The 143,638-nt window shown below is 45.9% G+C and overlaps 3 protein-coding genes across 8 annotated transcripts in view; 2 read left to right on the top strand and 1 right to left on the bottom strand.

Annotated features, from left to right (window-relative positions):
* The window catches only part of CLDN16 (claudin 16), a 13,149-nt gene extending 3,020 nt beyond the window's left edge, over window positions 1-10,129 (top strand). Inside the window, exons 2-5 of one of the 2 annotated variants that reach the window (XM_038417172.2) lie at window positions 2,965-3,067; window positions 6,759-6,923; window positions 7,857-8,048; window positions 8,808-10,129. In XM_038417172.2, coding sequence (XP_038273100.1) covers window positions 2,965-3,067; window positions 6,759-6,923; window positions 7,857-8,048; window positions 8,808-8,947 — 600 coding nt within the window. In that variant the 3' untranslated portion in view covers window positions 8,948-10,129. The remainder of the gene's footprint in view (window positions 1-2,964; window positions 3,068-6,758; window positions 6,924-7,856; window positions 8,049-8,807) is intronic. The other variant, XM_043492687.1, reaches the window with a different exon arrangement.
* A 6,232-nt stretch (window positions 10,130-16,361) lies between these two features.
* On the bottom strand, window positions 16,362-21,306 carry TMEM207 (transmembrane protein 207). Its single transcript, XM_038417544.2, has 5 exons — window positions 21,152-21,306; window positions 19,232-19,269; window positions 18,735-18,779; window positions 17,463-17,605; window positions 16,362-16,645 (listed from the first exon to the last, which is right to left on the bottom strand). The coding sequence occupies exons 1-5, from the start codon at window positions 21,224-21,226 to the stop codon at window positions 16,497-16,499; spliced, it is 450 nt and encodes a 149-aa protein (XP_038273472.1). The 5' UTR covers window positions 21,227-21,306; the 3' UTR covers window positions 16,362-16,496.
* Window positions 21,307-52,999: 31,693 nt separating this feature from the next.
* Window positions 53,000-112,624, top strand: LOC119861236 (interleukin 1 receptor accessory protein). 5 transcript variants are annotated; one of them, XM_038416075.2, is made up of 11 exons: window positions 53,000-53,128; window positions 71,351-71,418; window positions 84,409-84,694; window positions 85,465-85,651; window positions 88,922-89,087; window positions 90,183-90,254; window positions 92,499-92,628; window positions 95,658-95,806; window positions 99,705-99,854; window positions 100,529-100,672; window positions 107,486-112,624. In XM_038416075.2, the coding sequence occupies exons 2-11, from the start codon at window positions 71,352-71,354 to the stop codon at window positions 107,851-107,853; spliced, it is 1,719 nt and encodes a 572-aa protein (XP_038272003.1). In that variant the 5' UTR covers window positions 53,000-53,128; window position 71,351; the 3' UTR covers window positions 107,854-112,624. The 5 variants fall into 5 exon arrangements, with proteins under 5 accessions (XP_038272003.1, XP_043348190.1, XP_038272004.1 ...); XM_043492255.1 differs by lacking the exon at window positions 99,705-99,854; XM_038416076.2 differs by lacking the exons at window positions 92,499-92,628; window positions 95,658-95,806.
* The last annotated feature ends 31,014 nt before the right edge of the window (window positions 112,625-143,638 follow it).

Genomic DNA, 143,638 nt, shown 5'->3' with positions numbered 1-143,638 from the left:
TCTAATGAGGTTCAATAAGGATAAATGCAGGGTCCTGCACTTAGGATGGAAGAATCCAATGCACCGCTACAGACTAGGGACCGAATGGCTCAGCAGCAGTTCTGCGGAAAAGGACCTAGGGGTGACAGTGGACGAGAAGCTGGATATGAGTCAGCAGTGTGCCCTTGTTGCCAAGAAGGCCAATGGCATTTTGGGTTGTATAAGTAGGGGCATAGCGAGCAGATCGAGGGACGTGATCGTTCCCCTCTATTCGACACTGGTGAGGCCTCATCTGGAGTACTGTGTCCAGTTTTGGGCCCCACACTACAGGAAGGATGTGGATAAATTGGAAAGAGTACAACGAAGGGCAACAAAAATGATTAGGGGTCTAGAGCACATGACTTATGAGGAGAGGCTGAGGGAGCTGGGATTGTTTAGTCTGCAGAAGAGAAGAATGAGGGGGGATTTGATAGCTGCTTTCAACTACCTGAAAGGGGGTTTCAAAGAGGATGGCTCTAGACTGTTCTCAATGGTAGCAGATGACAGAACGAGGAGTAATGGTCTCAAGTTGCAATGGGGGAGGTTTAGATTGGATATTAGGAAAAACTTTTTCACTAAGAGGGTGGTGAAACACTGGAATGCGTTACCTAGGGAGGTGGTAGAATCTCCTTCCTTAGAGGTTTTTAAGGTCAGGCTTGACAAAGCCCTGGCTGGGATGATTTAACTGGGACTTGGTCCTGCTTTGAGCAGGGGGTTGGACTAGATGACCTTCTGGGGTCCCTTCCAACCCTGATATTCTATGATTCTATGAATCTAACTAACAAGCTGAAAAGACCGACAACAAAGGAGAGGTTGGGGGAGAACAATATAGTGAAGGAGGTTAACAGAGTTAGCCCAGCATAAAGCTGGAGTAGCCCAAGGATGAAACAGGCCCCTTACAATAGAGTGCCAATTAGCCCCATGCTTTCCTCAACCGAGCCAGGGTTAGATGGCTCATTCCGTACTGGCTCTGCAGCAGAGGTGAACCTGGGGAAGAGATCTGAATGAGGACTGGGGAGTGGCCGTATGGGTACAGTCAGGGAAGGCAGTGCAGAGGTCAGAGGCACCGTGGAAGAATGCGGGAAGACAGGAGCCTCTCTCTTGATGTTTTGGCCTTGCCATTGCTGTCTGAATGAATTCAGGGCCAGGAGAGGGGGGTGACAGTCAAAACACACCAAGACACACAAAACTTTGACTGAGCTCTCTTGGGTTAGCAAAGGGCTCGGTTCAGATTTCAGGCCCAGGGTCAAGTTTTGCACATAAAGGTGTAGATTCTCCGTGGAAGCTGGTGAGTCCTGAAGCCCTGCAGGGCTCTAGATTTGGAGTATAGATCTATCTGAAATAATTCATTTTGAAGGCGACACTAAAGTTGGGGGTCTGACTGTGGGCGGTAGCTGTTCTCAGGTTGAGTTGGCTGAATGGCAGCCTCGGTCTCTGCTGTTCTCTGCCTGTGGCATGCAACGGGTTAGCATCCTGAGAGCTGCGATGCTTTAGTCTAACACAAGTTATTGGCCTATGATCTCATGGTCCCTTCTGGCCTTAAGGTCTGTGACGCTCTGACACTAGGTGGAATATGAAATGGAATGTGTCTAAGTGTAAAGCATTGCACTTGAGTATCAATATACCCCTTCTAAGGTTAGCCTAAATGACCATGGCTTAGCTAATATGCTAGAGGGAAAGGACCGGTTGAACTGACAGAACCAACATTTAAACTCTCAGTCCAGTGTGTAATAGTAACGAAAACTAGTAAGGTACTGTCTTACGCCAAGAGGGGTAGGTTATATACCCAGCCATAGATGTACAGAGCGTTCTCTTTCAGTATAGTGTGGTATCATTTCCCCTGGCTCAAGAGATTACAAGTTGTGTAACATGTCCTATTAACTGGGTTGGTACCTGTTATTATCTGACCACAGTTAAGGCTATTTGGTATGTGCTGTCATCCAAAAAAGTAGATTTGTCTCAACATCCAAACAAGAGGTACTGTTCCTCTTTCCTACGGGAGTTACTCTTTTGTTAAACTAGGCTGGGATTTCTCTGGCAGCCGTAATGCAGACTTGAGTCCAAGGTAGCACAAACATTAGCCCAGCTCCCTGCTATATGTATGAGCAATGTCAAGAATACACAAGAGGTGCTTAATTCCTGTTGGCATATTTACAGTGCTAACAGAAATATCTTCCGTGTTAGATTGACTTAAGGAGGGCTGGATGGGAAGGCTCAGGGGACTGGGAGTCTGGGCGAGGGGGCATGAATGGTGAATGACCTCAACCCAAGTTCTGGTCTCAGGGCAAAGAGGCAGCCTGGGGGAAGCCATCATTGCTGCTGGCCAGCAGCTGTCACTCTCACTACGTTCATTTTGAAACATGAAACCCCAAAGCACAAGCCATGAGATATTTTTCCCTACCAAATTCCTGGTGGCTAGAGGTAAAATTGTACGGGGCAGAATCTTCTTAATTTAAAGCAATGTTCACTCAGAATCAAGTTATACAGTGACTTTTCAGTCCCAAGTGTGTTCCAGGCATGTTGGTAACCACCAGCCTGGAGCCTGATTCTGGAAATGGCAAAACTCTGATTGTCATTAACTATTTGTATTGCTGTAGGATCTTGGCGTTCCAGGCACAGACCAGAACCCCGTTGTGCTAGGCACTGTACAAACGGTCCCTGCCCCAAAGATCTTACAATCTAAGCATAAGAGAAGAGACAACAGGTGGCGGCAGACAGGGGAGCACAAGAAAGCGATGAGACAATACGGGTCAGCATGATAGGTAGTGGTCTCAGTACACTGAACCCTTTCGCCTGAGCAATCGTCCAGTGATGAAGACCAGACCCTGTGGAAGTCAATGGGCATTTTGCCATTGACTTTGCTGGGCTAAAATGTCCCTCGCGCTCCCTCCTCTGGCTCCTGCTGTTTTGTTTGGGTATGCTCACTGGCTGCTTTTTTACTTCTAGGTGAGTACGAAGTGCCGTGGCCTGTGGTGGGAATGTGTCACCAACGTGTTCGATGGGATTCAGACCTGTGATGACTATGACTCTATATTTGCCGAGCACCCCTGTACGTATGCTTCAGATTTCGATCACAAACTATGGAGGTAGAAAACACAGAATCATAGAACCATAGGGTTAGAAGCGTTCACAAGGTCATCTAATCCAGGGGTTCTCAAACTGGGGGGTTGCAAGGTTATTAAGGAGTGGGCTTGCAAGCTATCAGCCCCCACGCATGCCAGGGCTCCAGCTGTGAGCCCGAGGCCTTCAGAGCTGTGTGTCCGGAGAGCAGCAGTTGCTGGCCAGGCCCCAGCTCGGAAAGCAGCACCGCCCCCAGCAGCAGCGCAGAAGGGTGGCATGGTATGTGGGGGGTCATCACTCTTTTGGGGTGGGGGGTTGTCACAGCCTGAAATATTTTCAAAGGGGGTCCCAGCAAAAAAAGTTTGAGAACCCCAATCTAGTCTAATCCCCTGCTAGGATGCAGTGTTTGTTACAGATGGCGATCCAGCCTCCTTTGGGAAACCTCCAGTGAAGGAGCTTCAAACATCCCCCTTTCCAAGGACAGATTTTGTATGGCCGGTTCCATAGGCGATTTTTTTCATATTTCAAAATGTAAAGCTGATTTGATGCTCTTAGAAACCTGAAGACTTAGGGCTTGTCTTCACTGCAAAGTTAATGAGTTATAACTTGAGTGCTGCCCCTAACGCTAGTCCTGTCCACACACAAGAATCCTTAACTCAAGTGTGATGATGCTTTTAACTCGAGCCAGTCGGCCCGTCAGGGGGGGCTAGTTAACATTTGAGCGAGCACAACTCATCAGCCGCCAACACAACTGCTCAGTAGTGTGGACGCAGGCTTGTACCACTCAAATGTTGCTAGTCTTCCAAGCCTTCCCACAATTCCCACGTGTGCCCCGAAAGGACAGACAAGTTCTCCCACAATTCACTGGGAAAGAATTCGTACAGTGCTCAGCTTATGGCAGAACCATGGGATATGGCCCCTGAAACCTTTGAGCCAGCTCCAGTGTGGACCCAAACAACTCAAGCAGGATTTTGCAGTATGGCTTCTCTCTCTTGAGCTAAGCTAACCGGAGAGGAGTGACTCCAGTTATCCACTCAGCTGTGAAGACAGACCCTTAGGTGGGGCACGGGCCATGCGTGCGCCTTGCGCTGGCCATCTGTACAGAGTCAGCTTCACCTTCTCTGTCTGTCAGGAGAACCTCCATGGACTGCACAGCTGGCTAGGGAGCTCAGGGCTCAGGGGAGCCCTCTCCCCTGTTTCTGGCTGCCTCCACATCCCACTAAAAGGGCCTCAGCAAAGGCCTGCCCATGGTGCTTGCTCCCATCCACCGGATGGATTGCTAACCTTCCCCAGTTCCCCTCTACGTTCTCAGGTCTCACACTGCTGCTATTGCTGGGCTGCCCTGCTAGCCAGTGGGCAGACAAGTGAGCCTCTTAGAATCATAGGATCATAGGACTGGAAGAGACCTTGAGAGGTCACCTAGTCCAGTCCTCTTCTCCATGTCCAAAACACAGCACAACAGCCCTGTACAGGAAAGCATTGATACACATCCCATGGACTTCAGTATTGCTGAATAGCGATTGATCTAAGCACATGCTTAAATGCTCTGCTGACTTGGGGCCCCTGTGAGACCACTGCTGGCACTGATCTGCAAATCAGGCGGAAGGAGATATTCCTAGAATCCAGAATTGAGCTCATTAGCTCAACTCCACTACCTGCAGAGTCAAGAATCTGGCTGTACCCAACCCCTGGGTCAACTTAGACAGCTGGGGCCCTGATTCAGCAAAATTCTTAAGCACATGTTTGAATCCTGTTGTTCAAGGGCCTTAAACAATAAGGCCTGACTAAAGGCTACTGAAGTCAGTGGGCGTCTGTTTGTTGCTTTCAATGGGCTTTGGTATTCAGCCTTGGCCATTAGCAAGGCTCATGACACCCCAGGGTCATGCCTCCTCTCCATGGCTTGAAAGGGATGCAAAAGAGTCTTTGAAAACAAATGTGACAATGAAAAGGAGCTTGTAGTTGATGATTGAATTGACAGGCATGTCAGAAAGCCATTCAGAGACCCTGAACATAGAATGTGGAGTCAGAAATATCCAGAGTTCATCTCAGTTAATTCAGTTCAAAGGTAAATTGATGCACCAAAATCTTGGGACCATGGTTCATTTCTCAAGCAATGTCCAGTACATATTTGTGATTGAAGAAACCCAGCAGATATCAACTTCCACCCCTAGAAAAGATCAGTCAGGGCCTTTCCTGGGTTCCCAAGGCTTTGTAATTCCTCCCTATATAACACGATTAAGCACAACTGAGGTTCCTCCTTTCAATCTATCTCTGTTTCATTCTGGTTTTGAAAAAAACCCTACAATGCCAAAGAGTGACAGAAACCTCAGGCCTTTGAGAAAAGATCCCTCACAGTAACTTCGAATCCCAAGGCATGTGGACAAATTCAACCCTGGTAGTATGAAGAAAATTGATTATTTTTGCAAAATATTTCATTTGATTTTGTGGGTAAAATCCTAAATTCTCTTTTTTTCCACTTCCCTGTGGGAAAAAATGGGACAGAACTGGAAATTTACCCACCAAAACAAAATTACATATTTGGAATATTTTTTATTATTTTCTATTTAATTTTGAAAGTTTTGTTATTGAAAAAAAATCACAAAAAAAGTTTGAATAAAACAAATTTAAAAACCCACCAAATTTCTTTTGAAACATTTCAATGAGCCCTAGAGAATAGGCAGCCAGGCGTTCTCTTCTGTTTGAATTTCTCTTTTGACAAGAGAGGATGATGGCACCGTACACTGATCTAAATACCACCACCCACCCGTGCACACAGTAATAATTCCTCAGGGTAATATCCCCCTAAAATTACGGATGAGCCCAAACCAAATCCCTGGACCCACATACACTTTTAGAAGCAGCTTTTGATATTAATGAGATCTTCTTGTTCATGCCCAGGGCAGTGTAAAGTTGTTCCTTATTGGTTTGCCCTTGCTCATCTGCACTTGAATATTGCATGACCTACATGAATCACCTGTGCAGTAGTATCTCTTCATCTTCCAGTCATTCTCATCCTTGAAGCATCTGTGATTAGATTAGCCATAGTGCAATGAGATTAATTGGGGATATGTCACCAGTTGGGGGAAGAGGCCTTCTTTATTAATGTCCAGTATACAAACAAGACTACAGATAACTAGCATCAAAGTGGGCCTGTCAACTACTATCATCCAGGGTGTGACATCTCAGTGGTGGAGCCGAACACTGTGATGCTATCCAAAAGATGGGGTGAAATTTACTTGGGTCACTGAATCATTTTAGAGTGCTGCATAACAGCCACTCTCTTTTGGGGATTAAATGTGGCTGGGAAGTGGCAGATGTCAGTTGATCACCACACTCAAGATTTCACGCGATACCCCTTTCTGGAGAGATACAGCTACCACGGTGCTTTGATTTCAATGCGCGTCTGGTGAAGACACTCTGTGACGATGGGAGAGCACTCTCCTGGCAGCGTAATTACTCCACTTCTGCGAGAGATGGAAGCTATGTCCCCAGTGAGGACAGCACTTAGGTCGCTGTCACTTGTGTCACTTGGGGCGGGGGGACGGTATCTTTTTCACACCCCTGAGTGCCGTAAGTTACCTCAACTCACACGGTAGTGTCGACCTGCCCCTAGTTCTTTAGCTTTTAGGATCCTGGCTGTATCTCCTTGCTGCACTGCAACCCCCTACCCTGTCCTGCAGTGAAGCTGGTGCTGACCAGAGCCATGATGATCACAGCAGACATCCTGGCGGGGTTTGGATTCGCTTTCCTGCTCCTGGGACTTGACTGTGTCAAATTCCTCACGGACGAGCCCACCATCAAGCTGCGCATCTGTCTCGTGTCTGGAGTTACGTTGCTCATAGCAGGTATCTGCCCAGTGCGGTCACATGATCATGGATGGCCCAATTAAAAATAAATAATTAGTGCGAAGGAGTGAGAGCAGTTTAGTGGGCAGAGACACATGCTCTATGAGAGGAAGCATGGCCCAATGGTTAGGTCACTAGCCAGAGGACCAAGTTCAATTCTCTACTATGCCACTGACTTCCTTTGTGACCCTGGGCAAGTTACTTAGCCTCTCTGTGCCTCATTTTCCCATCTGTAAGACGAGGATAATAGCACTGCCCTGCCTTAGCCTCACAACATTTGTATTCTGGGGCTCACAATATTAGAGTGAGATTCCTAGATACTAGCTTGATGGGGGCCAGAGAAGTAACTAGGATAAATAGGTGCCAAGTTATAGCATTGGCTCACTGTGGACAAAGTCACTTTATCTATTTGGAATTGCATCAATATTAAAAAAGCTCTCCCAATTTCACTTTACCCACTTTATAAAGAATCTAATGCCAATCACTGGGAGGTTTATGTATACATGTGCTTGTAACCTGCTCAGAGATCCTCTTCTGTATGGCCCAGTGCGTACTGGAGCTAATCTAAAAGCCCTTTGTGAACATTTTGTTGGCAATTTCCTCCAGATCAGCTACAAGTTGATAAACGAGGGACGGTGGGGCAGGGGGGGAAATTGCATAGATATATAATCCCCTCCCCGAACACACTTTTAAGTAGAGGTTTCAAAATGTGAAAGCTGTCAACCAGCTAGAGTGTTCATAATATGTCTGAGAAAGCAAACCCATCAAGTATAAATTGCCCCGGAGTACACATGGGACACACCAGATGAAGTCAGCAGGAGCTAACAGGAGTGTTAGGAGATGGCAGAGTATACTCCAGGAATTGTATAGTCACGGTAATCACCTTGACCTGTCTGACAGCTCTCTCCGGTGCTCTTCTCTCCTGCCCTGCAGGCTTCCCAGGCCTTATTGGCTCAGTGTGGTATGCCCTCGGGGTGTACATGGAGCGCTCCTCCCTGGTTTTGCACAATGTGTTTCTGGGCATCCAGTATAAGTTTGGCTGGTCTTGTTGGCTCGGAATGGCTGGGTCCCTGGGCTGCTTCTTATCTGGGGCTGTGCTCACCTGCTGCGTGTATCTCTTCCGAGGTAAGACCCAATAGCATCAACTAAACACAGTAAAGACAAGGTTAATAATCTCTTGGGAGCTGTTCCACATGCCCAGAGTGCTAGAACGTTGCTTAGGGGGCATCTCTGAGACAGAGAGGAGAGCTCAAGTCTGTGTCCATTAGACCCTTGAACTCACTGCTGAGAATACCAGTGTGGTTCTGATTGTTGGGATGTGGATCCTTAGCAGTTTTGAACAGGACCAAGATTCTTCACACATTTCCTATAGTCCTCCAGCGGCCTATCAGAGGCTAGTACCTTAGGACCACTCGTGATCTGACTGCGTTGGAGAATGTGGTGTTCAGGGATCACTCAGTACTTCATGTGCTCGCAAGAAATCTGCTGTGTTCTGTGTCTGGTTCCTTCCAACTGGCTGCGCAAAAAAACAAGAGCTTCCCAGCACCCTGCCCAGGTGCTCTGTCTGGGAAGCTCAGCCCTTAAAGGCCCAGTCCCCAATATCACAGAGTCTTCATCTCCTATACAGCATCATCATGTGTGATGGTTAAGTGTGCATCAGCGTTTTGCCTGTAAAATGGGGATAACAATACTTTACCCATCTTTGTAAAGTGCTTTGAGATTCTCAGATGGACGATAAGATCTAAGCGTAAAGCGCAATGTTATTATTGACCTTATTAACAAATTGACAACATCACCGTGTTGTATTCTGAGGGCACTTTGCTGATGGAAATGGCTCAGTCATTGCTAATCAGATTTTCCTCTTTCTTTCCTTTTGCAACACAGATGTTGGCTCTGGGAGGTTCTACTCCTCTAATTCCTTGAGGAAGACGTATTCCCCCACTGGAACAACTGTGGCAAACACATATTATCCATCATCTCAGACAGCAACTGCCAAAATGTATGCAATGGACACCAGAGTGTGAGACGCGGTAAATGAGGAGATTAGCGCTTTGCTTTTATTTTGAACTGCTTATTCAGAGGCCTGGCCTGCAGCATTTGTGAGCGGGATGCTAAGTTGCACCTCACAGATACATGTAGAATGGCCTGTATGGGGGCTTGAAATAAAACCATCATCTTCAGAAACAAACCAAGAAATCAGCTTCCAGGAAGGATCATGAATGCAGGACTCCCACTGGGTTGTGTTCTGAGAGGTGCTAAATATCAGCTGAATTCCATTAATTTTGCTGTTCAGCCTCAGTCAGAATTTGGCTCATTGACTTCACCGTGAGTTGAAAGCAATCAGCTCTTTGCTGGCATGGGCACCTACATGTTGTATAAAGAAACCAAAACAATAAGGGGGGGGGAGGGAATCACAGAGCTAATCCGTGTGTGATAAGGTGCTGACAGACCAAGGGGACCACACATATGGGCCTCTGCTGAAAGGCGGATGGGCCGCCAGGTCGACATCTGGAATCCATGTAGTGAGGACATAGGTGTGTCCTCTCCTTGACAGCAACAACAGATTAGTTCAGAAGGGAACTGGCTGTACTCAACCTGCACCCTCCCCGGCTGTCTGTGCCTTAGGGCTCACCCACAAATCACCAGCTGGAGAAAATGCTGTCTGCTCAGATTCATTCTGCCCTGCGAAATACAAACCTCTTCACCAAATGTTGAGTAGCTGATCAGTCAACCCATTTGGGATTCTCTGTTGCCAGCTCTGGAAATCCTAATTCAGTACTTAACCATTCCCTTCCTGCATCACACATGGACAAATTGGGTGAGGATGCAGAACTGGCCTTGTCTCATGATGAATGGATTGACTAGGAGCTGATATAACCGACTGTAAAATACCTTTGATCTGAACCCCGTTTAAATCAAAACACTTTCTTATCCAATTCAGAGCTATTTTACCGGGCATGAAATCTACAGCCCTTATGTAGATCTTGGGTAGGCCTTTTTTTCATTAGGAAAAAAAATGGTGTTTTTAACAAATTCGCTAACACAAGTTAAAATCCCAGTGTAGACAGGGCAATTTTCAACATGGTTGCTAATAGCAGTAAACCGTGGGTGGGATCCCACGTTTAACTCACCCAGTTTAGCATGGGTTAAGTCTACACTCCTTGTCTAGCCGAGAGTTTTAGAATATATGTTTGGTATATGTTAGCTAATGTAAAAAAGAAAAGGAGTAGTTGTGACACCTTAGGGACTAACAAATTTATTTGAGCATAAGCTTTCGTGAGCTACAGCTCACTTCATCGGATGCATTCGGTGGAAAATACAGTGGGTCGTATTTTCCACCGAAAGCATCCGATGAAGTGAGCTGTAGCTCACGAAAGCTTATGCTCAAATACATTTGTTAGTCCCTAAGGTGCCACAACTACTCCTTTTCTTTTTTGCGAATACAGACTAACACGGCTGCTACTCTGAAACCTGTTAGTTAATGTGGCAGCAAAGCATTTTTATCCCCATCTAGACAAGCTGCTGGGCACTTACTCCTACTATTGGAATGGCTCTCTTGGATTCAAGGGACATGATGAGTGTCCTTTAGGTGTATAAATACTGGTGCTTTATGGAAAAATACACATAGTTTGTAAATAACCTCTTTGATTAGTTTATTTCCTTCCCTGTAAGTAGATACTGATTTCCAATTGCAGCACACCCAATAAAATGGTCTTATAATAAAACAATTAAATCTGTATTGCCCATTTTTTGCTTGTAATATTTCACCCTCTGGTTACTTTCCTCAGCCTCAGTTAACCATGTAAATAATATAGTTTGTTGTCACATCTTACAATTAAACAATTTGCTGATGCAGAGGTGTGTATCCACAAAAAGAAACGGAGGACTTGTGGCACCTTAGAGACTAACAAATTTATTTGAGCATAAGCTTTGGTTAGCTACAGCTCACTTCATTGGATGTATTCAGTGGAAAATACAGTGGGGAGATTTATATACACAGAGAACATGAAACAATGTGTGTTACCATACACTCTGTAACAAGAGTGATCAGGTAAGGTGAGCTATTATATATTTAAATATAGTGTTTCCCTCCCCACCTGTTTTCATGAGTTATTTGCACTGGGCTCTGGTGCTTTTATTAGAATGAGGCTGTGGATCCAGTGAGCACAGATTTACTTAAACATTTTAGAACCATTAATGAAACGCACACTGCGAAACACATGTAATTTCCAGTCCCCTCCTGCAGGATTTTCCCCTGGTGGTGGGAGGAGAGGTTCTTAGGTGACAGTCCTGCTAGATCATGATCTGTGTGATATAGATAATGTCCCTCCTGGAAATGAGGGGCAAAAGGCAGGAGCACAAATAGGAAGAGGCTTTAGGAAGAGGTCTGGTCTCTGATGATCGCTAACACTAGATCCCACTGCATATCACTGTCACTTGCTTTTCAAGATCTAAGAGCCTTTGCTGTGAGCTTTACATGCATCCATGTTTTTTAACCTGTTCTTAATGCTTCCAAATGGCAAACGCTTCTGAAAAGAAAATCCATACAGAAGGAACATTCATAGACGCTGCTTTCTGCATCGATGAGTTCCAAGAATGAGCAGAAGTATAAGCAGAAATGAGATTAGCTTGCACAACACAATGACTAAACAACAGGCCCAGGGTGCCCCACTTCTTTAAAGGGGAACCCAAAAGGCTTTTTACCTGTTAAGGTCGCCAGGATATTGAGTTCTTCCTGCAAATGTTGACAACATTTAATAATAGTGAACAAATATATAATAATCAATAGTACTGCTTAGCACTTGGAGTGATTTTGTCTTCAAAGCTTCACACATATTAAGAAATTCAACTCTTAACAGGCAGGTGAGTTCTATTATCCCCATTTTTCAGAGGGGAAAGCTGAGGCAGAGGGATAAGTGACTAGTCCAAGGCTACAGAAAAAAATCAGTGTCAGAACTGAAGATACAACCTAGGTGCTCCTGGCTCTCAGTTTTATGTGCACATCAATAGACAACACCTCCCTTTTATAGATTTGAAGTATTATTAAGAGATACTTGAGCCCCTGTGCTGTGTGGACTGAGCTGACTTCAATGGAGCTCTCTTTGGTGGTGCAAGTATCTGGTGGTAGGGGGCTCACAGCAGAAAAATCTTAGTTTTGACAGAAAGGAACTAAAGAAAAATGTCTCAGCTTCTTTTCAGCATGCAGCTCAACAGACCTCCCGTAGGGCTAGATCCTGCGGTGCTCAGCACTGTCAAAGGGAGATGAGGGCACTTTTCCAAGGGTAGCCCAGACACACTTACAAAGTTGAGCCCGTAATTAGCATCTTCAGCTCATATTGCGAAAAAGCTTGAAATCATGCCATCTAATGGTCCAGAGAAAAACAGCCATCTAAGTCTGTTCTGCAAAATTGATTCCCCGTCCTCTCCCTCTACCCAGAAGACACCATCGAACAAATCATTCCAGACTAAAATACTGAGTCTTCAGATTGAGCTGGAAAACAGATCAGTAAGCATTTCTGTTATTTCCTGTTTTTTTGCATGTTGCTTGTCATTCTTGATTGATTGCAAAGTAAATGCAAAGTGATGCACATTGGAAAACATAATCCCAACTATACCTATAAAATGATGGGGTCTAAATTAGCTGTTACCACTCTAGAAAGAGATCTTGGAGTCATTGTGGATAGTGCTCTGAAAACATCCACTCAATGTGCAGCAGGAGTCAAAAAAGCGAACAGAATGCTGGGAATCATTAAGAAAGAGATAGAAAATAAGACAGAAAATATCATATTGCCTCTAGATAAATCCATGGTACGCCCACACCTTGAATACTGCGTGCAGATGTGATCACCCCATCTCAAAAAAGATGTATTGGAATTGGAAAAGGTTCAGAAAAGGGCAACAAAAATGATGAGGGGTGTATAACAGCTGCCGTATGAGGAGAGATTAATAAGACTGGGACTTTTCAGCTTGGAAAAGAGACGACTAAGGGGGGAGATGATTGAGGTCTATAAAATCATGACTGGTGGTGTGGAGAAAGGAAATCAGGAAGTGTTATTTACTCCTTCTCATAACACAAGAACTAGGGGTCATCACATGCAATTAACAGGCAGTAGGTTTAAAACAAACAGAAGGAAGTATTTCTTCACACAACTCACAGTCAACCTGTGGAACTCTTTGCCAGTGGATATTGTGAAGGCCAAGACTATAACAGGGTTAAAAAAAAAACTAGATAAGTTCATGGAGGAAACGTCCATCAATGGCTGTTTGCCAGGCTAGGCAGGGATAGTGTCTCTAGTCTCTGTTTGCCAGAAGCTGGGAATGGGCGACAGGGGATGGATCACTGGATGATTACCTGTTCTGTTCATTCATAGATTCATAGATTCATAGATACTAAGGTCAGAAGGGACCATTCTGATCATCTAGTCCGACCTCCTGCACAATGCAGGCCACAGAATCTCACCCACCCACTCCTATGAAAAACCTCACCCATGTCTGAGCTATTGATGTCCTTAAATCATGGTTCAAAGACTTCAAGGAGCAGAGAAGCCTCCCTCAAGTCAACCATGCCCCATGCTACAGAGGAAGGCGAAAAACCTCCAGGGCCTCTCCAATCTGCCCTGGAGGAAAATTCCTTCCCGAACCCAAATATGGCAATCAGCTAAACCCTGAGCACCTGGGCAAGATTCACCAGCCAGATACCCAGGAAAGAATTTTCTATAGTAACTCAGATCCCATCCATCTAATATCCCATCTCAGGGGATTTGGCCTATTTACCCTGAATATTTAAAGATCAATTACTTACCAAAATCCCATTATCCCATCATACCATCTCCTCAATAAACTTATCGAGTAGAATCTTAAAGCCAGATAGATCTTTTGCCCCCACTGCTTCCCTTGGAAGGCTATTCCAAAACTTCACTCCTCTGATGTTAAAAACCTTCGTCTGATTTCAAGTCTAAACTTCCTGGTGGCCAGTTTATACCCATTTGTTCTTGTGTCCACATTGGTGCTGAGCTGAAATAATTTCTCTCCCTCTCCTGTATTTATCCCTCTGATATATTTATAGAGAGCAATCATATCTCCCCTCAACCTTCTTTTAGTTAGGCTAAACAAGCCAAGCTCCTTAAGTCTCCTTTCATAAGACAAGTTTTCCATTCCATTCTTTCTTGGATCCATGCCCTGGTGTACTTTTCCTGGGGACAAATGCTCAGCCCTCCCGCAATGTTACACTGGTGGACGGTGATCGATTGACAACTCCGGAGAGGAAGGTCTTCCATTTGTCCACTGTACATGTATATCATGGGGAGTGACAGTGATCACTTTCCCCATGCTTCAATACCCTGATGGGAACTGAGCTCATCCTGGAGTGCATCCTGACCTGGCTTGAAGGTTGTAGGTTGCCAGTATGAATAGACGTGTATCTGTGTGTATGAGAAGTTATATACCCAGCCCAGGTAGGGTAGAGTGTCAAAAACAATATTAGTGCACTGAGTTTCCTTAGAAGGGCAAGCTGGGGGCGGGAATATATTTTTTATTGGACCAGCTTCTGTTAGTGAGAGAGAGACACCTGTTGAGCTACACAGAGTTCTTCTGCTGATCTGGGAAAGGAACTCCCAGCCTCAGAGCAAAATGCAAGTTTCCCTACTCACGTCCCAGATGTCACCAGTATTCATTGGGTATATGCCTCTGATGACCTTCCCCTTGTAGATAATCCAGTGAAGTAGAGAGCAGTGTCAAGCATACCTGGCTCTTGTGGGCAGGGAATTTCAGATCAGTGAGCCAGACAAGGGCAGCAAGGTACCATGGCCCAAGGTCTTCCTCATCCCCCCATGAAACAAAAACACCCCATACAATCGCATTGAGCCTTTTAGCGAATGGACCTTTTCCCCACACAAGCTGCTCCTGGCACCCCAATAGTCTTAAAGCCAGCTGCCTGGAGGTATTGTGGTCACATATGTCATCTCACAATCATGAATACGTCACAGCCTATTTCTGTGATGCTCATTTTCTTTATCCTATAGCAGTGTGGGGGTTATTACTGCAGATCCAGTATGCCACTGAACACAATTGGGTTAAACCATTTTATTTTTTGAATAACAAAAGCACCAAAATGTGAAACAAATCACATTTTAAACCCCCACAATAACACAGCAACCGTAGCCAGTTCTCTGTGGCAAGCTCAATTTTGATGTAACCAAAAAGCCCCTTAATCACTATTGACAGTCTGTATTGCCCTCTGCTGGAAGTTGGACTGAAGGTGGATTACTTGAATCTTATGAATAAGCAAAAAGAAAAGGAGTACTTGTGGCACCTTAGTGACGAACAAATTTATTTGAGCATAAGCTTTCGTGAGCTACAGCTCACTTTTTCGGATGCATTTACTGTGAGCTGTAGCTCACGAAAGCTTATGCTCAAATAAATTTGTTCGTTTCTAAGGTGCCACAAATACTCCTTTTCTTTTTGCGAATACAGACTAGCACAGCTGCTACTCTGAAACTTGTGAATAAGGTATTCAAAATGAGGGTGTATAGTGAAAAACTGAACTCTCCTGGCTTGTTAGCCTCTCCAGTAATATGACTGAATAGAAGGTGACATTCAATGAAATTAAAAGCAGCAATATATTTAGAACCAAGTAAATAATAATAAGTCAATAATGCTTTACGCAGAATAAAATACAGACCACCTATGGAGTTCACTGTGTTCGATTAATTATAAACTATTGTTATTTCTAAGTCAAAACCAGAATCTTGGATCTCAGCACTGGAGAGTTTGGGAAGTCAGCAGGCCTGGAACGTGGCAATGGGAAAGCAGGCAGTGGTCTCAGAGGCTGGTCCCCTTCATGCCCTTTGGGGCTGGGCCGGCAGACAGAGCTGCAGGGCTGACCACCATTCCTGTACTACAGTGGAGAGAGTCACAATATTAGTACTGAAATCAAGAGTATTTACATCAACTGAAAAGAAGCAAAGCAACATTTTAATTAGGTTCTAGTTGAACATTCCATGGTTCATGCTTTCCCTCTGCCACCTTAAAAGCAGCTGTATTTTGCACTATCTGTATCTTTTAAACCATGCTATGCATTTCACGGGAGCAAACAGTCGGTCACTTACATGGGGCATATTTACATCACACTGCACAGTATAACAGTGTGACTCTAACGCTATGTAGTGCCATGCTGGCTCGGTGCCAAACGACTGAAGCAAACCCATCTCTTTCTGCCTTGAGAAGCCATTTCCTAGCCTTCGCTCCTGAAAGGCAGAGAGCTGTAAGCACATGGGAGGAATTAGGATATTTAATAGGCTAAATGTTTGGTACAGACAGACCTAAACTTTGGAGCCTGAAATTCAGATCCAGATCTTCAGCCTGCAGGACCGGTGAAAACTTACTCTCTGCAGTGCAGTCCTTTGGCGTATAAAGGAAAAGTGGGTGTTGTTCTATTGGCATTTTGTTTCCCCTTTTAAGTTAAAAATAAAACACTTCCTCTGTCTGCTCTTCAACCTTCTGGCTGATTCTGTTCTCATACTGGTGTAGATCTGGAGTAACATGGGTGGGTGGGGCGGGAAATGAATCAGACCCCTAGTGTTTGCCTGCCTTCATAATATCCTCGTAGGAAGGAGGCAATCCAGTCCCTCTGGTGCCGACGCGCAGGGCGGGAGAAGGGCACAGCTCTGGGTTTGGAGAGTGGGCGTGCACTCCGGAAAACGCACATGGAGAAGCATCACTTACTGGGAAGAGAAAAATGGAGCTTTTCTTGGTAACCATACGCCAGCCTTGAGTGAAACCACACATGGGGGACCGAGGTGACTGTGTGGGTAGGTGTGTATGGAGGGGAGGATACGATGATGACATGAGAGCTACATTAGCTGGAGATATTGAAGTATCACGTGGTTCCAGCCACTTGAAAGAAAATTAGAAGAGAAATCTGCCATGTCCATGTAGCAGCTGCATCTCAGGGCTCTGGGACCAGCTAACTACATGTTGTGGGCTGGGGAGCTCTGAATTCAATCTGCCAACACTAGGGGAGGTTTGGTATGGTGTGGTTTCCCCAGGGAGTCTATCGTTTGCTCTCACCCCCTGGCCCAGGAAGCTACCAGGGTTTCCTCTTGGATTATCAGGGCTCACACACTCAGTCTGATGGGACATCCTTGGGGTTTCTTCTGAGGGGTGCTCATTTAAGATCTGATCCAATGCCTATTGAAGCTAATGGAAATACTCCCAGATATTCTAAGAGACCAGCCCTGGGTGCACGGTGGGAGGGGCTGGGCACAATTAACCCAATGCCTATGTGCCGTTGTGACAACGTTCCAATGAGTCTGAGGCCTAATGATTGTTTTAAATGCCCCATGAGATGGAAATCTCTCCAGGAAGGAAGCCCAGAGCAGTAACTCTCATCTGGGTGGGAGGCGAGATCATTGAATTGAATGCAGCATCACTTTACCTACGGAGTCAGTGAACTATGGCCCTGCCACCGAGTTTGGCTTGGACCCTACAGGAGCAGGTTTAGCAATGAGAAGCCCCGCAAAGATCTAGATGGAGACTAACCACCAAGAGAATCGGAGTCACTGAGTGCAAACACGGCAAGTGTGCGCCGGGAAGAGAAGCTGCTCCGTTGTTTCAGCCAGCACTGCAGGCAGAAGAGAATCCCACAGGACAGGATCGTGGCCAGAAAGAATAAGATCAGTAACCTGAGGCCGAGACATAGACATGGAACAATCAACAGCAGGTGGCACCTGCAAATGGTTTCAGAAATGAGAGGTGGGAGGGCAGGTTTTGGGAGACTGAGAAGATTTGATCTGCAGAAGAGAAGAGACCTACTAACTAGGAGAAGGGCAAAGTTGGTCCAATTATTGAAATTCTCTTGCACAAAAAACTTCAAATCATTTATTGCAAAATTTTTTTTATGTGTCGGGGAGAGGGGGAGTTTTTGGACCAGAATTGCACAGACTGTTGCAGCCAGTGGTCAAAGTCCCATCAGTTGCTCCTGTGCTTTGGATCATAGAATCATAGAAGATGAGGGTTGGAAGATACCTCAGGAGGTATCTAGTCCAACCCCCTGCTCAAAGCAGGACCAACCCCATCTAAATCATCCCAGCCAGGGATTTGCCAAGCTGGGCCTTAAAAACCTCTAAGGATGGAGATTTCACCACCTCCCTAGATAACCCATTCCAGTGCTTCACCACCCTCCTAGTGAAATAGCATTTCCTAATATCCAACCTAGACCTCCCCCACTGCAACTTGAGACCATTGCTCCTTATTCTGTCAGCTGCCATCACTGAGAACAGCCGAGCTCCATCCTCTTTGGAACCCCCCTTCAGGTAGTTGAAGGCTGCTATCAAATCCCCCCTCACTCTTCTCTTCTGCAGACTAAACAAGCCCAGTTCCCTCAGCCTCTCCTTGTAAGTCATGTGCCCCAGCCCCCTGATCGTTTTTGTTGTCCTCTGCTAGCCTTTCTCCAATTTATCCACATCCTTTCTTTAGTTGGGGGCCCAAAACTGGATGCAATACTCCAGAAGATCAGATCCTCCCAGCTGGCTGGCTTTTTCTGAAAATTCAGAATTTTTGCAAAAACACTTTTCATGAAGAATTTTGACTTTTTTTCCATTAAAAATGTCCAGCTGATCCCCTCTGCTGTCCGCAAACAGTGAAGGGGATGTGGAGAAATGATCCAGTCAGGTCAGAACACAAAATAATGTGCCCCAAATTAAATTATTTTGAATTCTTTGGTTTGGTCAGTTATTCACTCAGCTTTCCTGTCTATATATCAGAACAGACTTTTTTTTGCCAATTCTGTCTTTAGAATGGATCAGTACTTACCAGACATACCAGGCACTGAGGCTCTCCTCATTGTAATTAACACACCTAGCAATTAAAGAAACAGACATGTTGGGACATGAAATCAGTTGAAGTGCTGCTCTTAACTTGAGTGGTGGAATTACCAGCACCATTAACGAATTTATAGTAGTACAGCATTTAATTAATGAAATGTGTTTAAATGCAAATGTGTATAACTGTTTTCCTTCAAATATATTGTACATCACAATCATTCTTTCTATGTTAACAAAACAACAAAATTATACATTATCATAAGAAACAGCTCGGTATCTCCTCTTTGTATCTCTCTCTGTCTGAAGAAAAATTAAGCTCAAACAGCCATTGTTAGCATGCTTGCTATCCCTTTCTGTATTAATGGTATGCACATCGTACTCTTGTTTAGAGCATCAAGATTATTTTGTGTTTCCTTACTTTGCATTGCCTGTAAAATTCCAAATACAAAATAAAAACCAGTGAGAATGTGGAGTATGAGTACTTACGCTTCATCAGGGTCACATTTCGGATCAGAGTCTGCTAACTAAAACACACATGTTAATCAGTCAGGGCAAATACAGTATCTTATTAGTAGAATCCTTTTATATTTGAACTGAAAAGCACCTACAGACAAAGTTGGGGCCTGATCTTGAGACTGTTAATTATGTGAGCAGTCCCCTTGATTTTGTATGCCTAAGTAAGGAAGACTAACATTTTTGATAAAGGTTCTTGGATTGGGCCCATAGTTTTTTCTGTTAACGGCCCGATCCAGCTCCTGTGGAAGGCAGCAGAAAGTCTCCCATCTAGTTTGATCAGATCCTTAGTTTTCTAATAACAGCTAGGAGAAAGACATACTGTTATGATGTTTAGTGTTAGTGCATAAAGTATGTTTTTGCTAAGTGACATGTCAAAGTCCAAGAGCAAAGAGATACGAACAAGTATAAACAGAAATGTTTACAACACTTGCATTGATTTGTTATTCAAAATTCGTTACTGGACAGTTTCTGTGAATAACTATGGGTGTGTAGCTCTTTTGCAAGATGTGCACTGTGAAGGTTCAATATTTGTAATTTGAGTCATTTTGGAATGTTTCTGTTCCATGACTGGAGGAATGTGCAACTCTTAGAATTAGGTCTTTGGTGTGAATCTTTGCAACTATGAATCTGAAAGTTGCTTTGGGGGAATATTTTATAACATTCACTTAAATCTGGTAAACATTCCTGACACTAACTGCATTTTCCAGCTTATATGTGGAAAGTGAACAAAGCAGTTGAAAAGCACAAGCTGAATCAAATCCATTAAAAGTCTCAAATGAATATCAGTGGAAATTTTTGGACATATTTTCCCAGCTCTGTTGCAGAAAACTTTCAATCAAATATCAAATTGCAGTAAAATAATGGTACAGTATAAACAAAATGAGACAAATTAGATTTAGATCATAGATAAAAAGTTATGTATAATTTGCAGATAATTACTATACTTTGTATTTCTTTTTGCACGTGTCTGACAGGCATATAAATTTGTGTCCTCCTTTGAGTTAAAACCAAAAAGCTCTTTTGCATAAAAGACAGATTTCTATTTGGACAGATCGCATATCACATTTCTAATTAGCAGGGATCAGTGTAAAAGCTATGTTGAACAATGCTAGCAACACTCCAAACAGCAAAAAATCATCTTACAAGTCTATATAATGGGCACAATCCTGTCTGCATTGCCATTAACCTCGAAAGGAACAGTATCAGTCCCCAGGTATAACAACAGGCTCTGTGTGTAATGAATCCTTCAGATAAAACACTATCCATGAAATTTCATGGATGATTAAAATGAAATGGGAAACAGAAAGAGACCAAGAATTCAAAATGAATTTTTCCAGACGTGCCTTTTTCAAATTGAGCTCATCTGCCACATCAAACACACATGGTAGGGCATCATTTTTTAATTGTTTGCCTCACTTCTGCCAATTATGAGTAGAGCAAGTGAAAAAAAACTAAGACCATTTATCACCAGGATCATGTGTGGCTGTGAGTGCTTTTTATGGCTGAATGAAGACATGTGTCTTATCTTTCACATTCTTTAAATGTCTTAGTGTGAAGCCACCACTCCTTATGTTACTGGCACACATAAATACCTGAATAACACTGTAGATAGATAGATAAACTGTCTTCAGTGAAATCCTACTAATTCAGTTTGAGACATGCACTTTCTAATTTCAACAGCCATATACTGAATAAAAGGATTCATATACTAGAAGAAAAATATCAGTACATTAGATAGAATTGGTTGTGAATATAAAATCCCAACTACTTGGCAGGTCTTTACAAATATCTTTAAAATGTTGTTATTGCCAAGTTATCCCAAGAATAAAAACATGCTCAACAGAGCCCTAAAATCAATCAAAGTCTGACCCCAGTAAAAGATTTTGTTACCTGGAATAATGTCAGACACAGGCCTCCAATTTCTGAGATCAGCCAGGTGAGACACGGAGCTTTGGGTCTCCACATTGTTAACAACAGAAACCCTTGTAAGGCTCTGTTTATAGCAGCAGCTATATGATCACATGTGATCTGGAACTTTTACACATCCCTATAAATTGTCCTTTGAGCCATGGAATACATTATCTAATAGCTCCTTGTGACTCCAGAATAATAGCCAGGGAATGAATGCTGCTTTGCATGAACACACTCAAATAGCCAAGAGTCCTAAATGAATATTAGTTTGAGGTCAGCACCTTGCAAATGTTCCAATCCTTTTGTAGCTTTCAAAAACTCCTATTGCTAATGCCTGGTTCCATATTAACACAACATTGTACATTTACCTGGACCTGTTGCAAATACAGGACTAAATCCTGCAGGCCTAAGTTGCAGGAAGAGTCCTTACACAAGTAATGTCATTGACTTCAACGAGAGAGAGAGAGAGAGAGAGAGAGAGAGAGTAAGGATGGCTGGCTTACATCAACAGGGGGAAATCATGCTTGCTTGACTCACGCAGATAGTTTCATCAGCTTCAGCGCATAAGCAGAATAGAGTGAGCAGGGTATAGCATGGAGGACTTATTTTTCGATACATATTCCTCTTTTGTTTGTATGCTTTGGGCTTTGGAGGTTTTATCTTGTACCATTATTGTATTGCACATGATCTCAGAAGGCGCATGCATTTATTGGCTGTACTTCAGCTGTGAGAGCTACAGGGAAAGCATTTCCTTTAGGCTGGATCCAAAGCTCACTGAAATAAACTGGAAGATGTCCATTGACTTTGAAGGGTTTTGGACTGTGCCATTGATCTTTAATTTCTAACAGTGAAAGAAGCACAAGAACTATTTCTTGAGCCTCCGGGGTTGTCATCCCCTTTCTCAGGGCAGATTCTGGCATAATTCCAAGTAGGAATAGGTGATCCAATTCAGATAAAAGTATAAACCAACCCAAATGTGTGCCCATCCCTCAAGATGAAACCGAGCCTTGAGAGTCAAAAGTTTGGTTGATTGTTCTTCATTGTCATGTGACAGGCATCATCCTGATCTTGTTTGAACATGGCAATGCCAAAATAAATAGCAGGAAAAAGGATATTTCTGCACTGTCTCCAGGCAGAGCTGAAGTGGGAAACACCATACAGAGATCATAAGAACTGTTTTTTGTGAGATTTCAAACCCTCTTTTCCAGATCATAGAGGTTTAGTGAATTCAGGCAATGTAAGAATTGTATAATTATTATTATTACAATAAACCTCCACCCAGTCAGTGGTGCATTGAGCCAAACAGATGGCTTAGGCAGTGATGCTATAAGGAGGGCTTTGGGATGTATGGCCACTGGGAGGCATTCACGGACAGAGGACAGTTCTCTCGGGATGGACTTCATCTGAGTAGGGAAGGAAATAGACTTCTAGGATCAAGGCTGGCACAACTGATAAAGAGAGCTTTAAACTAGGAATTTGGGGGAGATGGTTGGGAGATGTCCAGGTAATCTCCATGCCGGATTTTAGCATTGAGAGGGAAGAAGATGACGAAGTAAGAAAGGATACAGCTGTGGGTAGGAGAATGTATATAAGGAGGAAGGGCAGTGTGGATACTAGTCTAATAGGTTATACTGGTTGTAGAATGATTGTGCCTAATAGGGTACAAAATGTGAGCGAGGCCAAACAGCAAAAATTAAGATGTTTGTACACCAATGCGAGGAGCCTAGGTAACAAAATGGAGGAACTAGACTACTGGTGCAGGAAGTGAAACCAGATATTATAGGGATAACAGAAACATGGTGGAATAGTAGTCATGACTGGACTACAGGTATTGAAGGGTATGTGCTGTTTAGGAAAGACAGAAACAAAGGTAAAGGGGGTGGAGTAGCATTGTATATCAATGATGAGGTAGAATGTAAAGAAATAAGAAGCGATGCAATGGATAAGACAGAGTCCGTCTGGGCAAAACTTACATTGGGGAAGATAACTAGTAAAGCCGCTCCTACGATAGTGCTTGGGGTGTGCTATAGACAATAGGATATGGATAGAGCCCTTTTTAATGTTTTTAATAAAGTAAATACTAATGGAAACTGCGTGATCATGGGCGACTTTAACTTCCCAGATATAGACTGGAGAACCAGTGCTAGTAATAATAATAGGGCTCAGATTTTCCTAGATGCGATAGCTGATGGATTCCTTCATCAAGTAGTTGCTGAACCGACCAGAGGGGATGCCATTTTAGATTTAATTTTGGTGAGTAGCGAGGACCTCAGAGAAGAAATGGTTGTAGGGGATAATCTTGGCTCAAGTGATCATGAGCTAATTCAGTTCAAACTGAATGGAAGGATTAACAAAAATAAATCTGCAACTAGAGTTTTTGATTTCAAAAGGGCTGACTTTCAAAAATTAAGGAAATTAGTTAGGGAAGTGGATTGGACTGAAGAACTTATGGATCTGAAGGTAGAGGAGGCCTGGGATTACTTTAAATCAAAGCTGCAGAAGCTATCGGAAGCCTGTATCCCAAGAAAGGGGAAAAAATTCATAGGAAGGAGTTGTAGACCAAGCTGGATGAGCAAGCATCTTAGAGAGGTGATTAAGAAGAAGCAGAAAGCATACAGGGAGTGGAAGATGGGAGGGATCAGCAAGGAAAGCTACCTAACTGAGGTCAGAACATGTAGGGATAAAGTGAGACAGGCTAAAAGTCGAGTAGAGTTGGACCTTGCAAAGGGAATTAAAACCAATAGTAAAAGGTTCTATAGCCATATAAATAAGAAGAAAACTAAGAAAGAAGAAGTGGGGCCGCTAAACTCTGAGGATGGAGTGGAGGTTAAAGATAATCTAGGCATGGCCCAATATCTAAACAAATACTTTGCCTCAGTCTTTAATAAGGCTAAAGAGGATCTTGGGGATAATGGTAGCATGACAAATGGGAATGAGGATTTGGAGGCAGATATTACCATATCTGAGGTAGAAGCGAAACTGAAACAGCTTAATGGGACTAAATCGGGGGGCCCAGATAATCTTCATCCAAGAATATTAAAGGAATTAGCACCTGAAATTGCAAGCCCATTAGCAAGAATTTTTAATGAATCTGTAAACTCAGGAGTAGTACCGAATGATTGGAGAATTGCTAATATAGTTCCTATTTTTAAGAAAGGAAAAAAAAGTGATGCGGGTAACTACAGGCCAGTTAGTTTGACATCTGTAGTATGTAAGGTCCTGGAAAAAATTTTGAAGGAGAAATTAATTAAGGACATTGAAGTCAATGGTAAATGGGACAAAATACAACATGGTTTTACAAAAGGTAGATCGTGCCAAACCAACCTAATCTCCTTTTTTGAAAAAGTAACAGATTTTTTAGATAAAGGAAATGCGGTGGATCTAATTTACCTAGATTTCAGTAAGGCATTTGATACCGTGCCACATGGGGAATTATTAGTTAAATTGGAGAAGACGGGGATCAATATGAACATCAAAAGGTGGATAAGGAATTGGTTAAAGGGGAGACTGCAACGGGTCCTACTGAAAGGCAAACTGTCAAGTTGGAGGGAGGTTACCAGTGGAGCTCCTCAGGGATCGGTTTTGGGACCAATCTTATTTAATCTTTTTATTACTGACCTTGGCACAAAAAGTGGGAGTGTGCTAATAAAGTTTGCAGACGATACAAATCTGGGAGGTATTGCCAATTCAGAGAAGGATCGGTATATTATACAGGCGGATCTGGACGACCTTGTAAACTGGAGTAACAGTAATAGGATGAAATTTAATAGTGAGAAGTGTAAGGTTATGCATTTAGGGATTAATAACAAGAATTTTAGTTATAAGTTGGGGATGCATCAATTAGAAGTAACAGAAGAGGAGAAGGACCTTGGAGTACTGGTTGATCATAGGATGACTATGAGTTGCCAATGTGATATGGCTGTAAAAAAAGCTAAGGTTTTGGGATGCATCAGGAGAGGCATTTCCAGTAGGGATAAGGAGGTTTTAGTACCGTTATACAAGGAACTACTGAGACCTCACCTAGAATACTGTGTGCAGTTCTGGTCTCCCATGTTTAAAAAGGATGAATTCAAACTGGAGCAGGTACAGAGAAGGGCTACTAGGATGATCCGAGGAATGGAAAACTTGTCTTATGAAAGGAGACTTAAGGAGCTTGGCTTGTTTAGCCTAACTAAAAGAAGATTGAGGGGAGATATGATTGCTCTCTATAAATATATCAGAGGGATAAATACAAGAGAGGGAGAGGAATTATTTCAGCTCAGCACCAATGTGGACACAAGAACAAATGGGTATAAACTGGCCACAGGAAGTTTAGCCTTGAAATTAGACAAAGGTTTCTAACCATCAGAGGAGTGAAGTTTTGGAATAGCCTTCCAAGGGAAGCAGTGGGGGCAAAAGATCTATCTGGTTTTAAGATTCTACTCGATAAGCTTATGGAGGAGATGGTATGATGGGATAATGTGATTTTGGTAAGTAATTGATCTTTAAATATTCAGGGTAAATAGGACTAATCCCCTGAGATGGGATATTAGATGGATGGGATCTGAGTTACCCAGGGAAGAATTTTCTGTAGTATCTGGCTGGTGAATCTTGCCCATATGCTCAGGGTTTAGCTGATCACCATATTTGGGGTCGGGAAGGAATTTTCCTCCAGGGCAGATTGGAGAGACCCTGGAAGTTTTTCACCTTCCTCTGTAGCCTGGGGCATGGGTGACTTGAGGGAGGCTTCTCTGCTCCTTGAAGTCTTTAAATCATGATTTGAAGACTTCAATAGCTCAGACATAGGTGAGGTTTTTCGTAGGAGTGGGTGGGTGAGATTCTGTGGCCTGCGTTGTGCAGGAGGTCGGACTAGATGATCAGAATGGTCCCTTCTGACCTTAGTATCTATTAATCTATGAATCTATAAGTGCTGTACGTACACATAGCTAGAGACAGCACCTGCTTATAACCTAGACAGAGGAGATAGTCAAAGTATGCCCATTTTACTGATAGGGAACTGAGGCAGAGAGAGAGAGACCAAGTAACTAACCCAAAGTCACAGGGAGTCTGTAGCAAAGCTCAGAATCAAGCCCCCATAAGCTGACTGCAGGCCAATGCCTTAAACATAAACCCGTCCTTCCTCCCTACCAGGACAAGACAGGACAGGACAGGATCCAGTCTAGTCAGTGACAGTAGCTTGTCTCTGACAGTGGCCAATGCTAGCTGCTTCAGAGGAAGATGTAAGACCCATTTCAGTGTACCTAATACATATGTAATGTTAAGATGGTTGAGTCTTCTTCAGCCTGTTCCTACCCACTCCAGGGGGCTGCTATCTTCAGATGACGCAGCCCAGTGGCACATTCTCCCTTCTGGTCTAGCAGGATCTATTAGCCATTCTGATGGGGCTGCTGATCTGACCACTGCAGAATGTAAATGCACACCAAAGAACTACAATTTATGCCCAGGGGAGAGTCATGGGACAATAAATGCTTGGAGTTTGCAAGACCCTTTAGACCCATGTTCTCAGATGTCCTTTGGCCTTCACAAATGCAGTCTTGCCCTGCTGGTATTCATTCAAAATGCTGTTGCAAAGACCATTTTCCTTGCCTGGCTCTTTGTCCATGTCACCCTCTCTTTGTATCCCTCCACTTTCTCCCCCTTCTCTATCACATCAATCATGAGCTGCTTGTCTTCACTTTCGAGGCCCTTCCTGGTCTAGCCGCACCCTACCCATCATCTCTCATTCAGTATCGAGAGGTCAACTCTCACCTCCGGCCAGCCCATGATCCCAGCCTCCATTACCTTCTGGTTCAATTTTCAAACAATCAACTTCATGTTTTCTCCCATGCTACCCGTCATGCTTGGGAGGAGCCCTGCATAAACATCCACAAAGCTCCTTCCTTGTCCTCCTTCAAAACCCTCCCTAAAACTCGCTTTTGCCATGATGCCCACAAAAAACTTGACAATAGTTAGACCACTGGTATACTGAGACCAGAGCTGATCATGCTGACTAATATTGGTTCATTGTTTCCTTGTGCTCCTCTATCTGCCTGTAGCCATCTGTTGTTTCTTGCCTTATACTCAGACTAGGGCTCCTTGGTGCTATGGTAGAATAATAAAAATAAAATTGAACATAGTATATTGTGCATGTAAAGCTGTATGTATGAACGGCACCAATTTTTCAATTAATGTGCAGTATGTAAATTCAAAGAATCCTAGAATTGTAGGACTGGAAGGGACATCGAGAGGTCATCTAGTCCAATCCCCTGCACTCAAGGAAGGACTAAGCATTATCTAGACCATCCCTGGCAGGTGTTTGTCTAACCTGCTCTTAAAAATCCCCAATGATGGAGATTCCACAACCTCCCTGGGCAATTTATTCCAGTGCTTAACCACCCTGACAGTTAGGAAGTTTTTCCTAATGTCCAACCTAAACCTCCCTTGTTGCAATTTGAGCCCATTGCTTCTTTTCCTATCCTCAGAGGTTAAGAAGAACAATTTTTCTCCCTCCTCCTTGTAACAACCTTTTATGTACTTGAAAACTGGTATCATGTCCCCTCTCAGTTGTCTCTTCTCCAGACTAAACAAACTCAATTTTTTCAATTTTCCCTCACAGATCATGTTTTCTAGACCTTTAATCATTGTTGTTGCTCTTCTCTGGACTTTCTCCAATTTGTCCACATCCTTCCTGAAATGTGGTGCCCAGAACTGGACACAATACTTCAGTTGAGGCCTAATCAGTGCGGAGGAGAGTGGAAGAATTACTTAGAATCATAGAATCATAGAATCATAGAATATCAGGGTTGGAAGGGACCCCAGAAGGTCATCTAGTCCAACCCCCTGCTCAAAGCAGGACCAAGTCCCAGTTAAATCATCCCAGCCAGGGCTTTGTCAAGCCTGACCTTAAAAACCTCTAAGGAAGGAGATTCTACCACCTCCCTAGGTAACGCATTCCAGTGTTTCTTCTCGTGTCTTGCTTACAACACTCCTGCTAATACATCCCAGAATGATGTTTGCTTTTTTTGTAACAGTGTTACACTGTTGACTCATATTTAACTTGTGATCCACTATCACCCCCAGATCCCTTTGCGCAATAATGTAACAATAATGTGAGCAAAAGGTATCTGGAAACCAAGATCCATGTGGCTTTGCTATGGATAGGTAAATGTTGCTTAGATACCAAGGATAGATGCATAAAATTGTTATTGCTAAAGCATAGCTGGAAAACTCTTTGCACTTTAGCTTTGTTTGTAACAAAATAGCCAACTCTGGTGTGTTTGACATTCATTACTAGATTGTCACCGAGGCTTATAGCCCATGGCTGAAATGCACCATTAGTTCTGGGCCTTGCAGATTTAACACAAAGGGTGTTGCTGGGAATGAGTTTTGCGATAATTTAAAGTTAAATATTATGCAGTGATGCCATCATGTGTGGTAACCATTGACAAAGCTACAGTAATAGTCAGGTGTACCTCTCTGGGTTGTTTTTTTTCCAACTGAAGAGGTGTGCAGTTTCAATAACATTGGGCATGCAAAATCAATCCAATTTTGTTAATTATTATTAAAGCTTCATATGGGCCTGATTCGGATTTAGCTTCCTCAAAGTTTGGGCTGTTTGGATCTGCTTTGAGCCCATCTCTACTTAAGGGCAAGCTTCTGCCCTGGCACTCTCAGACAGGGATGTAGAGGAGACAGGTTGTGGATGGAGTCCTGGGAAGGAATTCTAGCTTATTGAACCAGAGTTACTTCTGGGGGCTTGCGGGGTGGGGATGCGGAAGTGGTAGCTCTGCCATCTTCATAACAATGTGCTCTGAACAGCAGTGTCTCTCATACATTGGAGGGGACATACATACCATGCCATAGAAAAGGCTGAATAAGCCAGAGTTATTTGCTCAACTGTTTGTGTTCAGCTTTGTTAACTGACTTAATCGTCATACCCATTCCTGAGCTTTTCTTTAAAAATATAAATCTAACTGCATAAAAATGTGTACTCAGCATTGATAGGTAAACCTTGTTATCTGTAGAATTTCAACCTTCAAAGAAATGGTCCATCACTGAACTGATATCAGATTTCTTCCTCTTGCAGTTATTTCCCTGAAATTCCCTCCCTGCACTTCAGTAAGATATCATTATCAAGAACTCCAGTGCAGAACACACAGAATTGCTTCAGTTAAGAGCTGCTCAATGGATCATCCCTGCCATGTCTCCATGGGCACAGTGAGATCCCTTATTGAAAAGTAAAAGAACTTTTTTCAGGGTTGATCTCCACCAATGGCCACCTTCCTACAGTCATAGGAAACTGACCACATGCATACATCCATCTAATACAATGGATGATCCCCGCTCACTTCTCTAGATGAAGTTCCCTGCCAAGACATCCTAGTATAGTGGTTCTCAAACTATGGCTCATGTGGTCAGTCTGTGGATCCCTTCCTGGTGCTTCTGCAACAAGGGGCACATCTCAATCCCTAAGCCACCATAGACCGAGAGGTGGGAAGTTGAGGTGGGCCCATGAAAATCTCTCTCTTTTGCTTAAGGAGTGGTCCAGACACTGAAAAGCTAGAGAACTACTGTTCTACATAAAATTGATTCCTGACCTCAATTTATTGGTCAATTGAAACCTGTGAATCTAAGCAAGGGCCCCTGTACCAGTAGTAAGCGATCTAGAGCCTGAAACAAAAAATCAGGGCAAGTCTTGTTGCAGAGAGATCACTGGAAAATGTGCCGTATGATTTCCAGCATAAGGGCCCGATCCTTCAGAGGTCTTCCTACCATGACCAACCCCACTGCAGTCAGTATTTTGCAGCACTGGGAGCCTAAAACCATTGGGTGTCTCGTGTTTTCTCGTCCTAGGGTTTCTCATGGAATCTCTCTCCTCTTTCCCTCCAAAAGTGCAACATGTGCCCAATAAACCTGCACTCCAAGGGCTTTTACTGATGACCAGGTTTTGTTTTCCTCTCTCCCGATCTGAATTGTGTCCCTCTCTCCACTTGGACTCTGGAGGCTGCCTTCGATGGACTGTGGCCTATTGTTAGAGAGGGGCCTTTTCTGATTGACATCAGTTCACTTCCATCAAAACGACAACCCACTATTTCCTAGGCACTGAAAGTCGTTTGTAGGTGACACGGGCACCACCTACAGGACAGCAAGAAATACTGCAACACCCAGCAGTCTGCAGCCATCCATTATCCCTTTTCTTAAAGGGCCTGGTCTTCACAACAGGAGGAAGATCTGAAAACTTGGAATTCACTGACAGAGATTCTTGGGAGTGTGGGAGGGAGATTTTACATCCATCTGTCCTGCCCGGGGCAGACCCTCACGAGGGACGTTTGCCTGACATATAGGACCAGGAAGGGAGGTCTGTGAGATGGGTGAACGGACAGACACATTTAAGGAAGACATTTATTCCTTCAGTTATTTAGCTAGTGTTAGGGAAAAGTCTGCCTTTTCCTTTATTTAATACTATTTTATCTCTAAACAGCGTTCTGGTGTTATTCCCTACAGACAGACATGTATTTTACCTTCTGCCTTAGATTTTGTTATTAGTACATATAGTTAAATTAGTTTTCCACAATACCTTCATGAACTTGTTATATCTGACTAAGGGAGAAGTCAGAAAGGAATTGGTAGTCCATTTTTGACTTGCCCTAAAACTTATGAAACATAAGTTGGATGGGGATGGGGGGTTCTACTCGCCTCTGAACAACTTCAAGTATCCAAGAGGCTGACTAGAGAAAGGGACTGTCTCTTACGAGGCGTATGTACAGAATTTAGCCCAACAAGGTCCTATTACCCTCAAAGTAAAATTCTAATGACAAATGGATTCTTTTTTGTAGAAGTCCATGGAAGCCTTCTTTCATCTCATACCGTTTATCTCCTCACCAGTGGTGCCTCCTGGTTAAGGTGGATTCCCCCATTTTTAAAAAAACGATGTTGCATGACAGCTCATGATCGTTGATTAGAACAGGAGTAAGTGCAACACAGACTTCAGAACAGCAGAGAAAAGCAAAGGAGCATGCCGGAGAACAACAAGATGGTGGAGCTGTTAAGCTAACATGAGTTTGCTTGGATAAAGAATCCGGGTCAATCCTGTTGATTCCTTGTGTACAAGAGTCAAAATACAACCTATGTCTGTGTCTTGTTTATCCCAGATCTTCTTCTAGAGGGGCTATAGATAACTGTGGGACTCGTACTGTGACCCAGTCCTAGACGTCAGCTCCAAATCAGCCTTCAGCACATCTCTGCATCTATGCCTGTGCCTCAGACATAGGCAAGTAGCCCTTATCTCTCTCACTGTTATTGGGTGGCAGCTACTTGCCAAGGGTTGTGCCTATTGCTGCAGTTCAGGCCAGGGCTACGCTATGGCCTTCTGCCAGCATAGCTAGGTCAGTCAGTGTGATGAGCTGTGCTTTGTGACCAACATACTATCGCTGTGTTCACTAAAGGGGTGCTTTGACAGTAGAGTACGTTAGTGTTCTGGTAGAGTGCTCCTGATGTAGACCTGGCCTCATGTTAGGACAGACCAGAGTCCGGCTAGTTTTTTGAACTTTGGGCATAGCCAGTATCTTCAGGCACCGCCATTTATTGGTCGAGCAAAGCGAGGTTGTACATTCAGCTGGATGGCATTTCGCGCTCTGGGTGTGATGAATAACTTCTCAGCACCGCATCTGCTCAATCCCAACATTTCTAGGGATAAAAGGTTGTTACAAGGAGGAGGGAGAAAAATTGTTGTACTTAAATCTGAGGATAGGACAAGAAGCAATGGGCTTAAATTGCAGCAAGGGCAGTTTAAGTTGAACATTAGGAAAAACTTCCTAACTGTCAGGGTGGTTAAACACTGGAATAAATTGCCCAGGGAGATTTTTAAGAGCAGGTTAGACAAACACCTGTAAGGCATGGTCTAGATAATACTTAGTCCTGCCATGAGTGCAGGGGACTGGACTAGATGACCTCTCAAGGTCCCTTCCAGTCCTACATGTCTGTGATTCTATAACCCCCTGATTTTGGTGAAAATTGGAAAAACCAAATGAGGCAAATGGGGGACACATGGAGCCGCGGGTATCTGGATAGCAGACCCAGCAGCTTCAACCACCTCTGTAATTGTCTCGATCAAATAACTGGTTGATGGGAGCCATTAACCCTTTCCAAGGTAACAAAGCCCCACTTGGAAGCTCTGCCCCGTATCCCAAAGCAATTTAAAATTGTGACCCCTTGAAACACTTCTCTCCCAGCTAGAAAGAACAGAACAGAGCAGTGAGGGGAAGTGCAGAATGGGGGCACATGCAGAGCCTCTGTGGGGGGGGGGAAGTGGGGGACCCTGACAGGGACATTTTCAGAGCAGCATCACAATCAGTTCTCCTCCCATCCACATCTCCCTGGAGTTTTCTTCTCCCTCCCTGATTTCATTGTTACCTCTCTTCCAGCCTAAGTGCCACAGCTCGATTCTCAGTGGCTGGGGTAGCCAAGCCAAGATCCTGCCCCCCAGACACCATCTCAAATGGCCCCTAAACCATTTACAGTTACAAAATTGGATAACACAGCCCTGAGCCTACATGAGCAATGAAGTGTACATGCAGCCTGCTAGCACTGCATTTGTTACAGTCCATTCACTTTGCGAAGGATCCTCGTCAGTGACTACCAATAGGTGACCAGGAAGTCAAAGATTCCAGTGCATCACCCACTTAGAGGAGGGTAAACAATTCTTCCATATAGTGAAGAAAGGACTTCAGAGGTTCTCACGCAACATCACCATTATGAAGGTTTTGCAGGTCACATGACGCCCTATGTTACACTTGGACAATTCCATTGTTCTCCGATTTTGCCCTCCATGTCCCCTGAACAGCCCCATTTGTTTGCTCACACACTCCACGCCAATGGCAGTAAAACTGGCAAAAGCAGGGGTGATCCATTCAATCCTTATGTCTGGTTCAGAGGAAAACCCAAGGAATTCTGTATATCAGGCAACATTAGCCATGTGTAAGGTGGATTTCTCCCTTGTACACTTTTTTTTTACCTCACAAGTGCTTAGCACTAACACGATAGCTGCTTTCAACAAATAGCCAGCTATGGAAAGCTGGAATCTGTAATGGTACACTAATGGAATGTGTAACATTTTAGTATCTCCAAAAGTCTCCTGTGGGAGTTTGTAATGAATTGTCCAAAATACCAGTTTTCAGAAAAACATCTGGCAAACAGATGCTTCAGTGACTGAGGCCCTAAACATAGATCGATTTGCATGAGATCCTTCTTATGGAATAGTTCACAGGGGAATACAGCTTTTAGAAAAGCATCTTTCCAGCAACAGTCTGTTGCATGTTTTTTGTGAGTTTGGTATAGACTCTGCACTCCATTTTTGCAGGAGAGAGAGACTCTTTGGCTTTACAGTTTTGCATGTGAGCTGGGTTGTGACAGGTTGAGGCTAAAGGAGGGGAAACAACACTTTTTTTTTTGGTCAAGCATCAGGAGGATAGGTCCATCAATGGCTAGTAACTGAGACGTGGAACAGAAAGCCTGCAGCTTATTTCTGGCTGGGGTATTGGATGGAGATTCAGGAGATCCGAGTTCTGTTCTCAGCTATGCCACTGACTTCCTATCTGATCTTGGACAAATCAGTTGGTTTCTCTGTGTTGCACCTCCCCAGCGGTAAAGTTGGAATAAGAACCCTTCCTTTCCTTTAAATCATACATTCTCAAGGTAGGGACTGTCTCTCAGTACACATCTCCACAGGATTTAGACAAATACTGGACCTCTTGGCATTACCGTAATGCAAAGAATTAGACCTAAAGCTCATGGGAATAAAGGCAGATTGAATGAAGGTGAACACTGAGGAGTGGGCCAGAAATACAATCCATTAATCAACTGAGAAAATGTGTCCCCTTGCAGTTTTTAAAGTGAAATAGCAGCTAACAAGTGCTAAAGGTCTGAAGCCTAAAACTATCTATTTATGCTCAAACAGGGTCTTTTATTTTTAATCATTTTATGTTGCACTGGTATTTTTATCTGTTCCCTGATTGCCATTCTTTTACTGTGTTGCAAAGAGCTGAGATTTCCAGTTAAAAAGTGTAATCACTTTTGTATTATAATCTTCTGTAATTCCCATAGCTGCTGGATGGAAAAAAGACAAGAGGAGAATAAATCACTTGCATTCCCCCTCCCCTGGTTTTGAGTTAGTGATAACGTATTGGACACCACCTGGGAGTTTTGGACTGAGGCATTAGAGTGAGGCTACCTGGCACAGCCTGAAATGCATTTTCAAGTCAATTTCTTGGGCGGAACCGTTTAGCAGTGAACGCTGCAATATCTCATGTCTGAAGGTCCATTGTCAGCTGACACAGGCACAGGGTATCAATGGAGCTACCAGTCTTTTGGCGCCCCCCCGAGGAACCAAAATCTAAATCCTGCTGCACCTCCCTTGCGACCTGAAATTAGGAGGAAGCCCTGCTAAGTTAGGCCTGGGCTTTTCAGAGGTTAATTTCCCAGCCAGGATGCAGAGGCAGCTGCATTGGGCAGCTTTTTAGGAGCAGTTGAGACCAACACCTTAAAAGAAAGGGAGCTTTGCTTCCAGAGGCCTAGCTTCTACTCGAAAAACTGCCCATTGGTGACACAACTTACTGCTTGCTCAGTGCTGAATATGATACAACTGGCAGGGCAGCCCAGCACAAGCTGGGATTCGAGCCTCCAAGTTTATGGCTTCTGAAAACACAATTAAACTTTTTTTTTTAAATGAAAGATTTCCTTGGGTTACAGGTGACCAATCTGGCACAGAGGGGCCCTGGCTCCTCTCCTGCCGCTTTGCAGGCAGGGAAGGAGGGGTGTTGCCTACAGATTTAGGCTGGGGGGAGGGCTGTCACTGCTTCATGCTCTCCCCTGGCTCCCTAACCCACAGAAAGGATCCCGGTGGTGGGAGCTGGGTGGGCGGGGATGGTTAGAAATGGGGTGGGGAGGAATGGCAGACCAGGCTATGCTGGATTCCACCCCCCGTCCCCCCTCTAAGCCTGTGGGGCAAGCCATCCCCAGTCACTGCAGAGCAAGTCTGCAGTAACCACTATCTGATTGACAGAGCCTAGCTCCTTGGTACGGGAGTGGGAAATACTAGCCACGAAGAAGGAAAGAAGAGCTCCTAGAAGGTGTTTTTCTCTGTCTGTTCTCTGGAGTTTTGGAAGCATGTATGTGTTCATGTGCGATTAGACAGACAGTGTGGGATTCAAGTGGGGGCGGGGACGACGACAAAGAATGCAGGTGAGACTCTGCGGGTGGGAGGTTGGGGCTTTTTGTTGTTGATATATCCAAAAAATGCTCCTTAAGCCTCTCTGTATTACTTCCTGTGTGTTCTAGGGAATAGGGTCGTCTCAATGCACTAATAGCTTTGCTGATTCTTACAACTGCTGTCAAGAAATCCTTCCTCACGCACAGCTTCATCCTTCTTTTCTTAGTTTTATCCCCTTGGCCTGAGCTATACCCCCATGAAGAACACTAAGCAAAGTCTTTCCCTCCTTCAGACTTAGCCCATTCAAATATACCGCCACGATCCTCGTGCACCTCCTTTCCTAGTGAGCATGCTCCAGCTAGCTGCCTTTATAACACCATCTTTTATTCTTATTTATTATTAAAAGCCAGGTCTCCCTTTAGCTAGGCCCTATACAAACCTATAACAGAGACAGTCACTGCCCCTGTCTTAGTGTAAGATTGCAGAGAACAAACGGATGTGAGAGAGGGATGGAGGAAGCACAAGAAACAATGGGCCGGTTCTGGTCAGGGTGCTATGTGGGGGTCACAGCACATCTGCTGGCTTTTGGAGGATTGCTTCCTCCAGCTGACTGTGAGAGAACCAGACACAGATCCTCTCCCCAGGTAAGCCAGGCAATCCTGCTTCCACCTGGGCCCACAGTCCTTGCTGCTGCAGGACCTGTTAGCATCCGGGGACTTTGCTGAAATTTCCCCCAGGAAGGGAAAGGGTTTGACTGTTCGGGACAGGACAATATCCCCCCTAATGGGCTCTCTAAGTCCCAGTGTTTCCCTCCCCCAGCTGCCTTGTTGGGACCCCCAAGAGAAAAAGGAAATTAACTCTTCCTGCTTTACCCCTGGTTACCATCAGCACAAGCTGTGGAGTTCTTTAAACCTGCTACTCCTCCAGCATCTCCTGCAGCAGGGGCCTTTCCAGCCCCCTTAGAACTAGCCGGGGCTCCTGACTTCTGCTTGCGGCTTCCAAGGGCCCCGACCAGTGGTGAGCTGGAGCCAGTTCGCATGAACCGGTTGTTAAATTTTGAAGCCAGTTTAGAACCAGTTGTTAAAGGGGTTTGGCAAACTCCGGCCTGCGGCCCACATGAGGCCCGAGGGACTGTCCTGTCCATCCTGCCTGAGCTCTCGGCTGGGGAGGCTTCCCTGAGAATTTCTACTCCCCCGGTGGCCCTGCTGTCCTTCGGCGGCAGGTCCTTCAGTCACTCCGGGTCTTCGGCAGCCACCAAAGACCCGGAGCAACTGAAGGAACCGGTTCTTCAGCTCCTGGCAGCTCATCATTGGCCCCGACCCCAGCTCTCCAATGACACAGAGCGAGGGTGGAGTCATCGCTGTGAAGACAGGTTTCCGTTCCTGGGAAGCGCAGGGGAAGGAGTTCCCTGCTACCGCACCAGGACATCCCTCCTCCTTGGAAGTCTCAGGTGGACTCTTCTGCTCCTTGCCCCCTCTCGTGCTGCAGATCAATCAGCCAGTGGCCTCAGAGCAGCCTCTGCAATCACAGAGACTTCGAGATGTACCATTGCTGTGCCTGGGTCTCCTCACACAACACTGGAATATGAAGAAATCACATGGGCACCGGGCGGTCCAGCTAACTGTGTTGACGGGACATACACAGCGTATATGTGTAACACACACACCTCCGGGGCATGGTGCTCTGTCCCATCAAGTGGCACCAAGATCACTTAGAGTGAGCTTAATGAGTCTGCTCTACAGCCCTATGGCTTTTAGCTCATGCATTTAGCTCCAGAGGTCCCAGGTTCAATTCTGCTCACAGACAACCGGGGTCTGTTGGTGTTACAGATGCATTGCTGCTCTGGTTGGGTACTGGTGGCTTCTAAAATACAGAACACAGTGAGCACCAGTAGAAGGCCCACAAACTATTTAAAGAGATAGTACTTTTTCCTATACACTACAACCCTGGAGAGAGGCCTGGTATAGATAGAGAGCTGGGGAAGAGAATGAAAAAAACATATTTTGAAGTCTACTGGAGGAGCATGAAGGGTAAACAGAATCAATGTGAGGGAGCACACGTAACTCACTGGCCAGGATGTGTTCTCCGTCCTGCTCTGGGCCAGACCCACAAGGAGTACAAGTCTGTTACCGCCCACAACTGGCTCACAGATGAGGTAGGAAAAGCTGCTTCCAGAGAAGAACAATTTATTTTTAGCCCATTGGAATTTATGAGTGAAGGAACAAATATGGACACCGTGTAAAATCAAGCACGTGGGTTTATTACGTACAGCGCTGACAGAGTGTCGCCTCGTTTATTAGGCTCAGAGACACTGCCAAACAATTGATTACAATGGATTATATAGATTTTCCATGGGCAGAGGGAAATGATGGGGTAGGCAATCCCAAACTCCTGGATAGGTCTAGCAGCAAGACAAGATAAGCACAGGTTTCAGAGTAGCTCACGAAAGCTTATGCTCTAATAAATTTGTTAGTCTCTAAGGTGCCACAAGTACTCCTTTTCTTTTTAAGATAAGCACAGTAGCCAATGGTCAAAAGGTTACATAATGTCTCCACCCATGGTTTCAGGTTAACACATGACACTTAATTAGTACACAGGTGTTTTCCATTAAACAATATATAAAGTGTGTTAGTATAAAATATATATGTTGAATTCTGATTTGGGATCCATAGATAATGAAGTAGCTCCCTTGATTGTCCAACAGATACACCCCTAGGAGTTAAAGCAAAAGGACAAATGAAAAGTATATAGCAATAAAGGTTGTCTTTTAATTATTCATTTGTGTTTCTAAGGCAGGTACTGGCAATGGCTAGGAGGAGAGGTGCACATCTGTGAGAGGGAGGATATCATATCTCATACTGATATGTTTGAACCTCTTCTATAAACTTAAGGCTGGTGTGTAGGAAGGCACCTCTTCTACAGAAGAAACAAGGCCCCTTTCATTTCCATGATCTGTTCTCAACTTTGAGATAAAGTCCCCAATTATAATTTCCATCTGGCTTCTTGCTGACCAAGCTTATTTTAGCAAAAAGCAAGGTTGTCCTTTGTTTGTTCTGCTTCTTAGCTAATATTGTTCACTATTTGCTAGGCCTCTGTCTTCTTGACCAAACTCTGGATTTTGGGCCTGTAAAAAGAGCTGACACAGTCTATATATCAGGTTGTAACATAAACAGCATATGAATTTTAGCCCTTCAGTGAGCGATGGCTCATCATCACCCTGCCATGTACTCAACTGTGACGCACACAGGCACCCTCTTGTTCCTGAGACCAGAATGTAACGCTTTCTATCCCACACACTAGTAATTCATTCACCTCCCAAGTCCTAACTCACCTCATTCCTGTGAGACTCCTTTGCCATCTTGTAACACCTTCCTCTGAGGTGCCCAAAGTGTGTTACAGGCTCCCCTCCTTCCCCCTCCTCCTCCCCCGCCACCCCGGGCCTCTGAGGTGGGTAAGTATTAGTGTCGTCATTGTACGAAGTGGGAAACTGAAACACAGAGATTAAGTGACGTGTCTGAGGGACTCTGCGTATGTCTACACTGAAGTGAAAAACCAGCAGCAGCAAGGCTCAGAGCCCGGGTCAACTGACTCTGGCTTGTGCTACAGGGCTAAATACAGCAGTGTAGACATCTGAGCTTAGGCTGGAGCCTGGGCTCTGACGCCAGCCAAGGATGGAGAATCCCAGAGCCTGGGCTCCAGCCCAAACCTGAATGTCCACACTGCTATTTGTAGCCCTGTAGTGTTTGCCAGAAGCTGGGAATGGGCGACAGGGGATGGATCACTTGATGATTCCCTGCTCTGTTCATTCCCTCTGGGGCACCTGGCATTGGCCTCTGTCGGAGGACAGGACACTGGGCTAGATGCACCTTTGGTCTGACCCAGTATGGCCATTCTTATGAGTCCAAACCAGTTGACCCCAGTTCTGAGACTAGTTGCTACGTGTGGTGGCAGAGATGGTATTAAAATCCAGGAGTCCTGATGCCCGTCTCTATCCTAACCACTAGCACATGCTGTCTTGTGAAGGAAAACTTCATAGATGAGAATCCCTGGTGCCTGGAAATGACAGAGTCATTCAAAACTGTAACTGCTAGAAAGCTTAGCTCATACACCCACCCACGCACACACCAATTGGTATTTCTAAAGGCTCCCATCTGAGTTCTAATTTGTTCCTTATTCAAGTAAACCCTGGTGTCAAACATAGCTACCAGGGGCCCGATCCTGCAATGCTGAGTTCCCATTGAAGACAAGGAGAACAGAGGGCACTTGGTATTTTTCAGAGTCAGGGCCCAATTATTTTGTTCTGGCCTGGGCACATACCAGGGCAAGAGGTCAGAGCCTGATCTGGCACCCACTGAAGTCAAAGGGACTTCTGTCACTGGCAACACCAGGTGCAGGCTTGGGCCCCAATCCTCTACTGGAACAGAGTGTGAGCATCTTCAAATTTACTATTCCATCTCAAATGGTAATTTGTTATTTACATAAAACTCTGGAGCATTTTAATTAGTTGTGCTAATTTAGAATTCACAGAAATTAAGCCATAAAAGTCTATTACATGCAACACTTATTCAGATGAAGGTTGAAATGGTACCTGGTCATAGTCACAGATATTCAGCTAACACATGGGGAAATCTGGAGAGTAAAACTAGGCTTTGAATAATGCAGTTAAGTCATTGGCACTCCTGCTACATCTAGGCGAGATTTAGATGTCTGATCTATGGGATGATGAACCTTTCAGACCCTACGTCGTCACTTCCTGGCCACCCTGGATTGCAGTGACCAAAGGTTGGTGCCATCTGACACCTCTTTGGGGCCCCGTGTGAAGTGAGTTAGTGGACACAGGTCATTTCCTAGAAGATGGCTGTCCGTGCTACAAGTCCACCCTGGGACCATTAGGATAGCAGGCAAGGGTGAGGCCCAGAGCCTCAAAGGTATTTAGGCTCCTAACTTCCCTTGTTGAGGATCTGGGCCCAAATGATCATGCAGACTGACCTACCCAGAGGTTGGTCCTTTGAGGTCTTGCCTGGGGCACTCTTGCATTGGACTTTGTAGCCGAGCTTGCGTCGGTGCAGCCTAAGCTGTGCCTGTTCTTTGGATAGACAGCGAAAGACAACGCTTCAGTCTCCCAACTTTGCCCTGTCACCGGCACGACATTTAGTTAAAGTGAAGTTGCAGGTGTGTGGCTAGACTGATAACTCAGTAAATCCATCTGTATACGATAGGTACCTTGTTACAGAATCTAAATTACACCATCCCTATTAATCCCAAAATAGAGAAGAAGCTCAGGAAGCTAGCGAATAGAGCAGACATTGCCATAAGAGTTCATCTGCTGGGGAAAATTGCTGTCTGTATAAAATGCAGCATGAGGTGCCTCGTGGGGGTAAAAGCCTCAGTTCCACAAATCTGGAAATACCCAAGGCCTACGTTTGCTTGGAAACTGATTTCTTTGGAAAAGAGGAAGAGAGTACGAAACAGCATCATATCAAGCCCCGATAGTGATCGACAGGCATGAGAAGAGCAAGAAGAAAGGGGACCCTAGGATATATATGGTACACTACCAACATAATTCATTGGTGCTGAAATTAACAGGGAGGGAAACCCTACTTTAGTCCAGGATGAGTATAACAGATTTTTCATGGATACACGGGTGACTCAGGAATATTTCTGCATAATTATCTTCTGATAATAGAAATTATGGGCTAAAAAATGATTCATCCCATTAAAATCAATGGAAGCATTTGGCTCAGTATATTAATTTGATGCTACAAGTGTGGCCCTTTTTTCAGACTGGTGGACTAAAACTCCTGAGAGGTCGTCTTTTAAAAGCACAACTAGGGTTTGACCTGCATAATTCCCAATGGGGTGTCATGCAGCTGTTCTCCCCCCATCCCAACTGATTGGGAAATGTAGGTTCTTCTCCAGTGCTAAGAGCAAGTAGGACCCCAAGAGATTGCAACTAGGAGCAAAGGAATGAAAGAGAAATTTAGGATGAATATCAGGAGCAGTTTCCAAACCATGAGGTTTATTAACCTGTGGAATAATCTCCCAGCCTGCTGCTGGCATCATTGAGAAATGGAATAGACCACACACTAGAAAACATATTGTAGGTCTCAATCCCACACTAGCGGGGAAAGTGGATGGACTAGCTTAGCTAATAGGTCTCTTCCAGCTCTAACTTCTTTAGCTTTCGGAGATAAAATTTAAGGTCCTGATCCAAAGCCTGTTGAAGTCAATGGGAACTTTTCCATCAGGCTCTGGATCAGGCCCTATGGCTGTTGCTTCATATCCCTCTCTTTAGCTGAGATGGAAACCATAGTGTGTGTGTCTTTGGAATCCATTACTTGTGTCAAAATGAAGTGCAAAATTCCCCTGTGCAAGCACCTGTTTGATAACAATAGTAGAAAGGTAGGAAATGAAGCCTAAAGCCACTTCCAGCCCTCTGACAGAGTTCATGGGAGTCAAATCCAGTAACCCAGCCATTTAAAGCTCATTGAAAGAAATGCTTTTCCAAGCAATATACAAATGGCCTGTGGAACTCATTGCCACATGATATCATTGAGGCCAAGAGAGGAGCAGGATTCAAAAAAAGGATTGGACATCTGTATCGAGAATGAGAACATCCTGTAGTATATTTAAAACAAACAAGAATTTTGGAAAGGGTATAAACCTGTCTGCTTCGGGGCATTAACTAGACTCTCACTAATGGGGTTAGGAACCTTCTGCAGGTTTTTTTGCCCCTTCCTCTGAAACAACTGCTGTTGGCCACTCTTGGAGACGGGAGACTGGATTACGCTCCCATTCTTGGTTATTGCTGTTGATTAAGTATTCTCCTCATTGACACAGTTGCCTGTCACAACAAATTGAATAAGTGCACGTGTCCAAAGGACTCTGCCTGCAATATGAAGCAGGCAGAGTGGCACGCAGAGGGTGAGCTGAAGGCTGCACAAGGAGTGGTTTTTACTGTCAAGCTCACTGTACAGTAGCTAGGAGTCACGGCAGAGCAGTGACAGAGGAAAGGATGTGCCAAAAGGGCTGAGTATTCCAGTACAGAGCAATACCATGTGCAGCCCTGCTAAACACCCCGCATCAGCCACCATGTGCACTTCTGAGTTACCGTGACTGGCGGGACTCCAACATTTCCAGGATTGCTTATAGCACCTGACATTTCAGATACCTCACTCTGTAATAATAATTTCTGCACTATCCTACACAACACCCTCTTGTTTGAGGATTTCCTAGTGCTTTACAAAAGTGAGTATCGTATGAAGTAATTATCCTCATTTAACAGCTATCTGGGGCCTGGGGAGAATGACGCACAGAGCAGCTAAGCACTTGGTCCAAGGTGAGAGTAGTAGGGTGGAGATTTATGATTGCCCTTCCCATGCGTCCATGAAGGGGAGCGAACTCTTTGCATTATCTGCCTGATCCCTCGTGTCTGCTATACTGGCCACAAGGTAACTTCCTTCTGCATAGCACATTCTTTCCTAATATAGGTCCTAGAGTGTCAACCCTTCCCTAGTCTTAGCTGCTGTACTGCATGGGATGGTTTGGGGGATGGCTTCCAGGAGGCTGGGGACAGGCTGTCCAGCTGCTGTGTTGTTGGGGGAAGGCTTACTCAGTGATGGCAAACAGCAGTGGCTTGGTTCCAAAGAGTTATCAGTTCAGTGGCCACAAAATTGGGTTGAATTAAGCAGTAGGAGGAAAGGCAAGAGTGGAATCAGAATAATGTGATTTTTAAAAAAGCCTGATATCTCACAAACCACCAGGGCTGGACCACTGGAGAGCTATGGTTCCTAGCCTCTATTCCTGGTGAGTTCAGAGACATTGTACCTTGGTCCTATGAACCAAGCAATAATATCTGAGCCAGTTACTAGGCTGGTGGGGATGCTTTTAGCTTGCCAAGCATCACAAGCGTGTTGGGCCAGACTGCTCCTGCAACAAAGCTCTAGCAAATGTGTAAATGTATCATCAACAACTGATTGGATCAAATATTATAATTCATCAGAAAACAACTTTGTGACTCTGTTTTTTTCGGATGCTGAAAGACGTGTGCCAAGCAGCTAACAATGCAGAGCATATACTGTAAGTTCTTCTTAAAAGGGCATCACAAATTAATCTCCCTGCTCGAGTTCTTAATTTTTTTAGAGCATCATTTATCAATTTAATTCAACATTAATTTAACTGCTAAACCGCCATGACAGGAAACCTCCATCAAATATGTCTGAACATTAATACCTAAGCATCTAATTGGGAAACATTTGAAATACCAAGCTGAGCTCTCTTTTCCCCCAGATATGTTGCAATCAGAGATGCAGAAATGTTTCCGGCAAAACATAATAACGATGCTTTTCAGCAGAGACTTGTAATTGGTGAAGAGAAACACAAAATAACAAAAGGTTTGCTGAAACTGACTGACAAATGAATCTCATTAGGTATGAAATTAAACAACTCTATGTTATTGGTGTAGATGTCTGAAGGATATTATAATTGTCTGCACTTGTATCTCGCCTTTCATTTGAGGATCTGAATGTTTTTCAAAGAGTAATTAATTAAGGCTATGCCATGCTAGGGAAGGAAGGAAGGAAGATGTTTAACTAGTGGTGTGCCAAAGGATTCACAAAACGTCATGAAAATTTGCAAACTAAATATTACTTATTTCACTTGCTGATCCAGAAATTTTGCTTCTTGCTCATCTTTGGTGAAATGGGTGGAGTCTTTGCAGAATAACGCCCCCCACCCAAAAAAAACTTCAAATTTGTGCATGTTTTTATCTGAAAATATATTTTCCTCTGAATTAAATCTTGACCTATTTTCAAGCAAAAGATCCTGACATTTCTCAGTTTTCTCTCTACCTTGGACACTTAAACAAATTTGCAGCAGTATGCTAAAATCTCAGGTTCTGGTTCACCATGGTGTTATTCCAGCTTTACACCTCAAGGGCATAACACTGCATTGAGGAAGTGGTGAATCAAACATCCAAATGTCAAAGGTTTTGAATTTCGTTGTGAAGATTTCACAGTGTCCTACTGTTAGCCCCATTGTACAGATGTGTAAGTTGAGACACAGAGAAATGATGTGACTTGCCAAAGATCACATAATAAATCAGTGAGGGAACAGGGACTAGAGCCCAGGAGATAAGTTCTGATCTCTTTTCCCATGCTCTAACCACTATATATGCTCTGCCATCATATTGGAAACCTATTGGCCTCGAAAGGAACAAGATGGAATGGGTATTAATGTTGGTGGGGAGCATTTCAACAAAATCTAAAAGGGTGTTTTGAAGATGCACCAAGTATCTAAATAGCCAATGATGCAAAATATTATGAAACTTCCTCTGTCTGCCCTCATTCATCCTCCCAAGTCTTGAAAGATCATAGCTGAAGACAGTCCCTGGCATGTTGTTCCCCCCAAGGCAAACTTTGCACCCAGCCAGTAGTTCTGCCAATTTGCATGTCACAGCCCTTCTCTGCAGCTAAGATCTTGCAATGCAAAAAGGTGTCCGCCCTCAATTCCACTTCTGTCCCAAAATTCCTCACTACATCCTCAGCCATAAAGGCACAGAACCCCTGCAGCAGCTCCAGTACCTAGCAATAGATTGTCAGCGCACCCAGATGCAACAGGGCCTAGTCCACCAAACCTGCCAAAATCTGGAAAACAATTAATCTCCAGACCTAGCAAGGGACTAAAGTAGTGTTAGCAACTGATGAAAAGCTGGGCCTCTAGATCTGGGACAATGAGACACAATCTCTGACTCTTAAAGTGACTTCTTCAATCGGCCTCTATCGGCAGTTTTCTTGGCTTTTTTTGCAGGGCATTCACCTAACTTTAGTTCTGGGCTCGAATGCTGCAAATGTAATCCATCTTTGCTCCCCCTGGTCTGGGAACATGAGACAATTCAAAGCACTTGCCTTAGCTCCGTGTTATTAGGCAACTGTGATTTAGCAGCTGTGCTTGTACCCTGCATTCACTGCTTATTACAAAGCAATAAAAGATTACGTCCTTATTGCCCAGTAGCAACCTGCCAGGTAAAGCCCTGAATAACGTATAAAAATAGTGTGATTTGAAAAAAGCACAATCTCTCTACATTTCACTTGATTAATCTGAGAGGTTAATGGAAGGAGGCTAGTAGGTCTTTTGTGAACTCTTGCTTTGCATGTTACACCTACTCAGCCAGTCTGGATGCAAGGCTAAGGCACTGCTTATTTCATAGCAGAAATTGGTAAATGTGCAATAGTTTATCTGTGCAGAAAATTTTTCCTGCCCCACATGCAGAGAGGCTATTAAAATAAAAAACTCAATAGTAATGGGGCATTTTAACTATCCCCATATTGACTGGTTTCAGAGTAGCAGCTGTGTTAGTCTGTATTCACAAAAAAGAAAAGGAGTACTTGTGGCACCTTAGAGACTAACAAATTTATTTGAGCATAAACTTTCGTGAGCTACAGCTCACTTCATCGGATTGACTGGGTACATGTCACCCCAGGATGTGATGCAGAGAAAGTTTCTTGACACCTTAACTGACTGCTTCTTGGAGCAGCTAGTCCTGGAACCCACAAGAGGAGAGGCAGTTCTTGATTTAGTCCTAAGTGGAGCACAGGATCTGGTCCAAGAGGTGACTATAGCTGGACTGCTTAGTAATAGTGACCATAATATAACTAAATTTAACATCCCTGTGGCGAGGAAAACACCACAGCAGTCCACCATGGTAGCATTTAATTTCAGAAAGGGAAGTACACAAAAATGAGGCGGTTAATTAAACAGAAATTAAAAGGTACAGCGCAAAAGTGAGATCCCTGCAAGGTGCATGGAAACTTTTTAAAGACACCATAATAAAAGCGCAACTTAAATGTATACCCCTAATTAAAAAACATAGTAAGAGAACCAAAAAAGTGCCACTGTGGCTAAACAACAAAGTAAAAGAAGCAGTGAGAGGCAAAAAGTCATCCTTTAAAAAGTGGAAGTTAAATCCTAGTCAGGAAAATAGAAAGGAGCATAAACTCTGGAAAATGAAGTATAAAAATATAATTAGGAAGGCCAAAAAAGAATTTGAAGAATAGCTAACCAAAGACTCAAAAAGTAACATCAAAAAAATGTTTGAGTACATCAGAAGCAGGAAGCCTGCTAAACAACCAGTGGGACCACTGGACAATCGAGATGCTAAATGAACACTCAAGGACAATAACCCATTGCGGAGAAACTACATGAATTCTTTGCATCGGTCTTCATGGCTGAGGGTGCGAGGGAGATTCCCAAACCTGAGCCATTCTTTTTAGGTGACAAATCTGAGGAACTGTCCCAGATTGAGGTGTCATTAGAGGAAGTTTTGGAACAAACTGACAAACTGAACAGTAATAAGTCACCTGGACCAGATGATATTCACCCAAGAGTTCTGAAGGAACTCAAATGTGAAATTGAAGAACTACTAACTATAGTCTGTAACCTATAATTTAAATCATCTTCTGTACCAAATGACTGGAGGATAGCTAATGTAACACCAGATTTAAAAAGGGCTCCAGATGTGATCCTGGAAGTTACAGGCCAGTAAGCCTAACTTCAGTACTAGGCAAATTGGTTGAAACTAAAGCAAAGAATAAAATTGTCAGACACATAGATGAACATAATTTATTAGGGAAACGTCAACATGGTTTTTGTAAAGGGAAATCATACCTCACCAATCTCCTAGAATTCTTTCAGGGGCTCAACAAGCATGTGGATAAGGGGGATCCAGTGGATATAGTGTACTTAGATTTTCAGAAAGTCTTTGACAAGGTCCCTCACCAAAGGGTCTTAAGCAAAGTAAGCTGTCATGGGATAAGAGGGAAGGTCCTCTCATGGATTGGTAACTGGTTAAAAGATAGGAAACAAAGGGTAGGAATAAATGGGCAGTTTCAGAATAGAGAGAGGTAAATAGTGGTGTCTCCCAGGAATCTGTACTGGGCCGAGTCCTATTCAATATATTCATAAATGATCTGGAAAAAGGGGTAAACAGTGAGATGGCAAAATTTGCAGATGAAACAAAATTGCTCATGATAGTTAAGTCCCAGGCAGACTGCGAAGAGCTACAAAGGGATCTCTCGAAACTGGGTGACTGGGCAACAAATGGCAGATGAAATTCAATGTGGATAAATGCAAAGTAATGCACATTAGAAAACATAATCCCAATCTGATGGGGTATAAATTAGCTTTTACCTTTCAGGAAAGAGATCTTGGAGTCGTTGTGGATAGTTCTCTTAAAACATCCACTCAACTTGCAGTGGCAGTCAAAAAAAGCTAAGAGAATGTTGGGAATCATTAGGAAAGCGATAAATAAGATGGAAAATATCATATTGCCTCTATATAAATCCCTGGTACGCCCATATCTTAAATATTGCATACAGATCTGGTCGCCCCATCTCAAAAAAGATATATTGGAATTGGAAAAGGTTCAGAAAATGGCATTAAAATGATTAGGGGTATGGAATGGCTTCTGCATGAGGATAGATTAAGAAGGCTGGTACTTTTCATCTTGGAAAAGAGATGACTAAGGGGGGATATGATTGAAGTCTATAAAATCATGGCAGGTGTGGAGAAAGTAAATAAGGAAGTGTTATTTACCCCTTCTCAGAACACAAGAACTTGGGGTCACCAAATGAAATTAATAGGCAACAGGTTTAAAATGAACAAAAGGAAGTATTTCTTCACACAATGGACAGTCAACCTGTGCAGCTCTTTGCCAGAGGATGTTGTGAGGGCCAAGACTATAGCAGGGTTTGGGAAAGAACTGGATAAATTCCTGGAGGATAGGTCCACCAATGGCTATTAGCCTGGTTGGGCAGGGATGGAAAACATGCTCTGAAGTGTCCCTAGCCTTTGTTTGCCAGAAGCTGGGAATGGGCGACAGAGAAAGGTTCACTTGATGATTACCTGTTCTGTTCATTCCCTCTGGAGCACCTGGCATTGGCCTCTTTTGAAAGACAGGATACTGGGGTAGGTGGACCTTGGGTCTGACCCAGTATTGCCGTTCTTAAAATGGGTTTAATTGAAAACTCCAAATTAGACAACATTTACAACATCTGGTACATTTTAATTTCTGGTCTGACTGGCAACAGAGTGGGAATCAGTTTTCCATGTGTTATTTTGGCAGAAAAATGAAATTAAAATGGCTTATATTGATGGATTTAATTGAAAATGTGAGTATGGATGGTCAAAATTATTGGTGGGCTGCAAAGATTTGATCCTTTAGATCTCAAATTTAAATGTGATCCAGATTTGTATGAATGGATTTGTATAATATGTGGGCAGTTAGGTGATATAATAGAGCAGCCTGGAGGCTGGAGTCCAATTCCTTCTTGGGAGGTATCCACATAATCAAACCTACCATTCACAACTGGATAGGGAGTGGAGAACCTACGACTGCTTAGACCATGGAGATTTACAGCAACTCTCCTCTTGCTCCTTGAGGACCAATAGACATGGACCCAAATGGAACCACAAATCTGATCCTTCTCACTCTCAGTTTTCTAGGGTCTCATGTTATGTCTTGGGTTGGAGTCTGAGTTAAACCCAGAAGTGGCCTGATTTCAGGTCTGGTTTGGATGTGGCCCATGATGGCAGAAGTTGTCCAAAATCAGCTGACTTTGGGGCAGGGGAAAATCTAACAATGCTATGGCACATTGTAACATGAATCTGAGCCCAGAGTCTTCCTATAATCTGAGCCCCAGCATCAGACTGACCCTAACCAGAACATGCCCTCATCCGCCTGGCCCTAGTTACAACACCTTGTGCAATAAAATAGTCTGCCTGGAAGGAACATGTATCTACAAGAACCTTACAAGGGCTCCTCTCTGTAATATGGCATAAATCTAAAATGCTCAGCCGCTGTGAAAACCCGTGTCTGCCTATTTAATTTCTCCATATTAAGCTGGTGGAAGGACTCGTGTGTAGAAAGATATCTCGCCCTTGCCAAGTCTATTCTAATGTCCTGTACTTTAGCTGGAAGTCAGGTTACTGCTCTTCCCAGGGACAGAGTTGCGGTGAAATATATCCAACACTTTCATTTATAATTCCACAGACTACAATTTCATGTACTCTAGCATTTGCTTCCTGGATCAGGAGGGAGGAATAGTGGTTTAGGTGAGTACGAGGACAGTAACAAGCAAGAACATGTCTTCTGAGGATTACAAAACAGCCTTGGACTCACTGTGTCAGAATCACTGGAAACAAAAAGAATGGGGAAACCATGTGCAGGAATCTTAAAGGAGAGCCACAGGAATAGGACAGGAACCACAAAACCAAGGTCTGACTCCTTAAAGATTCATGGAACTTCTCCCAGCAGTTGTAGTACTAACCCCAGTGTTTTGGATTAATTCCAGTGCTTTTTTCTGCCTATTTTAATTCCCTCTGTGGTTTCATTTGGATACAATACTCTTCACACCATCATTCCTCACTGTTGCACAGTGTTCTTGCTGGTTGCTGATAAACAGCTGTTGCACTTCAGCCTGAGTGAATAATACAACAACAATAATAATAATTAATAGTAAGCAACATTTTTTATACAGTTCCTTTCTTCCCAATCATTTCAAACTATGTATGCAATTAACTGCTCTTCATACTGAAGTGCAGTCACCTTTGGAGTGTAAGCCCCACATGTGTTTAACAGTGCAACACTATCCAACAGCATAGGGCAGGCAGTGAAGAAGACTGGCAATATTAATTAATCCTCACAAAATCCATGAGTCTAGGTGAGCAATATTATTTCCATGTCATTAGTTGCAAGCATTTTTAATCTACAGACAGCAGCTGTATGGAATGTTTGCTGTGAAACCACAACAGACTGGCCTGGTTTGGGATTTCAGTACCGGCTTTATTTTTGGCTCATACTCCCTGAAAGGTTTGCTAATGTTCATGAACCTTTCAAGTGGGCCTGATGCTGAATTGCATCAAGATCAGGGGGAAAATTCTTCATTTTGCTACCAAGACCTAAGTAATTTTGATGGATTTATAACTTGAAGATTTTGGAGTTGTTTGAACCTCATGTGCTGAGTGAAACTTTGTGTGTGTGTGTGAGAGAGAGAGATCAAACATTAGTATTACCGCAGTACCAAAGCTCTTCCCTAAAATTAATGACTAGGCCCTGTACAAACCAAAGTAAAAGACAGTCCCTGCCTAGAGAACCTTGCAATCTAAGCAGACAATGGGAAGATGAGTGGGATACAACATAAAAGCAAAGTGTTCAGGGTGATAATTGGACCTTGGCTTTTTAGTTCCATTTTCCACCAGGACTTCAGGACAGATGACATAGAGATGGTGGAGAAGAGAGAGGGATAACCTCAAAATATGTACGTTATTTATATACATTCTTTATATGTGCATGGATCAGATCCCAAAGAAACTGTTCACATGAATGCCTGTCAAGTGGAACCCCGGAGTTTTTCCTGGCTCGGATTTTAGACACACCTTCTACTGTAGTGTCACTTCACTGCAACAAAAACAAGGAGGAACCCGGTGGCACCTTAAAGACTAATAGATTTATTTGGGCATAAGCTTTCGTGGGTAAAAAACCCACTTTACCCATGAAAGCTTATGCCCAAATAAATCTGTTAGTCTTTAAGGTGCCACAGGACTCCTCATTGGTTTTGTTGATACAGACTAACACGGCTACCCTCTGATACTTGGCTCACTGCAACAGTTAAAGTTAGGAAAATAAATTCAGACAGTAGAGGGCACCCTGATCCTGATGTCATGTGCAACCCATCATCTTCTGCACAGGGCCCTACAAACCAGAGGGTCCTTTCAATTCAGGAGTAAGAAGGCGGCCTTTCCTTTATGTCTGTCTGTGGCATGTTCCCCTTGAAGAACTGCTTCCTCCCACAGCTGAGAGACCGGCAGTGGAGATCTCTGAGTCACAGAGTCTCAACAAAGAGGCCATCTACCCCAGCAGGGTCATTGCGTGTGTGCATGTCATACTTTGCTGCAAGCGGGTCCCATTTGCTCATGGAAGCCTCTCGCAGAGCACGGTGGGTGAATTCATCCCAGAAGCTGACTCCCATTTCTCCTTTTCTCCTAGGGGGATGCACCCACACTACTGTAAGGAATGTGAGCACACCGCCTGAAGGCATGACACCCTTCGACCCCCATTTGGGCAATACTGTAAGATTTTCCTAACTTGTGGTTATTAGTGGTCCCCTTGTGTTTAGTTACATGGGCCCAACAGTATGCAATGGGAGTCTGCAAAAATCTAGTAATTATAATAAAAGGGTGCATGACTTCTGAGCGTGCCCATGAATGATATGTAAAAGGCCAGGTGTGCTCATTCTGCTCAGGCATTTGCATACTTGTCATTTATTAATCCATGGGCTGCTGTGAGTGAAGCTGAGGACGAGATGGAATGGTTCGGGACAGCTCTGTTTTTATGGGCTGGGTGGCACATTGGTGGATGAAGCAGTGACCTCTACTGCCCACATGTCAATGTTTCTGTTCATTGGCTGCTGCTGTAGCTGCAGAAGATAAAATGCACTCTAGAGGAATTATGTCAGGGAAGTTCTCTGGTGGGTGTTCTACAGGAGGTCAGACTAGACGATCACAATGGTCCCTCCTGGCCTCGGAATCCATGAAATGGCAAAAGCAAGTAACTAACTTGCCAGGGTCTTTATTACCATCCTGACCTTTTCTCCAAGCATTAGCTCTGGGAGAAGTCACCATGATCCTGGGTTCCCTTCCCCCTCCCTCTCTGTTGCTGCAGCGAGAGACTCCGTCCCCCTAGCATGGCTCTAAAGCCTCCCAGCAGCGTGTCTGTCCGTTGTCCCCTTGAGGTGCTCTTGTGCGTCCAGCAGGCACGTCTGTCCCTCAACCCACCCGGCCCAGGGCACCAGCTTGAGAGGCCTGGCAGATCTGTGAAGCCTTCCTTATTTGCATTCATTTTAAGGCAGCTTAAAAGAATTGTGGGGATGGATTTTTTGCAGGGTGTTTTCAAGAAGATACTTAAAATCTCCCTCTTACACATAATTCCAGCCTGACTTCTCTGGCTCTGTCACTCCAGATGGTTGAAGGGCTGTGTATGAGACAGGCAGGGGGCTAGGGATGAAGGGACAGAGAACACAGAAGCCCCTTCCCCACCTCCCCGCCATCCCTGATGCCTTAACAGTAGTCTTCCCATCCTCCAGCTGTGTGAATGCAAGACCATCGGGAGGGGCAGAATCCCCTCCCTGCTGCAGAACAGCTGGAGCATCTCGAAGAGAAAAAGTCTCGCTCTTTTTTTTTTTTTGAACACCGGGAAAGAAAGACTCCCCTCGCTTTCCCCCCACCCCCACGCTGGCCCATTTGTAAGGACAGAATCTCCCTTCTTCTGCTGCACATCTGCCACATCTGGAAGGGCAGAACTTACCCCTCTGGCGCTGCACGTCTGGAAGAGAATGATCCCCCCTTACCACTCTGCCCTTTTCACATCTGGCAGGAGAGCATTTCCCTGCTCGGGCTGGTCCATTTGGAAAGGAGCCATTTCCCCTCACCCCTGCTCCCCTTTCCAGGCACATCTGGAGCGCCCGTGGGGCAAGCCAGACTCCCAGCTGCCAGGAAAGCTCCTCCCCGCCCCGCCTCCCCTGCCGCCGGGAAGGAAACCCTCCTTCATTTGCATAATACGACGTCACTGGGGGAGGCCGGGCCAATCAGCCCCGCGGTGGGCGGGGCGCTGGGCGGCTGGGAAGGCGCCGCAAGGAGAAGCGAAGTAGCGACGGCGGCGCTCGGGGATCGCTGGGAGCGGGACCCGCCGGCTGCGCGGCCCTGGCGCCCCGGGGAAGGTGAGTGAATCGGGCCCTGCAGCGCCAGAGGTTCAAGCGCAGCAGCTGCAGCAGCAGGGCCGGGACTCCGGATCGACTCCCCTTTGCGCCGCGGGGCATCGCGGCGGGTGGGGGGCTTGTTTCCCCTCCCGATCCTCTCCGGGGCTGGAGTCGGGGAGCCCCCGGCCCGCTGCCGCGGAGGGTCCCTCCCGCCCGTGGAACCTCGGCTGGGTTCCTTCTCGCCCGGTGCCGGGTCGGCCGGCTCCCGGCGTGTAAACGGCCCCTGAGCGCGGCTGCCCTGCGCAGTGGGGCTGCCCGGCCGCCTGCGGGCGCTGCGCTGCGCTGCGCTGCGGGACGGCAGGCCTGTGGCACGCGCGAGTTCGCCAACTTTCAGCCCTCTGCGGAAAACTTTGCAAACACGAAAGGGGAGGGGGGAAGGGGTTGTTGTTATTAAATCTTAACTGTTTTTTATTTAGAAAAATAATAATCCTGCACAGTCTCCTTTTCTTTGTGTTCTAGCTCTGCCACAGCTGTAGCCCTAGGCAAATCAGTTAACCCCCCCGTGCCTCAGTTTCCCCGTCCATAGAGTGGAGAAATTAATTCGACCTGGTGAAAAAAGGGGCAAAGTAAATCACAAACACGAGCAGCTTTGCACACACCAAAAGTCCCTTTATCTGAAAATTTTCAACCAACTCTAGTAAGCGAGCAGGAGGGAGCAGAAAGGTTAAAAGGCTTAATTCGTTTATGTTTATAATGTGTTTTGAGATCCTTCGAGGAAAGGCATTGTAAGTCATCACTGTTGTTATGAAATGGAGAGCCAGGTAAATAATGAGCTTTGTAATGTAAAGTACTTTACTTTTTTTTGGTCTCAATAAATTTAAATACATCAGCTTTTCAGATCCCCAAGATCACTTGGAATAGTAGAAATTAGGTGGAAATGAAAGATTCATTAAACTGAGCAAGATATATTTGATAGAGGACGCACCCAGTATTAAAACGATGGTAGCTAAAAGGGCAACAAAATGCACACCGCAGCTGCTTCAGCACCACCACCAGTATTCTCTGTATTCTCTGAAATGCAAACTGATTTGCTTTAATTCTCTCCTTTGGACGAGGGTGTGCGCAGGGATATTGGACATGTTGATTCCTAGCCACGCGTCCAATGGCATGGGGTGTAACTTTAATTTTCATCTCCATTTCAAGCAGAAGAGCCTTCAACAACTGCACTCTTCTGCTGTACAAGGGGGTGAGGGTGAGTCATATTGAAGACACAACACGGAAATAGAATGAAAAGAACATATCCTAGCATGCAGTGGTCCCTCCTGTTCGGCAATACAGAGAACAATCTGAAACTGATTCGACGCTGGCAGCAGCCAGGCCCTTTTCACCATGTGTGCTTGTGGAGGTCAGCTGCCTGCAAATACAAACCATTCTGTAGCAGTATTTAGCAAGAAAATGATTAAGTCTGGCTTGTTTTGTTGGAGCAGGGAGAAAGGCAGAGCATGGGGACCACATCTTGTAAGCCCTCCAGTTCTGTGACCTATGTGGGTTTCATTTTTATCTGTTTTCCACATGGGTTGATTAATAAACACCACCAGGGACTCTCTCTCACAATGTATTTGTACAGTGTGTAGAAAAATAAATCCCTGATTTTGAGGCCTGTAGGTGCTATTGTAATACAAAACACACACATACACACTTTTGTGGTCTTCCTGCTGGCCACTCTTTTGTGGTTCAGCCAGTGGTGATGCACTGGCAAAATGTTTAAAACGTCCTTTACTATTTTAAATAATTGGCTTTATTTTCATTTATTTTGTCATTGCACCAACAGCTTCTTTTATTTCTGAGATCCCAGCACACACCTGATCAGATGTAATTAAAGCAGTTAGTTTTCCTGACAGTCTGTTTTTAACTCTGCTGCCTTCTTTGTGGTCCCCTGGTCTCTGAGCAGAACTCACTGAACTTAGATTTACTGAGCTGCACTCTTCAGGGCTGACCTTGCGAGGCACTGAGGGCTTCCTACTAGGAGCCACGCAGTCAACGCCTGCTAAAGTCCATAGTTAGGCCACAGCGCAGCCTTCTATTCCCACCTATCTCTTACCATCCCCATGAATTTTATTTCAGTCCTTGACAAGCAGAGGACGCTGCCAGCTGTCAAACACTCTCCTTTTAACAGGATTCTGGGGTGGCACAGGCAGAATTTGCCTTGCAGAATGCTTACTACAGCTGATGACATGTGAGAAGGAAAAAAACCAGATTGTCTTGTAGAGCCCAGGCTAAGTTTTCAGGGCTGGTAGTTAGAAAAGTTAGAAAAGCAACCTATGTGTGGATGTGTATAAAATATGCCAGCCAACTGCTCCAGCCATGCTGTGCTGGTTTTTCATTGACTCTTACAGTCAAGGTGAATTGAAGTGTTTTAGAAAACAAAAATGTATACACCTAAAAAGACAAATGGCTCCATGTTAACAGTGAGCTGAGACACTTGCAGCATTGAAGATCTGATTTCAAGACCTCCTTGGGCTGTCTTTCTCCCAGCACAGCTGGTGGTTTTCACCCACACCAAAAGCAGAGCGGAGAACTGCATCTTTGGACAGTCCTGCTTATTTAGCTGAGCTGGTAGCACCCTGTGGCTCACAGCCGGTGTTCCTTCCAGCAGTGCTGTCTCAGCAAGGTAGATCAGATGCAGTGGCAGAAGGAAAGCATAGAGAGTTGTCATGTCTGCCTTGCGTAAACTGACTTCTCTGTTCCTGCCAGTTCCAGGCCACCTTGGAATCTGGAAATTACTTGGAGGCAGAGCTCATGTGAATCCTTTTTGAAGTGTGGAGCTGCCTGGCCCGTAACCCTACCCCACTTGGCTACAAGCTGCTATCAGATGAATGTATCATCCTGCAATTAGGCTTCTGCTAGATTGACACCAAATATCCTTTTAATTTGGGCCTGAATTTAGGATTTTTTCCTTCAAAACATAAGGCTAATTTAATATTTATCTGAAAAAAACCCTATAACATTGCAGCATTCACAGGAGGGACAAAACTTGAAATTGGAGAGACATGAAATTGAATAGTCAATTTTTGTTGTGTGACCGAGAAAGGTAGAAGTACAGCAAAAATAATGAAAAAGCAAATTAGCTTTTCCAAGAATCTTCCGTTTTAGTAATCGAAGGTGTTGTCAGGACTGCAAAGACAGTTTGTTAAAAAAAGAAATGTTTTATCTATTACCGTCTCTTTAATTTAGATGCCCAGTGGTTTTTTCAACTTTCTAGATTCCTTGTATTAGACAAATCAAAAAGCAAGACAGACAATTTTTGTTGTAGGCCTTGATTCTGCCTGCACTTATGTACGTGAGTAACTTTATTGCATGTAGAAAAGGAGTACTTGTGGCACCTTAGAGACTAACAAATTTATTAGAGCATAAGCTTTCGTGAACTGAGCTGTAGCTCACGAAAGCTTATGCTCTAATAAATTTGCTAGTCTCTAAGGTGCCACAAGTACTCCTTTTCTTTTTGCGAATACAGACTAACACGGCTGCTACTCTGAAACCTGTCTTTATTGCATGTGAATAGTTCAATGGGTCCATTCTTGTTCATAATTTATTCATGTCAATGAGTGACGGCAAGACACTGGCCTTCATGCTTAGAGCTGGATGTCACATTATTATTAATTATTATTATTAGGGCTGTCAAGCGATTAAAAAAATTAATCGGCATTAATCAGGCAATTAATCGCACTCTTAAACAATAATAGAATACCATTTCGTTAAATATTTTTGGATGTTTTCTACGTTTTCAAATGTATTGATTTCAATTACAACACAGAATACAAAGTGTACAGTGCTCACTTTCTATTTATTTTTGATTACAAATATTTTCACAGTAAAAAACAAAAGAAATAGTATTTGTCAATTTATCTAATACAAGTACTGTAGTGCAATCTCTTTATCAAGTTGAAAGTACAAATGTAGAATTATGTACAAAAAAACTGCATTAAAAATAAAACAATGTAAAACTTTAGAGCCTAAAAGTCCACTCAGTCCTACTTCAGCCAATTGTTCAGACAAAGTTTGGTTACAATTTGCAGGAGATAATGCTGCCCGCTTCTTGTTTACAATGTCACCTGAAAGTGAGAACAGGCATTTGTAGGGCACTGTTGTAGCTGGCGTTACAAGATATTTACGTGCCAGATGTGCTAAAGATTTATATGTCCCTTCGTGCTTTAACCACCATTCCAGGGGACATGCATCCATGCTGATGACGGGTTTTGCTCGATAACAATCCAAAGCAGAGCGGATCAAGGCATCTTTATTTTCATTATCTGAGTCAGATGTCACCAGCAGAAGGTTGATTTTTTTGGTGGTGGTTTGGGTTCTGTAATTTCCGCATTGGAGTGACTTCTGAAAGCATGCTCCACACCTCATCCCTCTCAGATTTTGGAAGGCACTTCAGATTCTTAAACCTGGGGTCGAGTGCTGTATCTCTCCTTAGAAATCTCACACTGATACCTTCTTTGCGTTTTGTCAAATCTGCTGTGAAAATGTTCTTAAAACGAACTGTGCTGGGTCATCATCCGAGACTGGCGGAATGCGGGTAAAACAGAGCAGGGGGGATACAATTCTCCCCCAAGGAGTGAAGTCACAAATTTAATTAACACACTATTTTTTTAACGAGCATCATTAGCATGGAAGCATGTCCTTTGGAATGGTGGCCGAAGCATGAAGGGGTATATGAATGTTTAGTATATCTGGCATGTAAATACCTTGCAACGCCGGCTACAAAAGTGCCATGAGAACACTTGTTCTCACTTTCAGGTGACATTGTAAATAAGAAGCAGGTAGCATTATCTCCTGTAAATGTAAACAAACTTGTTTGTCTTAGCGATCGGCTGAACACAAAGTGGGACTGAGTGGACTTGTAGGCGCTAAAGTTTTGCATTGCTTTGTTTTTGAGTGCAGTTATGTAACAAAAAAAATCTACATTTGTAAGTTACACTTTCACAATAAAGCGATTGCACTACAGTACTTTTACAAGGTGAACTGAAAAATGCTATTTCTTTTGTTTATCATTTTTACCGTGCAAATCTTTGTAATAAAAATAATAATATAAAGTGAGCACTGTGCACTTTGTATTCTGTGTTGTAATAGAAAACAACATATTTGCAAATATAAAAAAAATCCAAACGTATTTAATAAATTTCAGTTGGTATTCTATTGTTTAACAGTGCAATTAATCGTGATTAATTTTTTGAGTTAATCGCATGAATTAACTGCAACTAATCAACAGCTCTAATTATTATTATTATTATTATTATTGTTTGTTTGTTTTACCGTAGTGCCTAGGGGCCCATTGTGTTAGGTGCTGTACAAACACAAGACAAAAAGACACTCTTGCCCCAAACAGTTTACTGTCTAAGACAAGAAACAACAGATTGATATAGACTGATGGGAGAGTACCAGGAAACAATGAGACAATATTGGTCAGCATGATACACATAACCTTATCTAGTTATATATTTATACCAGGGTTATTAAGAAGCACACTACATTTTTCCTCAGAGGGATTTTACATTTGTTTTGCCTTTTTCTTTTTGTTTACACTTGTAGATCTTTCTTTCTTCTTGATTATTTTACCTTTGTTCCTAGAGATAAATAATGACCTAATTGCTGTTAATTCCACTGTAGGGGAGTCAGATTTTTGAATGGGTAGAAATCATTCCCATCTGTTAGGTTAACACTAGTGGTTTAAGGTGACTTGGGACAAGGCCAAATGTTCTGTTGCTTGATTTAAGATTCTCATGGTGATATTTAATCTGGCTTTTTTAATCATTTAAGAAGCCAAGAGGAATGTAGTTAGATTTACAAAATGCATTTGGGCATGTGCTTAACATGATTTTTAATAAAACCCTAGCAGCTCAATCTTGCTCATGCTGAAGTCAGTTGTTGTTTAGCTACTGACTTCTATGAGAACAGGAATCCTTATTCTGGCAAAGGTTTTACTGAAAGACATCTATTTTTTCACAGAAATAAATTGCATTTGTATTGCTCCCATCTGCTGGGGCCTCCCATGTGCCCAGCTAACCACCCAGAAGACAGTTTGTTCTAAGGAGAGTCGCTACATAATTTTTGTTATTTAATCAGGATTTAAACCCATGTTTTCAGTGGCAGGTAAACAGTGGCATTCATCCATGACACCACCACGGCTTGCAGAACTAAGGGAATTAATCAAATATTTTGCACCTGCATGGTATTTAATAGCCTCACATCTCTAAGCACTTTAAAAACATTGATTAAGATTCACACTTTCCCTGTGAGGTAGGAAGGTATTATTGTACTCCTTAAGTAGGTGGGGAAACTGTAGCATGGAAAGCTGATGGCCTAAATTCTCATAAGCATCCACTAATTTAGGGCATCTCAGTTTTCGGGGCCCAGATCTTCAAAGGTACGTAGGCACCTGATTCCTGTTGTCCGGTTTGAGTCCATAGGTCCTGATTTTCAGAAGGGCTGACTACCAGGAGTGCTCTGTACCTCTGAAAGTCTCACGTTTAAACGGGAGGTATCTTAAATTAGGGGTCACTTAGGAAAAGTTTTCCAAAGGGACATAGTCAAGGGCGAAGCAAATCATGTGCAGAGCTGGGAGCAGGTTTCAAAGTAGCAGCCGTGTTAGTCTGTATTTGCAAAAAGAAAAGGAGTACTTGTGGCACCTTAGAGACTAACAAATTTATTTGAGCATAAGCTTTCGTGAGCTACAGCTCACTTCATCAGATGCATCGGAGCAGAATCCTAACTCCTATTCCCTTGCTGTATTAGTACCACACTGCAAAAGGTAGGCACAGTGCAAAACCAAACAAAAAGAATCCCGCCTAGGCCACTTAGATGTGTCACTGATTGCGGATAAAAAGCCCTGAGCTGTGTAGAAATCCTTTACCCCTAAGTCTAGGGCTTTGCAACCAAATTTTAAATACAGATAAACAGTTTATTTTCCTCTGAATGGGCCCGCCCTTATTTACCAACGATTGCGATAAGGCAGGAAAATCTCTACACTGTCGCATAACTCGGTCAGGCTGGCAAAGATGTGGAGGTTGGTGTGCGCACGTTCATCCGAGCTGAATAAGCACACGCTCTTGCACAAGGAGTGTCTCTTGGCTCTCAAAATGCTTGACTTTAGCCACCCTTGCTTGGTAAAGTTCAGCTAGAGGCAGGTGACGGGAGGTGGGGCGGAACAGAGGCGTGGGGAATACCTTGGCGGTCTGTCTAACACTCCAATGCCTTCAGACAAATAACATCCTCCCGCCAGAATGATGGGCTGTGCTGAGCCCGGGAACTTTACCCAGTGTCTGAAGGGGACAATGGTGGTCTGAGCTGGTCCCTTGCACATTACTGGCTCCGTTCTCCCCTGGTGGTTCCTAGAAAATGCCCACCTAGCCCTTTCCTGCCCACCGACCTGCATCGTTGGGGGTGGGCTGGCAAAGCAGACTCACGTTCCCCACACTATTCCAGGCGGGTGTCTTCAGAGAGGTGTGCAGCCTGCCTCCTCACCCACCCCGCCAGCTGCAGTGGGATCCTGCAGCTTTGCTGCTGGAGTCCTCTTCACTTTGTCTGAGAAACAGCAGAGCATGCTGGATGGGGGCGAGCACGGCCCTTAGTGAGAGGGGCCAGGGTGTGGGTAGCTAGTCCAGGTGACTGCAACGGGTAGCCAAGATGTGGCTGTGGGGAGAACAGCGCCAATGGGCAGCCCCCAGAGATCGTGGCTCAGGGTAAGTGGGGACCCCCAGGCTTGTTCTGGGGAGGGTAGGAGCTCAGCTGAGCCATATTCATCTTTCCCTGTCCCCAGCGAGAACCTCTCCCCCTTCCTGGAGTAATATGTCAGAGGAGCAGTCCGGAGCTCTCCTCCCACGTCAGCTGGAGCCTGAGGCCCTGTGCAATTCAGTAACGATATGCTGCCGACAGGGCCAGGCAGACCTGGGCTGGGAGCGCTGAGTGGGCCAGGCTATCGGACTGTCAGCTGTTTGGGGCAGGGATTGGCTTTTTGTAGGGAGTGTGCAGCACCCAGGACAGAGGTGCCTTGATCCCTGCCTGGGATGCCTTGGCATCACTGCAGAGCAGATAGTAAACAGTAAGAGTATGGGATGGGAGACTGAATCCACACTGAGGGGCTGGGAATACCTAGCTCACTGAATGCAGTGTTTCTGCCACTTGGCAAACACAGTGAGTCCATCCCTCCTGGACTCTCTACGTTACAGAGAGTCCTAAGTGGTGGTTGGCAAAGGGGGTGAGCGTGTCGCTACAGGGCCGCTGTCGTCTTCCTCTCTCGCTTCGTATTTAGATGGATACAGCTCAGCACCAGTGATTCATGCTGTGCAACTGGCCATGGTTTTTCATCCCCGCCGCTTAGCTCAGGGCCGTAACAACATACGACAGTGAAATTCAAAGGAGTCCTTTGCATATCCACTGGATGCACTAAATGGGATTTGCTGATAAGCAACGTCAAGGGGCGAAAGGGGAAAATCCGAGTTTATTTATTTTGTGTGCATAGATCTTTCTAAAGGAATGCAGTGACTGAGCAGGAAGGAGGCTGCAGGGTTCGGTTGTGGGCGGTGCAGATTTTACAGTAATAAAGCACCCACTTCCTGTCATCTGTGACTCGAAAACCCCAGGAATGAGACACTTGGAACTCACAGACTGGGGGGTTTTTAGCCTGAAGTGGATTGTCTGTCTTGTCCCTGTGCCTCGCAGCCTCTGGAAATGTCAGCAGTGCATACGTTACCTTTTGTTTGTCCTTCAGCTTGGGAGATAAATTCATTGACCTTCTGAAATCAATCATGTTCTCCCTGAAAATAAATATTGAATCATCATCACAGCATTCCGCTGCTACTTTGAGTTCCGTTCTAGCCCTCCCTTCTTGTAAGTGCAACATATAACGAGACACAGGTTCTCGTAGAAGGCTGCACGCTAGACTCTTTCCATGGTACTTTAGGGTCCCTTTGTTTCAAGGTACGTTTAATACTGCTGGTGAAGGGTGCCGAGTTGTGTCCTCTGGTCAGCTAAGCACTGGCACAGCCAGGACAAGTTCCGCATGCTCAGTGGTGTGCTGGGAATATCTTGGGGCCAGCTGGAAACTCCCTTGTTAAAATCCTCCCTGCCAATTTAGGGAGCTCACCCCTGACTCCCTCCCGCCAGCGATCATCTGTCTTCAGGGCTCTTAAAAATACTTCTCAAGAGCAGATTTGTTTTGCCATCATAAGCCATCCATCCAGCAGACTTACCTGGCCACCATCACCATGATATCTGAGACCCTCACAATCTGTATGGTGGTGGACCTCCCAACACCTGTATAAGGTAGGACAGTGCTATTATCCCCAGTCTGCAGGTGGGGAACTGGCACACCGCGAGGCTAAGTGACTTACTCAAGGTCCCACAAGAAGTCTGTGCTGGAGAAAATTGAACCCAGGTCAGCGTCCTAACCATTCGGCCCTCCTTAGTGCATTAGATTGCACCATGTATCAGGTCTCTCCTTCACTCACCACTTCCCATTAACACTGCTCAGTGCATTCAGTGTGTTTTTTCAGGAATAAAGTATAAACTGGTCAGCAAAAATCCCACCCTCCGATGAGTTTGTTTCCCCGCTGGCATCTCCTCTTTCCCTTGTTACGATTATGAGCAAGTGGTTTTGTTTAAATGGGGTGGGGGGGAGGGGAGGGAATGAAAAGATTACACTGTCCCATACTCGGTCCCCTCAGCAATTCACTTGGCCCTGCCCCCTGGCATGGGCTTCAACAGAGGCTAAGTGGGACACTGCTTTGCAGGGACCTGTTGCTCAAATATTAGGAGCATGTCACTGTCCCACCTGCCTCACCAGTGCTCCTCAGCCCCTGACCTAGGCTGGATTTGAATTGGCTGCCTAGAGGTGAATGGGTCTATTTTAGCTATTTATTTTCACTCTCATTGAATTGCAAATGGCTGTAGGGATTTTAAGAAAAATCAATATATAAATGACATCAAATCTGCCTTCTAGCAGAGACATAGGGCCCAATCCAAAACCCATCTGAGCCAATGGGAATCTTCAGCGAGAGTTGGAACAGACCCCAAATATGGAAAAGCTCAGTCCTAAAAAGAGGAATGAGTGAAAGAGAGGATTATAACAGACGCAGCTTTAACAATAGCTATTGCTGTCTTGTGTCTGCTATAAAATATGGAAATTATAGACACGCTCCAAAGAAAAATGGATGCAGGGTTTAAAAAAAAAAAAGTCATCTTTGCTTCTCAGCTCTGATCTCAAACACTTGGGTTTTGTCTACATGGGGATTTTAGCCAGTGAGGCAATTCTGTGCAGCTTTCCTCAGAGTGCATTGAACTAATGGAAATCATGCTACATGAGTGTAAACTGTGTTTTTACTAGGTTTCAGAGTAGCAGCCGTGTTAGTCTGTATTCGCAAAAAGAAAAGGAGTACCCGTGGCACCTTAGAGACTAACAAATTTATTAGAGCATAAGCTTTCGTGAGCTACAGCTCCTTCAATGCATCCAATGAAGTGAGCTGTAGCTCACGAAAGCTTATGCTCAAATAAATGTGTTAGTCTCTAAGGTGCCACAAGTCTTCCTTTTCTTTTTACTAGGGGTTGACACTGGTGTAGCTCCACGGTTGGCTCCAATTCCGTGGAGAAGATACCTTAGCTATTGAAAACTGTCTGTGTAGGCCTGGATGCGGAGCTGGAGATGTAGCAACATGCGTGGGGTTTGGGGATGATTGCACAGCAGAGGATGGGAAGAAAATGACGTTTCATAGTTCTTGAAATTGGACATTGTGACACTTGGGAACTTTTCTTTACTGATGTCCGGATGAGTGACTTGCTGGGTCAACGGGTGGGCAGAGAATTAGAGAGATTTGTGAAGTGTCAACGTAGGGGGTAGGCGGGAGACAGGTTTCTGTCCCACCAGAATGTTTGAGATTTTAAAAAAGAATTCCTAGCTCAAATTAGGAAGAAAAAATGAATTATTGATTTTTATGCTACATTTTCATGAACTGGCAAACTGAAAAAAATTTCAGTTCAGGTCAATCAAAATGTTTTGTTCTGATAATTTCATTTCAATTTATAAGAACAGCCATACTGGGTTGGAAGGGACCTCAGGAGGTCATCTAGTCCAACCCCCTGCTCAAAGTAGGATGAATTGCCAATTTTTGCCCCAGATCCCTAAATGGCCCCCTCAAGGATTGAACTCACAGCCCTGGGTTTAGCAGGCCAATGCTCAAGCCACTGAGCTATCCCTGGTCCCCTAGTCCTGTCATCCAATAGTGTCTGGTGCCAGATGCTTCCGAAGGAGTGAACAGAACAGGGCAATTATCGAGTGATCCAACCCCTATCATCCAGTTCCAGTATCTGGCAGTCAGAGGTTTAGGGACACTGAGAGCATGGGGTTCATCCCTGACCACCTTGGCTAATAGCCATTGATGGACCTATCCTCCATGTCCATGGATTTTGATCTTTTTTTTTCCTTTCTGTTTTTCATCTGAAGCAGAAGATGGCCATGATGGCATTAACTGCCCCCAAGGCAGATTTCCTTCTAACTCCCAATAGTTAGAGATTGGCTGAAGAGGAGGGTTTATATCTACTCTGGCTTGTACCGGTTTCCTACCGGTGTAGCTCCATTGAATCGGTGGAGTTACTCCTCACTCTCGCTGGCGTATGTGGGATCAGAACTTTAATTTCTTGGGTGGGGAAAAGGGAGTCAACTTTTCTGCCTATCTTAGGTACTTATAAGGCCCTATTTCCATAGAATTTGAGTGCCTCACAATCTGTGATGTATTTCTTACACCTGGGCAGGAGCTGGATTTTCCATTTGATGGGAAATAGGAGGAGCAAAATATTTTTGCATTCTGAAAACAAAACTTAAAATTTCAAACTTGCCCATGAAGTGAAATTCCGCCATGGTCAATACAACCTAAATGTTTCACTCTGATTTTGACATTTAAAATAAAATAGAATGTAAAATGAAAGAATTTTCAAGACAAAAATTCCTGGCCACCTCTAGTATTTATCCTCTCATTGGCCCTGTGTAGCAGTGCTGTTATCCCCATTGTACAGAGGGAAACTGAGGCACGTAGGTTAAGTGACTCACCTGGGTTCACACAGGAAATCTGTGGCAAAGCAGGGAAATGAACCCAAGTCTTCCAAATCCTACGCTAGTTTCCTAAGTACTGCACCATCCTTTCAGTGGCGATAGGCAATTATTTTGGACCTTCATCAGGGCCTTTTAGTCTTAATGTGTCACTAGATCACTGTCTCGCTGCTTCTTCTGTATCACTGATGGCACAGGGCCAGATTCTGGGCTTAATTCATGCTGGGTGTAACTCCACTGGCTGTAGTATAGTCACAGCAGGGGTGGATTTGATTTTCAGACGAGATGCGTGTGTTTTTCTAAGGGCAAAATTCAGCCTACCTAGTTTGCTGGCATGACTGCCTCTGAGATTAGGGTACTCTGTGTGTACTGGAGTGACCGGTGTTGGATTGTTGTGGCTATTCCCCCTATTGCATTCTTAAAAGCTTCCTGCAAAGGGAGACTTTAATGAGCATCTAGTTTCCCAGAGAGGGAACGTTGGGGTCTGAAAACCCACAGCGCCTGCTATTGCTCATGCTCTCAGCACAGTCCAGTGTGACGTTAGGCTGCTCTGAAGAGCTCTCCATGGAACGTGCAAACTCCCCACACTGATGATTTGCTTCCTGGGAGATGTGTGCAGAAACACTGAGAAACTCTAACAAATGGTAGTGTCATTCAGATGCCAAAATTGCCTCCAGAAGAGTGATCTGGTCAGAAAGAAACTACAGTAAATCCCAGCGAAATGGAGCCCAGATGGTTTATGCTACAGTTATTCCCTCCATTGTTCGATTTACTCCTGCAGATATTGAAAAGCAAGAATATGTCCTTAAGGGCTGAAGGGCCTTTTCCCAGCTTCCATTAGTGCATTTATCTTTTTCTTTGCAGCTGCTTTTGTTGACTGTCCTTTCCCCCTTCTTTGGTTCTCTTAGTTTCTTTGCTTTAATTATATTTTTTCCTGTATCCCTTGAATGACAGGATAAAAAAATCCTAACTAAGCAACCAGCCATAGAATCATAGGACTGGAAGGGACCTCGAGAGGTCATCTAGTCCAGTCCCTTGCACTCAGGCAGGACTAAGTATTATCTGATCATTCCTGACGGGTGTTTGTCTAACCTGCTCTTAAAAATCCCCAATGATGGAGATTCCACAACCTGCATAGGCAAATTATTCCAGTGCTTAACCACTCTGACAGTTAGGAAGTTTTTCCTAATGCCCAACCTAAACCTCCCTTGCTGTAATCTAAACCCACTGCTTTTTGTCAATCTTCAGCCCTTGTCCTGTGTAAGGTGTGGGCCTGGTTCTCCAGAGGAGACAGGTGTGTTACAGTTACAGGTGTGTTATCTGTAAATGGTGAGAGAGACCTCCTCTGATGAAGTGAAAAATGGAACCCTTTCCTCCTCCCGCACAGTGCTGTGGAGAGGCTGTGCCGGCCACTAGAAGTCATCCATCGGGGAAGGCATCTATGAAGTGATGGTTCTCTGGCCCGGCTGTCCCTCCAGCCTGCCCAATTGCAGGGAGCCCCGGTGAGCACATGGCATACATCCCTCTGTGCGCCCCTCCAGATGTCTGGTCCCTCTGCAGAGAGCCAGTTGCTATGGGGCACCTGAGAACCCAAGGGAGAAAGGGAAGTTTTGTCCTCTGGCAAACGAATGGAGCATGGCCTTGCTAACTGGAGTGCAGGGTGGAGCCGGGAGAGCGCCTAGCCTGCATCTATCACCCGTTCAGCAGAATCCTCTAGCCCAGTGCCTCCCTGGAGCCCTCTAGGTACATCCAGGCAGTAAAGGACAGTGCAAGCTGTCCTTGTTGTCAGTCTCAGCCGGGAGGCTGGAGACTGAACTTGCCTCTCACCCCAAGAGGTCAGCTCCTTTCTGGCCTGGCTTGAGGTGCACTGGTGGGGAAGGATAGCTCAGGGTAACCTGGGGCGTGGGAGACCCAGGCTTATTTCCCTGCTCTGTCCTCACCTCCTGGTGTGACTTGTCTTTCTGTGCCTCATTTGCTCCCAGGGGTGCCATGAGGATGAACGTATGGGATCCCACGGTGATGGGAGCCCAATCCGTACCATAGCAAGGTATGTGCATCCCAGCAGCCTGTGCTGTGCTGCCCATCGTCTTCCTCCAGGGCTGCTTTCCCCAAGGACCGAATTCAAAGGGGAGAAATGAAAGCCGATAAAGGGATGGAACCAATTACTCCCCACACTAGGCACACCGGCTCAATCCGTCTTGCTAGCTTTCCCACATCTGCAGCCCTCCTCTGGGGTGGAGAGTATTAACCTCCCATCAAAGGTGCTGGGAGTGCTCAGAGCTACTCAGCGCCTTGCAGGATTGATCCTGGAGAGAGCTGCAGGGAGAAAACAACATGCCGAACCTGCTCCTGCCATTTGGAGGCTATTTTCCCCCCTGAAGTGTTCCATTAACTTTAATGGCCCTCTCAGCTGGAGCATTTAGTGGGACGTCTGAGGGGAGCTTTCGTTCCGCGAGCAGTAACATGGCTTCTCTGCGAAACGTAAAAACCTGTCGGGTCTTTATAGGGGCTCAAGGACAGAAAGGGCAGAGGCAGTGTCATGGAAAATACAGTCTTGTTCTCCTTTAGACTGGGCGCAGGATTTTTGGAAAGAAAATGCTGAAGTTACTTAGGACGGTATTTTTTGCCCTGGGGTTGGATACGTTGGAAAACAGTGAGCGATTCTGGGGGGTGTATGAGAACTCCAGGTAACAATGCGTGTACAGAGAGCGGAGTAGCATCCTCCTGAATTTGCAGAACTCCCTTTACCTTTAGTGGGGCAAGCTCCGGCAGAAAGTGCCAGCTTAGACTGGGCATTACGGGCCTATGCTATTGTTCCTAGGGGTCCGGCTCTTCATTCTGAGTGTGCCCTGCAAAGAAAGACTCCCCTCCGTCACCCTGTGCGTTCCATTGCACTTTGTTAAATGGCAGAGCAGCCCAAGCTGTGATCGGATGAGTCCCAGTCCAGGCATGGAGAAGTTGCTGTAATCTGACCATGTTCTGTGTCTGTCTGTCTCCAATGATAAGATCTGTGGAGAGCCTGGAATGAACCAAACTGCACTGCTCTGGATAATGCAACTGGGAGGAAGTTGCAGAAACACTGGATTTCGTACTTAAAAAAAAAATCATCAAGGCCAGTTTGTGCAACCTTTAGGGGACCACCTTGTTCTTGGGAATAAAGACCCATTGGCTTTAATGGGATTTTTTGGGGGAGCAAGTCCTCATCTGCACAGTTAAAGGATGCAAAAAAGAGCCGATTGAGATTATGGCTGAATTCATGTCACCATGGGCGAGAGTATAGCAGCCCAGCTGATGGCCAAACTCAGCCCTGGGGTAAGCAGGAGAAGCTCCCCTAAAGCCACTGATTGCGCCTGCTTACACCCAGGTTGACTTTGTCCTGGTTTGTGTAAATGGGGAGTGAGTGGCTTCAATGAAAAGTAGGGAAGAGAGCTCATTTGTGGATTTATTTTGATGAGAAAACAGGGAAGACTTTGCTGCTCACGGAGTGGACTCTGCAGACGGAAGACAACACACAAGGTGCTGTGACGTCATCCTCAGATCCAACAACAGCCATACGGTGCGAGAACTTTGCCCCCAGTTCTGATTAAATGTATCGCCCTTCTCAGCTCCAGTCCTCTGTCTGTCAGCTCTCTGTTCCCAACTGAGCAGTCGCAACCTCTCTCTTTCCTCTGTCTGACCAGCCTAAAAGAAGACAAGTAAAGAGTTGTTCTATTGTCCATGAGGGAGGCTGGCAGGTAGCAGAGCTGGTGTTTATTTTTTAGCCCTGGAGCTGTTCTGAATGACTCAGGCAGGTATTTACGGGGCAGCAATGCAGGATTAGGCTATCAGATGGCATTTCATTTTGGATGACAGAAATGCCACGAGAAGACCAGGTCTCTTCATTTTTATTGAGGCCTGGTAATTGGCTCCCAGAGGAAGAAAACAGTTCATGAAAAACAAACACAAATGGCTGGATTGTCAGGTTTCTACTGATCTCTAGTGCTCAGACTCTGGGGGACTATCCTGGTACCTGCCAGCAGGAATTGCCTCCCTGCATGTTTAGGGACAGCCAATGAGAAATGAGAGTAGGACCTCATTTGTCATGAGTCCTTGCAATGCCTCCCAGGACTGGCTAGGGACCATCAGTAGGACCCTAGTGCTCTGTAACTCTAGAGCCAAGCACATTCAATGCAAACCTGCCTTACAGTGAAAGGTTTAAGAAGCTCAGTCTGTTTAATAAGAGAAGGTGAAGAGGTGATTGATCTTAGTGCTACATGGGGAGCCTTCTGAGAGTAGAAGGCTCTCTAGCAGACGAAGGCAGAACAGAATCCAATGGCTGGAAGTTGGAGCTAGATAATTTCAGGCTCGAGATAAGATGCATGTTTTTTAACAGTGAGGGTAATTAACTGTTGCGACAATCTACCTAGGGATGTGGTGGAGTCTCCATCACTTGGAGTCTTTAACTGACGATAGAATGTCTTTCGAAAATAAACATGCCCTAGCTCAACCACAAGATATGGTCTAGATGCAGAAATTACTGGGTGAAATTCTTTGGCTTGTGTTATACAGGAGGTCAGCTAGATGATCACAATGGTCCTTTCTGGCCTTACAATCTATGGATCTTTGCTGTTTTTTCTGAGGGGCTGGAGATGGATAACCGTTCTTCCTCATCTCCCTCTTCATCCTTTCTGTGAGCAAAATGAGCCCGATCCGACCTTCCCAACTCCACTTCCTGAGACCCAGAAGACGGCCCCTCTCCCAGGGGGGAAACAACCTTACACTCCTTGCCCCATCATCCGGTCTGTTCCTTGCTAGCCTGCTTCCTGGTGTGACTGGCCCCCACCAACCTCCCTCCACTTAATCCAAAAGCAGGCGAGGCTTGGGGAGAAGCAGGCTGGGAAGGCAGGGTGCTTTGGGGAAGCTTGCTGGGAAAAAGGAGGGAGTGTTCCTGGGGCAGATGAGGGTGCTTGGTGGGAGAAGGGGTGGGCAGGGAGTCAAGAGCCCTGAGCTTAACACACACAAAAGTGGCTGCATAAGGGCTCATTGTTTAGATGAGAGTCCCTGTAGGCTCCTGCAGTTGTTCATTAAGCGCTGTATAGCAGGCAGCGAAAGGCTGTGCTGTTGCATTGCTTTAGTCTCCATTATTAGCCAGGGGAGCAGGGCTTTTTGCCAGACCAGCCATTCAGTACCATCATGGCTAGGTGGCTTTGCATTCGCAGCCCGGCAACTGCCTGCTGCCCTTTGCTTGGGACTGCAGAGAAGCACAGGATTCTTGCATATTTCCCTCTGCTGCTAGGAGAGGCTAGCCTGGCAAGGGGAAGCATCATGACAAATAATACCAAGTGCCGGTGCCTCAGGCTGGAACCTTAAACACATGGCCCAGTTTGCAGAGTTGTTAAGCGCACACAGCTCCCACTGGTGGCTGAACTTTTGCTTCCTAGAGCTCCGTGCTCCTAGAGATTGCCTCTACTGACACACACAGCTAAATCCAGATTCTTTGATCAGCTTTGCCTTAGCCACTTCAATTGTCTGCCTGCCATCATGATCTCTTGGCACCTGGGAATGTCGAACGAAGGCTTCAGTCCCACTAATTAGAGCATCTACTAAATGTCAGCTTTCATAACCTGCAGCTTCTGTTCGGCATGCTGGGAAGGCCTGGAGCTGCAGGGAACTTTGTTTTGTAATGACCAAGAAGATTTGTGAGAGCAGAATGCCAAATGTCAGATCTATAGGTTGGCTCATATTCCTGTGCCCTGAACCTGCACCAGCCTTCACACCAAGTGATTGGTCACCTACTGGCAGTCCACAGAGGTCCAGCACTGTGGTTTTGGAGCCAAGGCTCAAGACTTCTCTTACTTCCCATGCTGTATGCGTGCAGTTGGCAGATGTCCATGGTATCTGTGTGTAGACGCTACCTCTGAATGTGACACTGAGCTGAAATGTTTGAACTTGAGATGTGACTTCCACTGTCTAACTATACTTTTCGGCTTAGGCGCTTCATGCTCCCGTGGTGTCTCTATGTAAACTTTTAAAAAAGCCTTAAAATCAAATTCAGAGGTGCTGGAAGGTGCCAGAACAAAACTGCCAAGAACAAAACTTCCCTTCAATGAGAAAAGAGTTTAGAAATAACTGGAACTTCTTTGTGTGTGTTTGTGTTGCAGGATGAAGGTGTGCCGCCCCCTGCTAATTACTTTATGGCTGTCCTTGGCCACCCTCGGCAGCAGCTCAGGTAAGAGTGATGTCAACTTTTGTTTTAGGAAATGCCGGGCAGTGTATTAGGTTCCACTTTTCCAGCTCAGGACAGGACGCACAAACTCATCCCTGGGCCTTTGAATTCAGCAGGGATGGATTTATTGCTTAAAAATAGTTGTTGTTGTTTTATATTCCTGGGTGCAATGGCCATCTGGGCATCTGAGAGAGCTTTGCAAACACAAGCTTCACAACACTTTGGTCATTAACATTATCTCATTTTACAGCTGGTAAAACAGAGACTCAGTGGGGGTGGGGAATGACTTGCCCGAGGTCACGTAGTGAGCCAGGTAGGGCCAGGAATTGAACCCGAGAATCTTTCCCTCCTGTTTGGATCCGGAACATGAGATTCTGGCCCTTGAATTCTGACTCATGTCTCAGTCATGGCTGCTGAGAATGGAACTTCTTGAATGGGCCAAGTTCGCATGCCAGCCTCACTGAGTCATGTTCCTAGCAGAAAATATGTTGTAATCCTCATGGGCGTCTGGCTCGCATTCAGCTGGGCTGTTCATGAAAAGGGGGATTGTATCTGTATCGGCCCCAGGTTTCCTATCGGGAGGCGAAGGAGAGATGTCGTGATTCACAGAAGGAAAATGGAAAGGGGCTGGGGAACAAGCTCTGTTAGGGAAAACACATTGAAGAATGAACATTCCAGGCGGCCGGGGGAAGCTCAGTATGGCCCTCGTCGGCATCGGCCTCGTTGCACCGTTTACCGAGCCTGCGCTTGGATAAAACCTCCCAGAATCCCTAAGTCAGGCCCAATAGAGCTGTACTAGCTCTGCTGGGTCCCGAGAGCTCCATGCCCCCGATAGGTGGGAAAGCGGGTTGGATTCACCCTTCCATGCATTTCTCCTGTGGAATCAAAACTGCCCTGTCTACCATGTAGACAATCTCCCCTTCCATTTCAGGTAGGGTGCTGCTCCCTGGCAGTGCTCCAGAAAGCGTTACCACAGCATTTCACGCCACCACTCACTGCGGTGACGAATCGGGGAAGCCCAAGCCAGTGAGCAAAATCCAATTCCCCACGGTGCTGTGGTTTGTAGCTCCTGGCCTGTTGCCTCTGCGGGTATTGCTGGGTTTGTTTGGGCTTGTGCTATAATGAGGACCTCAGAAGCGGGTGCTACGAGGTGGGGCAGTATGATCTACTGCTTAGAATATGAGACTGGGAGCCAGGACTGCTGGGTTCTGTGCCCAGCTCTGCCCCTGACTTGCTCTGTACCCTTACGGAGGACACTGAAGTCCAAATTTTCAAAGAAGCGTCCACTAATTTTAGTGTTTCAGCTGTTGGGTGCCCTCCTTGGGACCCCGGGCCTACTGTGAAAAGGGGTTGAGAATCTGTAGCTCCCCTCGGCTCTGCCTTAAAAGGGAGTTAATCGTTGTCAGGAAGGGACACGCTTTGGTGTCTGTGGTTGGAAGCAGGATATACGGTGGGCCAGATTCTGATCTCAGTTCATTGGTGTCAATCCAGAGTAACTTGTCTGAGGCCAGTGGAGTTATTCTGATTGTCACTGGTTTAGGTGAGATCAGAATCTGGCCAGATAATGGCCAGACATAACCCATTCTGCACTGTAAAATACTGGCTGTTTTGTGTTTGAGTTCCACTTTCCCTTATTCGCTCCTGATCATTGTTTTACAGATTTGGCTCTGATTTTACTGCAAGTTCCATTTGTATCTCTTACCTTCCCAGACTGCCTTTGTCTTCTTCACAGTCTTTCAACCTTAGTGAAGGGTAGAGGATTGGGAGAAAACCATTGTCAGTTTTACTGTTGTGGAGAACTAGAAAGGACTGGTTAAGAGCCTGTAATGCTGCCAGCAGAGATGGGAAAGCCTCTTCCTGAGCTTTGATTGTTTAAAGTATCTGTCTAGTGTTGAGGAATAAGTGCTGTCCAAAAAGTAACCCATCGCTACCATTTGGCACCATGCATATGTAGGAAATCACTTCCCTTTCCTTACCTGTCCAAACAGGCTGGGCGATCGAGTGAAATGAGCACAGCCGTGCAAGCCAGGGATGCTTGGGGCCAAGTTCAGTGCAGATTTACACCCTGTGCCATCCCTAAAGTTAGTAAGGAATCAGTGTAAATTGTTTGGCCTTTCTCTGTACCAGATTCTGCTCTCAGGACCTGATCCAGCTCCCTCTGAAATCAGTTTCAAAACTCCAGTTGACTTGAATGGTGCAGAATTGAGACTTTCAGTATACGGGGTAAATCCACTGTAACTCATCGGCTTTCAGTGGAACAGAGACCAGAAGTAGGCCCCGTGGGTCAAATTCATCCCTGGTGTAACCTCCTACCAGGGGGATCAATTTAGCCTAATGGTGGGCAACCTTCGGCCCATCAGGGTAATCCGCTGGCAGGCTGCCAGACAGTTTGTTTACATTTGCACGGCTGCCTGCAACTCCCAGTGGCCGCGGTTCGCCATTCCTGGCCCATGGGAGCTGCGGGAAGTGGTGCAGGCCGCAGGTGCCCCCACTGATTTAGCGTGTCTGTCTCCCACTTTGTAGAATGGGTGTGTAGTTACTTATGGCCAGGGATAATTTGAGGATTAAGAAATTACTGTCTGTGAAACACTTTGAAGAGGCAAAGCTTTGTATCCATTCTCAGGAAATATTGCTACACAACTGTTACTCGAATGATGGGGTTCCAGTGACCTTATTTCTCCTATGAGTGGTGACAGCCCCAGAAGCCCAGAGCTTGCGTATTTTAGGGTGTAAAGTAACAAGAAAAATAGATGGAAATGTCTTGTGTGTTTTTTTTTTTAAATGAACAACTACCCCCCAATGCTCTCTGCCCCCCCACCCCCATCTTCTAATATTTCCTGCCTTGCCTCTCCTCCTCCATTCCCCTGTCTGTTGCAATTGCTGGCCAGCTCAGGTATGTTTTTATGACCTGCTACGCCATTTTTAAGCACAGTTCTGGAGCTGCTTTCATCTCTAAGGTTTATTTATGATGCTTTGAGGTTAGGTTGTTCCCCACCCAACTTTTAAAGTGAAGTTATGCCGGGGAAAGATGCCCCTGGGGGGAACTGGAAGGTCTAGCTGCAAAGCAGGTAGAGCAGTAAACTATCACCACGTTGAACTTACCGATGTGCATCAACCCCGAGCTGTCAGGATTCCTTCTGCAGACAAGAGAGGAGTTCAGTCTCTATGTCCAATCAGGGGGAGCCAACTGCCGGGGGGAGGAGGATATTTTTGTGTGCATGCTGTGAATGTCTGTCGGCCAGGAGAAAGGAGGAGCCCATTTCACTTAGGTCACTGATCTGAGGTTAGATGGTCACTTTCGGTCTCTCCTTACATGAATCAGATTTGAATTGGTGGCCTGTTTGATTCAAGCTCCATAGCATATTATCTGAGTCATCTAATCTTCCCCCATCCCTGGTTTAGTTTTGTGTAATAAACCAAAATTATAAGACAGAGTGGCCGGGGTGACACTTTGAGACCAGCCAGTAGCCTCCATGTCTCGCATCTCTTTTGGGTGTTTTGTTTCTGTTCGATTTAGCTGTTGACTGAAAACCTGTTAGATTCAGTTTGAGGTCCCATTGAGATGTAACTGAATTTTGGCGGCCAGGGTTGGTAGTTGCAGTAGCCTTGTCAAAATGTATAAGCTAAGCAGAGCTGCGCTTGCATGAGGCGTCCAGGGAAACCTCAGCATGCTGCAAGGAGCGGCCAATGCTCCTGCCTGGTGTCACGGGCACTGGGCTGTGTGAGACGGGAGCTTACAGAGAAGCTGAGGGAAAATGAGTATCCCGGGATCACCAAATACCAGGCACATTTACAACAAGGAGGTGTGTTATCCCTGCTTTCCTGGCCAAGTCATTATACCCTGACTACCTAGTGCAAGTGTAATTGGCTATGGTATTGTTCACTTCCTGTCTTCATCTGGTGTTGCTGGGTGCACATAGCTGCTGTGTTCCACTCTGGAGGTGGCTGCATCTCAGCCTTGGTGGAATGAACGTAAAGCCCTTGGGGTCCCTCAGGATGATAAACAAGTTATTTCTGAGGCAGGGAAGAACTGCTCTCCATGTTTCATGAAGGAGGAAGTGGGGCACAGAGAGGCTAAGTAACTTGCCCAAGGCTACACAATGAATCAGTGGCAGAGCTGGGAACTGAACTTGGATCCCCTAGGTCTCAGTCAGGTTTCTTAGCGCGCTGAAGTGATGTGTCGGTATCAGATTATCTCCATGTACACTGAGGCTGAGCGGTGGTTTTTCAAGCCACCTTCTTTTACAGGTTATTTTGTTGCGCTCTCCTCCACACCAGGAGCTAACCAACAAGTACTGCTCTGCTCTCGTCCATGTGTCAATTTCCTCATTGAAGTGGGTGGGAAAGTGGCGACTTACTTGTTTTCCTCAGGCTTAAAAGCCTCTCGCACCCCATTTTTATTATGTCGGTCTCAGTTTAAAAATATGGAGCCTGCCAGAAAAGACAGAAGGTTTTCTTAGGGCCAGTTGCATGCCTTATAATAAACACTGTATTCACATTTAACTGGTTTACAAATGGGGAAACTGAGGCACTGAGTGGGGAAGCGCTTTTCCCAGGGTCACCCAGCCAGCCAGTGGCAGAGCCATGAATAGAACCCAGGTCCCCAGAGTCTCAGTGCAGTGCCCTAGCCACTTACTGTGCGTGTAGCTATCTGATGAAATTTGGGCACATGTGCGTGCATGGGCACTTCTGTCGGTGTGTTGTGCACGTGTGTGTGGGGGAGATGGGCTCTGTGTCCGTAGGGGGCATTCCTAATGAGGGAGTGGGGAGTGTTGTGAACAAAGCTGCCAAAGATTTCCAGAATGTTTATTTTCAATTTTCCAGAGGTTGAGCGACACCGTTATTTTCCCTCCTTCCTAAGCACTTTCCTTTGTGCAGAGAGGAAACCCCCAGCTTTGCGCAGCTTCTGAGCAGGGTCCCGACTCCCTGCTAAGCCTCTTCACCCATTATACAGCCAGGCTGAGCAAGAGGGCAGGTTTTTAAAGCAAGAGAGCAAAGATGATAATAAAGAAATCTCCCTGCGTGTGAGGTCAGTGCTGTAACACCCACAACACGGGCCATTCAAAGTTAACTCTCCTCTCTGATACGAGCTGGTTTTCCCCATGCATCAGAGAAGTACTGTGGAAGGAGGGAGTCCTCCCTTCTGATCCTTATCTCAAGGAACACTGAACTCGTGCAGTGGCCTTAGAGTGACCTTTGTCTCTGCTCTCCAGCCTCCTGTGTCGGAGGTGGATCCTTTGGTCCTGACACACCAGCTGGAACAAGTTTGCCCACCTCCCTGCACCTCGCTTGCTCCGCATCCCTTTCCCGTGCAGGACTGTAAACCAGCCTCTCCCCTGGGGCCTGCAGCCTCTGAACAGCTAGTTCCACACACTGGTGTTTACTGATGCTGACTTTCCATGCCCTGTCTCCTTCTCTTTGTCTCCCATCCCACTTCTCCTTTCCCCTTCTGCATGCATTGTTCCTCTTGCTGACACATTGAAATAGGTTGGTGGTTTAGGGCATTGGACTGGGGCTCAGGAGATCTGGGTCTAATTCCAGTCTCTCTCATGAATGTGCTGCATGACCTTTGGCAAGTCGCGCAGTCTCTTGGGACCTGGGTTCCACCAGCTCTATAATGGGTATAACAACACGTATCTCATCCATCCTTTGTCAATTCAGATTTTAACTCTTCAGGACCTGGACTGTCTCTTCCTATGTGTTTGTAGAGCACCAGGCTCAACGGGGCTTCAGTCTTGAGACTGCAGCAATACAAATTAATGCTAATAATAGAGATACTTGCATGCATTATTTTAAAGTTAAATTGTATTGGCATCTCCAGGGTGAGTATCCATGGACTGAAATAGAGTTTCATCAGCTCTCTCTGTTAGGCATCTTTAATCATATAATCATAGAACTGGAAGGGGCCTTGAGAGGCCATCTAGTCCAGTTCCCTGCACGCAGGCAGGACTAAGTATTATCTAGACCATCCCTGACAGGTGTTTGTCTAACCTGCTCTTAAAAATCCCCAATGATGGAGATTCCACAACCTCCCTAGGCAATTTATTCCAGTGCTTAACCACCCTGACAGTTAGGAAGTTTTTCCTAATGTCCAACCTAAACCGCCCTTGCTGCAATTTAAGCCCATTGCTTCTTGTCCTATCCTCAAAGGTTAATGAGAACAATTCTTCTCCCTCCTCCTTGTAACAACCTTTTATGTACTTGAAAACTGGTATCCTGTCCCCCCTCAGTCGTCTCTTCTCCAGACTAAACAAAGCCAATTTTTTCAATCTTCCCTCAGAGGTCATGTTTTCTGGACCTTTAATCATTGTTGTTGCTCTTCTCTGGACTTTTTCCAATTTGTCCAAATCCTTCCTGAAACGTGGTGCCCAGAACTGGACACAATACTCCAGTTGAGGCCTAATCAGCATGAAGTAGAGCAGAAGAATTACTTCTCATGTCTTGCTTACAACACTCCTGCTAATACATCCCAGAATGATGTTTGCTTTTTTTGTAACACTGTTACACTGTTGACTCATATTTAGCTTGTGATCCACTGTCACCCCCAGATCCCTTTCCGCAGTACTGCTTCCTAGGCCATCATTTCCCATTCTGTACGTGTGCAACTGATTGTTCCTTCCGAAGTGGAGTACTTTTATTTGTCCTTATTGAATTTCATCCTATTTACTTCAGATCATTTCTCCACTTTGTCCAGATCATTTTGAATTTTAATCCTGTCTTCCAAAGCACTTGCAACCCCTCCCAACTTGGAATCATCTGCAAACTTTATATGTGTACTCTCTATGCCATTATCTAAATCACTGAGGAAGATATTGAACAGAACCTTTCCCAGAACTGATTCCTGCGGGACCCCACTTGTTATGCCCTTCCAGCATGACTGTGAACCACTGATAACTACTCTCTGGGAACGATTTTCCAACCAGTTATACATCCACCTTTATAGTAGCTCCATCTAGGTTATATTTCCCTAATTTGTTTATGAGAAGGTCATGCGAGACAGTATCAAAAGCCTTACTAAAGTCAAGATATACCACATCTACCGTTTCCCCCCATCCACAAGGCTTGTTACCCTGTCAAAGAAAACTATCAGGTAGGTTTGACATGATTTGTTCTTGACAATGAGCCCATTGCTATGATATCTGAGGATCTGTCTACACAGCAAATTAAAACTCATGGCTGGCCCGTGCCAGCCCACTTGGGCTCGTGGGGCTCGGGTTGCTGGGCTGTTTCATTGCTGTGTAGACTCCCAGGCTCAGCCTGGAGCCTGAGCTCTGGGAGCCTCCAACCCTGCAGGATCCTACAGCCTGGCCTCGAGCCCAAGCCCAGAAGTCTACACAAGTCCTTCAGACCACAGAACGAATGCGGATTCCACCTAACTTACCCCTGACAGGTCTAATTTGTGCAGGGAATGTTTCAGAGACAAGAAACTGCCTGTGCCAGGATGGTGAAAGCCTGAGCCCAAGGGAGTATAAGCCCATGTGGCTCCATTGACTTCAGTGGAGCTCTGCCAGCTGAGGTTTGCACCCTGAGTTCTGGCAGGTTCTCGTGCACTGATCCCCGAAGCCCTCCTTGATGTCATTGTTCTGCTCAGGATATGTGGCACTGTGTAGTATGGATGATTTAGTTGGTGTTGGTCCTGCTTTGAGCAGAGAGTTGGACTAGATGACCTCCTGAGGTCCCTTCCAACCCTGATATTCTGTGATTCTCTCCCATCAGTATTGAGAATGAAATCCTTTGTGTCGTGGAAGGATATTCATGGGACTTGAAACGTCCAGGGAAGTACGAAATGCCCTTGTCACCTGTTGAAACTGACTTCGCCAACTGAAGTGTTATGCGCTTGCTGGCATCGGCAGCAAATACGTTTCTGAACTTCTCATGCAGCCAAGTGGATTGGGGATTTGGGGGGGGGGTGCAGCAGGGAGCTGGCACACAAAACACTGCTGAATGCAAACACATCAAAATCAGTTTCCAGCACAGATTAAATCCCCCCACATCCTGGGCAAATTATATAACCAGCTCTCTCCAAGCCTGACAAACCCAGCAGGTTCTGCATTGTTCTGCGACAGCACTGGGCTAGTCACTGCAGCAAAGGGCATTATCAGCATTGGGAAATGAGCCATTGAACAGCCGAAGAGAAAGAAATGACTTTTGTGTGCGTGAGAGATCACTTCACGTGTCCTCTGAGACAAAACCCAACTTCTCAGGCACAAGGCACCCACTGTGGTAAATCTAAATGCAGATCAGCCTGTGGGTGATGGCCGCCTGGCTACACCCTTTCACAGCAGCCTGAGCCAGGTAGGAGAGGGTTGAGGGGAGCCCGTCTCATGCCCTGAAAGGTTTATATGTCAGATACAATGCTTGTTTCTGCCGTCCAAGTTGAGATTGACGGTCCTTGGCTTTTCTTCCTGAATTCTTGGGGCGTTTATCAAGATTTTATGGAGCCACGAGGGCTGAGGAGCAGTCAGCCTCTCTATGTTCACAAGTAAGCTAAAGCCAGACCCCTGCTTTATGATGTAGGGTGTAGCCGTCCTTTATCAGCATGGCCGCCTGCTGCATTTCGAGTTAGTTCACTGAGGTTTGGAGCCGGCCACCTTCTCCAAATTAGGATTCCTCAGCATGTCTTGACTCCTGAATCTGTGACAGCCTTCCTAACCTATCAGGGAAATTTACTCAGCCCCATTAACACATCTCCGTGCCCACCGGTCACCATAGTGATTGACAGTCATGGAAAACCACAATTCTCTTTTATGTGGCCATCCACCAACACCAACCCCGCACCACACCGTGGGCAGTGCTGATTTGGGAGCTCTTCCAAAGTACAAAGGATTATTCAGGATTGCGGAGTTCATTGGCTTGAGCCCAGAACTTCAGTATTGCCATTTTTACGTAGGTTTCTTTTCCCCTTTGGCCCTGCCATGTGAAGAAATAAAGACAACTGATAACTTACCCAGCCCAAGGGGACATAATGAAGTCAGTGGCAGATGGAGCGCAGATGAGAACGAACCCTAGGGAGCCCTCATGTACGGTCCCCGATCTAATCCCAAAACATCACTCCCTAGTCACAATCCCTTCCCTTAATGGGAAGCAGAGAATGGGATGAGGCTTTAGCCTTTCTTTGTGAGAATAAATGTCCCTAAAGCAAATAGCATAAAGCTTCATCATGCATTTAGCAGTCAGTCACTGACCGAGCGGTCTGCTTTGTTAACAACTCTGAAGTCCTGACCTTGTATAAATCAAGTAGCCTGGACCTCATGGTTCTAAGGAGCTTATCAATGTATTGTTTTCAGAGTAGCAGCCGTGTTAGTCTGTATTTGCAAAAAGAAAAGGAGTACTTGTGGCACCTTAGAGACTAACAAATTTATTAGAGCATAAGCTTTCGTGAGCTACAGCTCACTTCATCGGATGCATTTGGTGGAAAAAAAAAAAGTATTACCAGCAGGGGTGGGGGGAGAAGGAGGAACACCTTTTATAGTGATAATAAAGGTGGGCCATTTCCAGCAGTTAACAAAAACATCTGAGGAACAGTGGGGGGTGGGGAGAAATAACATGGGGAAATAGTTTTACTTTGTGTAATGACCCATCCACTCCCAGTCTCTATTCAAGCCTAAGTTAATTGTATCCAGTTTGCAAATTAATTCCAATTGAGCAGTCTCTCGTTGGAGTCTGTTTTTGAAGCTTTTTTGTTGAAGGATAGCCACTCTTAGGTCTGTGATCGAGTGACCAGAGATATTGAAGTGTTCTCCAACTGGTTTTTGAATGTTATAATTCTTGACGTCTGATTTGTGTCCATTCATTCTTTTACGTAGAGACTGTCCAGTTTGACCAATGTACATGGCAGAGGGGCATTGCTGGCACATGATGGCATATATCACATTGGTAGATGCGCAGGCGAACGAGCCTCTGATAGTGTGGCTGATGTGATTAGGCCCTATGATGGTGTCCCCTGAACAGATATGTGGACAGAGTTGGCAACAGGCTTTGTTGCAAGGATAGGTTCCTGGGTTAGTGGTTCTGTTGTGTGGTGTGTGGTTGCTGGTGAGTATTTGCTTCAGATTGGGGGGCTGTCTGTAAGCAAGGACTGGCCTGTCTCCCAAGATCTGTGAGAGTGATGGGTCGTCCTTCAGGATAGGTTGTAGATCCTTGATGATGCGTTGGAGAGGTTTTAGTTGGGGGCTGAAGGTGATGGCTAGTGGCGTTCTGTTATTTTCTTTGTTGGGCCTGTCCTGTAGTAGGTGACTTCTGGGTACTCTTCTGGCTCTGTCAATCTGTTTCTTCACTTCAGCAGGTGGGTATTGTAGTTGTAAGAATGCATGATAGAAATCTTGTAGGTATTTGTCTCTGTCTGAGGGGTTGGAGCAAATGCGATTATATCGTAGAGCTTGGCTATAGACAATGGATCGTGTTGTATGATCTGGATGAAAGCTAGAGGCATGTAGGTAGGAATAGCGGTCAGTAGGTTTCCGATATAGGGTGGTGTTTATGTGACCATCGCTTATTAGCACCATAGTGTCCAGGAAGTGGATCTCTTGTGTGGACTGGTCCAGGCTGAGGTTGATGGTGGGATGGAAATTGTTGAAATCCTGGTGGAATTCCTCAAGGGCTTCTTTTCCATGGGTCCAGATGATGAAGATGTCATCAATGTAGCACAAGTAGAGTAGGGGCATTAGGGGACAAGAGCTGAGGAAGCGTTGTTCTAAGTCAGCCATAAAAATGTTGGCATACTGTGGGGCCATACAGGTACCCATCGCAGTGCCGCTGATTTGAAGGTATACATTGTCCCCAAATGTGAAATAGTTATTGTGAGGACAAAGTCACAAAGTTCAGCCACCAGGTTAGCCGTGACATTATTGGGGATACTGTTCCTGATGGCTTGTAGTCCATCAATGTATTGGTCACAGTTAGCCTTGTCCATGATGTATTTGTCCCATTCAGCTTTGACCATGATGCTGGTTAGCCAATGTTTTGGACTTACAGGATGAGGTTTTCAGTAGCGCTCAGCATTGGCCTGACTGTTTCCAGGGAAGTCCCATAGAAGTTTTACCACAGATTTCACTAGAAACAGCATTAGGCCAATGCTGTGTGCTTCTGAAAACACCACCCAGAGAGTTTAAAGGGAAATACTTTTTAAAAATCTAGTTTCACTTTTCACTTTTTATGCCATTTGCTATCTGCACTCTGAAGAATGACATGACACTGCTCAGCTTGGCTTCCTGTTGACAGTCCATTTCGCTAGGTTTCTCCTGCTGGTTTGGGTTTCTCACGTTCCAAGGGAATACACATTCAGTTTTCATTGACATTTTTAGAATCACAGGAAAAACATTTCTATTCAGATTGGGCCAGATTCTTCAATTCTTACGTTTAAGTAGCACTTAGTTATGCAAGCTAGAGTTGCTCAGTGCAAGGGTTGCGAAATCCGTCCCATTAGGTTGTGTTAGCCCTGCTTTTCTCCTTGTTTTTAAATGTTGGTTTTGGGCCAAAATACTTCCCACTGTCCCTTTGAGGAGGAGGATGTGCCAGAAGAGCCTGATCCCTGGAAGACAATGGGAGACAGCAGGATTGGCCCAAAGAAAATAGGTCTGAGGACTCTGGTTTTCTGTCTAGCAATGCTCCTCTGATCTCTGCACATGTGAGATGCTCTGTGGTAAATCCCCTCCCATGTGTATTGTCATGGTATCTGACTGCACTGCTGCATCTGACTCGGTTTTCTGTGTGACTCACTGTGGTTTTCTGGATTAGCATGACTAGGAGGCTTTGCACGACCTGACACCTCCCACCAGACACAGCCCTGTTTTCTGTGTATGTGCAGGGCCTGCCCTCTGAGGCAGGATGTGTTGTCACACTACTAGCCTCTCTCGGCTCGCAGAGGAGAATTAGGAAAGACGGCGGTTAGCCAGCGTGGTGACTTTGGTATTCACTTGCATTCCGTGTCCATTTTATTAAGTAGCTTCCATGCTGAGGCAAACGCAGGAAAAGATGCCTGTTAAAGAACAAAAAGAAAAGGAGTACTTATGGCACCTTAGAGACTAACAAATTTATTAGAGCATAAGCTTTCGTGAGCTACAGCTCACTTCATCGGATGCATTTCCCCTCTGTTTTTTCCACCAAATGCATCCGATGAAGTGAGCTGTAGCTCACGAAAGCTTATGCTCTAATAAATTTGTTAGTCTCTAAGGTGCCATAAGTACTCCTTTTCTTTTTGCGAATACAGACTAACACGGCTACTACTCTGAAACCTGTTAAAGAACAATTGACCTTTTGCCTGTTCTTTGTCTTTATTTCTTTGTTATTGATGAAGATGAATGTGAGTTTGCTCTGCAGCTTTCCTCCTCCCAGCCCAGTTTCTGCTTCTGGCAGACCCTGTAGCGAGCCCCCCTTGATCCTGCTTTATGATATGTGTGGCCATGGGAATGCAGTTCAGGGCTCCGTTTCTTTTCCCATGCTGCTTCCTATGTCTGGAGCATCCTCCCCAGAGAAATACGATGTGCCTTCTCCCATGCCAGGTCCTCCCATTGTACTACCCGCAACCTTGCCCCCCGTTTCCTTGCCTACACTATAATAGAAACAGGTCGCTGTGTAGTTGGTGTGCAGCAACAGCCCTTACGTCCTGTGGCAATGTTAACCGATTCTACTGCTGTGAAATACCCTACGTTCCCGGCCCCTGCCGCCCCACACAAACACGCACACAGCTATGGCATATAGTTCATCAAGGAGTCATTTTCAGGTAGGATTTCTCTCCATGCTGTCCGGGAAGCCTGGCTCGACCCACTCGCATCCTGTGATGTGGCCCTGGCAAGGATGCACATCTTGGGGAATTGTAGGAAGAACAGCAAGAAGAAGCCAGGTTTCCAGGTGCCTAGTACTCTGAAGGCAGCATCCCCAGCTCTGTCTCCAATGACACCACTAGACATGTTGATTTCAGTGGGAGCAGGAGCGTGTGCAGCTGTTCTTTTCTGCCCACATGAAAGCTAAGGTGTCTCTTCCTTCTGGCCCTAGAGTGTTGTGATGACTGGGGAGTGGACACCATGAAACTAATCCAGGTCTACGACGGGGAACCAGCTAGGATCAAATGCCCGCTCTTTGAGGCCTTCTTAAAATACAACTACACTACAGCCCATTCGGCTGGCTTAACCCTGATCTGGTACTGGATTGGGCAGGACCGGGACCAGGAGGAGCTAATCAACTTCCGTCTCCCAGACAATCGGATCAGTAAGGAAAAAGACACCCTTTGGTTCCGGCCTGCCCTTCTCAACGACACTGGGAATTATACCTGCATGCTCAGGTAAGCAGTGCAGTAGAGCGGAGGGCGTCAGACTGTAGGGCACACAAATGCCTTTTATATAACAAGAAAATTGTTTTGCCAGCTTAATATTTTACTGTCGGGTGACGGCCACTTACATAAGAATTAATGGTGAAAATGTGACAGTTACAAGAATTCTCAGTGCCAAGCCCATTTATATTATAATAATGCTTAGCACCTTGCAGACGTTAATGCACATACCTGTCCGTGCTAACTGCGAGTGTCCATAGAGAGAATACTGGCAAAATCCACACGCCCTCTCCAGTAAGGAGCAATCTCTATATAGAAGTGGAGATGGCTTCAGAGGCAGGGTAATATGTCAACTGGATGCTAATTTTCCAAAGTTTCCTGACACCCCGAAAGAGTTCCAGGGAATTAAAAACAGCTCCAGGTGCAGGAGAAAATGAATGTAGCATGCCCAAAGCAATAAAGAGGAGATCTCGGTCTGTCTTCCTCTTTCACGTCTTAGCCCCCATTGTTTTCATTACATTGGTAAAGGATAGTGCAGCACATGAGTTGTCTTTGCATGGGGAATACAGTCTTTAGGTTTTTCTAATGCACTGTGCGGCTGCTGTGTCTGTCTCTGTGTGTCTGTAGTTTTCCTACATGCAAATATGACAATAGAGGCTGGATCTATCTCATCAGAGCCATCATTTCTATGACCCAAACTGTGACTTTTAATTTCATTTCATCCATAATGCCACATGAATAAACTAGACCAAGCTAATCACGTTTCCCTCCTCTGTGCTTAGAAACACAACAAGCAAGGTCGTGTTTCCCCTGGAGGTTGTTCAGAAAGACCAAACTTCTTGCATCAGCCAATCAATAAAACCTACTGAAGAGCTGTTCTATTTGGAGCATACTAATGAGAAGATCATTTGTCCAGATATTGATGGCTTTTATCCTCCCAGCGTAATGCCAACAGTCAACTGGTACAGGGTAAGAAAGGGAGTAGTGGGGCTAAGAACCAGGAAGCCAAATTCTACTCCCAAACTCCCTGATGCAACTCCACTGAAGTTACTGGAGCTGCTGCCTCGATCTTGCTCCCTTTGAAGTCAGCAGTAAAACGTCCCTTGCTGGCACTGACGCAGGATTGGAGCCTAGATTAATCAGACTGGGACTTTTCAGCTTGGAAAAGAGACGACTAAGGAGGGATATGATTGAGGTCTATAAAATCATGACTAGTGGTGTGGAGAAAGGAAATCAGGAAGTGTTATTTACTCCTTCACATAACACAAGAACTAGGGGTCACCAAATGAAATTAATAGGCAGCAGGTTTAAAACAAACAAAAGGAAGTATTTCTTCACACAATGCACAGTCAACCTGTGGAACTCCTTGCCAGAGGATGTTGTGAAGGCCAAGACTATAACACGATTCAAGAAAGTACTAGATAAATTCGTAGAGGACAGGTCCATCAATGGCTGTTAGCCAGGGTGGGCAGGGATGGTGTCCCTAGCCTCTGTTTGCCAGAAGCTGGGAGTGGGCAACAGGGGATGGATCACTTGCTGATTACCTGTTCTGTTCATTCCCTCTGGGGCACTGGCATTGGCCACTGTTGGAAGACAGGACACTGGGCTAGATGGACCTTTGGTCTGACCCAGAATGGCCGTTCTTATGTTCTAAGTTCTAATAAGGAAGAGTTTAGTCTCAAGATAGCCTTCTGGAGAGGGCAGTAGATTGGGACTCAGGATATCTTGGATCAGTTCCTGGGCTGTTGAATGACCTTGGGCAGGTCACATGCCCGCTCTGTGCCTCAGTTTCCCCATCTATAAAATAGGGCTAGCCATACTGACCTCCTTTGTAAAGCACCTTGACATCAATGAATTATTACTATTAGGTGAAGAGGTTGGAAAGTGACGAGTGATTTTTTTGGGGGGCCCACCTAGAGGTACCACCTGAAAATTAGGCCCCTTTCTGGTGTCTACAGTTGGGTGCTCTTCACTTTTGAAAATCTTGATGTCTCCTTTGAGGTTTTCGAGATTCTGCTTGCCCTGGCTAGCGACAGACATAGCAGTGTCCAGCTCTGTTCCTGGCAGGGCTAGGTGACACAGTGGTAAGAATATTAGGGGCTGGGCTACACTTTCCTGCATGCTAAGTCAGTGGTGAGAAAATCCCCTAAGTAGGCTCAGTGGAGATGCAGCCACACAGGGCTGGGAGGCTAAAATTGCTGATGTTTTGTACAGCAGTTTGAGATTCGTAGATGGAAGGTGTCGGAGGTGTGCAGCTGCTAGTTGCTCACTAATGACATTTGCGAATTAGTGTGTCTGGTCTAACTAAAACCCTTTGTTCTGGGCCAAGAGGAGTAGCTTCATTTTGGTGATTTAAATGACTAATTTGTATCATCTATTGATGTTCAAATATCGACACTCAATTAGCAGAATGAAACAAAGAGCACCATTTAAATCATTTTCGAGGCGGCAAGCCATAAAAGCCACTTTGCCTAGTAAAAGCCATTAACAATGGTATATTACCTCTGTCTTCAGCTGTTACATTAAGATAAATCTGAGTTGGAAATGCACCATTCAGAAATAATCAGTTGGAAAATGTACAAATCTTTGGCTTTTATGACAATCAAGTTATCATCAGCATATTTAGAGGATATAAACCTTTCTGAAAAGGAGCCTGTAACTTGGCACTTGGGACAGGTTTCCTGCTTTTTCTGACAGAGGAAGGCTTATTAAGGTTCCTGTACTGTGGATTTCTTTTGGTCAGTTGCTCATTTTGGGTCAAATCCTCAGCTGACATCAATCAGCATAGTCCTACTGAGAGCAAAAGTACTATGCCAGCTGAAGATGTCAGTTTGCAATTTGGTGTCAGTTTGTAAATAGAGTTAAGTTTACTTCTTGTCCTTTTTTTTTACTTCCATTTCTTTCTTTCTTCTGGGACCCTCACCCATCGCTAAGAGCTCTTTCTCTTTATAGAACCTGATAAGTTAGAGATGGAATAAACCTACTAGGGTCATCTACTCTTATTGCCTTGCCTTTTCAAGATTATTCCTTGCAGTGCCTGCACTCACTTTCATAGAGAGAGAAAGAAGAGGAAAAACCCAATAGACGAAGGGGAGTGGTGGAGACAAAATTTTGTTGAGGCAGTTTTGTTGGTACCCAGATACTCCCACGATTAAAAGCACTGGAAGTGCAAAGATGGTTAAGGTTTTACTTGCCAGCGTTCCCTTGTAAATCTTTCCACAGCCCCATTACTCTCGTTATGGGACTTTTCTCCTGATCTCCGGCCAGAGGTTTTCCTTTTTAATTTCATCCCATTATACCCCTTGGTACTGAGCTAAATAATTCTTCTCCTTTCTTGGTGTTTATATCCTCTAAATAACCTGTAGATAGTTAAGTCTCCCCTTTGTTCACTGCTTAGCTAAGCTGTGTGCATTTATGGGCTGGTTTCCAGAGGTGCTGAGCACCCGCAGATCCAGTTGGCTTTAGGGGGGTGCTCAGCACCTTTGAAAATCTGAAAATCACAGCCTAAAAGAGCCTAATGGCCCAAGGAGTTTAAGGGATGTTATGCAGGAGACACCAGCAGGTGCTGTTACAGTATCACCTGTTAGCTTTCTTACAGTGTGAGCAGCATACAGTCCAAAGACATGCCGTGTGGTTAATTTTGTGATGTGGAGTCTTTGGAGCTGTTATAAACAGTAAGGGAGTTTGCTGTCTGTCTTAATCTCTCTCAGTCTTGAGGCAGAATTGTTCTCTGGGACCTGGGCATTGACTGATATTTCTGAAAGAGGGGATTTGCCTGCAGGCTGCATATGGCATTCTCTGTTCCAGCACAGGCGCCTATAGTGTGAAAAAAGAAGTTAAAGAAAGGCAGTACCATCAGTGATCTCTCCATCAATGGGAAACTGACCTGAAGAGCCCCAACAACTCATATGGCTTGGAACAGAGGTGAAGAGAAATTAGGGAGCTGGGTGCCTGATTCCTTCCAGTTCCTTTGACTATCCCAGCCTTAATCTTTCCTGAAAAGTAACTCGCTCCATCTGGGGAAACCGAGGCACGGGGTGGACAAGTGTGCCCCTCACCTTTTTGGACTCATAAGATTTTGATGCTGTAGAACCTAGACCTTAGCCTGAACTGAATCAAAATCCAGATACTGCCTCCTAGGCTTATTCCAAGCAGAGCTTTAGATTTTTATAGAGGGATCGAAAACAAATTTCTGAATTTTAGTTCCAAAAGCGTAAGTGTTTTGCTGTCTGCTTCTAGAACTGTGTGTTGGTGAAAGGCTTCCACGACCGATATCCCGAGGGCCCAACGCTCATCATTGGCATTGTCCGCAGTGTGTACAAAGGGAACTACACCTGCATTGTGAGCTACAAGGAGAATGGAAGGACCTACAACCTCACCAGAACCATAAGGATGAAAGTAGTAGGTAAGGAGGATAAAAAACCATACAGAATTGTAGCGGCAGAGATGAAAAGTTCTGGAGAAGGCTCTTGCGGGCTCGATCAGTGACTGACTATTGGTCCCACCTCCGACTCCTTGGCGTAAATGAATTAATTAATCTGCCACAGCCAGGTATTTCAGTTTGCTGGGGTCAGCCTCCCCTGGCGTGTGAATGCCCAGGACATATCTCCGGCAGGGTGAGTTGTGCGAGTGAGGATGGGATGATCTGGGCTGGCCTCTGCTGGCATTGCCCCGTCACAGTTGTGTATTACGCGTTAAAGTCTGTCTGTGGTGATCTCAGCTCACTCACTATTAGAAATAGTGTCTCGTTTTTCCAGTGGCTGCTGTGTGTTTCCTGCCTTCTCTCAGGCTATCTATTTTAAAACTAGCAGGCTCATCTGTTCAGACTGTAGGATCTTCAGGGCAGAGGCTGTCACTTCAGAGCTGCCTACAGTGTGCCTAGCATACACATGGTGTAATGCAAGTGACAGAGAATGCTCAGTCTTAGTGGCAGCAAACACTATGCAGACTGTAAAAACCTGGTAAATATGAGAACATGCTTGTATCACGTGGTAATAGGTGCTCACTGAGGGCATGGTAGGAGGAGAGAATACTGTTGGCAGGAAAAAACAGTTTTTGTTGTTCTTTTTTTTTAAAAAAGAGCAGCAGTAGAAAAATCTGTGTGATAGGCTGAACTGTAGGTAAAGTCCAAAGGGCCTAGATGGAGGTGTGATTCCTCTGGACTGCAGCTGGGCCCAGATCATCTATCCAGATAGCCCTATATGTGGGGGTTTTCAAAATCTGGATTGGGCATCAAGTTGTGTGACTGGGACCACTTTCTACTTAGATCAGCTTCTGCCCTTTGGGACATGCACGCAACTCTCGACAACTGCAACGGGAGATGGGTACGTACATCTGGGGGCGCAGGGGGTGAATGACCCTGGTGTGCAGTCACAGATGGTAGAGTATATGCAAGTGGGTAGTTACTATAAGATAGTCTGAAATAATTCAAAATCCTAATGAAGACTGACTATTTTCAACTGCGACCCCGGTGTGGGGGATTCTGTTTTCTGTTCTGCAGGGTCTCCAGCCAAGGCAATGCCACCGCAGTTTAGCTCTCCAAATGAGAAAATAATATACGAACTCGAAGCAGGTAAATCACAGTGGTAGCTGCCCACGGGAAGCCTACATGCATTGATGGGGAAGATTATTTTAAGCCATGTAATTAACAAGCACAGAGGTTCATCTTGGTTGCCTGCTTTCCCACGGCTTTCCTTCGTGTCTTTACTTGAACCATATGGGGGGCCGTGATTGCTTTGCAAGCAGCATGGGATTCTCTCTCTTTTCTGTAGCTTCCAAATTGCCGAAGCCCAATTATGGGACATGAGAACACAGCTTAAGAAGGCTCTTTGAGCGTACAAACTTACTGAAATAATAAACATGGAAATCAGGCTCCAGCTGGTAGGAGCAGCTTCAGAAGCAGAGAAAGCACTGGAGTGAAGGGGGTAAAATGGGGAACAGCTGGGAGTGTCCCTTCCTCAGAAGTGGCCAAAGCAGGGATCTGCAGACATTCAGAGACCTTTCTACAGGTTTGACTGGACTTTCTCTGCCCCGTGCTGATCGTCTGGTTGTGCTAATCCTCCCCTCACATAGTCTCCTTAGCTCATCTTCACTCCACACCTGCCCTCTCCCCCACTACTTTCTTTCCATTTAGCCAATCTCCTCCTAAAATCATGCCCACCCTCACATAGTTCACTCTGCTGGTGTGTTTTCCCTCTTCCCTGGCCCTATGTGTGTCTGGTCTCTTTAGATTGCTAGTTCTGCAGGGCAGGGACTGTCTGGTACTCTGGGTTTGCACAGCACCTAGCCCACTCTTTATTGGTCTTTAGGTACCGACAGCTTCTGGAAGCTGCAGCATTGCAAATAATAAACATGATTCATAATAATGAGGAAGATGTTGTCCTGAAGGCACTGGATTTGGAGATCTGGGTTCAATCCCTGCTCTGCCACAGACATCCTGTGGGACCTTGGGCAAGTCATTTACTCTCTCTGTGCCTCAGTTTCCCATCTGTAAAATGGAGACAATAGCCCCATCTGGTCTCCCAGGGGTGTTGAGAATAAACCAATTATTGTGGTGGGGGGCACTGTCATGGGGTTCACTCACAGCTAGGGGTGCCTCCTCCTGGTCGCTCTGGAGACCAGCACCGTCCAGCGCCCCCTTCTTCTGCTTGTTACACATCCTACTTCTGTGCTCTCAGTCTCTGCGACCGGGTGCTCCTTCTTCGTGACTTGGTCCTCGGGCCAGGTCATTATGTGCGCTTCCCCTTTATGGGATGTCAGTCTTCAAAAGAATGGGCTCAGGCCATCTTCCCCTTCGCTGCCCAACTGGTGCCACTTCCCCAGTGGCAGGTAGGGGGACCCAGGCCCACCCTCTACTCCTGCTCCCAGCTCAGGGACCCTCCAGTCGGCAGCCACAGTCTGTTCCACCCTGGACCTTGCTGCCTTTTCCCTGAGCCCTTCCTTACCTTCTGGCTCTCCCCACTTCTCTGGGTTTGCCAGCCTCACAGCACCCTGCTCCCAGGGAGTAACCGCAGGCTACTTGCCTCTGTAGCCCCAAACACACCTCCCTTCCCCCTGGCAGCGACTGCAGGCTGCTTCCCTGCAGCCCCCTCTGTTATCAGCTTCCTGCAGCCCATTCCTCCTCAGGGCTTCCTCCTCCAGTCAGGGGATTACTTCAGCCTCCTGATTGCCCTCAGCTGTGGCCTGGCTGGTTGATTGGCCCCGTTCTTAGCCTACATTAACCCCTTCAGGGCAACTGTGGGGTGAACACCCCATCACAGGCGCTCACAGTGTAGTGGTAGGAACCACTTAAGTACCTGATTAGGGAGAGACTTGTTTGTTTATTTACTGTTTATTTGTAAAACAAAAGTGAAATATTCCCACTATTCCAGTTATCCGACATTTGAAAATATATTTTGGCCACATTCCTGTTGGCTTTTGAGTCTTTTGCTAGTTTCTCTTCAGAATCTTTTTTGGCCTGCCGGATTATACTTTTACACTTGACTTGCCAGAGCTCATGCTCCTTTCTATTTCCCTCAGTAGGATTTGCCTTCCAGTTTTTAAAGGATGTCTTTTTATCTCTAACTGTCTCTTTCACTCTGTTGTTTAGCCATGGTGGCATCCTTTTGGTCCTCTTACTGTATTTTTTATTTGCAGTATGTATTTAGTTTGAGCCTCTATTGTGGTGTTTTGAAAAAGCTTCCATGCAGCTTGCAGGCATTTCACGCTTGTGACTGTTCCTTTTCATTTCCATTTAAACTCGGGCTTAAGAGGCTCTGGAAAGCAGAAGCGATGTAATGCTGCTGCTGCTATATCCACCCTAATCCTCTTCTCCTAGGTGCTGAGCTTGTTCTGCCCTGCGAAGTCTACTTCACCTTTCTGAAGGACTCGCAAACGGAGGTCTGGTGGACTGTTGATGGAAAAAATACAGACAATATCACAGACCTGAAAATAAAAGTCTCCGAAAGGTAACGTTTCGTAAGAAGGACGTTCATTGCATAGCTCTTGCAGCCCTCTCCACTAGCTGCGCATGGGATCCCACCGAGAGGCCTGGGGTACTCAACAGCACTGCCCCTGTTGGCAACACCTAGAGCTCCCAATGGAAAAAGACTGTTCAGGTTATTGGCAAGTCCCAAATGTTAGGAGCCAAGAGTCACTTGTTTCTTAGTGTTAGTCGGATCAAATCACTCCAGGGTGCAATGCAGCATCTGTGCGTAGTTATGCTACTTAACCATGATCTGCTCATTGTTTGTCACCAAGTTTTCATTTAAAAGAGACATCATTAAGAGGCTCCATAAGCGAAAGAGGGCTCATCATTGGTAATAGCATCACAAACTGGCTAGTGTGAGGCACTGCCCTCTAATGGAGAATAAGGGAACTGCATTGCTGTGTGTCATAGACTCTATACTGTTAACAACAAAGGGAGGTTCTCTCTTTACCTCAGGCAGTTGATTTTGGAACAGAAGGATGAGAGTCCTTTCCCCACCATCCTCACAATGACCTGTTGAGAGCAATAGATTTGTTACAGTATCTTCCATTCCTTGTTATGTTTTTCATCCTGGAGGGTGCCAAAGTGCTTTATGACATACGTACAGAGTTCATGTTGTAATGAACCATGACTCATGCACACGCACATCAACTGCAAGTGCAGATTGAACCACACCCGCCCCGCCAAGACATTAGCACCAAATACACAAGTCGTTACTCCTTGAAATGAAGAACTCCCAGAGCTGTGAGATGGCAGCATCCTGGGACCAGCCACTAGAGGAGACAGGGTCACAGTCTGTTATTAATCTTCACCCACCACTGGAAAGAAGCCGCCGAGGAGTAGACTACAGCAAGTACGCACAACATTTCGGGATTGGAAGAGAAGAGCAATACCCACTGGAAACTGCCGGGGCCCTGTGGATAGGTTGAAAGTAACGACCCAAATCAGAACTTGCAAGAAGACTGAAGTGCTCATAAAAAGTGCTACAAACTGTCTGGAAAACTCTGTCCTGCAGTACAGCACTCCCTAGCACAGTGGTTCTCAACTCGGGTCCACCGCTTGTGCAGGGAAAGCCCCTGGCAGGCCGGGCTGGTTTGTTTACCTGCCGCATCCGCAGGTTTGGCCGATTGCGGCTCCCACTGGCTGCAGTTCGCCGCTCCAGGCCAATGGGGGCTGCAGAAAGCGGCGCAGGCCGAGGGACATGCTGGCCCCCCTTCAAGCGGTGGACCAGAGAACCACTGCCCTAGCACCAGGCTAGGCCCTTCATTCCGTGCTGACTCAGAGGCCAGAATACCATCTTCAGAATCACCCAACAACCCCCTATAGCGGCTGGGATTTCCTTGGAGATGTCTCGTCATGATGTTTAGGTTTAGCATTGCTTGTGTGGGGTCAGGTTAGCACCTACCAGCAGTTTATAAAAAAACTGGGTGACCGGTTGTGGGATTTTTGTGTTTGTTTTTTTCCAAACTGTTAAAGGAATTAAAAACCAACTATTAATTTGCCATGCTTTCAAATCCACCTTGGCTTTTGGTTCTAACATTTGGACAGTCATCATTTTGTTCATAAGAATATTAATAAATATGATGGGTAGCAGAATCAGTCCATAATTAGCTTTGGGATGAAGCAGAATTTGTTTGAAGATGAGCATTATTATCATTAGAATGCCATGTACATAAGAAGGCAGGCCAGACTTACAGGATGGGAGACTATCCTGAGAAACAGAGACTCTGAAAAAGATTTGCGGGTGGGTGGGGGTAATCAGCTGAACATGAGTTCCCCGTGCGATGCTGTGGCCAAAAGAACTAATGTGATCCTGGGATGCAGGGGAGGGGGATATAAAGTAGTAGAGAGGTTATTTTACATCTATTTGTGACACTAGTGTGCAACCGCTGCTGGAATAGTCTGTCCAGTTCTGGTGTTCACAGTTCAAGAAAGATGATGATAAATTGCAGCAGGTTCAGAGAAGAGCCATGAGAATGATTAAAGGATTAGAAAACCGGCCTTACAGTGATAGACTCAAAGAGCTCCATCTATTGAGTTTAACAAAGAGAAGGTTAAGGGATGATTTGATCACAGTCTGTAAGTACCTACATGGCAAATATTTAACAATGGGCTCTTCAATCTAGCAGAAAAAGGTAGAACACGATCCAATGGCTGGAAGTTGAAGCTAGACAAATTCAGACTGGAAATAAGGTGTAATGTTTTAACAGCAAGAGTAATTAACCATTAGAACAGGATTATGGTGGATTCTCCATCAGTGACCATTTTTAAATCAAGATAGGGTGTTAGTCTAGAAGACCTGCTCTATAAACGATTTGGGGCAAGTTCTCTGGCCTGCACTATACAGGAGGTCAGACTCAGTGACCACAACTCTCCCTCCTAGCTTTGGAATTTGTGACTCCATGACTAGGTGTTACAGTAGCACATAGAGGTTTCAACCAAGATTGGGGGTCCAGTGTGCTGGTTGTTGTACAGATACATATTAAAGGACAGACTTGTCTCAAAGAGTTCACAAATTAGACAGACAAAATGAAGTGGAGAAGAAAGGAAATCTTATTATCCCCATTTTAGAGATGGGTAATTGAGGCACAGAGAGACTAAATGACTTGCCCAGGGTCCCACAGAAAGTTTGTGATGAAGGTGGATACTGAACCCAGATCTCATGAGTCTTTGTCCAGTGCCTTATGGCAAGCCCACCTTTCCCCTCTAAAATGCCCCAAGACACAGTTGATCAATCATATTCCTCACACTGGCAATAAGCAAAAGTAATGCCAAGAAATTTAAACAAAACCAGTTCACAGAGGAACCAAAAGGTCAAACTGTTCTGCTGTAAAAGTTTCTGTGAAAAATGAAGCAATTCCTAAATATGGGTGTGATTTACAAAAAAGGAAAGGCTGAATTCTCTGTGTGTGTGTGTGTGTGTGTGTGTGTGTGTGTGTGTGTGTATAAAAAATCACAGACAGTGCAGCCAGTGTTAGTGCGTGCAATACTTTAACTTTTCTGTTCCAGTGTCTCTACTGCCGAACTTGGACACAAGCACATCACAAGGACTCTGACCATTTCCAAGGTCACACCCAAGGACTTGAAGCGCAACTACACCTGTCATGCCAGAAACACCAGAGGAGAGGTTCACCAGGTGGCCATGGTGAGAATGAAAGGTAATGGAATTGCACAGCAGCAGCTTAACAGATGCAGCAAGGCAAAAATCTTAGACGCATGGTCGAATGTGGAAGAAATTTCTTGGGGCAAGATGGGCCTTGACTGAACCCGGTCATACAAGGGAATGGGGGAGTAAATATTTCCTGCTCCCTCTGCTCCTGTGTAGCCTTCTTATTGCTACCCACATTGCACTTCCGGCTCTAGGGAAGAGAGTAGAGGCTGCATGCCTGATATTCCCCACTGCACTCAAGTGGGTGTGAAGAAAGATGGGGTGTGGAACCATGGTTCTATTCCCTCTAGGCAGCAAGTGGAGCAAGCCAAAGAGACTAGTAAGTTGCACCCTGAAAGGAAGGAAGGGACGAACTCTCCCTCAAAGCAAGGGAGAATTCTGTCTGTCACGGTTCCTTGCTGCTGCTACTTCTGGGGTGGCGCCGCGACTTGTCGCCCTTCTACGGGGCTGAGCCTAAAGGCTCAATCTAACCCTCAGGGAGCAGGGGCTCATGGTGTTCTGCCCGAGGTTTTTTCGAGTTCAGGAGCCGGCACCAGGTTGTTATGCTATGTCAGATGTCAGACCCCTCTCAGAAGTGCCATCCAGTTGTTCTTTAGATGTCTGTTATCTCCTTGGTGCATGGACACAGTTCCCATTTATCTCTGTACCGCGGGAGGAGAAGATTCATCCTGCAGCAGCCAAATCTGATGGCTTTTCTATGTTCATTTCTGCTGACCAAGCTGGGTTGTGTGTGAAGCTGCAGCCTTTTTTGTACTCTGACCCTTCTTTTAAAGCTCAATATCCCAGACACTAAACTACATAAATCATTCTGCCCTAAATGATGGAAGGATATTTGCCTCCAACTCCGTGCCAAGCGGTACATGCAGTGGGTGCTGTCAGCACAGGATGGGGGAGCTTTTGCTGAGGCGTGGCATTTCTGGACTGTGCACCAGAAAATCAAAAAAACCATGGGCTGATTAGACTTGCTGATTGAGCTATGCACTGACCTTCCCGTTGGAGTCTAGCAATGGTCACTGTCCCAGGCCCTGCTCAGGGTCTTTTCCCCTGCTTTAAACATGCCACAGCTTTGCAAGAGGGTCAATGGAAACTCATCATGGGATGAGCACACAAATTCTTCTAACCAAAGCTATTCATCCCTGTTAAACATGGTATTTTTAGTGTGGGGTGACCCATGCCCTATGCATCAATAGAACAGGCTCCTGAGTCTGGACTTCACTTAAAGAAACAACTTTAGCCAGTGTCAAATAACTGCCCCTCACTGGGAAACCCTAATCTGAGCATCCTCTCTAACCCTGGGGCCTCTTTGAAGACAAAAGACGTTTGAAGACGTTTGCAGTCTCTCATTATGGGTTTCCTGGCAGAGTGTCCCTGAGGCAGATCACCACCTTACTGCTTCCCCGTCAGTGTGACCGGGCAGACAGAAAATGCCTTTTGGAAGTTGCTGTGCTTGAAGCCCTTCACGGTCACTTTCCTTTGAGATTCCCAGATGGAAACTAGACAGACTCAGAGCATGAAACACTCCTCACAGCGCTCTGGTTTTGGTTTCTGCCTTGGCTACTGTTGGAGGGTGGTCTAGAGAGCCATTGCCAGGACTGTGGGCAAATTCTGGATAAAAAGTGTAATTCAGAGACATTAACCTTGCAAGCTGACTTTTTCTAGAGCTGTTTCTCTCTTAACCTGAGAGGTATTTTTCCTGTTTCACACACCCATCTCACAGCAGTCAAACCCCTTTCTTCAGGCATGTCTTCACCAGGCTTTCTTAGCCAGGCAGACATTTCTGTTACCTCACTAACCTCAAGTGGGTGACAGCTCTGTACACAGAAGGCCTGAGAGACTGCCTGGCTGCACGTCAGGAAAGATTGCTGTTTCTAAGAAGCTCCACCAGAGAGGAGTTTGCCTCGGTTTAACTTATTTCAAATGCAAGATGCCAAAAAAGTAGCCTTTTCATGACTTAAGTCGAACAACTCTGTGGCTCCTGCTCTGCCCTACTCTCTGTCTGTCAACACGAGGAGTTGTCCTCTGGATTTCAGAGATCTTCCTTAGGAAGACACTTGGCTCCTCAAATGTTATGCTCTGTTGCCGCCAGGGTTGCGGGGAGTGTAGACATGATTGACCCGAAGGAAGGCTTTCCTCACTAACAACCACTTCGCATCTGTTTTCACCCCTTTTTCTTTGTCTCGGGTGGACAATTCTACAATCTTTTTGTGTCCCTTCAGAAAGGAGCCCCAGACAGAGCATGCAATTAATCAAGGGCAGAGTTTGGTTAGAGCCATCTATCTGCCTATCTTGGGCTTTTCTCTAGTAGTCATCACTGTAGTGTCTAGGCGCTTACTTCTTGTATACGGCTAGGAAAATTGAGATGCATGGCATGCTGGCCCTTTGTTTAGAAAACAGCAGTCCAGGACCTCACAGAATGCTGTTTCTTGGCTGACTGATGCTTGACTGTCTGCAACTGTCTCTCTTTCCCTCCTGTCCACTTTGCCAGACCCCAGGATAGTTGACTGGAAGCTTCTCTTTCTGTAGACAAGTTACTTATGTCTTCTTTTTTCTTTCTGCTCCATTCCACAGCAGAATGCAAGAGCCAGCCTGGATCACTGCAGGCTAAAGTCAACTAGCTGCAGACCATCACATCATGCCACTCGCGGCTCAAGATGGCCAGGATCTAACCTCTCAGTACCATTTGCCTTATAAATGTTAGCAAGTGGGCTTGTATTTCTTTTATGTTGGCTATGAAAAAATTCCCTCCTCTCCCTGCCACTGGTTTATATTCATTTCTGGCTCCTGGTTTTATTCTTCTTCGGATTGTCTCTTTCACTGTTTCCTGTATCTCTTGTGCTGTTCGCTACCCATGGAGACTTGCTGGATTCTTTCAGTTTCTGTTTTCTCTTTCTAGTGATTTGGTTTGTTCGCTAATAAAGCTCAGATACATCCACGAGTTTTGTGATGCTTCCACTTACTGCTGATGGCTCTCTATTCAAACTGCCACTGCACACGTCACTTAGTTCGGCTGTGCCCATTAAAAGGCCAGTATTTACCTAGTGATGCCACACAGTTACCACGTTAATTTGTATTCTAAGGATGAGGAAAAACAGGGGGTCTCTCAGATACTACTGTTAGCAAATGCTGGCTTCTTGAGAGAGTCTGTCTTGTTTAGGACAGGTCATCTTACCTCTTTGCAAACAGTTCAATCTTTCCAGTGTTTTCTCAGAGCCTTCCTTCTGTCTCGGGACTAGAAACAGTCGGGGGGGGGGGGGAGGTTGCTACTGACATACCTGATATCTCTTTGGGACAAGGCATGAGAGGAGCAGAAGATGGTGGCCAGGAGTTATTCTGCTCCAGGCTTGGACTGTTGGTTTTGACCTGGCTTTCCCCATATCCATGCACTGATCACACCCACTGCACTTGCTACATGCTGTTTCCAAGGTTATGATTGTTCCTGAAAAGGCGGCTTTCACAATTTACCCTCTGAGGCCAGCTTGAGCCTTTGGGCCCAGCCCAGAGTGAGGACCATCCTGCGGCAGAAGGGAACTGGGACTCGGAGATTCCTTCCTGGCCTCCTGTCTTGCTCCGGGAAGATGTGCGGAGTGATTTACTTCACCCATCTTCAGTGTCTGTATGGGCAGCAGATTTAGCCCTTCAGTCATTTTGTCTCCTCTTCAAATGCCTCCTTCATGTTGCAACCACCCGGCCCCCTAAAACTGCCCACGGCTCGCAGGCGTGTGTGTATTTATTTAGGCATTAGCCTTTGATGTCCTACAGGAACCTCGATTTACAGATGGGCTCACATTGTGTTATGCCCTTCGGCTGCCTGCGATCCAGCCATGTGCCCATTAAAATGGAAGCCCAATGTATTCCATGAAAAAAGACCTGTCTGTTTTTAACCCCAGTTCTAGTTCCAAGATACACCGTGGAATTGGCCTGTGGACTAGGAGCCACTGTCTTGCTGGTGGTGATCCTGATCGTTGTCTACCACGTTTATTGGCTCGAAATGGTTCTCTTCTACCGGGCTCGCTTTGGAACGGACGAAGCCATTCTTGGTAAGGGTTCCATGGGGTACAGCGCCTGCTTCTTGCTGCTAGTCCCTTTGGTTCTGGAGATAATTTTTGTGGCAGGCCGTTTCTACCCCCTCCAGAAGCAGGGTAACACTGACCATAAATGTCCTTAACTGTTTTCACTTTTCTGGGTGAACTGAATGCTTGCGAGAGGAGCCAGAGGCAGGGTCTAGGAGGGTATCCTTGGAGTAAGTGCGGTGTGGCCATGATAATGTAAGCTCTCCACACATTGCTCCATTAACATCCCTCGTGGGACCATCTCGAGGGACAGGGCTATGTTGTCCGGTCTTTGGTCTCTCTGCTAAGGATGTGGAAAGAATGGTCTTCTGTCTCGAGCACAGAATCAGGCTTCTTATGTCACTCTGAGCTCATCCCCCAGGCATGCCACATTGCTGTTTCTTCCTATGTAAAACTGGGATGATAGTAGGTCCCTGGCTGGAATGGCAGGTTTGCTGCTGATCCCGTGAAGGTGTGCCAGGCGCTTTGAGTCCCGCTGAGGCTGGAGAAGTGCAAAGCCTTGTCTGGCAAGATGGCTCATAGGTACAGGTCCGTGGCGCCTGTAAGACTCGAGAGCCAGTAGAGAAGGTGGGGACTGAACAATGGGGGAAGGCATGGACCGTAGCCAATAACAGAAGCATCTCTCTGCTCCCGACTCTCAGACGGTAAGGAGTATGACATTTACGTGTCCTATGCCCGGAATGCCGAGGAGGAGGAGTTTGTGCTGCTGACCCTGCGCGGAGTCCTGGAGAACGAGTTTGGATACAAGCTGTGTATCTTCGACAGAGACAGCCTCCCCGGGGGAAGTAAGTATGTCACGGGGGATGCCCACCATTCATGCCCTTCCCCTTAATTATGTTGGAGGCAGTGGTGATTGAGAGGAGGGTGACTGGCCTTTCAAAGCAACGTCCCCCACTCCGTTAAACATCCCTCAGAGCAGATTCTGGCTTCTTGCTTCACATGATGTTGCACTCAGCTGCAAACACTTCGAGCCAGTGTGTGTGGGGGGTGCTGCCGTGGTCAAATGACAATGGGTATTTTTCAATGCTCTTTCCAGGAGGTGTGCTGTACAGTGCTCTGAAAGCACCACAAGGCAACCAGCCCCCTATTCTTAAATAAAACTTCTGAACTGGCCTAAGGAAGGGAGGATAAAATTGGGGGTATGGACTGAGGAACAGGGGAATTATTGTACTAGCCCTGATCAGTAATCCATCCAGTGCATTACCATGTCACTGACAGTGGCTAGCACCTGCTGTGTCAGAGGAAGTATGTGTGCAATAAATCCTGTTGTAGCAGTGATGGGATTACCAGTCCCCAGGGAAAGTTTCCTACTAATCCCCATTAGTTAGAGATCAGCTCATACCCTGAAGCACGTCTATTCTTAGTAAATATCAGCATATTAATAACCCTGAATAGCAAATACTACATTTGTATTTATTGGGGGCCCACCCTTTAATGATGGACAGGGCCAAAGGGCTCCACACTCGGGCGTGGCCAAATCCAGGACCCTCCTCAGATCAGTTGTACAAACCTGGGGTTTCAGAAGCAAAGATGCCAGAACAGCCCATGCTCCAAATGCCCCATCTCTTGGGGAACCCCACATGGCTATAGGGCACAGAGGATGCCAGAACCTCAGTCGGAGGCTAGATAAGGGCCACAGCCATTGAAGTCAATGGAAAGTCAATGCTCTTGACTTCAGTGGGCTTTGGGTGAGGGCCCAGTTATGTCAGAACGCGTGCTGGTAAAAATCACTAGCTAGGTTGTTCCAAAGTAGAGGCTTGTGCACTCAGATAACCCAAACCAGGAGTCATTCCCCTGGAGACACATACCAGTCTGAGCCAGCTGTAAGGGAGATCAGAATCAGACCCTGGGTCCTTTTGCTCTCCTAGTCTCATGTAGAGTCCATTGACAAGGTGCTTGGGCACCACCCCTTTGACATATAAGTAAGCAAAGATGAATCTCCAAGTGGGTGACTAGGTAAAGCCACTGGTGGTTGGTCAATGCAAAGCCTGCACGAAGAGGCGAGCCGTACGCCGGTTTGTTTGTTTTCACCAATGGTCAGGCTCAGGCAGATGCTCAGAAGGAGCAGGCTCCTGCAGCCAGCCCTGGGTAGTTCTGTTCAGCAGCTGTTCACTCTACATTGGTCCTGTCTGCCTAGCTAAGGCCAGTGGTCAGTAGACTGAGACCTTGCATCCCATAGGGTGTGAATGCTGAGAGCAAGGGGAAGGACCGTGGCTCCTCCTTCCTTCTACCCATTGACAATCCCAGGTGGGAGGAGGCTCAGGAAAACCATTTTTATGTCACCAAACCACGGAGCCAAGTTTAGTAGGGACCACAGAGCAATTCCCACCATGTGTTTGCATGGGTGTCGCTTGACAGCATCATCTGGCCCTTTACAAAAACTTACAGTTTTATAGCAGGCTCTAATCCTGACTGTGGGCTTTGGGCACCGACTCAAAGTGAAAATAGCAGGTTAGTTCAGCCCCTGCAAAGTGCCAGACAGCTGAGGGAGGATTTGGTGAACGCTGACAATTTAAGTTTTTTGTTTTTTTCTAGGCTAAATCTTCAGGGTCTTTTCTACTTCTTAACACAATGTTGAGGCTGCCGTGGGCTAAAAAGTGCAGTTCTGTGCTGCAAAGAGACTCTGTAAACTTGGCATCTCCTTCCGCAGCAGATCTGCTCCTGGTGCCTGTTCGCAGTTAGTTCAGCAAGTAGATATTTTTATTGTTTTCTGCTCCAGTTCACCTTGCAGAGCTGATGCTGCTCTGGGAGAGAGAGGTTCTGTCCCTTCTTGTGCATCAACAAGATTGATTCATTAAGTTCCAGTCGTGTGTTGGCACAGGTGTCACTGGAAGGCATAATTCAGCCTACTGTGTCTTTATTGCTGGTTGTGATGTACAAGAAGGAAAGAATCCAGCTTGGCTTTCAGATCCCAGGTAGGGTTTGCAGGGCTGGCAGTTACACAAAAAAATTATTTGCAGGCAGGTAAGTTGGAGTCCCTGAGAGGTGATAAACTTGGAACCCACAATGTCATTTTTGCAGTAAGCTCCAGGTAGAGCGTTCATTAAGGGTGAGATGTGGTTATGTGGCACAAAGCCAGAACCAGGGTCCTGTGGCCCCAGGGTAGGAACAACGATGGCAGGAACAGGGTAGGCCCACATTGTAGGAACATGAATAGGGGGCTCCTCACTCAATGAGGAGGGAAAGACAGTAACAGAAAATGAAAGTACTCCACTTAGGAAGAAATAATCAACTGCATAAATACAAAATGGGAAACAACTGCCTAGGAAGGAGTATTGCAGAAAAGGATCTGGGGCTTATAGAGGATCACTGACTAAATATGAGTTAACAGTGTAACACTGTTGCCAAAAAGGTGAACATCATTCTGGGATGTATTAGCAGGAGTGTTGCAAACAAAACACGAGAAGTAATTCTTCTGCTCTATTCGGCACTGATAAGACCTCAGCTGGAGTATTGTGTCCAGTTCTGGGCACCACACTTCAGGAAAGATGTGGACAAATTGGAGAAAGTCCAGAGAAGAGCAACAACAATGATTAAAGGTCCAGAAAACATGACCTTTGAGGGAAGATTGAAAAAATTGGCTTTGTTTAGTCTGAAGAAGAGACGACTGAGAGGGGACAGGATAACAGTTTTCATGTACATAAAAGGTTACTAGGAGGAGGGAGAAGAATTGTTCTCCTTACCCTCCGAGGATAGGAAAAGAAGCAATAGGCTTAAATTGCAGCAAGGAAGGTTTAGGTTAGAAATTAGGAAAAAATATCCTAACTGTAAGGATAGTTAAGCACTGGAACAAATTACCTAGGGAGGTTGTGGAATCTCTGTCATTGGGGGTTCTTAAGATTAGACAAACACCTGTCAGGGATGGTCTAGATAATACTTAGTCCCGCCTCAGTGCAGAGAGCTGGACTAGATCAGTGGTTCTCAAAGCTGGTCCGCCACTTGTTCAGGAAAAGCCCCTGGCGGGCCAGTTTGTTTACCTGCTGCGTTCGCAGGTTCGGCCAGTCGTGGCTCCCATTGGCTGCGGTTCGCTGCTCCAGGCCAAAGGGGGCTGCGGGAAGGGCGGCCAGCACATCCCTCGGCCCCTGCTGCTTCCCACAACCCCCATTAGCCTGGGTGGCGAACCGCGGCCAGTGGGAGCTGCAATCGGCCGAACCTGCGGACGCGGCCGGTAAACAAACTGGCCCGGCCCACCAGGGGCTTTCCCTGAACAACCAGCGGACCAGCTTTGAGAACCACTGGACTAGATGACCTATTGAGGTCCTTTCCAGTCCTACATTACTGTAATGAAGCCAAGCACACATGGGGCAGAATGTTTCCAGAGTAGATTGGCCGGTTGCTTTAGGAAGTGCTTAACTGTTTCCTTTCCTTCTGGTGTCAGTCCCAGATGCCCATTAACAGACTACTCTCTTCCCTGCCTCATTATGGCTCACGTCTCTGCTCATTATGTTCCACAGCTATTTTATATCAGCAGGAAGGACAGCTTTGCATCTGACCTACAGCTCCACTGTTCTGTTCGTGCCTTGCTCTCAATGGGTGCTGGCTGCTGTATTCTCTCATAACCCAGCAAATGCACATTCTCCTTGGGAACTAACTATAAATTGTCCTCTGCCTTTCACTCTGGTGTTCTCACCCCCTTTCTCTCCATGTGTGATATCACCCAGTCTGCCTTGTCGGGGACTGGTCCAGTTCTAAAGAACAGAGCTTCTTTCATCTCAAAGGGTCCCAAAGCGCTTTCCAAACAGTGGGCACAGGGATTGCTTCATTCTCCTCGGGTGCAGAACCCAGGGGTTGTTTAGCAGCACCACTGTGCAGCAGTTTAGCACAGGGCATTAGAAATATCTTATCCATATGAATTGCCTACAATGAAACGTGCCATGGGAATTTCAATGACTGCTGGTGGCGAGTGTGTGAAGATGGCATTTCCAGCAGCATGGTGCCCTCGCGCCATACCAGTACAGCGTGACTCAGTGGGACAGTCATCTCTAGAGCTGGCCAAAAGTTATTCACAAATTTCGGTACATGATTCAAATTATTTGGTGAATGTTTTTTACTGTTATTCAGTCAGCTCTAACCAGCATCTGCTGACTGGCCAGCACCACTCCCTGCAGCCCCTAGCCAATCCATGGCACTCTTCCAGCGAAGAGTTGATACAGCCTTCCTCTCCTTGCCTTGTAAGATCTGGCAGGATCATATCTGAAGGTGGCAGGTCTGCCAGCAGACAGCAGTATCCTGCCATCACGGCAAGCCTGATCCTCTTCCTAAATTCTCTACAGAGAGAGAGAGAAGCAGCAGGGACCTGTTTAAAAAAATCAAGAGCTAAAAGAAATAAATCCGCCAAGTCCAGCACTACAGCTCAGCCATGCACTGTGCTAGGAACTCCTGGCGGGGCAGAGCTGTCAGTCAAGCTGAGCTGTAATGTGGGTAATTGCAGAGTAGCCGTTGCTTTGTGTCTGATCTGCTGGGCTCTTCACTGTGCGTCCTTGCACAAAAAGAAAAGCTCCTTGTTTAAATCCCCCGTGTGCAATGGTGACGTCTGCCACTGTGCATCTGGCGACACCCATCACCAGGCGACTGGCCACTCCTCTGCCTTGTCTGAAGAAGTGAATCCAGTGCACGGGTCAAATAAGCGTGGCCCCAAGCTGCCTGTGGCTGCTTCCAGCACCAGCCTCTGCGATGTGGCTCCAACCACCTGTGCCGTGCTCCAGAAGCAAAGACCCTGAGCGTGCCACGGGGACGCGTGGAACAAGGAGTGCAGAAAAGGGCTTCCCTCACCCTCATGCTCCCTTGCAAAAGTGTTTTTAAAATGCATCAGCCACCTCCTATGCCAAAACAAGAGAATGTGCCCCAGAGTTAGTGACGCTCAATGTGTGAGCGCTAGTCCCCACCACACATCTGCCTCCAGTGTGGACAGTGGAGTGGCTGGTATCAGCGCAGCCTGTCTCTTGGGGTGACCAGGGGAGCCAGATTTGCTAAACACGGCTTCATAGAAAGAGAATCTGCTAACTCCTGACAGGCCCCAGCGAATTCCTAAAGAAAGTGGGTCATGGAAATCTGCCTGCCAAACTGTGCCTTCAAGCTTACCTCTCTTTCTCTTGCTCTGCACTCTCACGTCTCTGCTTCTCTCCTGCCTGCCCATGTCCCTTTGCTGTCTCTCCCTTCCACCCCGATCTAGGGACCCTTTGCCTTCAAGCCCAACCAGGGGTGCTTCCATACGCATCTGTGTGACGCAGGCTCACAGCAATGGTCAGTAGTTGCCACCTTCTGGTTAGGTCTCCCAAGCGCCAGTCCCTGCCCACCTGGACAGCGGTGAGGCCATGTTCAGTTGCCATGCCACGTACGGCATTGCTGCTGCTCCCCCATCACACACAGCTGGGCTTTAACTCCTCTACTTCTTAGGGAAGCACGATGGGCCATGAGTTAGCTTTGGGCAGCTAGTACCCTGCCCCCAGTGCATGCGCCTGTGTGATAAGTAGAGGATTATGCTGTCCTTGATGAAGAAGCAGAGGGAGATGGATTATCCCTCCGGTTCTGCTGGCAGGAGTGAATCAGACACCCTTGGAGGCTAAATGCCGTTAATTTCCCATGTTACTTTCTTTTCCATTATATTTTCTGCCCGTGAACGATGGAAGCAGCTGCTGGGTGATGCGCTTTCAGAAGGACTTTGCATTAATTTTGTGAAGGTGGCTCAGGCAAATCGGCTCACTGCTGCTGGAAATCAAAGGCATCCGCTACCGTGTCACTGACTCTCATGGTGTTGCTTTAGAGACCCCACATTAAAAACCTGGGGCGGCTGAGGTCACTGCCTCTGGGAACATTGTGGGGGTGCCCTTGTTGCGGTGATGAGGGACCCAGGAGCAGGAGCTTAATGATGGGTCCAGGAGAGTAGTTAGAACTCCAGCAATTCAAAATTAAATTAACCCTCAGAACACCCCTGTGGGTGGATAATTACTATTCCCATCTCACAGAGGGGGAAACTGAGGGAGCAGAGTGAAATGATTTATCCAAAGGCCTGTCTGCGTGAGAGCAGGATTAAAAGGCAGATGTTCCTGGCTTCTCTTAGATTACATCTCCCCCTAGCTGAGGTGACAACATTGCCCAAGGGGGTGACACCCCATGACAGTCGTGCTTGACTCCAGTAGATTGTGGGGTCTCCTTTTCTGTCCCACTTATAACTGGGATAAATCCAGGCCGGCCCAAAGCAGCCTCGCACTCTACACGCAGCCTTCCCGCAGTGATCGAGTCTCTCATGGTAGTGTGGCGCGATGGTGTTTACGTAGCACTGGGTCTGAGCGACCCCAGCCACTTTCTGCCCTTGGGGAGCCTGGCCATGTGTGCCTGGAGAGAAGGGCAACGTGGACCGGGGTTGGGAGTGGGGAGAAGTTCCTTTGTGGATCAGAAAAGGCCCAGCTGCTGGGAAGGAAGGGGGTGCTGGTTGCTGGAGCAGAGGCCTTCATTGGGTAGAGCTGCCTGAAGTGGTTGGGAAATCCCCATGCAGACACACTGAGGGGCTCAGCCTCCCAGGAGGGTCTGCTTCGCCGCAGTCCCTCAGCGGTGCGTTCTCCTCCATCACTAACTAGCTCGGTGTCTTTCTCTCCCAGTTGTCACAGACGAAACTCTGAGCTTCATCCAGAAAAGCCGCCGTCTGCTTGTTGTGCTGAGCCCCAACTACGTCCTCCAGGGCACACAAGCCCTTCTGGAGCTCAAAGCCGGTCTGGAGAACATGGCCTCTCAGGGCAGCATCAGAGTCATCCTGATCCAGTACAAAGCCATCAAGAAGAGCAAGGTGAAGGAGCTGAAGCGGGCCAAGACTGCGCTCACTGTCATTAAGTGGAAAGGCGAGAAGTCCAAGTACCCACGGGGCAGGTTCTGGAAGCAGCTGCAGGTGGAGATGCCAGTGAAGAAGAAGACCAGGCGCGCTAGCATCAATGAGCAGGAGCTTTCCGATTCCTTCCTGCAAGATGTGTGATAGAGAAGGGGATAGCAAGGCTGGGGAGGGGACAAGAACATGTCCCCTGAGGGTTTACAGTGAAGGATTCCATCTTGAGCATTTCAGAACGGCACCTCCCTATGGCGTTTTAAACTGCCCTGGTCAGAGAAGAGCTCACTGGCCACTGTTTCAAACGTGCCCCCTTTTATTTAGCTGGACAAGACCCAGTCAGCATTACATCCACTCTCAGGGTCTAAATATTTGCCATCCAGGAAGGGCGCAAGCATCCTTTGGAGAAAGGGAGGCGTTTGCACGGGTCAGCGTTCTCACTCTTGGGATCTGATCTGAGCCCTGCCCCGGTATTCTGGGACCTTGATCCCCCTTTGTCTCTCCTTAAGACCTTTCATCCCTTCTGGTTAGTGTCTCGTGGCGGTAGTGACCCCAGCATGGAAGCACTGGGCCAGTTTGAACAAAGTCACTAGGCGAGCTGTTATGCTTTCAGTAAGGATCCTTGGAGATGGGAGTGGCCAAGTTGCTCATTCAGACACTCCTGATTTCTGCTTCAGGATGGGACGTACACTACAACACATGCTCACACCTAGCACTCAGCTGGCTCGTACCATTCCCGGATGTGTTCCCATGGGAATGATTCCCTTCAGGGACTTTACAAATGTGAAGCAATTGTCACAGAAATGTATTTATGTTTTGTTTTGACGGTACTCCTTGGTGGTATTTGTTTTACAGCCCTTCTGGCAAAAGCTGGCCCAGCTCAGAAACCCTTGGCAGTCTTCTGAGTTTCCAAACCCCTGTGGTGCCCAATCCTCGGAATCGAGGGGAGTTTCTCCATTAATACAGTGCCGCAGATCCTGCCTTCACATGTGCATGTGACCCTTATTTGTGGAACAAGCTCAGGGACTTCACAAGGGTTGCAAACGTCTCTGCTTTGGTGCTGAAGAGCAGCGTCCCTGTTCAACCTATGCCGCTGGCCATTGGCAAACACTGTGGAAGGAGTTAAAGGAGGCATTTTGTTTCAAAACCAAAACCCAAACCACCTCTCTCCAAGTTCTGCCCACATCTTCATGCACTTGGTATGTGAGTCAACCAGCACATCTGATGCTGCCAGGCATGCTTGGGGGGGCACTTCAGAGAGCTAACATTCCACTGGGATGGCCGCACTTAGGGTGACCTGATGTCCCGATTTTATAGGGACAGTCCCGATGTTGAGGAATTTTTCCTATATAGGCACCTCTTACCCCCCACCCCCGTCCCGATTTTTCACACTTGCCCTCCAGTCACCCTATCCGCACTTAATGCTCTCCCAGCTCAAAGTGCAGCAACAACAAAAGGTTAAGTGGGCAACATTGCTTGTATTTCACACTATAGAACAGGCAGACCTCAGCAGCTCTTGTGGAGACACATGGGACTGAGTCTGCACATACTTTCCAGAGTTTCAGGGAAGTTTGAACACTCCCTGCACAGATATTTAAGGAGTATCCAGCAATAAAGAGTTTTTATTTATTCTCTTACTTGTCCTGATTTGTGGTTTTGTAGATATACACTTTTTAAAACAACAGTTATGGAAGTGTATTTGCCAACCTATATATTGTTTCTGAATTCCCACTCTCTGAAGTGAGAAGCACCCAGGACACTAGCTGGGCTGGATGTGCAAGAAGCAGTGCGATGCACGAGTGGAGCGGTTTTGGGCCACTAGCACATGTCTGACGGGTCCTGACAAGCGTCTTTCCTGGTCTTAATAGTGCCCATCAGTGCTGGGCCCCAGTGCATCAGTCCTGCCTACTTTCCAGCTGTTCTTTCAATGCTCTCACTCTGCTCCCTCCTGTTGGCGTCAGTGGTAAAGCCCCTTCTGTCATCAGTGGCAGCAGGGTTAGGCCGGGTGCTTTTGAAAATTCCACTCTGGGCTGCTTTACCCTGGATTAGACAGGAGGCACCGGCACTGGCCAGAACAGGCAAGGGCTTGGTGTGCTAAACCACTGCGCTGGAGTGTAAGCTTGCTGGGGCAGGCGTCTGTCTTATTACAGAGCCCAGCATAATGGGCCTGGCTCTGGCTGGAGCTTTGAGATTCTGCTGTGATAGAAATGTTTACTAATGATTAGTATTAGAGGGTTCAGTTCTCAGGGCAGGTCAGCTCTGCCCTGCTTTCCTAGGGGAGGAGGATTGGTTTTTCCATGTGTCTTTAGAATTGTTAATCGTTTACTATTGTCCTAAAATTCTCTTTCTCCCTTGAGGCACCTAGATGTCTTGGTACATGGGGGCATTTTTGCTTTATTCTAGAATTGAGTCTTACTCCTGGCAAATGCATGTATATTGTTTGTGGCTAAGAGTGTAACTCTTGGTTGACCTGTAACTCACCCTGTCACCCGAGTAGTGTCAGGCTATCCAGAGCTGCTCACAAGCTCAGGGCAAATTGTGAAGAAACAGGGCCCAAACACCAAACTGGTTGTGAGTCCTATACCTAGATTTCACTAACCAAGTATCTAGTGTGAACTCAAGCATCGTGACCGCCTTAACATGGAATCACAAACAGTCCCCTTAGCAATCCGATCTATCTTGCCACCTAGGTAAGCTTGTCCTTGTGGTAAATGGTCCCTTACCCCCCGCAAAATCACAATAATATTCAGGTTACTCCTAGTCCCAAACATCCAGTCACTGACCCCAGGTCAGTTTCACCCTAGTATCTCACCAAAGCCAACACTTGTAGCCAATCCTATAATAAACAAGATTTATTAAGAAAAGAAACGAGAGCTATTTACAAGGTTAAAGCAGGTAAGATACAAACACAAATGGGTTACAGTCTTAGGTTACAAAGGAGTAATAGAAGGTGCCGTAATATGCAAGCTCTATGTCCTTTAGGACTAACCCAGGCTAAACCCTGAGGAACTTTGTTAAGCTTAGAAATCTTTGCCCCTAAGAGTTTAAGCAGCACAGAGCTTGAGGTTCTTCTTGCTGGACATTTTTATTCCCTTCCTCCCTGAGTTCAAACTGATGGGATGAATTTACATGCAGGTCTCCTCTTCTGATAGGGTGGGGAAGGGGATGAATGCAATTAATAACCACTTTGTTCTTTAATGTTTCACAATGGCTCATTTCGGTTCAATGGACCTTCTTGCAGAGCAGGGAAGGGCCTAACCCCTTCTGCAGGAAGCCAGCATTTTACATGAGTTAATGCTTCTTTCCTGTTTGATGAGTTACACAGCTACAGAGGTCTACAATGCAAACACTTAATGTTACCTTATAACCTGGGCTATAGATGTTAAGCGAGATTAATACATGAAGCATTCTACAAGTATTTCATAAAGTCTAAACACATTTTTACATATTCAATACCTATTTCAATGCTACTACCCCACAGCTGAGCCAGACGGGTTTCTGGCTCTGCATTCGTTAGGTTTGAGTTGGGCCCTAGGGCCCTTGGCATGAGCTGGCACATGATCTGCCAGCGTCACAGTCCCTGTGATGCCCATTGGTGAGACTGGGACGCACATTGTGGAGCCATTGTTAAAAACAAACAGCTGGAATCTGTGCACTGTCCATCCAACTGGACAGGAATAGTTGTGCTGTGCTGGAGAGACAGCCAAGGAGCCCAGCTGTAAAACGTCCTGGCTTAGGTCCCAATCCGGCAAAGCCTTTACCCACATACTTAGTTTTAAGTAAATGAATAGTCCTGGTGACTCCAAGTCCCAAGTGGCTTCCTGGAAGTCAAACAGAACTGCTCATTTGCTTAAGATAAAGCATGTATTTTGCTTTTCTGGGGCCCGTAATCCACCGCTGGCTCTGCCGTGTGGTTTCCTGGCGCCATAAACTCAGTCTCCGTGTTTTCACTTGTGATATAATCAGCACCTCACAGTTTATAAAACTGTGTAAAGCCAGGATTAACCTGTAAAGTGCATCGTTTTGTCCCATTTCTTCCTGCTGGGACTTTGGAATCTCTTCACATTAAGCATCTCCTTGCGATAAACGCAGCCAGAGTTACCGTCAAGCAGCTGTGACATCTGAATGCAGGATGGAAGGCCCCACATCACACTCCAACCACTTTTTGTTGCATTCTAAGTTGATTTAAAAAACGGCCTGCATGCATGGAATCTGAATGTCCTCACATCTCCCAGCCATTAGCATCTTGCATCTCACTGCTGGCTCAGGTACTGAGAGACCCTTCGTTACTAGGTTAGTAGAGATTTATTTTAGGACAGAAAATCCCTGTGTTTAATTTTACTTGTTTGATTTAAAATGTTTTAAAAAAAAAATGGACCAGACCCTCCGATAGTGTAAGTCAGCGTAACTCCAGCAGCATCAATGATTCAGGATGCTTGTGCCCATTCCCCGACAGGATTACCAAGAAGCAGGCAATCTCCATCAATTCAATGAAGGATAAAAGCATGCAAGTTACCACTGACTGCAATGGGAGCTGTTAGACCATTGTTCGGCTTTTTGAATGTCCCATGCATAGGGCAGATGCTGGGGCCTGTCCCAAATAAGCCTATCCACTTATTTATGAATGGCATTTGATTCCCAGTGCAGGATTTTAGCACAGCTTGTACCTTTAATTTGGTGCGTTCATCTGATTCTGTGCTGTAACTTTACATTAGTCAACAGATAGCTAAATGTAAAGTCCTTCATTTTATCTCACTGTGGAGGAGGACTGGCTTTGCACACATTGGAATGGACTTTGCTTTCCATTTCATTTTCTGTTTTAAGGCCTTCTTCCATTCTACGTTTTCTCACTTTTGTGATGTGTCAGTGTTGTTGGGTTTTATATACGTATTTTTAATTTTAAATAAAATGTTTATTTTCATTTTTGCATTTAAGTCCTTGTATGGTTCTCCTGAGTTTAATTTTACTCCATTTCTTCATCAGCAAATATGTTTAGCCAAGGCAAAATGTTCTGTCCCAGTGGCAACATCTATTAAAGATAGAACCCTAGTGGGAGTTGTGCAGAGACCCAGCATCACAAGGCCTAGGTACCACCTTAGTCACATGTATGCCATCCAAATAGCGGTACCTATTCATGTCAAAAATAGCACCCAAAGGCCTCAATCAGGACTGGGCCCCCTTGTTGTAGGGGCTGTGCACGCACGCGCACACACACACATAGAAAGTCTCTGCCCTGAAGAGCTTTCAGTCTAAAAAGACAAAAGGGGGATGGCATGGCTATTACCCCCATTTTACAGATGGGGAAACTGAGGCACGGAGTAAGTGACTTGCCCACGGTCACGCAGAAAGTCTGTGTTAGAGCTAGGAATTCATCCTTAATCAAAGTCAGCCTCTCCCTTAGGCTTATTCTCCCATCACACATTTATCTGGGAAGGCTTCTCATTCTGCTCAGGCTTGCCTTTTTCCTGTCTACATATTAGCAGGTTGTTGATGCACAAACTAGCCTTTTCAGACTGCTAGCCAAATGAATGCTTAGGGCACCAGACGTACTCTAACTTTACAGCCTTTAAAGAGCTAATAGAAATGCGTCACTTTTAGATTTCTTTTGCACATAACTTTGGGGTGCTCTGCAGTGCACACAGATGCTACTTAAATATGCAGGCACCAGAGACCTTCACAACAAAATCACTAGCAAGTAGGATTGCAGGAAAAACCAGTCTCCGTCCTCCCCCCAATTTGGTTCTGTATTGCACAGCTGAGACCAGACAAGCTTGTTAAAACTGCTCAATGATGCAGCAACGTAACCTTCCCATGTGGCAGCTCCTAGACGTCAGGGATCTGAACAAGGGCAACGGAAGTTGCTGGGTGCGTTCCCGTGCAAAGGAAGCTCTTTATAGGGGATTTTTCTTCTTGTGTTTATTAAAGTTTTCCCTCCAGCATGCTGTGCCCTGGTCAAACACTACCAGCCCTAGCTACCCTGTGCCAGATGCCGTCACTCACAGTGTTCATTGGGTTTTCATGGTAATAATGTCAATTAGGGAGAGTGAATTTGCTAAGTGGCACAGCCCTATTTCCATCCTGTTCACTGGGAAGCCATTAGCCACAACTCTTGCATTTGTCAGCGGCTAATACACTTTGTGTAACCCGCATTGTCTGAGCTATAGCCAGGAAGGCTAAGGCTGTGCCTTGGTTCAGTCCCATTTCAATACTGTTAATAGTAAATACATGGGGTTTGTCTTGCACCTTGCCAGCTAAGGAGCTCATCTTACTGTACAAACTTGAATGAAGTCCTCTGCAAGGCAGTACTTTTATTGTTCCCACTTTAGAGAAGGATGAACTGAGACATGGAGGAGTTAAGGGCCAGCATTTTCCAAGGGCTCTAATTTGGGGTGCTTCAATTTTAGGATGTACAATGGGAGACAAAAAGAGGTGGCTTTCTGGAGTAGGCAAGAAGCCCCCAGTGATGTCTGCCTTCTGAAAAAAAAGCTCTCGGGGCCAGATGAACTGTTTGCTTTCCTAGATTCCAAGGCCAGAAGGAACCAGTACACTGATTTGTCCAACAACAACTTCTGCATTCTCTAGCCGAGTTCCCAGACCACAGCAGAGCCACTGGGGATGCCAACCGAATGGAGCAATGATGAGGGGTTTTGGGATTTCCCAGACTGGCTTCGCTTCCTTCCACATGTCCTCATTCTTTTCCAGTCAAACAATGGCCATGCAGGAGGGCTGGAGTGATGTTACCAAATGTTCCACTCATTGGCACTTGAGACGAGAAAGACCATCTAGTCCCAAACTGATCTAGGGACCTCTGGGGCCTCACAGGGCATTCATGGCTGGGCTGCTAAATAGATATAAAAAGACATTCAGTATTTCCCGTATGTTGGCCCAGGGAGATAGGAGAGGGAAGAGTCCCTGTGAGGTGAATCGGAGGGGAGGTGTTGACTAAACAATCTTCTTATGAAGAGGTACAAAAGTGTGATGTGAACTCAGGCTTGACCCTCCACCTTTGAATCAATTAAAGCTTCATTACTGATTTCATTGTGGGCAGGATCCAGCCTCACCTCCTGCCAAGGCGGATGGGTCCCTTTCAGTGGATTCTGTGGTGTTTTTTCATATCCTTGTTTAAAGGGACATGGTCACAGCTTTAAAAAATAACCCCCGTCTCTCTGTAGGTCTTTTAGTGTGCCGCTGTTCGAAGTGACTGTTAAGGTCATTGGGGCTGAAAGAGTGAAAAATAATGTTCTCCAGACAACGCTCTGGGAGCATTTTTTCAGAGGCACAGAGGGCGTGAGGGGCCCACCGCTCATTGCACTTTCGAGAGTCTTCCCCTTTGCGCACAGGCCATTTCAGTGGTGGCCCTGTCAGGCCAGTTCCCCCGTTGGTTGGCATGGGCCTTTCACACAGCCACTAACATTTAGAGACGGGGTGGCCAGCCCCAAAATAGGCAAGATAAGACCTGAAACACACTTAAAAAACCCCACTGTTGAAACGCCCTAGATTTCAAATGGACTGTGTCTCATTAAGTGATTCATGAAAAGGCCCCTTGATCACCTCCCTCGGGTCCGGCAGACCTCGCCGCCAGCAAGTGTTTCCTGCTGTGCACCTGAATTCCATGTTCCTGTGCTCGGCGTCATCTCGACACCCATTCCCCTCCAGCCAGGGGGTTTGCAAATACTCCCACCTTCACCCCCTCAGCTGTCATTTGGTGTCACACATTGAGTTCTGGAGGCCTTTCCCTGGGAATTAATCCCTCCCCCAGCTCTTTAATCGGTCTGACTGCTCATCTCTACGTTAAGTGTGGTTGTTGTTAATTTTTCTTCTGTGTGGGAGGCATGTGTTGGGAATCCACTGAAGGAAGCGTGGCTACCAGCCCAGAGGCTCAGTTGGGTCAATGGCCGCAGCTGCATTGAAGTCATTGAGTCAGTGCTGAGGGTCTGGCCTACATCTGCCTCCGATTAATACTGTCAGAGCACAGTGACCCTCCCGTCACTCTCTGAAAGTTGGACAGGTGGCATTCATTCCACAGCCTCTCTCCTGTGCCAAATTTTATACCCTTTTCTCTGTCATCAGGAGATTGAACATAACTCCAAGGGCTTTCCCATTACGATTCATGAGGAACTAAAAAACGTAGAATGCAGCGGAGACAAACAGTAGGAGGAAATGGAGAAATAAAAACATGGTTTTGGAGGAATTCCAAATGAAATTTGAGTCTGAAATTAGCAGCCCTGTCTAGCGTGAAAATTAGAATATTCTTAAGGTCTCGCCCATCATTCCACCCACCGCAGAACTGTTTCTGTCAGGCTCTCTCCAGTACTACATGGCGCCAAGGTTTACATGACTCAAGCCAGGTTCATATAAAGTCACATCAACCTTGAGTGATTAAGTAGAGGAGGAGGAGTGAGGTTGTATGTGGCAGGAGAGGTAGTAAACTGCAGAGAGTTTTGTAAAAAGGAAAGACAACAGAATAGCCTCCTGAATTAGACAGTCCCCGTCACAGACAGCTGGATGTGTCACCTCACCATGGGTGAAAATACAAGCGAAGAAATGCAAATATTTTGTAATCAATCATTGCCAGGAGCCGGTTGGGTTATTAACTGTAGGCACCAATCAGGTTTTACCAGAGAGCTCTGTCCTTGTATGACCATGTTGTAAAGTGGTGAGTTATGTTAAGGACAGAGCTGCCGGTCAAATGTGTTGGAGAGGGTGGTAAAATTGTGAAGGGTTGTAAAAATGGCAAATGCAGACCTTGCTGGAACAAACTCCCATCCCTCCAGGCAGGGAGGAGGTAAAATACTAAGGGCCAAAACCTCAGATGGTGTGTAGCTCCACTGATTTCAGTAGAGGTGTGCCAGTTTATTCCAGCCAAAGTGCTGGCCTAATCTTTGATTATTTGCTGTTATAACGACAGGGAGGAGAAGCCGAGCTTTGATACATCACAAGAATGTGGATAGTTATTTGCTGAAAACTGGTAACGCTCTGTGGCAGCTTGTGCTAATATGACTGGGATAGTTTCCTCTACCCAGCATAGCTGCAGAGCTCCTGTGACTGAACCTTAGAATACAGTTAGGTTCATTCCCAATTGTGTGTCCCTCATCTTAATCCTTTTGGGCAGAAATCACTCCAGCACAGGAGGGTCCCAGCTCCTGGAGTCCTGTGATTTCTGTGGGAATCTCCGCTTTCATTTTAAAGAAAATTAGGTCTCTAGCCCTCATACTTACATAGAAAAATGCAAAAATGTAATGCCTAACAGCTCCAAAAGCAGAAGGCAACTAAATGAGCCCCACATTTATTTTATTTTTTTAAATGACATGAATTTTAAGGGTCTGTACCAGGACTATGAATTGCATACGGACTTAGGTGGGCCCTTTGCACAGGGCTGGATTCTACCCCATGAGAATAACAGTTAAACCATGTCACACTCCATCTGCTATTGGCAGGTGCAGACCTAACAATATAGTCATTGCTCTCCTCTTGCTAAAGCTGCAGAGATATACATTTAGCGTGGTGATGGGGGTAGAAAAGGCACTTCCAGATCCATCCTTTTTTTGACACATTTCTGATATTAACATTAAAACTGACACTTTAGTCTCATAGATTCATAGATACTAAGGTCAGAAGGGACCATTCTGATCATCTAGTCCGACCTCCTGCACAGCGCAGGCCACAGAATGTCACCCACCCACTCCTATGAAAAACCTCACCCATGTCTGAGCTATTGAAGTCCTTAAATCATGGTTCAAAACTTCAAGGAGCAGAGAAGCCTCCCTCCAGTCAACCATGCCCCATGCTACAGAGGAAGGCAAAAAAACCTCCAGGGCCTCTCCAATCTGCTCTGGAGGAAAATTCCTTCCCGACCCCAAATATGGCAATCAGCTAAACCCTGAGCATATGGGCAAGATTCACCAGCCAGATACCCAGGAAAGAATTTTCTATAGTAAATCAGATCCCATCCATCTAATATCCCATCTCAGGGGATTTGGCCTATTCACCCTGAATATTTAAAGATCAATTACTTACCAAAATCCCATTATCCCATCATACCATCTCCTCCATAAACTTATCGAGTAGAATCTTAAAACCAGATAGATCTTTTGCCCCCACTGCTTCCCTTGGAAGGCTATTCCAAAACTTCACTCCTCTGATGGTTAGAAACCTTCGTCTGATTTCAAGTCTAAACTTCCTGGTGGCCAGTTTATACCCATTTGTTCTTGTGTCCACATTGGTGCTGAGCTTAAATAATTCCTCTCCCTCTCCTATATTTATCCCTCTGATATATTTATAGAGAGCAATCATATCTCCCCTCAACCTTCTTTTAGTTAGGCTAAACAAGCCAAGCTCCTGAAGTCTCCTTTCATAAGACAAGTTTTCCATTCCTCGGATCATCCTAGTAGCCCTTCTCTGTACCTGCTCCAGTTTGAATTCATCCTTTTTAAACATGGGAGACCAGAACTGCACACAGTATTCTAGGTGAGGTCTCACCAGTGCCTTGTATAACGGTACTAAAACCTCCTTATCCCTACTGGAAATGCCTCTCCTGATGCATCCCAAAACCGCATTAGCTTTTTTCACAGCCATATCACATTGGCAGCTCATAGTCATCCTATGATCAACCAATACTCCAAGGTCCTTCTCCTCTTCCGTTACTTCTAATTGATGCGTCCCCAACTTATAACTAAAATTCTTGTTATTAATCCCTAAATGCATAACCTTACACTTCTCACTATTAAATTTCATCTTATTACTATTACTCGGCACAATGTTGTTGTCACCTTGGGTCTAGTGTAGTATGTGATATCTCACATGTGTGCACGCACACCCACCCACCACGGGAGCTGTCCAGTTACCACGATCAGCCAAAGGGAGTAGATCTCCCTCCTCAACTTGGCATCTGTGTACAGAATCTCCTGGTACAGTAAAACATTCAGACTCTTTGGAGTTTTTCCCTGTACTGAGATTGCTGGATTGAAATGCTAATAAGTGTTTGCTACACTGGAATAGATTGTTAGTTTCATCGAGACCAATATCTCCTGCCTCTGGCAAGGAGCAGCTGCTCATGCTCCAGAGGAAAACTTAAAGTCAATGCACAGAGCCCTTAGCACAATATTTATACAGCGAGCTCCAGCCCCAGCTGCTGGTCAGGTGATATATTGAAGCATGAGGATTCCAAACAGAGCATGATTCTAGGCGGGTCAGAGAAGGTGGAGGCTAGGCCCCACCCCTGCTTTTTTATTCTCTCCCTCCATAGAGATCTGCTGAATCATTGAAGCTCTCTGAAGCTCCACTGTCTCCTTTCAGTTTCACTCCGCTCCTCCAAATGCAGAGGGAGAAGAGAAGTCTCGTGAAGCAGGATGCAGAGACTGTTGGCGGGCCAGGGCAATGGTTTTGGAGCCCTTGCTCCTGTCTGGAACACATGCTGGGTGTTGTCAGCACCTAAACTACACTTCAGCCATTTTAATCCTCAAGTTCCCAAATCTCACAATTGTGTCTTATAGTGAAAGCCTCAAGGAGGATACTCCATTTAGGTTATCAAAGAGAAGATTAAGGATTACTGGATTCTAGGCTATAAGTACCTGCATGGGGAACAGAAATTTGATAATAGTGGGTTCTTCAATCTAGCAGACAAAGTTATAATAAGAGCTAATGGCTGGAAGCTGAAGTGAGACACATACAGACTAGAAGTAGTGTAAGCAAGACCCGAGAAGTGATTCTTCCGCTCTACTCCGACTGATACGGCCTCAGCTGGAGTATTGTGTCCAGTTCTGGGCACCACATTTCAGGAAAGAGAGGACAAATTGGAGGAAGTCCAGAAAAAAGCAACAAAAACGGTCTAGAAAACATGACCTACGAGGGAAAATTGAAAAAATTGGGTTTGTTTAGTCTGGAAAAGAGAAGACTGAGAGGGGACATGATAACAGTTTTCAAGGACATAAAAGGTTGCTACAAGGAGGAAGGAGAAAAATTGTTCTCCTTAACCTCTGAGGATAGGACAAGAAGCAAGGGGCTTAAATTGCAGCAAGGACAGTTGAGGTTGGACATTGGGAAAAACTTCCTAACTGTCAGGGTGGTTAAGCACTGGAATAAATTGTCCAGGAAGGTTTTGGAATGTCTATTGTTAGAGAAATTTAAAAGCAGGTTAAAAAACATCTGTCAGGGATGGTTTAGATAATAGCCCTGCCTTGAGTGTAGGGGACTGGACTAGAAGACCTCTCAAGGTCCCTTCCAGTCCTTTGATTCTATAAATCAGGTGCACGTTCTCAACAGTGAGGCTAATTAGCTATTGGATCAGTTTACCAAGGATTGTAGAGGATTTTCGAAAAGCATTGCTCTAGAGCAACCACAGTTACTGGACTTGAAGCAGGAATGAATTCAGAGAAGTCCCTCTGGCCTATATTATACTGGAGGTCAGACTAGATGATCTAGCCTTAAAATCTATGAAACCCACTGGGACACATGTGTTAGGCATTCTCCACTTGCGTCTGTGGAGTGAGTGTTTGTTACCCAGCAGTCTCTCTGTACTGCCCCTTTCCTGAATTATTGATCCAGGTCTCATTGGCTGTAAACTCTTTGGGGCCAATACTTTGTATAGTGCTTGGACATTTATGGTGTTTTAGTAACAGCATTTGCCTCTTCTGTAGCACTTTTTATGCAAGGATCTCAGACTTTATAGGGGTTAATGCCTTAGCCCAACAACACCCTTGTGGTGTAGGAAAGCACCAATATCTCCATCTTACATGAGGCACAGAGAATGGCAGTGAATTGTCCAAGGTCACAGCAGAGCCAGAACTAGACCCCATGCCTCCCGATTTGCATTCCTGAGCTTGAACCAGAAGGCCATCCTTCCTGTCAGCTTATGACTGGCATGGACAATAAATAATCCTTGGCACCTCTATATGCTTTGTCATCTACAGATCCCCACACACTTTACAAAGGAAGGCAAATATCATTATCCTCATTTCATGGATGGGGAAACTGAGGCACAAAGAGTAGATGTGACTCATCCAATGACACATAGCAGGTCAGGGGCAGAGCTGGGACTAGCATCTGGAATTTCTGTTTCCTAGAGTAGTTGCCTTAGCTACTTGAACATACTGCTAATACAGCCTGCCTTGGTGTCCCATGGATACAACTGCCTCTGCATCTAACCTTGCTGGTAATAACTAGTCAGTGATCCCTTTTCATTCTCCTCCTCTCAGGCTGGTGTTTGGGCTTCCTCTTTAAATAGACTCTGATAACGCAGCATCTGGGGTTTCAGCTCGTCAAACGTTCCAGAATTTGACCGATATCCTAAGGACGTTTGGAGAGGAAAAAGCCTGGCATGCTGACTTGAATACACTGGGCAAGGAGAGCTTTTGCAAGGAGTGTACTCAAATGACAACAACGTGGGGGCTGCCCCATCCTGACACTACTAAACCCCGACGTGTGAACTAGCTGCAGCACGGCTGATGAGCAGTCATTACAGCTGTGAGAGCAATTCAATAGACATGATGATCGAACTTTTAAAGGCCTTGTGGCAATGCATTGCCAAGTCCTGCAGCACAAGCACGGGACACTGCCTTGAAACCAGTCCCATTGACTGCCCCATCTTGGTGGTAGATTTCATATTGCAGCAGCTACGTGCAGATCACTTAGGGTGACCAGACAGCAAATGTTGAAAATCAGGACAGGAGGTGTGTGGCCGGGGGGGCGGGAGGGGGCAGAATAGGAGCCAATATAAGAAAAAGACCCAAAAATCGGGACTGTCCCTATAAAATCAGGACATCTGATCACCTTAAGATCATTCCTATTGTAGATGGGTACCACGGAAACCTGGGAGCTGTAGAGCAGTGGTTCTCATTTCTCAACCAGGGGTGCACAGAGCTCTTCCAGAGGGTACATAAACTCATCTAGATATTTGCCTAGTTTTACAAACAGGCTACAGAAAAAACATTAGCAAAGTCAGCAGAAACTAAAGTTCATACAATGACTTGTTTGTATGGCTCTATATACAGTACACTGAAATGTAAGTACAATATTGATATTCCAATTGATTTATTTTATAATTATATGGTAAAAATGTGAAAGTCAGCAATTTGTCAGTAACAGTGTGCTGAGATCCTTTTCTATTTTTATATCTGATTTTGTAAGCAAGTGGTTTTTAAGTGAGGTGAAACTTGGGGGCATGCAAGACAAATCAGACTCCTGAAAGGGGTCAAGTTCCCTGGAAAGGCTGAGAACCACTGCCGTAGAGAACAGCAAGGACACACCTTCAAGTAGAAGCAATTTTGTGGAGAAAAACCCATAAAGAACGTCCAAACCAATCCCACAGATTGGAATGCCCCTAAATTCAAACAGTGTGTGAGCGTTGGAATCCAAAACAGGATCTGGATTTGGGAATGGCCCCACTTATACGGGGTCTAGCCAACTCCCAGATCAGAGACCTCTGAGTGTTGAGGGAATCAGGCATTTCAAGAGTGGATCAGCATTTTGAAGCTCTTAATAGCTAGCTTTAAAAATAGCATTGGCAGGAATCAGTATTTCCAAATGGAGTTCAATGAACATTTTTCTTACTTTCCAGAGATAAACTGTGTCAGAGAGAAAGGATTATGCTCCATTACAAGCTATTAGTAAATCAGGCCTCCCCCACGCAGTTCTCCTTTCCCCTGGTCTATCATATGCCTCCCTATATTGTCCTTTCTCAGTTACCCCTGCTTTAGGCCCAGCCCTGTAATTAGACCCACCTCCTAAGAGCCCCACTGACTTCACGGTGAACTATGAGTAAATGAGACAAGCCCTGGAAGGGACCTTACTACAAAAGTGAAAAGCAAATGTTTGAGGAAGCAGCATTAACCCTTCCCCACTTCTGGCCTCACAGCAGCAGGTGAGTCTTTTTATACTCTACCCAATTAGTTAGCTCCTCAGTCAATTTACACTAATCAAGCCAGCTGCAACCTCCCAGTGCAGACCATCTGAAAAATAAGCAAACATCCGCAAGCCAAACAGGCTCACAAATGATTTAGAGGATTAGGTTCCCATCTACCACAATCCAGGCCTAATGAGCTGGTTACACTACAAAATGCATTCTTCCCTTGGGGAGTGGAAGGAGAAAATAAAGGTAATTGAAGATGGTTTTCTCCTGGAAAGTGGATCAAATTGTAACCACAGAACAGATCCGGAGATAACATCATGGCACATGCAGCGTAATATGTACTTTTACAAGGACATGCAGCAGTTACCCTGCTGGTGGACTCTATTTATCTCAGTTCCACATCACTGTAGTATCTGAGGGCCTCATGATCTCAAATGTATGTACCCTCCCAATACCCCTGTGAGGTAAGGCAGTGCTGGTCTCTCCATTTTACCGATGGCAAACTGAGGCCTGGAGAAACTAAGGGCCACATTTGCAAAGGTATTTAGGCACTTAATTCTCATTGGGAGTTAGGTGCCTAAGTAACTTTAAAAATTTGGCCCTTAGTGACATGCCCAGGGTTACCCAGGAAGCAGGGAATTGACTCATGATCTCCCACCGCCCAAACTGGCACCCTAATCACAGGACTCTCCTGCTCGTGAGCATGGCTTTACTGTGCATAAGGAAGTTTGCAAAGATCTGGCATCAAGTGTCTTATTAAGAGCTGGCACAAAATTATTCAGTGAATCTATATTGTTTGATGAATACCAGTGAAATTTGTCATATAATATTGTCCATTAATACCTTTTTCCTGCTATTTCATCGGCTGTACCCATTATGTGCCGGCGCTTTCCATGCTTTCCATTCCTTTCAGCTGATTAAACAGTTCTTCCCATCTATACAAAGAGCCAGATGTTTCTGGTATGTACATTCCTAGATTTATCTGGAGATGGGGCTGATTCACAGAGTTCACATCCACCATCAGCTCTGCAGCAACCCTTCTGCAAAGCACAGAATGGCTCAGATTGGGTTTTTCTAGGTTAGCCCATTATAGAGAGAGGCCAGAGCTGGGGAGCTCACAGCCAGATCTGAACTCCAGTGGTGGGCGAGAGAGCCAGGATACAAGTCTCAATTTCAGGCCCACTGGACCCCGAGGTTCGAGTTTTGCCCCTGAGATCTGTGACATCTACAACTCAGGAGCTTTCTGAGGCTGCTCTTGGTGATGTTGATTAGAAGGCAGGAATTTGTGGGACCAGTTGGCACACCCATCCCCTAGTCCAGGGAGCTGCTGAAGTCATGCCCAGAAGCACAAAGGCCAGGATCACTGTGAGCTCATGATGTGGCAGTAAGTGCTGCATCCTTCCTGCCAGTTGCAGATGGCAGACAGCGTTTCTGGCAGCTGTAGCTACTCAGGTGCCTTAAGATCAGACTCTAGGACTCCCAGACTTACTGTTTGGCATCAAACCCCCTCAGTGCCGGGTGATGCTAAGACGGTGGCTAGCTCTCCAGAATGGTGTCCTCTTCCCAACAACCACCCCCTCCGTCTTGCTCAAGTTTGGTTTCCAGCAGCTGCCTTTCATCCACCGTGGCCAGGCTCCGAGATACGTGGGTGATGGTGCTGCGTGTGGTATAAAGCGGGGTGTTATCTGTGTATTGTTAGCATTCCAGTTAGTGACATCTCATGGTGTCTTCCACTAGCTTTATCCAGATGGATAATAAACTAGAGCCTTGGGACTCCACAGGTGAGAAGGCTAGTGGCTGAGAAGTTGTATGTCACTGCTTACTCTCAGTGCAGCCAAAAGGAAGGATTTCAGCCAAACCTCTGCTTTCCCATTAACCTTTGCTACATTTAGAAGCTAGACAAATTCAGACTGGAAACAAGGTGTACATTTTTAACTGTGAAGGTAATTAATCACTGGAACAACTTACCCAGGGTAATGGTGGATTCTCCATCGCGGACAGTTTTAAAATCTTAAAAATAACTTTGATATTTTTTGAAAAGACCTGGTCTAGGAGTTATTTTGCAGAAGGTCTACGGGCCTGCATTATGCAGGAGGTCAGACAGATGATCACAGTGATCCCTTCTGGCCTTGGAATCGCTGAGTCTTCCAGGTGGGACAATAATTGACTGTGATCCACGGTGTTGAATGCTGCAGATATCTACTAGTATGAGGCCTGTTCGACTCTACAAAGTTCAGCCAGCACAGTTGTGTCTGGTATAGGTGTGAAAAAATTATACCCTGCCTGTGCAACAAAGCCAGCAGAACTCCCAGCCTAGACACAGCTATGTCCATAGAAGAGGGCTTCTGTTGGCATAGCGAACATTCAGGGCGGTGGTGTTACCGTGTCGGCTGAAGAACTCCTTCTGTCTGAGCATGCTGTATCTACAAGAGAGGGTTATGCTAGGAAAGGCTTTGTAGTGTAGACATGGCCTGAGATTAGACAGTGTCCCCATATTAACCGGCAAGAAGAGGTCACCCTCAGTGAAAATGCCACTAGTAGTGTAAGTCGTGTTTCACATCAAACATGTTGGCAGTTTCCCCTGGAGAAGTGTCCATGCCTGGTCAGCAGGGGACATCTTGGGGCCATTGGCAGAGCTCAGTCGTAAGGGCAGAGACTTTCACAGGTTCCGCTGTACAATATCTCACTCCGACCATTTCTCCTTGCCCCTCCCGTTCAGCAGCACCAGACTCATGCTCAATTTCTAAAAGAAAACAACACCCCTTGTTGTCCTGCTAAAGCCACACTTCTTAAAGGATCAGTTTATTTTGGACACGTTTTCTGGGCCGTGGCCCCTTTACGTTTCGTTAACGTTCATGCTGGCAGTCTCGTGGTATTCCCTCCCCACGTAGGGCAGGCATGCTTTCCAAGCCCCCCTGCCTGTCCCCCGCACACACACTTCAAACCGACCAGTGTATCTCAAGAGAGTGGAAACTATTTGCCAAATATATTTGCCCAGAAGTTATTTTTAGCTTGTTCCTAATGAACTGTAGGGCAGCCACCACTCCACACTGCACAAAGACGGCTTTGTCTGAAGAAGCAAGCAATGATGCATGATCATTCACTTCCTCAGTGACCCCATAAAGCTTATGCTCTAATAAATTTGTTAGTCTCTAAGGTGCCACGGGTACTCCTTTTCTTTTTGCGAATACAGACTAACACGGCTGCTACTCTGAAACCTGTCAGTGACCCCGGTGACCTTTGAACCAAATGACCAGGAATCTGTAGCCTGGACCCTTTGAGCATTACAGACCATCAGACAGGAGTGAAAGAGTTAAGGGCTGGGTTCTGTCCCCTCAGTGTGTTGTCAGACAGGCATAGAAAATATTGACCCATAACTCCATGCCATGACATTGTCCCATCATGGAGCCAGAATGTAGGCAAGGCAGGACTCCCCAACACAAATTCAGTTCAGGATTCATTTGTCTAATGTCCCTCACATTTATTTTCTAAGTAATGTGTGATAACCTCTGAAAACTCAGGGCAGTCCTACAGTATGGTGGTAACCTCATGGCTTAGAGTGAACACCCACTCTCCTTGCTAGCCGCAGAATTGAGATGGGCTGACAAACATCCTGGTGCCAGGAGGTAGTTCCAAGAGTTCAGTCCAGGGGGGTTGAGCTCATACTAAAACTATGACTATGTCCAAATTCCTTCTCTGTATCTAGGTTTGGATTTCAAGCACCAACCTCACTCAAAGTTCAGAGCTTTTGAGATCCAGGGTTTTGGGTTAGACCCATCACTACACTACACTACATTAGTCTCTTCCTTTAAAGGGGCTTATCTCCCAAAGAAACGAGATGGCGTCCAGGAATATTGAGCACTGAGGGATTGTATTAAGGTTCAGTCTTCAGCACTGACAAATTTCAGAGTAGCAGCCAAGTTAGTCTGTATTCGCAAAAAGAAAAGGAGTACTTGTGGCACCTTAGAGACTAACAAATTTATTTGAGCATAAGCTTTCGTGAGCTACAGCTCACTTCATCGGATGCATCCAATGAAGTGAGCTGTAGCTCACGAAAGCTTATGCTCTAATAAATTTGTTAGTCTCTAAGGTGCCACAAGCACTGACAAAGAGAGACAGATCAAGGCATGAGAGGACTTTTATGGCTCTCTATTAAAGGGAGAAGGGACTGGGATCTGTTTTTCTGTATTGTGTGCGTCAGAATGTAATGGGCTAGCAGGTGCTGAGGTAATATTCTGGGTAGATCTATTACTCAACCCTTTGTCCTGAGTCTCTCAGGTGAGCGTCCTGACCACTGGGCTGGAGAGTGATTCTCTCTGTCCCTGGCCCAATTCATAGGTAATGAAAGAAATGGCTTCAACAAGAGAGAATGAGGCTTTGTCGACACTGGCACAGTCAGAAGGGTGTCAGCTGTGAGAGGGCAACTGTTAGCGGGACTTCCCCACGACACAGAGTGTTGCCGCAGAGGAGGAGACTGTGGTAGTCCCAAGGTGAGTTTACCTTGTGACCGGAACTCCGCAGGGAGGGATATAATTTCTGGGAGGGATATAATTTCTTGCTCTGCTTGCAGGGCCTCCAGCATGGACAGCACCAGGAGCTGATGAAGACCTCCGTTGCTAGCCAGGGTAGCCAGAGGGGAGTGGGCTGGGCTACACCGTTAGACCTGAGCTGGGGTCCGGGATCCTGAAGGGAGTGAGGGGGTACCCGAGACAGGGCCTAGGTCCACCCCAGACTTGTCCTTTCCCTTGCAGGAAGCTGGAGACCTTCCTCACCCCATCTTCCCAGGCTTCTTGACTTCTTGGCTGGAGCCAAAGGAAACGGGTGCTGGCTTGTAGCTTGTCAAATTTCAAGCTAGGTTTGTAGTTTGCCATCTAATGGCCACTTGAGAAAACAGGTTTCAGAGTAGCAGCCGTGTTAGTCTGTATTCGCAAAAAGAAAAGGAGGACTTGTGGCACCTTAGAGACTAACAAATTTATTAGAGCATAAGCTTTCGTGAGCTACAGCTCACTTCATTGGATGCATTTCGATGAAGTGAGCTGTAGCTCACGAAAAGCTTATGCTCTAATAAATTTGTTAGTCTCTAAAGTGTCACAAGTACTCCTTTTCTTTTTGAGAAAACAGTTACTTTAATTTTCACTGAAGTATAGACTCAGGGTAACAGTCTATATGGGTTCAATCTGTCCTGCTGGAACGAGTGCACCGCAACTATCTTGGGAAATCAGGCATCACAGTTAACACAATGTCTATCCCTGCAATTTCAAAACTAAGTCATGGAGGTACAACTTCAAATTTTCTACTGGCCTAAATCCATTGACTTCACTGGAATTACACCTGCAGAGAATAGTTCACAGTAGTTTGGCAAGGACTGATATGAATCAAAGACCTGGCCTGCAGTGGTATGTAAAAGTGAGTTCTTTATGTCAAAAAAATCTTCCTTAAAAAGCAGAGATGGACAGACATTAAAATACTGAGGTTCTAAAGTGTTCTGACAACCACCACCAAATGAGACATGAACTCTCTTGCACTATAACAGGTTTCAGAGTAGAAAATTTGCACTAGAAAATCTTTCCATGTTTAACAACCAATGTCAAATATAACTCCCCTGGCCAAATCAGATCACTTGATTTGTAGCATGGTATGGCATTTCATCAAAGCTAGATGCCCAAACACCATGATGGTGAGTGGCATAAAAACTTAAATAGAATAGTTATCTCCTGTGAAGTCTAGTCACAATTAATTTTAGCAACATATGGGACCCCTTTTCTTTTTGCTTGTGAACTGTGTGCAAACAGACATTGATTGTTACAAATTTGTTCATTGTTCCATGAATGGGTTGTGTGAATTTGTTTCAGCATGACACGACAACTCATGCAAATGTGGGTTTGCATGTACATGGGCACATATGTATTCACACACATATTCAAGAGTAGGGCTGGTCAAAAAAATTCCATTAATACCTATTTTCAACACATAATTATGTTTTCAACTAAACCAAAATTTGCACTGAAAGTATCAAAAATATTTTGTCAGAAAACCAAAAATTTTCAGACAAAAACCATTTCCCCCTCTGGTTTTAGATTTTTTGGTTTTGAGGTTTCTGGTTTCCTGAGGGGGACGGGGACCCAGAAATTTTCCATTGAACTTTTCTACAAAAAAAAGTTTTTTCTCCCCATTTTAGTTGATTTTTTCCATGGAGAAAGCCCCCATTTTCTGACCAGCTCCTATTCAAGATACTGTCTTTACATAGGAATGGCCATACTGGGTCATACCAAAGGTCCATCTAGCCCAGTATCCTGTCTTCTGACAGTGGCCAATGCCAGGTGCCCCAGAGGGAATGAACAGAACAAGTAATCAGCAAGTGATCCATCCCCTGCTGCCCATTCCCAGCTTCTGGCAAAAAAGGAACATTTTTATGATTTGTAGGAAGCAAATTAGAGGAGACTAAAGGTACATCTACCCCCACAAAACCCAAAACAAAACACAAAACCCCAGTGCCCACGAGTCTCAGATCCTGGGTCAACCAACTTGGGCTCAAGCTCTGGGGCTCCAAATAGCAGTGTAGATATTCCCACTTAGGCTGCATTCCTGCGAGTTGGGAGGGTCTGAGAAAATGTGTTTCTATTGAAATTTTCTGTTTTTTCCCATTAAAACCAAAATCTATCAAAACCCAGAAAGTTTTCATGCATGTGTAACAAAAACTGCAATAAATGTGTGCACAATTTAAAAAAAATAAAAACAAAATATCCTTTTCTTTCAAAATGTTTCACCAGTTCTAATTGACTCTAATCCCCCCCCCCCCTTCTCTGCCACGGCTCTGTTACAGCTGGAGCTCAGCGCTGTTCTTTTTTCCTGCCAAAGGCTCCTCGAATGGCTTCCTACAGACCAGCCATTGAGCTCATATTCTGATGAATTGACAATTGATGCAAGAAGGCTCCAGGGCAACATGTTTTTGGAAAGGAATTTGGTGACACTATTTTTGCATCCATTTTTCATCCATTCCTTGCCCTCAAAATAGTCCTTTCAGAGTTCTGGCACACATGCAGGCTAGAAATAGAGCCCCCCAAAGGGAATTTTTCTTTCCAGTGCACCCACAGATTCCTTTCCCCAGAAAGGGGGTCTGTTCTAAACTTTTCAGGATAGCATCTCTCTCTCCCACTAACTACCACATCCCTCCTGCACAGAACTAATGACCTATGTGCATAGGGAGATACTTATCCAGAGATGGGCCAAAAAAAGATCAGAACAGACTGGCTGCTTCAAGTCTTTCAGCATGATATAGCAAATAGCCGATTTTTTTTATTATTGACCAGAGCAGATTGCTCAGAATTTCCCTGTCTTCTGTTTAATGACCGCTAGAGGGCAAAGCAGGCCACTGTATGATGATTGTATGGCCAGGAGGTAGCTCGCCCAAGAGGCCTGCAGCCCTTGGGTCACAGGGCTCTTAGCTGGAGGCTTGTCTGCAGTATCCTGCAGGATGAAGCAGATCTGGCTGCTGAGTGGGGGTTGCTGGATAATAGTATCGCAGTTGGCAGATGCACATAGCACCCAGAGAATTACCTAGGTTTACTTTTTCTGGAGGAGTTTGAATTTCACCCAGAGGCAGCCATAGTCTAATGTTTCCTGTTTCTGGGGCACAGTGTCACCATGCAGTCTTGGGTCCTGTTTCTCCTCTTACAGTGTTAGCCAGGAGTAGCTCCACTGAAGCCAACGAGGCCAAGGTAGTGTTAAACTTTACGTGCCCTGGAGGAGTGAATCGAAGACCGCCCGGTGTCCCTCGGAGTGAAAAGAAAACTCCTTTCTGTACATGCTGTTCCTACATAATATCAGTGCTGTACAAGAAACCACAGCTAAGCTCTGAGAGGTCAGAAAATGGCCAAGGGTGCCCGTGAGACCTTAACTCTGCCCCCTTGTGTATCTGTAGCACAATACACTTCTTTAGTTAGAGGATATCAGAATTAAGCTGCTCCTCACTTTAGTGAACACTATAATGTGGCCTGGTGTGCAAGCCCCAGCTCTCAGAGCTTTCTGGCTCCTGACTCCTCAGCCCTGGGAGCCCCAGATCCCAAGCTTCTGGGCAGCTTGCTAGGTGGGCTGCCGTACAGCCAGAGCTCCCAGGGCGTTCAGGCTCCCAGGGGAACTTGACAGCCTAGGAAGCTTATTTTGGTTTGGAAAGACTGAAACATTCTTGCCGCGGGGGTTTCCAAAACAAAATATTGCCGATTTCCAGATCCACGAAAAATGCTGAATTTGGGGATTTAATTGAAGTGGTGCTGGAACAATTTTTGTAGAGGGGATGCTGAAGGCGGCAACCATTTATTTGGGTTGTTATTAAGCCAGGGGGTATGGCAACACCCTCAGCACCAGCACCTATGCTTAATTTCCCCAAACTCAACATTCTTCTGTGGACTTGGAGGTCTGTCTCGCAGCCAGCTCTCCTACTGGGTATTAAGTACCAGGAGTTGACACTTAGTATTTGCCATCAGTTCCCAGCACTCCACACTCACCTCTCTTCAGCTTGCAAACACTTGGAGTGGAAATCACCTGGTGTCAGCCAATGGCAGGAGAAGTGCAAACAGAGAGTTGGCTGGGACACCTAGGTACCAAAGCAGCCGAGCCAGGGAGAGAGGGGGGCTCGCAGCATCTGCCTTTCAGGAGCATCAGCTGGTATGCTTCTGTCCGGCAAGGACCCTGCAGACACAAGGGCTTTATCACTGAAACGGACTGTCAGCCCAGAAATGGCACCCTCCGCAGGTCAGTCCCTTGCACAGGTGAGCCGGAGCCAAAGTCAACACTGCCCATGCGTGGGCCCTGCTTCCAAGGAACTGTAATTGTTACTCAGGTTGTGTAACTGTTCTGTACAAATCCATCTAGTGGAGACATTTGTTATCCTGCTTACGGACACACCGGACCTTGTAACGAATGTGGTGCAGACAACAGTCAGGGTCAGAGCCTCAACTGGTGTTCACTGGCATATCAGAAGGGCTATAACAACACCCACAGACCCCAATCGTCAGTGGGTGGGATTGAACTTGGGACCTCTGAAGTTTAGTGTAGGAGCCTCTACTACATGAGCTGGCTCCTAGCCATGGCTGTAACAGTCTCATCAGTCTCTCGCGGGGCTAGGTGCCACTAGAGGAGGGCCAAATGCCACACCAAGCAGGCCTGGGTTACACTACGTGGACTGGCACCAGCCAAGGCTTCCCCCCACAGTTACTGTATGACAGGGAGGCAGGGGATGCCTCGTAGTTCAGAGTGCAGCCAGTTTCTCTCCACCTTCGCTATTTATCTGGCCCCCAGCCCCACGGTCTCTGAGCCCCTCACACCCGTTAGTGTATTTACCCTCACAGCCCCCTGGGAGGCGGGGCATTAGACAGAGGGGTGACAGAAACACAGCACCTCAAAGAGGCTAAGGCCCCGATCCTGGCAGGAAATCAATGGACATCAGGCACTGAAATGTCTTGAAGGATTGGGGCCTACGTGACTTGTCCCACAGGAAGTCTGGGTGGAAAAATGAACTGAAAAATGATAAAACTTTACTGGAGCTTCCCCATCCCTGTGACCTGCAGAAACAGGCCAGCAAATTGCCTGGTGACCGAGAGTGGAAAGGAGGGTGGCTTTGCAAGGCTTCAGGAGAACCAGGGGAATGATTTGTGACTGGCAGGTCTTTACAAACGGCTGCTCCTCGACACTGGGAACTCACAAATGCCTCGGTCTCCCTCCTGCTCCGTCACAGCCCCCGCCTCGTTAAATCACCTTGGAAATGCACGGCCAGCCTGAGTTGAGGAAAACAAGTGGTCAATAAGCAAAGTTGTGGAGAACTTGGAGGCTGATCCTCTTCTTGTGCATTTCAGCGGGAATTATCCTGCCCCCATTAATGGCAGCGGGAGAAGTTACCGCATTTGCCTTGGATTTAATTGGGAGCAGGGTAAGGAACTCTGGCTGCAATGTTTGAATTTGTTTGTTTAAAATTAGGCACCACAATCCATAAGCTGATTTTCAGAAACACTGAGCAGCCAGGGCTCCCATTAAACCCAATGGGAATGTCAGGAGATGGCAAGTAACCTTTTTTTTTTAAGCCTTGCTTAGTTTACAAGGTAATGAAGCAGCCCCAGGGGCCTGGACACCTTTGGCTATTGGTAAATTGTATGCAGAGACTCTCACTTATAGATCTAGCTTGAGACATTAGTTGACAAACAGTTGTGATCCTGTGTTTAGTGGCCTGCTATGATCTCAAGATCCACTTCCTCGTGGTCAGCTATCCACATCGTAGAGGACACTAAAAAAACGAGGAGTATTTGTGGCACCTTAGAGACCTTAGAGAAATACATTTGTTAGTCTCTAAGGTGCCACAAGTACTCCTCTTATTTATTTTTATTTATTTATTTATTGCTGATACAGACTAATACGGCTACCACTCTGAAAAGAGGACACTAACTGTCCCCTTTGCTACCAGTCTCATGAGATACACTAAGGACTGAATGGACATAACAGCTGAACTTCCAGAACAGAGTTGAAGCACGTTAGCTGCGTGGCATGGGAGAACCAGCTTGTACCATCCCTGTTCATGCTCCACTTGTTCTGTGCATAAGCTGCAGCATTCTTTCCCCATCATACTCAATCCTTTCCCCAACACTGAGTTCACTGAACCCATTTGTAGGGAATCAGGAGAATGTTAGAGAGCTTTTTAATGTCCGGAAATTAAGCCCATGGTGGACAGCATGAAATGACTCCACCTGACCCTACACATGTTCCATTGGTCCCAGGAACAAACACTCAGCAGGTCTGAAGGATCAGATAGCATCATACAATGAACTCCCTCTTTTTGAAACATTAAATGATAAATGTTTAAACAGCTGCAATTATAAGGTTCAGGGAGGGAAAGTGAAAGGCATTGTCTTGCATTAGAGCCACAACTGGAACGTGGCCAGAGGTGAGGAGTTTGTGGGTGACCTGTGTACATTTTCATTCATTTTGCTGAATCCCCTGCATGGCGTAACTTTCTCTGTGGGAGATTTAGCCAAGCAGTCAAAAGAAAAGAAAGAAATGTGGACAAACCAGCTTCCATGATTTATTGCCGAGGGAGATTGTTCTCGTTGGGCATGAGCTAAGTATTTCCTACTTCAGCTGAGGGGGAAGGAAGGTGCTGGATGGCATGCTTTGCCAAGACACAGATCTCTATTCTTCACTGTATCTTGTACACTTAGGAGAAATGCATGGAGGAACTGATTTACCATCCACTTAATTACTGATTTAAAAAAATGTCTTTTCTAAGGTCAAGTGAGATTAGCAAAAGGACCCAGAGTTCCTTCCCCTGATTAAATAGGGGGGCAGTTTCTTAAATAAACTTCTTAAGTGGAGTTAGGACTGATGAAAGTTGCTGGCTCAACAGCCATTGGGTTGGTCCACACTGCTTTGTAAGCCTAGATTTACCATTGCAGAACCCAGCTCTTACAGCTGTGCTAATGCAGCCATACTCCACTACACAGACCTTCTGACTCGGCTCTGCTTCTTAACCTGCGTCCGCACTGAGATCCAAGCCCTGCAAAATGACAGGGCTTGGACTCAAGTCTCAGTGGGACTTGGGCTCTGACCTACCCCACTAGCAGGGTCCTTGGACCCAGGTTCCTGAGAGCTTACAGATCTGAGTGAGACTGATTTATGTGTGGACAGAAGGGGGATTCGGTCTCAAACCTGAGTCAGAGCCTGGGCTCACTGTGGAATGTAGACATACCCTCAGATACTGGGATTCTCAGAGAATAGTTACAGCAACAGCAGTGCAAACTTTATTATCCATATTCTTATTTTGTATTACTGTCATGCCTAGGAGCCCCAGCCATGGCCCCCGTTGTGCTGGGTGCTCTACAGCAGAGCAAAAAGACAGCCCCTGCCCCCAAAGCCAGTCTAGTATGTCTTAATTAACCTTGGCTTGGAGCAACCCCTAGGAAGTCAGTCTTCATGGACCATTCAGTCCTTGGGCTCTCTCCTAGCAATGTCACAAAATGTATGGAGTGTGGTGTTGGTTATGGAGATGTGGATAGTAGCCTATTAGAAATTAGACTGAGATAACCATGCCTGGTTAATTTCAAGTGGTGTGAAGTGTCTGAGAAAGCCCAGAGCTTCTGGACAGTTCATTTGTAGGCCGGGTGGATCACTGATGACTGATAAACATTTCAGGTTCTGCAAAACGTCCTTTGCCTTTGAGCATCATATTTTCGTTGTTCTCCTGAGGGCAGAATTCTATTTAAATATGTAAATACAAATAATTGCCATACAGTATTCGTTACAAATCAAAATAATGTGAGAAGGGTGAATTAACTGTTCAAAGGAATGGTGATGGCATAGACCCCTTAAGTTGGAGGTCACTGATTTGACTTTTCTAGTTGGTGATGTGGGAATTGTTCACACCACCATGGAAATACTTATAATGTGTTGTTTTTCCTTATTTTGTTACAACATAAATACAAAAAAATTTCCTATTTGTGCAATAACAGCAATAAAATGCCATGTTTTTCAGGGGGTGTGATGCAGGGGTTGCTTGAAAATGGATTAGTTTTCCTGATTCTATGACCAACTTTTGAGCAAAGCTAGCTTTGCTGCAACAGCCTGTTGACATTCATGGCTTTGCAGGCTTTCAAGGAATAAATAGCCATTGCACCTAAAACCAGACATTCAGGGGAAGCAACAGATCCCTTAGATTTGCCCCTCCTCCCCGCCCATTGCCACCAGTTCCTGATATCCAGTCACCCTACCTCCCCATGGAACCATGCCATTTGCATTGCAATCAAACAAGTCATCTCACTAACAGTAGGATCAGGCTCTAATTGCCCTAGATGACATTATAATAATGCCTAGCTCTTTTCATGAGTTAATCTCAAAATACTTTACAAAGGAGGTCAGTATCATCGGCCACATTTTACAGATAGGGAAAATTGAGGCACAGAGCAGTGACATGACCTGCCTAAAGTCACCCAGCAGCAGAGTCGGGAATTAAATTGGAGATTTTCTGAGTCCTAATGCATTGTACTAGCCCCTAGGCCATGCTATAGCACACTCACATGGAGCCTTTTGGGCTAAATACAAGAATCTGTTCCAGCTCTCGGTCATCGGAGGTTTTTGTCCCTGGATTTGGTTGCAGAGTGCCACAAAGACTTTTAAAAGCACAAGGCCTGTTTTCTCTTCTCTGCTGTCAGTAAACTGCAGAGTTACCAAACCAGGCCATTGTCGCTATGTTCCAGCCACGCTGTATTTCTCTTCTTTCCAATGTCACCTTTTTCAGTGGACAATATACCCTCTCAGCCCCTCGCCGTGACAGCACATGGAGCTGGTGACCCAGCATACCCTCAGAGCTGTAATTCAGCACAAGGCATTCCTTCACTTTCCACAACAGGGGAGCTTTCGTCTTTGTTTAACCTTTGGCCTGGCAACCAGCAGAACACCACACGAACGCAGACCCCCATGTCTGTTCAGTACTGCCTATGTCCCTAACCTCCCACAGCCATGCCAGGTTACTGTAATTAAATCCTCTCCTTCACTTGTCAGATCGGCCTCAGGTACAGCAATTACAGCTTTATGGTGACCCACAAGGTGACTGAGCCTGAAATGTCAAAAGGAGGATTAAGTGTTCTTTACCATTATACCGGGGAAGCCAAATCAGTGTGCAGTGACCCCCAACCTTAGCCTAAATTGACATCACTTTGCTTTAAGTTACTAGCGCTGGTGACAAATCAATCAAGTAAAATCAACTGAGACTGTTTCCTTAGGGTGGGAAAGAAAAGAAGGCAGTGAGAGGAGACATGGCACAACTGATCTAGGGGGAACAGTGTCCACATGTGGGATGAGCAAAGCCCCCTGGGGGTGGTAACTGCAATGGGCCATTTAGTTTGGCTGCAAGGTTCCAGTGATCTTCTCTGCAGGGTTTTTGATTCATGCCATGTCCCATTATGATCTTTTCTATTGGTGTGGTCACATGAGAGTATTATTTCCCCACAACCTACATAGGGTTGTTGGACCAGACTGTGGCATTTAGGGTCTGATACATACTGCAGCTAATGCAAAGACTTCCAGCTTAGAAAAGAGATGGCTGAGATGGCAGATATGACAGAGATCTAGAAAATCAGGAATGGGGTTGAGAAAGTGAATGGGAAAGTGTTATTTACCCCTTCACATAACACAAGAACTTGGGGGTCACCCGATGAAATTAACAGGCAGCCAGTTTAAAACAAACATAAGGAAGTACTTCACATAGTGCATAGTCAACCTGGGAACTTGTTGCCAAGGGATGTTGTGAAGGCCAAGAGTATAAAAGGGTTCAAAAAAGAATGAGATAAGTTCATGGAGGGCAAGTCCATCAATGGCTATTAGCCAGATGGTCGGGGTGCAACTCCATGTTCTGGGTGTCCCTAAACCTCCTACTGCCAAAGGCTGGGACTGGCTTACAGGGGGTGGATCACTCAGAAGTGCCCTGTTCTGTCTTTCAAGAGTGGCTGGTGCCAGATGTTTCAGAGAATATGAACAGAATACTGGGCTACGTGGGTTTTTGTAAAGGGAAATCATGCCTCACCAATCTACTAGAATTCTTTGAGGGGGTCAACCAGCATGTGGAGAAGGGGGATCCAGAGAATATAGTCTACTTAGATTTTTCAGAAAACCTTTGACAAGGTTCTTCACCAAAGGCTCTTAAGTATGGTAATCTGTCATGGGATAAGAGGGAAGGTCCTGTCATGGATTAGTAACTTGTTAAAAGATAGGAAACAAAGGATAGGAGTAAATGATCAGTTTTCAGAATGGAGAGATGTAAATAGTGGTGTCCCCCAGGGGTACGTACTGGGCCCAGTCCTATTCAACATATTCATAAATGATTTGGAAAAGGGGGTAAACAGTGAGGTGGCAAAATTTGCAGATGATATAAAATTACTCAGGATAGTTAAGTCCTAAGCAGACTGTGAAGAGCTACAAAGGGATCTCTCAAAACTGGGTGACTGGGCAACAAAATGGCAGATGAAATTCAATGTTGATAAATGTAAAGTAATGCACATTGGAAAACATAATCCCAACTATATATATAAAATGATGGGGTCTAAATGAGCTGTTACCACTCAAGAAAGAGATCTTGGAGTCACTGTGGATAGTTCTCTGAAAACATCCACTCAATGTGCAGCGGTAGTCAAAAAAGCGAACAGAATGTTGGGAATCATTAAGAAAGGGATAGATAATAGGACAGAAAATATCATATTCCCTCTAGATAAATCCATGGTATGCCCATATCTTGAATACTACGTACAGATGTGGTCGCCCCATCTCAAAAAGGATCTATTGGAACTGGAAAAGGTTCAGAAAAGAGTAACAAAAATGATGAGGGGTCTGGAACAGCTGCTGTATGAGGAGAGATTAATGGGACTTTTCAGCCTGGAAAAGAGACGACTAAGGGGCAAGATGATCGAGGTCTATAAAATCATGACTAGTGGTGTGGAGAAAGGAAATCAGGAAGTGTTATTTACTACTTCTCATAACACAAGAACTAGGGGTCACCAAATGAAATTAATACGCAGCAGGTTTAAAACAAACAAAAGGAAGTGGGTTTTTTTGTTTTGTTTTGTTTGTTTTTTTACACAGCGCACAGTCAACCTGTGGAACTCTTTGCCAGAGGATGTTGTGAAGGTCAAGACTGCGTTCCAAAAAGGAACTAGATAAGTTCATGGAGGATAGGTACATTAATGGCTATTAGCCAGAATGGGTAGGGATGGTGTCCTTAGCCTCTGTTTGCCAGAAGCTGGGAATGAGTGACAGGGGATGGATCACTCGATGATTACCTGTTCTGTTCGTTCCCTCTGGGGCACCTGGTACTGGCCACTGTCGGAAGACAGTGTACTGGGCTAGATGGACCTTTGGTCTGACTGTTCTTATGTTAAATTCTGATAAGTAAGCTGGAGAAATGGAAGTTCAATAGAACTACCATTAAATGGATACATGATTGGTTAAACAATCCCAAACAAAGAATAACTATTAATGAAATGATGCTGGATTGGAAAGATGTTTCAAGTGGGGTTCCACGGAGATCTGTTCTGGGTCCAGTGTTGTTTAACATCTTTATTAATGACCTGGATGTAGGAATAGCGAGCACACCGATCAGGTTTGCAGATGACACAAAGCTAGGGGGGTTGCAAACTCTTTGGAGGATAGAGCTAAAATTCTGAGGGATCTTGATAAATTGGAGAACTGGGGTATAATACAACAAAATGAAATTCATCAAAGACAAATGTAAAGTGCTACACTTAGGGAAGAAAAACCAAATGCATGAAAGAAGAATGGGGGATAACTGGCTTCGCAGCAACACTGCTGAGAAGGATTTGTGAGTTGTGGTGGATCACCAACTCCACATAAGTCAGCAATGAGATGCTGTTGCAAAAAAAAAAAAAAAAAAAAGCAAATGGATCTTTGGGTTGCATGAACAGAGGCAGAGCCTGCAAGTCACAGGAGGTGATAGTACCGCTCTACTCGGCACTGGTTAGGCCTCAGCTGGAGTACAGTACTGTCTCCAATTTTGGTCACTTCTGTATAGAAAGGATGTAGAGAAACTGGAAAGGATCCAGAGGTGAGAGACAAAGATGCTCAAAGGGATGGAATGCATGAGCAAAGGCTGAAGGAACTGGGTATGTTTAGTTTGGAAAAGAGGAGATTAAGGGGGATAGGGAGATATGATAGGGGTCTTCAGATACTTGAAAGGCTGCCATAAAAAAGATGGAGAAAAGCTGTTCTTTCTTGCCTCACAGGGCAGGACCAGAGGCGATGGGTTCAAACTACAGCATAGCAGATTTAGATTAAATCTCAGGAAAAACTTCCTACCTACAAAACCAGCAGGACAATGGAGCAGACGCCCAGGGAGGTTGTAGAAAGTCCTTCACTGGAGGTTTTCAAAAGGAAGCTGGAACCATCTGCCTTGGGTGGTTTAGACACAACAATTCCTGCATCTTGACAGGGGTTTTACTAGATGATCCTTGTGGTCCCTTTTAACACTATGGCTCTAGGATTAAGGTGAAAGCATTAGAGAAAACATAAAAACAATAAAAAAACCTATAGGCATGCTACAGCTTACTGGAGATCACCCCCCAACTCAGGAGCTCCCTTAAAGTCAGGGGGCCACCGGCACCCTAACCATGGCCCTGCCCCCCATGCCTTGCCCCTGTTCATTCCTTTCCACCCCCTGACCCGTCGCTTGCCCTTATGGCCAGTAAAAAGTGACGGGGCCATGGCCCTGCAGCCTCCCTGTTCCGGTGCCCCTGCCCCAACTCCAATAAAGGCTGTTAGGAGTCAGTCCTTCAAACCCCACCACAGGATTTTTCTGTGGTGACAAGTTCATACCAGCCATAGGTCAGAGCAGCACACCCAGGAAGAGTTCAGTCTCTCCTTTATGATGCTTGGGCCTTGGATCTTGGCCTCACCTAACAGATGATCAGCAGTCAGAGGCCCACTCCTCCGGGCATAGCTGCCAAAGGCTGGGTTTTGCATGAACAGGAGTGGGGATTTTGCATTCACCTCCCTCTGGATATTTCCCAGGAAATCCACTTCACACGCATTGTCTGCAAAGACCGTTCTTGTCCGACACATTGTTCAGTGTAGATCTTGGATTATCCAAGCCCACAATAATACAGAACCTTTGCATTTAAGACAATGTACTCCAGAGTTACTTAAACATAATTCAATATGGTTTTCCAAAGATATTGCAGGAAATTGCCATCTCTGGCACAGTGGCTATTACTAATCCTTCCATCCTGTCTTTCAAGTCTATTTCGATTTCAAACTCTTTGGGGGCAGGGACTGTTTGTTATTATGTAGACAGAGCCCCAGTCTCAGCTGGGCCCCCTAATTATAAATAATAATAGTAGAGATGCAAGAGTAGGGCTCCCAAAGCTCAGCCTTGGGGCAGTATTGCTACCACAGCTCACTGCAAAGGGAAGAACTGGGACACCCCAGGCATAAATTCTCCTCTCTGCCTCAGCAGGTAGAGGAATTCCGGAGAGTCTGGCAGGAAACAAAGGCTTTATTATCATTTCAAAGGTGTGGATGCATTTGAGAGCAGATAACCATCAGCTGTTCTGATGACAGCCCAGATCTGGCAGACAAAGGGGCACTGATACCTTTTAATGGGTCCTTTTCTTATCCAAATCGTGAATAACTTCTAAACCCTTCAGCATGTTATTTTAAGACACCAAAAGCACACAAAAGACTTAGATGATCATGTTCTTTTGGCTCCCAGCAGGGAGCTTACTTGTGTCTGTGCAATCTCTATGGAGTCCCCATCTTGGCTGCAAACACAGAGGCAAACAGAGCCCTGTGTTTTTTCCACCAAATGCATCCGATGAAGTGAGCTGTAGCTCACGAAAGCTTATGCTCTAATAAATTTGTTAGTCTCTAAGGTGCCACAAGTCCTCCTTTTCTTTTTAGAGGCAAATTTGGGACTCAAACACCAGTGCCCACCAGGATACTCGGTGGGGACACTGAGCGCATAGATAGGCCTTGGGCATTTCAACTGCTGCATCATGCTCTGAGCAGGGTTAGATGCATTGCAGGGGCAACGAAGCCTTCCCAAAAGTGGGGGACAAGGGGGTCCTGCCCCCCCCATGGCCCTGCCCCTCCTCTTCCCCCTGAGGGCCCCCTCCTGCCAAGCCAGAAGCTGGAGCCAGGTTGGGGAGCCGGGGTGGGAGGGGGCCAGGGGCTGCTCTCGGCCCAGGTGCCTGCCCCCTGCAGCTGCCCGCGTGCAGGGGCGCTGGAACAGGGGAGCCATGGGGCATGGCCCTCCCACTTTTTGAAAATAGCCTAGCCTGGCCCATCCACTTTTCACCACAGGTCCAGCCCCCTGCCCCTCCTCTTCCTCCCAAGGTGCTGCCTCCCAGCCAGGTCAACAGCTGGAGCCCCGCCAGGGAGCCTGGGCAGCTGTGGGAAGCCATGGACCCTCCCCCTGCCTGGGGTATGGGGGCCTGAGAGCAGCCCCCGGCCCGTGCCCCCAGGCCCCCCACTCAGGCCAGGGGGAGGGTCCGCGGCTCCCAGCAGCTGCCTGGGTGGCTCTGACCATGGCAGCTCCGAGGCCCTGCCCCCCGGCCAGGCCAGGAGCTGGAGCTGGAGCTGGGTTGGTCTAAGAGCCGCGCCGGCAGGAGTGGAGGAAGCTTCCTAAAAATGGAGAGGCCACTGGTGCCTGAACTGGGGCCCTGCCCCACCCCCCGCAATGCCCCTCCCGCGAGGCTCCCCCCTCGCGCCACCTCTTCCCCCAAGGCCCTGCCACAATTCGCTCTTCTCCGCCCCCTCCCCCGTCGCTTGCCCTTACGGCTAGTAAAAAGTGGGAGGGCATAGCTCTCTCACTTTTAATAGTGGTGGGGCCAGGACCCCCACTGTTCCAGCGCTCCTGCCCCCGTCCATCCATATGCTGCTACATCGAAGAGGAAGTAATGGGACCTGATAAATTCTATACTTGGCAAACAAGCTAGTTCATAAAGCAGCATGAGAGTGAAACAACATCACCACAACAGGTGGGATGAACTCACAAACAAACCCTTCACTCTGTTGGAATGATTTTCTAGCACAGAAAAAGCAAACAGCAGAAAGTTCATGCTCCGTTACCCAACCATGGCAATTCTTTTTTTCCAGTTCCAAGATATTTTAAAAGTAAGTTTCCCCCCCGACTCCGCCCGGAGCAGCATTGTGTAGAAACCAGCTTTGTATGGTATAACACGGCTGTTCTCAACCAGGGGTCTGAGGCCTCCTGGGGGGCCGCGAGCGGAATTCATGCAGGGCTGGCATTAGATTCATTGGGGTCCAGAGCAGGAAGCAGAAGCCTCATCATGTGGGGCTGAACCCAAAGCCTGAGCAATTTAGCTTTGCGGGGGGCCCCTTTGGGGTAGGGTCCAGGGCAATTGCCTTGCTTGCTACCCAGCTGGCAAGGGGCCAGAACCTCAGACCATCAGTGGGCTGAGCTGGGTGGCAGACAGAACCCCAGACGGGCAGTGGCTCACCCGCTGCTGATCTGGGGTTCCGCCAGCTCCTGCCAGCCGGGGTCCCGGCCGTGGGCCCCGCTCAGCCCGCTACCAGCCTGTAGCGGGGTTCTGTCTGCCACCCGCTGCTGATCTGGGGTCACCCAGGACGGCAGTGGCTGAACGGGGCCGGGGGCCAGGACCCCAGCTGGCAAGGGGCCGGTGGCCAGAACTCCAGACCGTCAGTGGGCTGAGTGGGGCCGGCGAACAGAACCCCAGACCGGCGGCAGGCTCAGCGGCTCAGCCCGCTGCCGGTCTGCGGTTCCGTCCGCCGGGTCCTGACAGCCGGGGTCTCAGCTGCTGGCTTTGCTCCGGGTGAACGGAACCCCTGGCTGGCAGCGGGCTGAGCGGGGCTGGCGGCCAGGACCCCGGCACGCTGTAAAAATCAGCTTGCGTGCCGCAGGTTGCCGACCCCTGGCCTAGATACTCCACTTCCCCGAGTGGCAGCAATGGGAGAAGCCCTTCCATCCCATAGCACTGTCTACATCAGGGGCTAGGCCGGGATAACTGCGTTGCTCAGGCATGTGGAGTGACGTACTTACACCGATAGAGGTGGGTAGTCTAGCCCAAGCCTCAGTCTCTGACCTATGCAACTGAAACTAATCTAATGCCCCAAGGCAAACCGGGGAGGATGGCCGACCCAGCGTGGCTTGTGTGTCTCTTGTTTGCTGAGGAAGTCTGTACTGCAGCGAGGAGGTGGAGCAGCTCAAATAAATGGGCAGGACTGAACTCCCTTGATAATTTTGTTTTTCTTATTTCTCTTTGTTCAGTCACAGGTGCCTATGCCTGTCAAACTCGTTACCGTGCTGATGACTCTGCCTACGGATAGGTGAACTGCCATTGTAACACATGTATTCTTCTGGATAAACTGAGCTATCATATACAAGAGAACACTAAGTCTATTGTCAATAGCTATCGACCCACTCCTGTTTGTGTTTCGGTCCGATTCGTTAAGTGTTTTACGCCTACTTTTGAAAATAATGCACAAGCTGAGCAAATGCCAGCCTGGGGCCCCACTCATTGGAGACAATTAAGCAGCATTTGCACAGTTAAAGGCTGAAGTAACTCC

Source organism: Dermochelys coriacea, chromosome 9 (assembly GCF_009764565.3).
Source record: "Dermochelys coriacea isolate rDerCor1 chromosome 9, rDerCor1.pri.v4, whole genome shotgun sequence".
NCBI lineage: Eukaryota > Metazoa > Chordata > Testudines > Dermochelyidae > Dermochelys > Dermochelys coriacea.
This window is presented reverse-complemented; position numbering and strand designations above follow the sequence as displayed.

Bases quoted from the DNA above. Each gene is read 5' to 3' on its own strand.
- LOC119861236 (XM_038416075.2), top strand. From the start codon at position 71,352: ATGAAGGTGTGCCGCCCCCTGCTAATTACTTTATGGCTGTCCTTGGCC. The intron at 85,652-88,921 runs GTAAGAAAGGGA...GTCTGCTTCTAG, and splicing joins CAACAGTCAACTGGTACAGG to AACTGTGTGTTGGTGAAAGG. The intron at 89,088-90,182 runs GTAAGGAGGATA...TCTGTTCTGCAG, and splicing joins CATAAGGATGAAAGTAGTAG to GGTCTCCAGCCAAGGCAATG.
- TMEM207 (XM_038417544.2), bottom strand. From the start codon at position 21,226: ATGTGGAGACCCAAAGCTCCGTGTCTCACCTGGCTGATCTCAGAAATT. The intron at 19,270-21,151 runs GTAACAAAATCT...TGTGTGTTTTAG, and splicing joins TGTGTCTGACATTATTCCAG to TTAGCAGACTCTGATCCGAA. The intron at 17,606-18,734 runs GTAAGTACTGAT...TCTCGGCCTCAG, and splicing joins CTCAGTGCCTGGTATGTCTG to GTTACTGATCTTATTCTTTC.